We start from the raw sequence: 142,683 nt of genomic DNA, 5'->3' as shown, positions 1-142,683 counted from the left end.
GGGATCCTTACTCTCACTGTTATTTTGTTCATAACAAGCTGCTGCTTGCTACATGACAGACCTCCAGTCTAGACAATGGTTAGCATAAGAAGACCCAAGAATGATATACTGCTGAAGTACACAGAGGCTTCATTTGTGAAAGTTATCAAGCGATCTCCTGCGCCTTCATAAAATGGACATCCATGGAAACACCCCCCAACACACTTTTGGGAGGGCTCTAGCACCCCTGGTTTGATGCTTAAACCCAGGCTGCAGGGAGGTGCCTTGTTCTTCTTGCAATCTATAGCTGGGAACCCCTGGAGTCAGGTGACTTGGGCACCTACGCTGCTTCTTGCGAGAATGAGTTAGGCTCCTGCTGGGGCCAGGGGATGGGCAAAGAAAGAACAGAGGCCCAAGCTCAGGAGTAGTCAATAGGCAGACTATAGGCCAAATCTGAACCGCCAGATGCTTTTGAGTGGACCCTGAAATCTTTGTATTTACTTATTATCATTACTGGAGTTGTCTTTTTTTCCTCTGGGGTCTGCACCAAAAAATCATAGAATCATAGAATATCAGGGTTGGAAGGGACCTCAGGAGGTCATCTAGTCCAACCCCCTGCTCAAAGCAGGACCAATCCCCAATTAAATCATCCCAGCCAGGGCTTTGTCAAGCCTGACCTTAAAAACTTCTAAGTAAGGAGATTCTACCACCTCCCTAGGTAACGCATTCCAGTGTTTCACCACCCTCCTAGTGAAAAAGTTTTTCCTAATATCCAACCTAAACCTCCCCCACGGCAACTTGAGACCATTACTCCTTGTCGTGTCCTCTTCCACCACTGAGAATAGTCTAGAACCATCCTCTCTGGAACCACCTCTCAGGTAAGTTGAAAGCAGCTATCAAATCCCCCCTCATTCTTCTCTTCTGCAGATTAAACAATCCCAGTTCCCTCAACCTCTCCTCAGAAGTCATGTGTTCCAGACCCCTAATCATTTTTGTTGCCCTTCGCTGGACTCTTTCCAATTTATCCACATCCTTCTTGTAGTGTGGGGCCCAAAACTGGTAAATGTGGCCCTTTACGAAAAATAATTGACTAGCTGTTCCCTAGTTTTTAACCATTAGCCTTGTGGTTAGAAGAGCTAGTTAGTCTGTAAAAGACTTTGGTTCAATTCCCCACTACCTGCTGAGTAGACAAGATTTGGACACAGAATCCCCATGTCTTGGGTGAACGCTTTGGGATACTCTGAGGTGGGGCTTTATCAGTCTTTCCTGTTGAAGCCAGGCCACTTCAATTAAATAATTAAATATTAATTGGGCCAGACACAGCATGAGACTCACTCTGCAATTGGTGGTTACAGCACTGTGCTGAGAGGTAGGGGGATCCCTGGTCAAATCTCTTCTCTTTCCCTTTTGAGGAGGACAGGCAGAGGTATGTTCATCTTTCCTGGTTTGTGCTGGTCTTTCTTTAGTGGTGAGACAGGTAGTAGGGTGCATGGGCCGGGGCAGAAACTTAAACTGTGGGGGACCTTTTACAGCAAAGATTTAGCTGCCCAGTGAGTTTAAGCTTCCAGAGGATTAGGCAGCAGCTGAGCATGGGTTTTCTGGATTGCAGGGGTGCCTAAAACTGAGATGTAGGTGCCTTAATCCCTTTGTAGATCTGGCTTTAAGATCCTAATAAATAAAGAGTAAAAAGGGTAGAATTCAACTCCGAGTGTGTTTTTGAATTTGCAAGAGTTCACACCAAGAATGCTAGGACGCTCCTCAAACAACACAACATAGACACTTAAAGAAGGGTTGAACTGATTAAACCACACACTGAATGCTAAACACCTGGTGAACCTTCTAGCCCTCTAACACCTCCACCCAATCCAGGCCTTTTTAAGGAGGTCTTTCTCAATGCTTCTCTCCATTAGGATTGAGTTAAACCTGCTGTTCAAACTCTTCAAGCCAACCATTGGTTTGATGGTTCCAAACTCCACTCTAAAATGGGGGATGAGGGGAGCATCAATAAAGTGGGGGGAGCTGAGGAGGCTGTTTCTCAGGCCAGTTCCTGTTTTCATCTTGCCTGCTTTGCCTCTTCAAAGTGTAAGGACGCAGGCCCAGAGAATGAGACAGAAAGGTTTTAGCAGAAGATAAAGTCCAGGTAAAAAGAATAAGGGGGTGGAAAAAGCCCTGGGAGGGGAATAAAAAGGTCACTGTGCAAATCAGTGATGCACCAGCAAGATAATCTGGGAGGGATCAGGGAAACACACTGATTGATACCCTAGGCATTTGAGTAGGCTAAGTTTGTAGCAGCAAGAGGGTCAGGTAAGGACAGAGACTTCTCTATACTTATTTGAAGCAAAGCTTTATGATTCTCCTGTCCTACTAATCGCTATAATGTTTTCATAGCCTAGCCATGGGTGGTCCTAAAACACAAAGAGGATGATACTCCGTCCTGGGCTAGATGTTAATGCCGATGTCCGAGAGGAGACTCGGATCCCTGAGGTGGTTCTAGGAAGTGATGTAAGGCATACCTGCCCTGCCGTGCCCCACGCCGCCGGGGTCTCTGCAGTGGTCTCAGCCTCTCTTGCCCGGTAGGCAAAGCACCATGGCGTAGGCTGTTACCAGCTTGCCCCTTGTAAGTTGCATACAGCTGGAGTTCACAGCTGATCGCCACTGGGAGGGTGCCAGTGGATGAGGGGGATGGAGAAATGATGCAGACTAATGGGCCATCGATACAAAGCAGTTTTAAATGGGTGCCATGTAATGGAAGCTGACTCACTGTTGCTATAATAAATTTGGTAGTCTCCAAGGTGCCACAAGTACTCCTTGTTCTTTTTGTAGCTATACTAGCTGGTCTCCTGGCTGTAGGAAAGTATCTGTATGATACTGACAATCCTTTAGGATTTGTCTACACCACACGGCTTTTAGTGACACGGCCGTGTTGCTAAAAGCCGGGCAGCGTAGCCGCTGTTAGTCCGCACTTTTGCTGACAAAATACTTCCACCCCCAACGAGCGGCGTTCGTGTTATCGACAGGAGAGGGCTCTTGCTGACAACGTGCTGTTCACACTGACACTTGCAGTGGCAAAACTTTTGTCTTTCGGGGGTTGGGGGGGATTAGCGCCTCTGAAGGACAAAAGTTTTGTGGCTCAATTGCCAATGTAGATACAGCCTAGATCTCTACTTACTTTCTTTCTGGATCCCTGTCTTGTGTTTTGGAAGATGGCCCTTCCATCAAGATGAGGTATCCATCTGTCCCCTGTTGTAATAGTATCGGAGTGATTCACAACCATTAATGTATTTATCCTCACAACATCCCTGGGAGGCTGGGCAGTGCTATTATCCCTATGTATGGAGTACAGAGGCTAAGTGACTTGCCTAAGGCATATAGGGAGTCAACAGAAGTGTAGGGACTCAAACCTAGGTCTCCAAAGCCCCAGGAAGGCTCACTAACCACTAGACCATCCTTCTGCTTTCCATAAGGGCAGAGGCGGCAGGTTTGTATAATTTTTGGTGGTGCCCAGAACGGGTCCAAGTCCCACGTGGGCCTCCCCAACACCTGCCTAAGGCTCTGGGAGGGAGTTTGGGTCTGGGAGGCAGTTTGGGTGTGAGAGGGGTGTGAGCTTTGGGACGGAGTTTGGGTGCTAGGTGCAGGCTCTGGGCTGGGGCAGGGGGTTGGGATGCAGGAGGGGGTTTGGGGTGCAGGCTCAGAGTTTGGGTGCAGTAGGGGTGCAGGCTCTGGGAGAGAGTTTGGGTGTTGGGTGCGGGCTCTGGGCTGGAATGGGGCTGGGATGCTGGAGGGGGTTTGGGGTGCTGGGTGTGGAGTCTGCGGGGGTTGGGTGCAGGCTCTGGACTGGGACAGAGGGTTGGGGTGCAGGAGGGACTGTGGGGCTAGGCCGGGGATGAGGAGTTTGGGGTGCAGCAGGCAGGCTGCCCCGGGGCTTGGGTCCAGAGAGGAGCACTCCTCCCAGCCCTCTCCCCACCGGCAGCAGCAAACTGGGGGGGAGGGGGGCACCTCCCCCCCAACCCCCCGACAATACTCACCCAAGCCCCTCCTGCCCCCGCAGGCTGCTGCTCAGGAGGTCCAGCCAGCATAAGCCAACCCACCCCTGGAGACGACTTGGTGTCACCAGCCGGGGCGGGGTGGGGGGGGTATGCACCTCCTCTCTCGGCAGGCAAAGCAGCTGCCTCCGCCTGCCCCCGCACCACTCCCTGGTAGCCACCGGCCGCAGCAGCGGCCAGGGAGGGAACCCAGTGCGGAGCTGCAGGGGGCAGCCGCCCGCTGCCTAGGCCAGGGCCGCTCGGGGGAGACACGTGGGGGCAGCCGGTGGGGCCGGGGCAGAAACCTGGCCCCAAACATTGGCGGAGCCGATTGCTGGAGCCTGGGTGTAACCCACGCACCTCCTGGGTGTGGCGTTCTCTGCGAGAGTGCTCAGGCCTTAGCTAACAGCCAGCTGCCATTTCGCTTCTGCAGTAGAGGCTCCTGCACTAAGCTCCAGAGGTCCCCGGTTCGATCCCGCCCGCCGACGACCGGGGTCTGTCGGCGTTCCACGGGCCCATACAACTCGCCACCTCTGCATAAGGGGCTCTCTTGAGCTCAGTGCAATGTTTCGCTGCTTAATCCTTTCCATCTTTGCAGTGTTCGTTAGCACAGCTCAGCTTAACATGAATTAAAGGTGCCGGGCCTCTAATTTCTGGACCGCACAGTTAAGGCCCAGCGAGTCATTTGAGGTAACAGCACTTCGCGGGTGAAATGTTTTAGAATAGCCCGTAATTACGCTGCCTTTACAAATGGAGACTGAGACTAAGGCCCGTGGGTGGTGGGTATAATAGGCCGGGGAGGCTTGGCCGCGGGACCCCCGGTTGCGGGGTTGGCGGCAAAGATTTTGCTTTATTATGCCCCATGCAGGTTCCAGGGAGGCCAAGGCACATACCACCTCCTCAGCCGCCCCAGAACCTGCATGGGGCATATCAAAATTGTCTGAGAACAGACGCTTTCCCCTGGGCGGGTTGGGGGAGGGGAGGCACGGCGCCTGTCTGGCCGTTTTTTTGGGGGGCGGGGGGGCGCCTGTCTTGGGGCTCCGGCCGTGTGGAGGGCATGGGCGGAAGGGAAAGAGCTGGGGGCTAGCCTCCTCAAAGGGGGGGCTCCACCCGCTCACGCGAAGGCCAATAGCTGAAAGGTGCTCAATGTGCTTGGGTGCTTTGCCTTCTGGGTGCCCGACTTGCAGGGTTTTAAGAACCCAGCACCCGCAAAGGAGGTCGTGCTTTCAGAAGACGTCTGCTCTTCTCGAGGCACCGTCAGTGGCCAGATTTTGCCGGGGAGCTCGGCCTGTTGCTTGCTGAGGCCTCTGAACATCCGGCCGCCCGTGTTGCCATGAGATGAGCTGGTTGGAGTCTGACAGTTCAGTCCTGGGGCAAATTTCAAGGTTTCAAAATGTGTCTTTGCTCCACACGGACACGAAGACAAAACCTTTAGGAATCGGCGTGGCCAGAAATGCCTGGTTTTTGGATTGGAGATGTCTGGCTTTTAGTTGGGGGGTCTGTATGGGGGAGTGACCTGGAAGCATTAAAACCTTCCCTTTGAAATGGATGCATCTCTGAAACGTTTCCACTTTGAGTGCGGAGCACTCTGGAGAGTCGGACCCTCGTGGCCTGATGTTCAGATGGAGCGGCTGTTCCCATTGGCTTCAATGGAGGCTTCAGGTGCAATAGCCCTAGGCATGTCCAGCTTGACATGTGAAGTTAGTGGACCCATTTGAATACAGCGATCTAAATGATTTGACCAAGGGCACGTTGTGAGTCAGTGGCAAAGCTCAGGTCACCGCCTGGGAGTAGGGTGACCAGATGTCCCGATTTTATAGGGACAATCCTGCTTTTGGGGGGCTTTTTCTTATATAGACACCTATTCCCCCACCCCCTGTCCTGGTTTTTCACACTTGCTATCTGGTCACCCTACCTGGGAGTCCCTATTGTGACCTGAAGCTCAAACTACCCGTCACCTAGTGGCTAACTACTAAAACCTGCAGCCCAGAGGCTGCGACTTTCCCAGCCAAGGTGACGTGGAGGATAGAAACACAGACTGCTAATTACTGGCTACCATGTCATGCAGATACAGCACTCTGGTTTCTCTTCCCTCTTCTGTGCTGGTGTTGCTAATCTCCCCGCAGTGAGATGTGTAACCCACTGGTCAATGTGTCCCTCTGTGACCGCCCCACCGAGGTTAGTGTTACAGCCCCCCTAGCATGGAGCCTGGTTCTTGTGCCTCAAGCCTTATCGCTTTGGAGGTCCCTGGTGTGTTAGTCACTGTGGAGGTGGTAGCAGATCCCCTGCCCCACTGGGGAAACTGGCTTGCTCTGCATGCCAGCATCCCTTGAGAATGGGAAGCAGTAGGCATAGACTGATGCCTCCCAGATCTTAGTCTGGGCAGAGGTGACTGGGAATATCTGGGCTAGATACAGTCATTATGACAGTAGTTTTTTGCTTGTCCTTTAGTGCAGTACTCTAACTTATTAGTTGAGAACTGATAGCCACTGCCTGCCAGTTTGTAGTAATGAGCCATGAAGTTTCTTCAATGTGTTCTCCTCCCCCCTCCAACTGGGTTGACGGGGAGGACAAGGAGTTTTCCACAGGGAGCTCAGGGGGCTGTTTGGCCAGAAGGAGGTGCTGTGAACAGCCTGAGAGCTGAATGCAGTGGGGAGGCCTATCCGGGAGCCATAGGGCCCAACAGAGGGCTGCTGACAGAGCTTGGAAGGTTCTGGGGTGGGGGACTAGCCCCCTGGGTGCGGAGAGGTGAATGAGCTGGCCGGGTGAACTGCTAAGGGCTCAGAGAAGAAGGCCACGTGGAGGAAGGTGTGACAACTCCGAGGAAAACGAATGGCACAAAGGAGACGGGTCAGAGGGTGGCTTGGCTGGGACTAGTGGGATGAGATGCAAGCAGGGTGAAATTGTGCGGGGTGCTGAAGGAAAGGAGAAGGAGCTAGCCTGTGTTGCGGAAGGAGAGGAAGCCAGTGAAGGGAGTGAGAAGGGGGGTGCGGACAGATGCTCTTGGCAGCATCACGTTGGATGCATGAGAGGAAATAAGGAAAGTCCGAGGTAACCAAGGCAGTCTGTCGTAGCCATTAGCCACTGCAAAATGGCTCCTAACAATTGGTTGCCTTTACTTGACTGCTGACCACCTTAAATGTGCAGTAGTTTACAGGTGCATCCCTCGAACACAGGCCCGCTGGAAGCAACAAGCTTCAACTAAGCAAACCTCTAACTCCTCAGAGCTACCTTAAATTCTCCACTCTCCACATTGGTCCTCCCTGGGTAGGGTGACCAGATGTCCTGTTTTTAAAGGGACAGTCCTGTTTTTGGGGACTTTTTCTTATATAGGTGCCTATTCCCGCCACCCCCACCCCACCCCCGTCCCGTTTTTTCACTGTTGCTGTCTGGTCACCCTATCTCTGGGTAACGTGCAAAGAAAACAAGATGCATGCAACCTGCTGTCTGCACCACCAGTATCCCCACCCCCCTTTTCCCAGTCCAAGTGGGGGAAGTCCCTTACCTCTATTAACTGGCTCATGGCGGCTCTGGAGTAAGACAGCAGGAGAGCCGAGCATCTTTGCCAGCAGAGAGGATGTTGATCCCACGCCATCTTATTTCCTCTGTCTCTCTCTCTCTGTCTCTTGCTTGCTCTCTGTACTGGAGCCCAAGCAGGAAGGGTGATTGATAGCCAGCTAGCTTCCAACAGCAGTCTCGGCATCTGCCAGAAGCTACCCCGTACAGTCCTTTCCACTCCTTGCAGCCTTGCTTTCCAGTCCAGCAGTCGCAGAGCCAGCCCTGGGGAGTCATTAATTAATTAGATTGGTGTCGCTTACAGAATGCTCTGGGCCGAGGGGTGGGAGTGCTCTGAGCTCTAACCTTGCCAGCAAGGTGGTGACTGGAGATCAGACCCCACTCCCCAGAGAGGAAAGCTATTTACTTATTACAGCCCTGCTTCCGTACAGCTGATGACTGGTTCCAGCTCTCGTCTCTTGTTTTCTCCTGGTCGGTCGATAGCCATGTCTCTTCCCTGACCAGAAGGGCGGCAAGCCAAGCTATGTGTAATCCGTGTTGTAGCTAGCTAATGCTGACAGGGACAATAGCTGCAGAGAGGAGTCTTTAATGTGCTGCATTTATCTAGCATCTTCCATCCCAAAAGACTTTGCAGCCATATGCCATCAGGCCTCATCTGATCTCAAGTCTATGCCGCTCTGAAAGCAGTTTGAACTAAACTGGGAAAAGACACTTATTCTGGTCTAAGAATATCCCCAGCAGATGTTATATTGGTAAAACTATAGCAGTATAATTCTGCTGGTAAACTTCCTGATGTAGGTGAGCCCTAAGTAGGTTTGATCAAAGAGATGACTTGGGCTGAAGACCTCCCCGGAACTCCTAGATACCGCAAGAAGCTGTGTGGTTGCTGATTTAGTCGGGGAAACTATCTGTTGAGTTGGTACTGAGTCAATGCCCAGGGGGCACTGGATTGTTACCAGCGCCATCATTCAGATGAAACCGACACCAAGGTGTGATAGCAACAAGGTTGTTAAAGTTAGGGCTGGCGGGAAAACAAGAATTCCCTTTCATGACAAATTTGGCTTCGTTCTAATGCAGAACAAATGAGACCTTTCAAAACTTTTAATGCGGGGGAGGGGCAGAGTGCACCCTACAATGGCTAATAGCCCAGTGATCAGGGCTTTCTCCTGGGATGTGAGAGCCCCAGGTTCAAGTCCCTTCTCCTCCTGATTCAGAGTGATGGGACGTGAGAAATTCTGCTGTGAGCAGGGACTGACTGGTGTGGGGGGGGCTCTCGCGTTCCAAAAGTGCCCTCACCACCAGGCTGTTGGCCATTCAGTCTCATTTTTGACCAGCAATTCCATCCTGGACCTGAGACCTTCCCAGTGAAAGTGTTTTCCATCGACACCAATCTGTTCCTGTAACACGTTTGTTTCAACAAATCAGCATTTTCCAGTTTATTTAAAAACACACAAACAAAAAACCACGTCCAAGAGAAATTTCCAACCAGCAGTAGTCAAAAGGCTGATGCTCTAGACACGTTCTCGCAGGGGTAATTCAGGGTTGCCAACTCAAGTGATTTTTATCATGCGTCTTGTGATATTTTGTCGTCTTGAAGCCCCAGCTCCTGGAGGCATGTTGTGTAGGGCAATCTAGGCTTTCACCTTAAAATAAGCTTCCAACACATGAGCTGTGAGGAAAAGCTTAAACTGTGTCCCAACCCCAGCTCAAAAACAGTAAATGAAGTCCCCAAACTTGTGGGTTTTTTTAAGTCGCTCAGGATTGTATAGGGCCTATCACCATTTTTTGAATGCTTGTACTAGTAACTACATCCTGCCCTCCTGTAGCTCTTTTTCTCTGAGGGTATCCGGTCACGTCTGGCCAGGAGTCAGGCAAGGGCATATGCTTGTTCTTGGAGCAATGTGGGATCACCTCCGCAACAATAAAGAACAGGGAGGAAGGGGCAGATTCTCAAATCTGCTGTTCTCACCAGGTGTTCTAGCCACTTGTATCGTGGCTTAGTTGCTTTACACAGGTCCCTGATTATGGATCAAGCACAAAAGGAAATATTTCCTTATATATGGTGAGTTAAAAACAATCTAGACAAAGCTGGTCTGACCGTGTCTGTATTAGTGATCAGCCTGTGGTGCTGGGAGCAGTGGAGGAGGGAAATCTGTAAGTATAACGTTAGAGAAAACCACCCATTAAAGCCTAAATGCTGACCCTTCCCATGCTGCCAGCCAATTCAGTGCCCTGGATGTAAGTAGTGATAAACTAAACAGCTAGCAATTTTGCTAGTACCACACTGGGAACTGTATGCTGGGTAGGGTGATCAGATGTCCCGATTTTATAGGGACAGTCTTGATTTTTGGGCTTCTTTCTTATATAGGTTCCCATTACTCCCCACCCCTGCCCTGTCCCGATTTTTCACACTTGCTGTCTGGTCACCCTAATGCTGGGAGTGTACGAGTGCAAGAATGGGGGTAGGACATCCTCTGCTGGTATATTTTCCTACCTTACCCAGAGAAGACGTAAGGTGGCAATGATGAGGCAGGAAATAATACAGAAGCTGTGGCCAAAGGCTCAGTCTCTTCGCTTGGTCCATTTTCCAGATTCCAAATGGTATTTATGAACCCTTGGGGTAGAAGGAGACTAAACTAGTCTTAATTGTCTCTTTAAAAAAAACTACTCCTCTCAGCTAGACTCCTAATCTGCTAGAATAACAATAAAATGGACCTACTGTATCTTTATCGTAGGATCCTAGAATATCAGGGTTGGAAGGGACCTCGGGAGGTCATCTAGTCCAACCCCCTGCTCAAAGCAGGACCCATCCCCAACTAAATCATCCCAGCCAGGGCTTTGTCAAGCCTGACCTTAAAAACTCCTAAGGAAGGAGATTCCACCACCTCCCTAGGTAACGCATTCCAGTGTTTCACCACCCTCCTAGTGAAAAAGTTTTTCCTAATATCCAACCCAAACCTCCCCCACTGGAACTTGAGACCATTACTCCTTGTTCTGTCATCTGGTACCACTGAGAACAGTCTAGATCCATCCATCAAACTGAACATGTTCTACTACACCCAGGTAAGATGCAATAGACACATACTAGTGTCTTGTTTATGGCACGAAGAGCTGCTATTTTCAGCACAGTTCATATTTTTTTCCAGCAATGGGCTCACAAAATAATTAAAAAACCCAAAAACCCAATTTCCAAATTGAACGGAGTGTGGGATTGATTTGCTGGGGTCTCAGGGAGTCATCCCTTCCTTGGGTACTGTTAAATTAGCCCTGCCACCAGAGAACATATCCTCAGGACTCCTAAAAATACTTCTGGAAAAGCAACTTCAAGTGTGCTAGGTGCTGTACAAACTTTGTAAGAGATGGCTTACTCCTGAAAAGTTTGATGAATGGCAGCTATCTTCAAATTTCCTGGGGCGCATACTCCGTAGCTGAGATCTTACCCACCACAACTACAGCTGTGGTGGGTATCAGTACACTGGTATAGTTTTCAGGGCCCAAACTACAGACCTTTGCAGCAAATGCACTTGGACGCTTGTTTACCAAGGGATGCTTTTGGCTGTGGTTATTGAAAAGAGGTATTGCCATTTCCAAGTATTCCAAAATAACAAGCTAGGGCCCCCCAAATGAGAGTTAAAAAAAAAACGTTTGAGTTCTCTTTTTTGCCTTTTGACTTCCGAGTTTTTAGAGGGTTCATGATTCTCAAGCTTTTCTATACCGCCATGAGGGCTAGAAACTCCTTGCCTCACTGAGAGCTGATTCTCATGGCATCCCCTGACTCCAGGAGCTGAGGCTTTGGGGAATATTGCAGGACTTGTGAGTTCATAGGTGCTGGAACTAGGGGTGCTGGAGGTGCTGCAGCACCTCCTGGCTTTAAGTGGTTTCCATTATATACAGGGTTTAGTTTCGTTAAGTGGCCCTCAGCACCCCCACTATACAAATTGTTCCAGCACCCCTGTGTGAGTTTGGAGAAAGTGACTTTATGTAAATAAGGCAAACAAAGGTATAGATCTCCCACTCATTCAGCCCTCTTTGACTGGGATTTATCACAGGCCAATGGGAACTCTTCTGGGAGCCCTCATTAAAATGGGCAGCATGTTGTTTTTGTGAAACCACAGGGGCTACTCCACTTGCTATTGTATCTTGAATTTTTGGGAACCCCTTGAAAAAATAAAGAACATGTCCTTCATCTTGCCAAACAAATATATTGCCTGGGCACTGTGCAGAGAAAGGGGATGATCAGAATCTTCTGTGAGAGAGATTTCCAAAGTTGGGTTGGGGGAGGGATAGCTCAGTGGTTTGAGCATTGGCCTGCTAAACCCAGGGTTGTGAGTTCAATCCTTGAGGGGGCCATTTAGGGATCTGGAGCAAAAATTGGGGATTGGTCCTGGTTTGAGCAGGGGGTTGGACTAGGTGACCTCCTGAGGTCCCTTCCAATTCTATGAATGTGGTTCTGAATAAAACCCAGATCTTGAAATTTGCCATGCAAGGGACTGGAGCCTCAGTTCTGGGGCAGTTCACCTGGTGGGCTCCCACAGAGCTGTGGATGCTGGGAATCAGAGCTGCCATGGGGTCTGAGCACCCAGGCTCCAGCCTGCTGATCTGATGGGGACGAAGAGGGGCTCTGGGGGGTGAAAGCTTGGCAGTGCACAAGGCGAGTAGAGGAGGAGCCTGGGAGGAGAACCCAGAAGTCCTGTCAGCCTCCCAAGTGGACTGCTGAGGAGCTGGGCATGTGAGCTAGCCAAGTTGGCAGACTGTGTGTGATGTTTTGTTTTTTGACACTTTTATTCTCTGATGGAAAAAAATGTTTGTTTCTTTGGCGATCTTCCAACCAGCTCTACCTGAAAAAATATATCCACTGAAGAGGATAGAAATGTAATGATCAGCAAAGTAAGAAAAATGCTGCGGGGGACTTATTAGTTTGATGTAAGAATATTTACTTGGTATATTTTGACATGCGATGACGACATTGTGTTGTAACGGCTAGAAAGCTTTAACTTTGAATGTCAGCATCTACTGTCATGAGTTATTGTCTGACCCCCTCGTAATTAGGGGTCTATTTAAATCTCCGCGAAATCACACATTTTTCGCGGGTTGGTCAGGGCATCGATAGCAGATTTCGCGGCCGTGTCCGTACGGTTGTATATTCCAGGCCTCCCTCACTTCTGCGCCGCTTCTGGCAGCGACCCTGCCTTCAGAGCTCGGCACCCGGCCAGCGGCCACCGCTCTCTTGCAACCCGGCGCGGAAGGCAGCGCGGAAGTAAGGTTGGCAATCCCACGATGCCTCCCTCACAATAGGCTTGCAACCCCCTTTTGGGTCAAGACTCCCAGTTTGAAAAACGCTGTGTATTTTTACCCTATTGTATAGGGTAAAAGTACACAAAAGACCAGCTGTCGTGGTCCATTACTTGTGTTTCACAGCTGCAAATGTGGTAACCCCCCTACTCTTGCAACTGTGAAATTTTAAATTGATAGATTATTTTAAGCATTTTCTTCAAACATTGATATTTAATTGAAATAATAAACACGTTTTGCCAAGCCTAGCTAAATGTGCGACCTAGGGCAAGTCACTTAGCCTGTTTGTGCCTCAGTTTCCCATCTGAGCAGTGGGGATAATAGCATTGCTTTGTCTCACGGGTGCCGTGAGAATAAAGGCAGAGGAGCTCAGGTACTGGGGTGGCGGCAGAAAAGTATGCTATCTAGACCGACACATTTTAAATTTTGTAATTGCCATTTATTTCTATCAGGAAGAGTAGTGGCAAATGAAGGCAGGACGTGCCTGAGTGACGGATTCAACCTGAAATGTGCCTTCTGGAGGAGCACTATAGCAATTGTACATAGCATTGCTAGTCTTCCTTAGGCAAATTATGAGCCTGCTAAGCTCTATATGCTGTACCACAGCGACCGTTTCCTTCTCTGACTATCCACAGAAGTATGATAACATCTGTGTCAGTACAGAATCACTTCCCTGTCTATTTATACAGAAATCCCAAATACTCTGTGTCCCGTAAATACACTTTCCTTTTAAATTCCCTAAAAGCAACTCGAGTGTCAAATTACTTGTTTAAACATTAATGTGGAGTCCTGCCAAGCTCAGGCTGCCTGCCAGCGGTTTCCATGTTGACAAAGAATGTTTTGCAGTGCACCTTGGGATAAGACCGTTACTACGTGGTTATTTTTTTTTAAAAAAAAAAGCTAGTAAATCAAGTAGCTGAAAAGTCAAAGCAGGCCGCTCCTGTCAATAGCTTCTCTCTCTCTGCGCCATGGAGCTGCGTGGTCAGGTTGATAACACTCACCCTGGTAAGGAATGCGTCTCGCTCCATTTCGGCTAGCCTGACTCTTATTTAGGACAAAATCTAGCTAGCCGGCTAGTCAAGTGATATTTTGGGAAAATGAGTGGATTGTCCCAGGAGGGAGCTACGTTTTTCGAAAGGGTTGGGTCGCTCCTGTGGCCAAATCTCTCCTTACAGCTGTGTGGGAGAGGGGTGCTGAAAGGTATTCTAAGTTCAGCGCTCTGTCTTGCAAGGCAGGTGAAGGAGGGATCCTGCATAAGGCACAAGACAAGGAGTCAGGGATAGAACCTGCTCTGTCAGCCAGGCTGCGGCCTTGAGGAAACTCTCATCTCTCTACCTTTATTTGCCAAATGTAAAATGAGTGCCCTGCTAATTTCATGGGGGTGTGGAGGTGAAATCCACTCATGTTCCAAAAGCCTTCAGAATCCTAGGAGGGCAATAACATAATTTATAATAATCTTGTCAAATAACACAATTTTTCTCTTGCATTGCCTCTCTGTGTACATGTAAAAATTCAGCACCTCCCAGTCACTAATGCCTTCTATCCTCATAGTTCCCTGGGAGATAGGGGAGTGCTATGCCCATTTTACAGATGGTGTGTGTGTGTGTGTGTGTGTGTGTGTGTGTGTGTGTAAGGGGAAACTGAGTCACAGTGACCCAGTTCACCCAGGAAGACCGTGGCCAAGCCAGGAACAGACCACACCTCTCCTAAGCCCCAGTCTACTCTTTTATCCACTAGTCCATCCAGCCCATCCTCCCAATAAATACCAGTAACTAACGCTCTCCTTCTGCACAAGTCGGTGACCTATTGATTTCTGCCTGACGAAAGGTATGGGAACCAGCAGTAGGAGAGAAGCAGGGAGATGCATGTAACATTGACTTGTGCCAGGGGGAGATGTGGACCAGGCTTTGTGCCTTCTGCGAGTCCTGACCCACCTCCCTTCTGCCTCTGCGGCCCACCAGTTACCTAGTCCCTCGTATTCCATGCTTTCTCCCATGCTGCCAGTATGTGTGTGTACGTGAACTCCTTAAATGGACCCCTCTAATCTCCCAGGACTCTCACCTCTGCTGAGATGCCTGCAAACCTGGCTAACTACCCAGGTGAGATTCCTGCTTACTGTCCAAAGCTCGTGCGTATCACTGATCTCATACCTCTCCCGTTTGCCTCAGACATCTAGATTGTAATGTCTATGGGGCAGAGACCGTCTTGGTCCTGCATGTGTGTGCAATGCGGCCCTGGGCTCCCATGGGAGCCACTAGGCAGAAAACAGTGAACAGCATTCCGTGGCCCGAAGGTTCTGTCCTCCCTGCCACAGCACCCCCTAGTGGCAGCAACAGACTCCTGGCAGTATACCCAAGGACCTTGTTGATTTTTTTTCAAAGGATTAATGTTAATTCAGTTTAGAAAACCCTTTCCTCATAGGTCAGGTTAAGGGAGGGGGGGGGAAACTGGGCATGTCTTCTTTTTTCAAGACTAAAAGGTGGGGTGACCTGATACATTTTTCAAATATGTTAAGCGCTTGTATAAAGAGGACGGGGATCAATTGTTCTCCGTGTCCACTGAAGGGTAGGACAAGAAGTAATTAATGTTAGTTAGAATATTTCCTAATATCTATAAGGGCAGGTAAGCTCTGGAACAGGCTTCTAGGGGAGGTTGTGGAATCCCCATCATTAGGGGGTTCTAAGAACAGGTTGTACAAACACCTGTCAGGGATGGTCTAGGTTTACTTGGTCCTGCCTCGGTGTCGGTGTGTGGGATGAGGGTGGACTTGACGATTTCTCAAGGTCCCTTCCAGCCAGACACTTCTAGGATTCTATGATAATTCCCTTAGATCGAGGGGATAAACAGTCTTTATCCAAAAGCCAGAATTTGCAGCTGCCAGGAGAAAACACGGGATGTTTCTGGATTCCTTGCTCTGTCTGTATCTATTACAACCACAACAAACACTAGCAAAGTGCTGTGCATCCCTCACACCTTTAGTGGCTGGTCCACTAGAGGATAAATACTTACTACTGCTGTTGACTAAAGAAGCTGCTCCTTTAACTTCACTAGTATCGTCCTGGCCAGAAGATCTAATAATCTAGTGTAGTAGCACCTAGAGGTCATGATGATTCTGAGTGTCTAGGCTTTGAATGGTGTAGACTATTTATGCAAGAGGTCATTGTTGCTTGATAGTTTGACATACTTGATCTCTGGAGCTGGCTGGGAAACTGTTTCCCTGTCCCATTAAGAATTTTTACAGTCTCTTCTCTTCTTCCCCCTCCCTCCCCCCGCCCCCCCGGCAAAAGAACCACCCTGTCCCAAACTGGGATGGAAAGTCAAAATCTCAAACTTTTCATTAACTGAAAAAACACTTGTTGAGATTTTAACATTTTTAACTTTTTTGTTACTATAAACTACCTTAAATATCCAAGTGGAAGTTGATTTTACACAGAAAATGGAACTGCTAGTTTTGAAACTGTCAATGGGAAGTTTTGACGATATGTCAGAACCAGCTCTTTCTGCGAACAGTTTTGGCTTTGACAAATTGGCATCTCTGGCATGGAAAATGTCTTGTCCAAAAAATCCAAACCAAACCTCTTGATGAGATCCCTGGATCTCTACCCCTATCAGTCAGTCTGGCCAGATACCCTAGGGAAAGTTTCTTGACAGCATTATAGGGATCATCATATGGGGCTGATCTACAGAGGGCTTCAAGTGACTGCCCAGAGCTAGGAAAATCACTGCTTTGTACCCATTGTTCTTTTGTACTCCCCTACCCCCACTTCTGACCGGTCTTGCGTCATACGCCAATTGGATTTTTCAGAGAGAGAGCCTCTATTATACTTGTAAGAGGGTTGGGAAGGGCTGGATTGCGAAGTAGGCCTAAACGTTGCTTTTGTCTGTGCTAGTGGGGTAACAGAATTATACCTAGCTCCCTGTCTCCATGCACAACTGTCTGACTTGCTCACACAAATACTGAGTTCCTGGACTCAACAGGTGCATGGGCAAAACATGTCCAACTCTGACTTGGGCCCCTAAGGGCAGCTGAATGGGTGAGAACAGTCCAGCCTGCTGCCCCATCTTGGTGGCACACTAGAGCCAGATCCTCAGCGATGCTTGTTCACACCAGCTCCATTGAGGTCAACGCAGCTGAGGCTCACACCAACTGAGATCTGTCCCTCTGTACCAAGGAGACTTCTCAGGAAGCCCTGGAGCACCAATTGAGTTGCTGGCCATGCTGTGTCCATCATGCTGACTACCTATAAAGTGGCAGATTGGCTCGATGCGTGGAATACCCTTAAGGGTTGGTCCTGGTGACGTTTCAAGCTGTGTAGTGACTGGTGTTGGTCCCCTAACTACCTGCTGTGTAAGGTTTCCACCATCGCATCTGAAGTCCCGATACAATTACACTGCCACAGCAGCAGGCTGAAGAGTGTTGAAGTCATGTCCCCTGAGCGCAATCTCATTCTGTTCCCATTTGATTTCTGAAAGCTGCTTTCAAGGTTTCAAGGATCAGAAAACCTGCCTTCTTATGCTTATGCTTCTTATGCTTAAGCTCAAATAAATTTGTTAGTCTCTAAGATGCCACAAGTACTGCTTTTCTTTTTGAGCTCCTTGAGTCCATCACTAGAAGGCAATCTACTCAGTTTAACAAAGAGGAGGTTAAGGGGTGACTTGATTAGTCTATAAGTATCTACATGGAGAACAACTATTTAATAACGGGCTCTTCAGTCTAGCAGAGAAAGGTTTAACGTGATCCAGTGGCTGGAAATTGAAGCTAGACAAATTCAGACTAGATATAAGGTGTAATTTTTAACAGTGAGCGTAATTAACCATTGGAACAATTTACCAAAGGTTGTGGTAGTAGATTCCCCATCGCTGACCATTTTTAAATCAAGACTGGATGTTTTTCTAAATGATGGGCTCTAGGAACTGTTTGGGGGAAGTTCTCTGTCCAGCATTATACAGGGGGTCAGACTAGATGATCACAATGGTCCTTCTGGTCTTGGGATCTATAGATCTGTTGTTGATTTAATTTACCTATGCTTTAGATTATATTTCACCAGGCTAGCAATTCCAGCCCTGCAAAACTCTGCTGTTTCAGTTCACTGGAGTCCGTCCTACCTTCTCACCCCAAATCTCATGAAAGCTGCATTTGAATGAATTGAAAATAATCCTCTAAACATAATGAAAACTACCAAATTTTGCCGCCTCATTAGGATCAAACTCATCAAATTCTGTCAAGATCCTAGAATGTGACTTGACTTGTCCAAATGCAACCCCCAGTTGACTGACGTTTTGATGAGCTTTTCAGCATTCTTGGCTCATGACCAATTCCACACTTAAGCTTTGCTTGGCTTCAGGTTGTGTTAGGAAGTTTCACAGCACATCCCTTTATAGAATCATAGAACTGGAAGGGATCTCGAGAGGTTATCTAGTCCAGTCCCCTGCACTCAAGGAAGTATTATCTAGACCATCCCTGACAGGTGTTTGTCCAACCTGCTCTTAAAAACCCCCAAAGATGGAGATTCTACAACCTCCCTAGGCAATTTATTCCAGTGCTTAACCACTCTGACAGTTAGGAAGTTTTTCCTAATGTCCAACCTAAGCCGCCCTTGCTGCAATTTAAGCCCATAACCTCGGAGCGTAGGACAAGAAGTAAAGAAGAGCAATTTTTCTCCCTCTTCCTTGTAACAACCTTTTATGTCCTTGAAAACTGTTATCATGTCCCCCCTCAGTCTTCTCTTCTCCAGACTAAACAAAACCAATGTTTTTCAATCTTCCCTCATAGGTCATGTTTTCTAGACCTTTAATCATTTTGTTGCTCTTCTCTGGGCTTTCTCCAATTTGTCCACATCTTTCCTGAAATGTGGTGCCCAGAACTGGACACTATATGCCTGTTGAGGCCTAATCAGCGTGGAGTAGAGCGGAAGAATTACTTCTTTGTCAAGGGCTGGACAGAGAGGTTTGCATAAAACAGGAATCAAGTAAAGAGCTTTGGGGCTTTGATAATTCCCCTTTCCTTTGCATACATTTCTGAGATCTCATTCTATTTGTGAAGGAGGAGGTCTGGCTTGGGATCTCAAGTCCCGTGAGAACTGGTGTCTTCAAAGCCACATCATTCTGGGGCTGCTTTGAATGAGATATGAACCAGAATGCATTGGCTGATAAAAACCAAAGGGAAGCACTGGGACTTAGCCTAACCTCCTGAGATACATTTCAGCAATTTTAGGAGGTAGCTCATTTGGAAAAAAGATTTGGACCAAGATGTGGGTTAGTTTTCCTTGAATGAGATCACCCTTGTCGTCTTAGGTAGAGCATTTTTGAAATGTGGTGTACACTAGGGCTCTGCTAAGGTAACAGTGCACCTGCCAGGTCCTCTCTGGGAACTGAATGTGGGACACCTGGATCTAAAAGCAAGCTCCATTCGCTTGGAAGCAGTAGCATAAGAATAACCAGATTGGATCAGATCAATGGTCCATCTAGCCCAGTATCCTGTCTTCAACAGTAGCCGGTGCCAGGTGCTTCAGAGGGAATGAACAGAACATGGCAATTATCGAGTGATCTGTCCCCTGTCATCCAGTCCCAGCATCTGGCAGTCAGAGGCTTAGGGACACCCAGGGTATGGGGTTGCATCCCTGACCATCTCGGCTAACAGCTATTCACAGATCTATCCTTCATGAACTTATCTAGGTTTTTTGAACCCACTATACGTTTGGCCTTCACAACATTCCCTGGCAAGGAGTTGCACAGGTTGACTGTGCAGTGTGTAAACTAGTACTGCCTTTTGTTTGTTTTAAACCTGCTGCCTATTCATTTAATTGGGTGACCCCTGGTCCTTGTATTTTGAGAAGGGTAAATAACACTTTTTCCACACCAGTCATGATTTTATGAGATGGGGACCGCTGGGACTGCATGCAATATTTGAAGTGTGGGCATACCGTGGATTTATACAGTGGCGATATGATATTTACTGTCTTTATCTGTCCCTTTCCTAATGGTTCCTAACATTGTTTGCTTTTTTTTGACTGCTGCTGCACATTGAGCTAATATTTTCAGAGAAACTATCCACACTGACTCCAAGATCTTTCTTGAGTAGTAAAGCTAATTTAGACCCCATCATTCTGTATGTATAGTTGGGATTGTTTTTTCCAATGTGCATTACTTTGCATAAGCCTCTGATCTAGCTGTTGCAGGGGACAAAAAGAGCCCCACACACTCTTGGCGTGGGTTATAACACTAACCGTGCAGCGCTCATAATCTGACATGGGAATGACATCTCTCTTCTCTTCCCCACCCCTACCCCCGCATTCTTCAGAAGCCTTCTGGCAGGAAGGGTGGACGATGCAATGCTACTTATAGTGAGATGAGGCAAGGCTTCTCAATTGTGTGTCCTGAGCAGGGCTGAGGCTTTGTGACTGCACTGAATTAATTCCAAGTGTGAGCTGCTGGGGATGGTTCTGTCCAGCTCCAGGCTTCAGTGGTGCCTTCAGCTGAAGCAGTGACTCATTGTCTCAAGGTAAAGTTATTCCTGGAAGCCTATAAATCACCCTGAACTAAAACTTAAATAACCAATAGTTCCTGTAAGCTGAGCTGGTACTGTCCTTGGATTGTCTGCAAACCACGCCCTCCGGGGCTTACTCAGCACAGCATCACCAGCCGCCCTGACACCTCTTTTCCCCCCTCCCCCTGCCTCCGGGGCAGGGAAGAATGTGTTTCTACACTCAAACAGAAGAGAGGAACTTGAGCTATAAACCAACTTCCTTAAAGCCCCAACTGGGGGTGTGGGGGGGGAAAATCTCCGTTATTACCGAAAACCCTCTTCGGGGACGTAGGGCCACATCCTGAGCTGATGCAAATCGTGAACGTGTGGCAGTAGGATGAGATTTTTCCATTACCTGCTGTCAGCACTCAGACCATCCCATGCTTCTAGACCTGTAAATGCTTTTGTGACTCAGGGACCTCCTTGATGCCAGCTGGCGGGGGGCATATGGGTTACAGGGATCCAAAGGGGGCAGGGAGTTGTTTTAGCTCACCAAAGAGTGTCACATAGGTTTTTAGCACACTGGTCAGCATAAACTTTGCAAAATGTATGTATGGAGAATGCCAAAGATGTGGGTGGGAAATGTATATGCTGAAGGCCTTGTAGTTAAAGATACCATGACTTGAGACCGACTTCTCCAGACCGGAGGTGGGAGACCCCCATCTCCCTGGCGGAATGTTGTGTATTGTGTGTCCTACAATAGAAGTCTCTTCGCATAGGAAGTCAAATGCTAATTTATAGCTTGTGTGGATTTCAGAAGGAAAACTAAGGTAAACAGCTGGAGGGCCAAAGGGAGGAGAGCAAAGCTCTCCGCTGATACCTCTGAGGGTGCAGAAAGATACCTGGGCAGTGGGCCTCTGTCAGGGAGAAGCAAGCTGCCGGTGGGCTTGGCCTCAGGAAAGCAGGGTCTTAGCCATCCTGGGTGAAAGACGCTGTGAAGAAGGACTTCGGGGTAAGCAGTGCCTTATTAGACAGCCGTGCGTCTTGTTAGCAGAGTTTGGGCTCTAGCCCGTGTTGTGATTAGGTTCTTACAAACCCGTCCTTTGTTCCGAGTATTTGTTTGCGATCATATGAATCTGTTCTTTGTTGAATAAGCAAGAGGAAGTTTTCTCTATAAACAGCTCGAAGCGCTATGCGCGGAGTTGTGTGCTCAGGGGTGGGCAAACTTTTTGGCCTGAGGGCTGCATTGGGTTTCCGAAATTGCATGAAGGGCCAGTTAGGGGAGGCTGCGCCTCCTGAGACAGCCAGGCATGGCCCGGCCCCTGCCCCCTATCCGACCCCCTCCTTCCCCCCGCTTCTCACCCCCTGACGACCCACCTGAGACCCCTGCCCCATCTACCCCTCCCTGTCCCCTAACTGCCCCTAGACCCCCCAACCCTGACTGCCCACCCCTGCGGCCCCATCCAATGCCTCCTCTCATTCCTGACTGCCCCCCCTGGACCCCTGCTCCATCCAACTACCCCTTCTCCCTGAATGCCCTGGGAACCCCCACCCCTCACTGCCCCCATTCAATCCCCCTGCCCTCTACCCAACCCCCCCTGCTCCCTGCCCCCTTGCATGCTGCCTGGAGCACCGGTGGCTGGCAACGCTACAGCTGTACTGCCCAGAGCACCAGCAGAGCCAGCCACGCCACCGTGCAGCACAGAGCGCTGGATCAGGCCGGACTCTGCAGCTGCACTGCCTGGCAAGACCTCCCCGCCCTGCCGCCCAGAGCCTTGCACCCACGGCGCAGTGAGCGCGGGAGGGGGAACAGCGGGGAGGGGCCAGGGGCGAGCCTCCTGGGCCAGGAGCTCAGGGGCCGGGCAGGAGGGTCCCGCGGGCTGGATGTGGCCTGCGGGCCGTAGTTTGCCCACCTCTGGTGGAGGCTGTGGTGCCCTGTTCCTTGAGGAACCGCAAGCCTGATAATTCTGTGCCCAGTGGCTAAGGGGCTGGACGCTGCAGGGGGATGCTTGGAGGATGCTGGCACGCTCCAACTCCTGTCTGTGGCCTTCCTGGGGGACAGCAGAGTCTGCTAGGCTGAGTGGGGGGGTTCTCGTGCCTCAGGAGGCTGAGAGAGCCAGGGAGCTGAGCCCTGGCAGGTATGGGCAACGCTTCCCCGTGCTAAAGGCAGGTGCAAGCCAGGTGCCTTAAAGGCTGGGTACCCCAGGATGCCCTTTGATAGACCGGGGATGCTCCATGTAAATGTGCTTCTCCAAAGAGCTTGATAGAAAAGGATTCGGAACTAGGCAGCTTTTCAATACGGATGTCGGATCTCCCTGTTCTCCTGCACTCCCATCCGGCTGGGCGAGGCGAGGAGGTTGGTAGTTACTTGTATTACCACCTGAGACTGCAGGGCTCCTTTGTGCTCGGAAATGAATGTACGTAGAGCAGGAGACACTGAAGAGAATCTAGCTAGAAAAGATGGGAGGGGAAACCGAGGCAGAGAGATTAAGGGACTTTGTCAAGGTGACACAGCAGGCTAGTGGCAGAACGAGGGTAGGCCACAGGCCAGGGCCTTATCCACTTATGTACAGGCTCGGAGTGTGTACATAATTAAATCCATCATCCCGGAATCTTTAAATCCAAGAATGGCTGAAGACCTTGGAGGATGGGTGGGTGCAATGGTTGTGTAATCCTGGCATGGTGTTGGGTGGGGAGTGAGTGGTAGAGGAGTGAAGCCAGGCCTGAGGAAGAAGGAGGTGGACAGTGGGAGTAAAGGAACCACTGAGAACTACTGGGAGGGTACTAGGAATTAGTGTTGTGTCATGGTGGTGACTGTCTGCCACGGCCAGTCATACAAGGTGGATGGTTGGTCTCATGGCTGAAGGACAGGACAAGGTCAAATCAGAAGGCCTGGGGTCTATTTTTGGCTGTGCCATCAACTTCCTGCATGAGCTGGTCAGGAATGATGAACATCTATATGTTGCTGAACATGTGTTTTGTTGTCTTCCATTTGGAACATCAAAATGAAGCAGTGTTGTAGCCATGCTGGTCCCGGATCAAGAGTGGCAGAGCCTTTCCAAAAGTGTGTGGGGGCGGGCAAGGGCCCCCTCCTCATCCCTCAGAGGCCCCCATCCCCTGCCCTAGGTGGGAGGGGTGTGTGTGCATGTGTGCAAGAGCAGCCCCCATCTGTGTCTCTGCCCCCCCCAGGCCCACTGACCAAGGCAGGTGGAGGGACCCAGGCTCCTCACAGCTGCCCACATGGCTCTTACCCCGACCCAGCTCCGGCCAGAGGGTGGTGCCTCAGAGCTGTAGCCTGGCCACAGTAAGAGCCAAGCGGGCAGCTATGGAGAGCGACGACGCAGACCCTCCATGCGCCCTGGGTGGCGGGGACATGGGCCAGGAGCTGCTCTCAGGCCCCCCACACTATGGGCAGGTGGAGGGTCCGCATGGCTCCCATAACTGCCCGGGCTCCCTGGCCCGGCTCCACCAGCTGCTGGCCTGGCTGGGGAGGGGGTGGGGGGAAGAAGAGGGGAAGGGAGCGGGGTCCACCATGGTGAAAAATAGATGGGCCTTTCAAAAAGGGGGAGGGCCATGGCTCCCTGACCCTCCCGTTCCGGCACCACTGTCCCAGATGTTAGAGACCAGCTGGGTGAGGGAATATCTTTTATTGGACCAACTTCTGTTGGTGTGAGAGATGCTCACACAGGTCTTCTTCAGGCCTGAGAAATGTACTCTGCAGAGTAGACATATACCCTCAACTAGTCACCCATGGGTGGCCTGTGCCAGCTGGCTTGGGATAGGGGGCTGTTTAATTGTGGTGTTGACGTTCAGGCTCAGGCAGGAGTTTGGGCTCTAGTATCCTGCGAGGTGAGAGAGTCACAGAGCTCAGGCTACAACCCCAGCCCAAATGTCTTTGTCTACACTGCAATTAAACCGCCCCTTAGCCTGAGTCAGCTGGCACTGGGGTGACCAGATAGCAAGTGTGAAAAATCCGGACAGAGTGGGGGTGGGTAAGTAATAGGCACCTATATTAGAAAAAGCCCTGAATATCGGGACTGTCCCTATAAAACCAGGACATCTGGTCACCCTAGCTGGCTCCAGCCAGCGGCAGGTGCCTAATTGCAGTGTAGACCTACTCAGAGCATCACAGCTCAATACAAGGTGGAACAGATTCTTTAGCATAAGTAGTTAACACATTTCAAGGGGAAGTGGCCCATTAATACCCTTTCCAGTGATAAGGGTAGGAGGGGAAGGCAGCTTGGTGGGGAGGGGCTGTTAGTGGGTTTTAGATTGTTTGTAATAAGCCATAAATCAGTAACTCTATTCAGTCCATGATTTTTAGCGTCTAGCAGAGTTATGAATTTAAGCTCCAAGGCTCTTCTTTTGAAGGTGTTGTGCAGGTTCCCTTTGAAAATGAGAACTGGTTGTTTTGGAAGTGTGCACCAGACAAGTGCATAGTGATCGTCTGGTTGCACCCATGTGTTTACTGAGGCACTTAGTGCACTGGATGATTCCTACGCTCCAAACCCCTCGACCCCAGCCCAGAGCCCACACTCCCTCCTGCCCCTCAACCCCCTGCCCCAGCCCAGTGAAAATGAGTGAGGGTGGAGGAGAGTGAGTGAAGGGGTCTGGAGTGAGAAGAGGCGGGGCTTTGGGGAAGGGGGCAGGGCAAGGGTGTTCAGGTTTGTGCCATTAGACACTAGTGGTGCGGCTTTGAGATTCTCTGATTAAAAGTACCAGCTGGCTCTGCTATTAGAAGTTCAGATTGGTTTCTGTTGGGTTCAGATCCCCGCCCAGCCCTGCCTGAGAGAAATGTGTTCATACATGGAGCCTGGAACGCAACAGCCCTGTAAATAAAGCAACCCCTTGCGCTGTGCTCCAGAAAGATGACTTCTGCTTGGAGGTGTACCACCAGGGAAAGTGACTTCTCTTCAAGCCGCGGACCAAGCATGTCAACTGGATGTTTCAAAAGCAGCTCCTAAGAGTTAGTCCAAGGCAAATATAGCTCCCTACACTCCACCCTTGGACTTCCTAAGAGGGCAAAAAGAGGAAGCAAGTTTTCCTTTAAGAAGAGCCATGCTGCTTGTGATACCCTGCCGTCTCATTGCACCGCAGAGCAAAATCTCTTCACACACCTTTTAGTTAGGAGTATTCTCTCCATTTTACAGAGGGGGAAAACTGAGGCACAGATGTAAGCTTGGTCAAGTCACTTAACAGGAAACATATGGCAGAGCCAAGCATAAGACCTAGATTTCTTGGTTTGGAGCCCTGCATTTAACCACAAACCCCTTCATCTTGCCATAAGTTTTTATGGATCGAATCTGAGTCTGACATTAAGGACCTAACAGGCTGGAAAAGAAGAGGGACCGATCTTGCGGTATAGGATTGTTCCCTGCTGTGTGTATATACCTGCATGCCTTATATGGACTGGCTTGCTGCACAGCTGAGCTGGGCAAGTCACCCTTGCTGAAGTGGACAGTGAATTATGGTGCATGTCCCATGCTGAAAAGGGCCGTGGAGTTCCGGGGGAGCAGGGAGGAAGTCCACCGTGATAAAACAATCACTCTCAACAAAGGCTCACCCAGCCTGGACACCTCTCCACTCTCCTTTGTGCAGTGGGCATTCTCTGAGTGATGGACTGATGAGCCCCGGACCTCCTGTGTTAGTAAGTTCCTGCGGCGTGTAAAGCTCCTTGAAATCATCCGGCTGGGGAGGAAAGCCAGTAAATTGTAGCGTCAGAGCATCTGGGGAATCGGAGAATGGGGCTTTGTTCCTGCTCTCCAGCGTTCCCTGAAGCAGGCTGGGACAGTGCGGGGCTTTGTTTAGCGGCTCTCATGTGGTATGCTTGCTGCCTGGTGAAGGATTGCAGGGATTTGTCAATTATGGCTGGATTAGAAAAGCTGAAGGGCTTTTGGGCAGAGGGCTCTGGTAGGTTGAAGGGCAACTGGAGGTGGGTGGGGAGGGGTAAGGAGGTGTGGTTAAAAAAGATCTTCCCTTGCTGGTGACAGTATGAAGGTGTAGTGGTTTGTGTGCTGCCATGGGGAATACACGGTGCACACGTCTCATGCAGTCTGTTGCACACTAAACCTGCTATGTGCCCAGTGCACTTTGAATAGCGATGGCTCTCCTTTTCCCCAGTGCTTTGATCGGACTTTCATGCTGTTCTTAACAGCAGAAGCCAGGCAAGGGTGAAAATTGCCGAGCAAGCTAAATGATGCAAGGAACCCAGCTGGGGAAGGCTCATGGAACCCACCGAAATACAGAAAAGGAGGGGGCAATACATTGCCTGGGGCTGGGGAGATATTGGGCGTGGTGATCCAGGGGATGTAACCTAGTGGAGAGGAATTCATTCCATGACTTTCCCTTTAAATCCTATGTCTATTTTACATGCCTCTAACATACATATAACAGTAATTGACACATCGGATTGAAGCGACAGGGGTTTTTGTTTCTAAGCAACTGGAGAACAAAGGTAACGAGCAGCCAATGCCTAGTTTCCCTTTACCAGGGTTCGGTAATTCTATCTCGGGGCCCTGTGTGTGTCTCTCGCCCAGTACACAGGCCTGGATCTGTGTTTCAGCAAAGTAGGCAACTTGCTGTGGGAGGGAGGAAGGGAGCTGTGGGTGTGGTGATCGGAGACTCTGGTAGTTCAGCGCTCAGAAGCCCAGAGGAACTGAAGCTGCAGGGGCCCAAGGAAAACATGATTGTTCGTCTTATGTAAAGTAAGTTATTTTAGCCACTAGGGTGCACGTTAAAGCTGGCTTTGCTTGATCTTAAATGGCCAAATTGCATGAGGGAGCGTTTAAGGTTACTCTCCCCAGATTAAATAGACAAGGTAAAATGCAGTTGAAATCTTTTTGAACATGGAGAGCCCTTTAATTGGGCCAGTGGTGGTAGAATTCAGTGCATTCCCTGGGAGTGTCTGCCACAGGCAGGGTCTATTGGCATTCTGCTTTCTTACCAAGGGCAGGGAGGGTTCAAGGTGCCTTAATTGTGTGGGGGGGGGAATGGGGTGGATATTGGTGTTACTGGTGAATGTAAGATACAGAAGCACTGGGAGAGAATTGAGTCCTTAGCAGTGTCACCAGGTTAAAATAGGAGTCTTGAGATCTTTTATGAGAAACGCAAGATGACCCTGGCAAAAGGAGGGGGGAGAATCTAGTTGGAGCCACCTTTCCTAAGCAGACCGATTGGAGCCTGTTTGTGTGGGAAATTGTTCCTGTATTGGATGAGACAGACCTGGACGAGGCAGGAAGCACCAATTTTACCTGGGATCAGTAGCTTGGTGAAGCCAGATTCAGAACCCTGTGTTCAGCTCAGGATTGGAGCCTCCCTGGCTGAGCAATAACAAATACCAAGCTTATTAGTCACGGTGGAAGAGCGTGCCCTGGTGCTCTGCAAATGGCACAATTGCTGTCATTCTCCCAACAAGTTTACTGCGAAGTTTTAGACTAGCCTGGTGTGATTTTTTGGAATGCAGGTGAACTTTGGTATCTTAAAAGCCTCTCCAAACGCTGACTGCAGGTAAACGCTGGTATGTCCTGCCAGGTTACATTGACTTTATTTGTAGTCTAGTAGCTCCGAGGTCTCCTCAAAACCCCGAAGTGGCCTGTTGCTCTAGGTGCTGTACAGACACCTAGTGAGCTCTCGTTCCAAATGGAGGGTCCTCTAATCCTTCTCTGGACAAGAAAGGGATCAGTGTTAATAGTCCTGCACTACGTGGCCCATTTCTGGGCTGATGAGTTTAGAGGTCTGACACGTTGCAGAAAGTGGATGGTCCAGTGGTTGAGACACTAGCCTAGGACTTGGATTCAGGTTCATGCCACAGGCTTCCTCCAGGACCTTGGGCAGACTGCTTATTCTTAGGGCCTGTCTGTAAAATGGGCACTGCCCTGTCTTAAAGGGGCGTCGTGAGGATAAATACGTGAACGGTTATGAAGCACCTGGATGCAATGGTGATGGGTGCCATATAAGTGTCTTAGGTAGCACAGTTCTGTTTCATGGACTCTTTCGTGCCAGCTCCCACGATGCTCTGGGCGTATAGCATAGTGATGGCCAAACGTACTGACCCACCGAGACACACGTGACAATCTTCAGAAGTTCGCGAGAGCCAGGGCGCACCTGCCGGGGCTTGGGGCTTCAGCCCCACTCCTGCTGAAGCCCCAAGCCCTGGAACGTGGGCCCTGCTGGGCAGAAGCCCCTACCCCACCACCCCACTGCAAGGCAGAGGTCCTGAGCTACCCCCCCTGCCCCACATTTTGGTAGGCGGAGAATAGGGGAGTGTGTGTGGCGGGGGGGAGCTCTGCGAGTGGCACTTACTGTAAAAGAGCCGCATGTGGGACTAACAGCTGAGAGATGAGACTGAGCTGCAGGAAGAAGGCAGTTTGGGGTAGGGGAGTTTGAGGGTGGATTAGCAGCCCCCCCAGTGGGTTGCTGGTGGGGTTTAATGGGCATCAGAGACCACTGCCTCACAGATTGCTGGCACCTGACTGCCACTTGCTGCTGCTAAGGTTGGTGCTCATATTACCTGCCTTCCTTTTAAGGACAGGAGGGAACTCAAGGTGCAGCGTGAGGAGCAGGAGAGAAGTGGCCCTGTTGTAATATGCCTAACTGCTCTGAATTGTTTTCCCTGACACTGAGGGGAAGTTCTCGCCCATCTGCAATTCACAGGCTTCATTCTTTGGAGAGAAGTCACTTAGGGCCTGATCCAAAGCACGTTGTTTATGGAAAGACTTTCACCCACTTCCGCGGGCTCTGGCTCTGGCCCGGACGCTCTGCCTTTCTCCAGTCTTTGAGAACAGATGTGGCTTTCAAAGGCTACGCCGAGATCCTAGCGCTCTCAGCAAGAGCCGCGCAGGCAAACTTCGTGTGGGGAGCAGGTGGGGAGCGGGCCTGGCTCGAGGGGGGTTGGAATCCTCTCCTTCCATTGTCCAGCACAAAGTCTGGATCCTGGTATTCAGGTAGGTGGGCTGCAGGCTATCGGGTTGTCAACAGTCCTGTATTACCAGCGATGTTGCTTATTTAAATGGAAAATTGCCTGTCCTGTACTAAATCCTTACCGGACGCCTTTTATCCTGTATTTCAACATATTAAAACTATTCTCCTGACGTAAGGTCAGTTTTATTATGACATTAGCTTCCACGGATATAAAGTTTGTACAATTAGACAGTGTAGTAATGCAGAATCGGTCCCATGAACCAATGTACCTATAGGACAGAGGTTCCCAAACTATGGGGCACACCCCCCCGGGGGGGACGTGTAGTAAGGTTATTGCGGGGGGCATGAAGGGCCATGATGGGCCATGCTGAAAGGTTGGAGTCAGGAGCGGGCTCTGTCCGGCAGGGGAAACGGACAGGGCTCTGTGCTGGTGGTCTCGGCTGTCAGGACTAGGCTCCCTGCCCTGCCCACCATGTTCCCTGACTGCTACAGCAGCTACCAGCCAGCAGTTATGCTCCTCTACTGGGGATGTTGGTGGGCACTCTGCCAGTGGGGAACAGAAGGCAACACCCCAGGAGTATTGACCTCTTCCCCCACCCATGCCAGACAGCCCCTTCCTGAGCCTGGCCCTTCAGCGCAGCTCCAGGGCACAAAGCCCCATCCACTGACCCTGCCAGACAGAGCTGGTGCAGGGAAAGCAGACCGGGCCATGCTCAAGGGCTATAGTCAGGAGGGGGCCCTGTCCAGCAGGGGGTCAGTACTCACGGGTGCATCTTTCCACTCCCCTCCCGACCCTGGGCCCTGTTCACCTCCCCTGCACAGGTGGGGAGCCAGATGGGCAGGGAGGTGGGTCCCGGCAGCCAAGACTGCCTGACTGCTGCGGGGAGTGGCCGGTTTCCTCAATTTCCACATGGCTAGTATGCCCCACGCCCTGTGGTACTGGGCACCCCACCCCAGCACTATTAGGTAGGTACAGGGTACTCCTCCCCCATAAGGGTGCTAAACAAAGAAAGACCTGTATTTTTGAAATAAAATGTTGACAACCCCAGCTGTAGTCAATTAGCAATTATGGCAGTTGCTATGATCCCCTCCTGCTCTTCTGACCTGCCCACAACTTCCCAGCTCCTGGGGAGTGTCGGAGTTTTGTGGTCCATGCAGTGAACCCGTAGGAGTTGTGTACTGGGGTTCAGTGCAGCCTGGGAAGATTTCACCCAATAACGCCATAATTAGACACTTCAGGCTTCCGTTGTCGCCTTGCGTCGCTTAGCTCTGTGCAAAGCGAGAGAAGCTGCCAACTCGGACTGGTTGTGCTTCCCCCACACACTCTGTATGTGTCAATGACACATGTGCAGGGCACTGGGGGGTTTAAACCTCTGACTAAGCACCATATAGTCCTGCTGACTTACCGCTCTTGACCCTCTTCCTCCTGCCCCCAGGATCTATAACTTCCTCATTAGACTCCTAGGGCCCAGGATTCTGCCCTTTTAAGACCATAGGAGTTTTGTCAGTGGGCCCAGGATTCCTTTCCTATATTAAAGGGGACAGAAGTAGTTCAGTCATCATAATGTTGCCCCCCCCAAGGTTATTTTTGAAGGAAGCCCGTGCAAATAGTACAAATGCTCCCGCAGAAAACATTTGGGTTTTTCAAAACTTTTTTTTTTTTTTTTGGTCAGATCAAAATAAACACATGGTCTTTGTGGCTTCCCTCTTTCTCCCCCGCTTCTGGTGGCGTTGGGGAGGACAAATCTGAAAATGGAACATCTCTTCGGGATTTGATGCATCGCACTTAAAAAGAAAGTGCTTTTGACACTGCAGAAAATACTGCCTGCTCTTGGGACCAGCTCTAGGAAATGCTAACCTTACATCTCTCTAGATCCTAGATTTACCAAACTTGATAGGTCAATAGGGTGACCAGACGGCAAGTGTGAAAAATCAGGACCGGAGTGGGGGGTAATAGGCACCTATTTAAGACAAAGCCCCGAAAATCGGGACTGTCCCTATAAAATTGGGACATCTGGTCACCCTATAGGTCAAGATCATGAAAACTGTTGGCAACCTGACCTTTAATTCTCCTTAATTAATGCTAGGTCCATAGTAGTACTTACTTGATCCTCCTGAGTTCATATTACTTCAGCACTTTTATCTTCTCACTTTTAGATTAACCTAAAGTCCTAGCAGCCTTAGTCACAGAGCAGGACCCCACTGTGCTAGGCGCTGTGAAAACATACATCAAAAAGACAGTCCCTGCCCCAAAGAGTTTATAATCTAAAATGAGACAACACACAGATACGGACAAATGGGGGAGCACAAGGAAACAGTGGGACAATGTGGGTCAGCAGAACTGTTGTCATGCTTTTTGTAGGCCTTTCTTTCCCTACGACCTCCCCCTCTATTAGAACAAACTCCAAGAGCAGACCCTTCAACTGGCTTTCAGTCTCCTATTGGAGTCTCCTTTTATAATACAGTAAAAACTGATTCAGATAGATGACAGAGCAAAATCTTTTGCAAGTTCCCTTCTTGTAGATCAAGATTGGCTTGGGTTTTCTTTCATTTTCTCTTTCCTCTCTTTATTTTCAATGTTCACCTTTACTGTGTTCCCATCTGCTTCTCTGGCATTGAATCCGTTGTACACGAACACACTATGCTGTGTGAAAGTCTGGTGTGAAGAGCTTGCTTCAGAGTGTCTATTGGCCAAAATATGGCTTGGACCTATTTTTTTTTCCTCATGAAATGAAAGATCTCTGTTGTGACACTGATCTAAATGTAGAAATCGCAGCATAATACAGCGGTGGAATGTGGCTTATCAAAGTTGCATGGACTAGAAACTTGGCTTAATGTTTAAGGAAGAAAGAACAATGGGCTGGTTTAGATCAAATCAGAGCCTTTCCCCGGACTCCTAGAATTGGCTCTCTGGACCTGTCTTAAATACATCTGTGGAAGAACTCAGAAGATGCAGTGACTAGAAGAGACCATCTCAGAACTCATTATTGGAAAGTTCTATTATGGTGCAGATGTGGTCGCCCCATCTCAAAAAAGATACATTGGTATTAGAAAAGGTTCAGAAAAGGGCAACAAAAATTATTAGGAGTAAGAAACAGCTTCCATATGAGGAGAGATGAATAAGACGGGGATTTTTCAGCTTGGAAAAGAGACAACTAAGGGGGGGGTATAATAGAGGTCGATAAAATGATGACTGGTGTGGAGAAAATAAATAAAGTGTTGTTTACTCCTTCTCATAACACAAGAACTAGGGGTCACCAAATGAAATTAATAGGCAGCAGATTTAAAACAAAAAAAGGAAGTGTTTTTTCACACAATGCGCAGTCAGTTTGTGGAACTCTTTGCCAGAGGATGTTGTGAAGGCCAAGGCTATAACAGAGTTCAAAAAAGAACTAGATATGTTCATGGAGGTTAGGTCCATCAATGGCTATTAGCCAGGATGGGCAGGAATGGCGTCCCTAGTCTGTTTGCTAGAAGCTGGGAATGAGCAACAGGGGATGGATCGCTTGATGATGACCTGTTCTGTTCATTCCCTCTGGGGCACCTGGCATTGGCCACTGTTGGAAGACAGGATACTGGGCTAGATGGACCTTTGGTCTGACCCAGTCTGGCTCTTCTTATGGTTCAAACTTGTATCCATCCAATCACTAGTGGTACTTGTAGGGCTGCTTTAAGTCGCTTAATAACCAGACTTTTCTGAAATGCTGATCTTGAGATTTTTATGCCACTCATCGCTGTGTTACCCAAGATACTGCATCGTGGCATTCAGCTTGCTAGAAATGCTGTACTAGCCAGAGCAGCCTGAAGATTGCCCTTCAAATGCCTTGATTCCACAGCACCACAAGTGCAAAAGCAACTTGCTTTTCCAAAGTGCACCACTGTATTTGAGAACGTTTTATAGGGTTGCCAACATTATATTTAAAAAAATAAGGGACTGTTTTCTTAGAGTCCCTGCACCTCCCCTTCTCCCGATAGTATTATGAATAATAAAAAGCGGGACTCACCTACGTTCACCAGGGGTATTTCTTGCTGCTTTTTGCAGCACTCAGCAACTCCCGATTGTGTTGTACAGAGATGCGGGGCCGGGGAAAGGGATGTCACTGTTAATAAGAGACTGTTGGTAACCCTATGTGATACTAAACTGAGCTCCTGTCTCTCCTGCCTGGATGCTAAAGACTTCATGGACCTGAAAATTAAGGTCAGTCCCAATGCTCTTGTCAAAACTCTTCTGTCTCCCTTGACTTTTGATGGCATATTTGCAGCCGCCTCTGGAGAGGAGCGTGCTAGAGATGAAATGATGGAGTCCCATGGTAAATCATTGGGATGAAAGGCACCAAAAGTATTTGGAAGAGGAATCGGTCTGCAGCCCAACCCTTAGCTCTATGAGGCAACTTGTTTGTACAACTTTACATATAGACACACAGTTGCAATAAATAAAAGCAACTGGGGAAAACTAAGGCATGAACAAAACCATGTCAAGTATGTTGTGACCCTGTTTGGGGTAGGGAGCATCTTCTTTGTGTCTGCAAAGTGTCTAGCTCAATGGGAAACTGATCGTTGAGTGAGGCTCCCCTAAGAAAAAGAACCTCTTGGTTTGGTTGCAGTAGTGCCTGACGTGCTGTAGGTACATCCCAAACACAGAAGGGCTCCGTTCCTGCCCTGGAAAGTGCAGAATCTAAAAAGGCAAAGGCAGCGTGGGGGGAAGGCATTCCTAAGTTCAGAGATTTTAGGCATGTGCTTACCAATATCCTTATTAGGGGTGTCTTCACTGCAAAGTTAGCTTGGGTCAGACTAGCCTGGGTCTGAGTGGCCCCACTGGAAAGCCCTCCCTGAACTATCATTTCCTCACTGATGCTGTGCTCCCTTTTGTGTTGCTAGGACTTCTGGGGGCACCTCTTTTGTCCGGCAGTAAGCTGAATGGCTCTCGTATTCTTTCTTTCCCAGTGAATTCTGGGAGAACTTGTTGGTCCTTCTAGGCCCACAGGGGAATTGTGGGAAGGCACTGGGGGACTGTCAGCACTTGAGTGACTTAGCCTGCATCCTCACTGCAGAGTGGGTGGGTTACTGAGCTGAGTGAAAGAAAAAACTAGGCTCTAAGCCAGCATCTCCTGCTGGGAATTAATAGTCATGTTAAAGGTTCCATTACCTTCTCATTTGCAATGGATTTCGAAAACTGTCCATGATCTAACCCACTCTTCTGTAGGAAGTGGTGAGTCATGCCTAACCTCTAAGGACCTCTTCCATCAATGGTCATTCTGATGAAATAAAAGTGAGTGTAAGGCATAGGACTGCAAGTTCAAATTGGGTTCTGCTCCCACTTGGGTTGGACATTTGACCAGTCCAAAAATAAGTGGACAAATTATTTTAAAGCACCAACTTACAAGAAGAGTAACCAAAAATGAATAAGACTGTATGGCCTCCAAAAGGCTTAGCCTTAGATACTTATGTGCAACTACAAAATAAAAACCCCAAGTTCCTTAACTGAGTGAACGGAGGAAAAATATGAAACAGTGACCTTCTAGAAAATGAAAGAATGGCACCATGAGGTCATCAGAAAGATAGGCTTCCACCTATTTCAGACCATTCTTGCTTAAATATTAGACCGTATTTGATTGTGGGCACACTGAATTTTATTTGACCAGACAATTGGCTGGCTTGCCAAGCTGAATTCCCAGTTCTGCCTCTGGACAGGTCAACTAACCCGTGTGTGTGTGTGTGTGTGTTCCTATCCCCCAATGGGTATAATGCTTTCTCATTTCTTAAAGACGTGCCTAGGGCCATGCATTTTGTGGAGTGCTTATTTGGCAGCTCTATTATGCCTTGGAAAGCTTATGCTCAAATAAATTGGTTAGTCTCTAAGGTGCCACAAGTACTCCTTTTCTTTTTGCGAATACAGACTAACACGGCTGTTACTCTGAAACCTGGATAGGCCTTGTTACCACAGATAACCCATCCACTCAGCTGGGATTAAAGATGGCTCTCATCTAATGGATGTTTGGCTCTTGTGAGGTGAGTTTGGAGCGAGGAGATCTTGGATCTGGCTTCCACATCTCACTTATTACCAGGCTTTGGGCTGCTTGGTGGAGGGTCGGATCTTGGTGGGGCCCCGGAGACAATTACTCCGTTACCCTAAAGCAGTGTTTCTCAATCTTTTTGATACCAGGGACTGGCTTGCCACTTTCCTGAACTGTCTCAGGGAGATCTTGGGGACTGCCCAAGAGGACATTCCACTACCTCTGAAACTGCATGTGAAGCATGCTGGAAGGGCAGCATGTGGGAAGCTTGTCCTATTGCTGTCCTCTAGATCAGCAGAGGACTTCATTCCCCAAGGCAGCCTGTTTGACTCCTCTCGCACCCGGTGCTAAATCCACACAGCTTTTAAAGCCAGAGCTTATGGTTACATGCAAATTAACAAGTTAACTTGTACATAATGTCAGATCTCCACAGAACTTGGCAGCTCTGATTTTTAAAGTGTCTTGATCCAGGGGTGCCAAAGATCAGTGTGTGCATAGGGTCAGTATTAAGAGTGGGAGCAGACTTCTCCAGAGTGGGTAGATCGTACCTGTGTTGTTTTTATGGATCCTACAAACTTACATGGAAAAAACAACGAAGTCTTGTGAAACGGCTGTCTGGGGGGCCATGTGACTACTGGTAAAGTTCAGTCCACCCACACTACTGCTGTACTGCAGTTTTCATTCAGTTCCTCACATGAGCGTGCCCAGTGACCTGTGCTTGCCCTTGCCTGTTGGTTATTTAAAGTCTGCAGCCCTGAATCAGCATCAACCTTGTTCAATAGGCGATGGATTTTACCTCTCCTTAGCGCCAACGGACTCTGGGCGTATATATACACACGCTATTCAAATAACTGTCTGGGTAAAGGGCTTGAGTCCAAAGAGCAGGGAAAATTGAGTTGGAAATTCTGCCTTTGCCCCATTATGCCTCCTTAGAGCATGTGGTATAGCAAGCTCATATGTCATGGATGTTGTATCAAATGCTATTTTAAAAGTGTGAGTGCGTGATTACTTAATAAGTGACATCAACCCATGGCTGCAATTTTGAGAACTAGACCTAGTAGGCAGCCTTCCAGTGAAAGCAAAGACAGACTGCAAAAGCTTTTAGCAATGTAGTGTTTCTTTGGATCTCCTTTCTCAATGCAGTGTGCGGTGTAGGGGTTGAGAGAGAGAACTGGATTAGAGAAGTCCTTCATCCTGTCTCTAGTGGCCTATTAGTGATGGTTCAGAAGAAGGCATTCCTAATGCAAACTGCATGGATCAGAAGTGAGTAGGTGATTAGGAATGCGGGAAGGAGCCCGGGGTGGGAATCCGTGAAGAGCAAAGAGTAGTAAAACTGGCTGAAAGCGTGACATTTCAGCAAACTCCCCCCACCCCCAAAATGAAAATTTCCATCAATTTCAAAATGTCAGATTTCAGCCTGATCTAACTCTGTGTTCTCTGTGGATCTAGTAGGTCTGACTGCTTGCTTCAGCCATACCAAATTACAAGGCAAAATAAGCTGTCATGCTCCAGCTAGCTTGCACACTAACCCTGATGAAGCAAAACACTTCTTCCTAAAGCTAGGGAACGTGCTTAAGTGCTAATGATTCAGTGATTAGGTTGCAAGGTTGGGATTTTGGAGCTCTGGGTTCAATTCCATGCTCTGCCAAAGACTTCTTGTGACCTTGGCCAAGTCAGTTTAGATGCCTAATACCTTTGAAAATCCAGTCTTAAGATAATGGTGGATGCCTACTGGGATTTTTCAGTTGCACTTAGCTGGGAATTAAACACAGAACCCATTTAGGTGCTTTTGAAAATGTCCCTAGGTGCCTATATAGCATCGTTAGGTTCCTAATACCTTTGGATCTATGGCTCTCAGTTTCTCTGTGCCTCATTTGCCAATCTGTAAGATAGGGATGATATTTCCATAGTTCATGGAGGTGTTGTATTTATCCTCGCATTAAATTGTAAGGTGTTCATATCCCAGTATTAGGGGCCATGTCAGAGCGTAAGAGATCTATGTGAGGAGAAATTTCATCTTCATGTCTACAGGCAGTAGAAAAAATGCACCTAAAACCAAAACTGTTTAGATGACTACCTTCTTTTTGACTCTTTTTTCACTTCTGCTTTCTGGTTCATTAGTCCCCCGCACTCGTGCAGTCTGGAACTCGGAAGGTGAGTGAGGTTAAGATGCCTGTCTTGTCTTGATTTTATTATCATGTACAGGCATTTCCTGTCCCAGTCGAACCACCAGTGTTCTTGCAAAAAACAGCTTTTCAAGTCCTGTGCACTGTTCCAACGTTACGGAATTTCATAACACTGTAATTTGGGGAAGTTAAGTGCCCAGGGCTATCTCAGAGAGCCTCAAAAAAAAAAAAAAAAAAGTCTTGTTTTGTAATCTTAGTTACAGTGGCACGTTTTCTATTAGCGGTATCTCCAAACCACATTCACCCTGCCCTTGATTTTCTTCACTGTTTGGGTTCTTTCCATTGTGGCTCTCCATGACGTTCGCTAGCACCACTTGGGTTAGTATTTTTCTCTTTTTAAAGAGGAAGCAATAGGAATTTGTTGGTTGGCCCATGGACACAAGCAGTGTTACTCAAGCACTTCCGTTGTATACAGCAGTGAGGACAGATGTAACTGGACAGCCAGGGCAATCAGACTTTCTGCTCCCTTGGGGTGGATGTGGTCAGAGCAGCTGTTGTGGTGGATAGCTTGGTGGCAGCATACAACACATTTTGCTGCCAATGGAGGTGAGTTGAGGCTCAGTGGCACACAGCTAATGACGGGGGAAGTTTGAACTAACCCTGTCCTTGCCGTACGTGCTTTGGGCATAAACGGGCTTCCCTCAGGAGAGCAAGTCCAGCTCTTGGGGGATTAATTCCGTGGTAGAAAAGCTCAAGGCCTTCTTTTGAAATCTCTGATGCTTGTTGAAGTCTTGCAAGGAGGCAGCTTGGCCCATTGACAAGGACAGTGGTCTGAGAATTTGTGTTTGGGGGAGGGAAACTGGGCTTTGTTCCCAGCTCTGCCACTGACCTTGCTGTGTGACCTTGGGCAAGTCACTTCACCTCTCTGTGCCTCTAGTTGCCCTCCCAACTTTCTCTCTTTAGATTGCTCTTTTGGGCTGGGAGCGTCTCTCTCTGTGTGTGCAGTGCCAAGCACCAGGAGGGCCCAATTTGGGGGCCCGGAGCCCTGCTGTGAGACGAGTTGTAGGGTTCTTTACAGTGAACGGCTTTAACTCTGTTTGCAACTAGAACATGTGCACCACTGAAGCGGCGGAGACGCTCCTACGAACAGAAGAAACCTTCTCTGCATGTCTAGCGCGTATCAACACCATCGTTCTCAAGCCCTTGCTCCAGGCAGGTAAGCCCACAGAGGAGAATGTAGCCATCTGCTCATGAAGCTCTGCTTCCCGGCATCTGATCGATGCAGTCCTTAGGCTTCAGTGGTAACCGGTGTCATCTGGCACAGAGCTGACTGAGGCAGGTGTATTGGAAGGTGTTCTAACCTGGGGAAATGGAATCTAAACCCAGTTCAGCTTAATCAGAGCTCTAAGGCTACGTCTACACTACACAGTACCAGAAGTGGTGTGTAGCGATGTGTAGCCACGCGCTGCAGTGAAAAACAAGCTGCGTCCACACTGTGATATGTAGATACATGTGTCAGTGAAAAGCTCCGGTGAGGGAGGCAGCAGGGAAAGGCACCTTTCCTCGCAGAGGGGGAAGGGCACCAGCAGCTGGGAGATGGCAGAACATTACATGGCAAAAATAGCAATGTAAACGGGGAAGGCAAGGCTTGGGTGAGTAGGAAGTTGTGTAGGGTCTGTATTCAGGGGCATAACCACACCCTTCAGGTGTGTCTTTGCTTTACTTGCCTAAGCTTTGCCTTGTGGTCTACATTGCTACTTAAACCCATGCAAAGGGTGCTGCCCTAGTACATACTCCACAAGGTTGCATGTGACCTCTGGTCCAAGACATAGGCTTGGATCATTGAGGGCTGTTTCCTTGCTCTTACTGGAGTAAATCCAGATTCCCACTCGTGTGAGAATAGAGTCACACCCATAGAAGATCTAAACTGGTGATACTTTCCATTCAGGTCCTTGGTGTTGAAAACCACACCCCCAATCTTGCATCCACTTGTAAGTTTGTTTCAGCACAGAGGAGTGAAGTTCTAACTGTTCTCACTTCCTTGCTTAGTCCCCTAAACCGCTGTGCCCCTTCTGCCTTATCATCTTGATAGGGATGACCACCTAGCTCTGCGCAAATAGTACGTATACAGCCAGATTCTCAGCTGGGGTATATTAGTGTCACTTCAAACACCAATACACACAAGCTGAGGATGTGATCCACACAACTTCTTAAGGTAGAGGGTGCCGACACATGCTAGCCATCAGCTCTTCTCTCTGGAGAATCTCAGCTGCCCTGTTCGTGTGTCTCCCAGGAGATGACTTGGGCCTCATCACCAAGTCCTGCCTTGAGTGCAGGAGACTGGACTAGAAGACCTCTCAAGGTCCCTGCCAGTCCAATGCGTCTATCGTTCTATGACTTCGTAGTATCCTCTCTTCTTGGTCTCTTTCAAAGAGCCTTCTGAGCAAAAAGGAAAGGATAATTTGAAATTATTGCTGCTTTTGAACGACCGCTTCCACGCTCTCTGGGACCTGACAGAGGAAAACCACCGGACGCTGAAACAGAAGTTCAGCATCTCCGAGTCGCTCTGCCTCCAAGACCTCCACATCCTGTGGAAGGGAGACCTGTTTCTCAGTATCTACATCCAGTAAGTACAAAGACACTATTATGTCAATTACTGAAGCAAACCTATAGACTAGAGGATCAGGATGAAATCTTTGTCTATCTCAGCAGTTCTCAAGCTGTGGGTCGGGACCCCCAAGTGGGTCATGAGCCCATTTGAATGGGATCGCCAGGGCTGACTTAGACTTGCTCGGGCTTGGGGCTGAAGCCAAAGCCCGAGGGCTTCAGCCCTGGGTAGTGGAGCTCAGGTTACAGGCCCCCTGCCTGGGGCTGAAGCCCTTAGGCTTCAGTTTTGGCCCCCTCGCCTGGAGCATTGGGGCTTGGGCTTTGGCCTCTCCACCTGGGATAGTGGGGCTCGGGTGGGCTCAAGCTTCAGTCCCCCCTTCTGGGGGCATATAGTAATTTGTGTTGTCAAAGGGGGTCATGGTGCAATGAAGTTTGAGAACCCCTGGTATTTAGTTGGTATTCTTTCTCTAGCTGTGGCTGTGATTTTCCTCTAAAGAGGTTTAAGATGAACACTTGCCTTCTGGTGCACACTGATATTTAGAAGCTTTAAAAGGGTGGAGGGTGGGAATATATGCCATGACTGAGTTATATACAAACAGAGTTCGTGTTGTGATCAGGATGAGAGGACTTGTGTCTAGATCGGGGTGGGGTGCAGGGCTGCAAGCAGACCTCACTGGGACACGGAGTGGAAAAAGTAACACGTCACAGTCATTAGAATCTATTAAAGCCCAACCGCCGAGGAGATTGCTCCTATGCATAAGTGTTTTCAGGATTGGGCTCTGGTGTGCTATAAATACCATTAAAATCTGGGCTGACCGGCAGATTATCATTGCACCGCCGTTCGTTAGAAACGCAATCATCCCAAACTCAGGATTCTGGATATCATGCCATGCTCCCTGTATAGGCTGGGCTCCGCGTGGGTGTCGGGGGCCCGTGCTAGCAGATCGGATTGCTTATGCATCCTGGTCCCAATCCTGCAATGTCCCATGCTTAGCATGCAGGGTGATCTGATTCTGCGGGCACACGCTGGTGCCTTAATGGTGGGAGAGAGCTTCGGTAAGAATGTATCTGTCTCCTTCTCATGCTTCTGGGGAGCAGCACCGTGTGGGTGGTGAGGCAGGGGGATAGATTTTACAGATGCTAGAACAACCCGCCTGCAGCAGAACACCTGGTGGTTTTAAGTAATTAGACAAAATGGAGCTGAACACATGCTGACAGTGTGGCTGTCTGCTTCTAGTGGCGAGACCATGTATACTGGGTTTAGTCTAGCAGACCTGGTTCTGTGCCTCAATAGAAGCCCATAGGTTTCGATCACAGGCCTTGGATTCAGTCCCTGCAGACTAACTCTCCAGGGCGGTTGTTGCCTGAGTAAAGTCGATCTTAAGGTACTTTCCTGGTAATCAGTCTAGTGGAGAATGTTCCCCATTAATAATCCCCCAAGGGAAGTTTATAAAGGGCATTGGAGAGCATACTGTAGGGGACATATATGGAGGGAATAGTCTGTGGGCTTAGTCTCCATCTCTGACACCCTGGGCAAAAAGGCAACAGACACGATGGGCTTCCAAACGAGCCACAAGATTCTCCCAGTGCCTCTTCAACCTGGTTGCTACTACTTGACCCAAGCTCGGCCTCTCTTTCTCTTTCCCTACAGGTACTTTGTCACCTTTGCAAACTGTGTTGTAGTCCAGGGCTTTGACCAGGCGGCAAAGAATAAAAGGTTAGTGGCTTCAGACCCTCCAGCCTCCTGTTCAGCCTGAGGGAATAATCCTGCCTGCATGAGGGAAAGCTAAAGGAGTGAGACTTCAAGCAGGTCCTAGAGTCCCCTGGCTTATGGGCGCTGGCCCTGCTACAATGATATACTGGCCAGAAAATGCCTCATTGCTACAGTAATCCAGCCAGTGTGTTAATGGGACGACACTGAGTAATCTCTTCTTCATGGCTGTGGCCTCCACCTACAATGAAGGCTGCTCCCAGCTTCAGTGGAGGCCACGATGCCAGGTTGCACCCTAACCACTAGGCTAAACATTATATGGGGAGGTACCACCACCTCCTCCACTGACTTTGAATTTGGCCCTTTAAAAAGGCCAGGAAACACATGCTTTGGGTCAAACCACTTTTTAAATAAGTGGTTTGACCCAAAGCATGTGTTTCCTGGCCTTTTTAAAGGGCCAGATTCAAACGCTTTGGGTCAAACCACTTATTTAAATCAAGCATGTGTGTTGGGTGGAACTGCTGCTGAAATGTCTCAACTTTTGAATTTGAACCCAAACCCCGCTTGGAAGTGCTGGCGAACCGAAAAATCCGTGATTTGCTCAGCCCTATTAGCGACAGAACGGAGTGTTTAGATCCTCAGCAGGAAGGAGAGCAAAAAGGCTATGCTGCTTAATGTGTCACAGCATGTAAACCGAAGAGGGCAGCTGCTTTTTAAGGTATGTCCACACTGAAGTCATGAGGGGTGATGGCAGCATGTGTACACCTAGCTGACCTAGCTCGAGTCCTAATGGCCATGAAGCTGCAGTTGCATGCACTGTAGTGTGGGCTGTACAAGTCTTCCTGGAACCTTGGAACTGCCCCCAGGGCTAACCTGTGCTGAAACGTACTCCCACAGCTTCACTGCTCCAGTACCCAAGCTATCTGAGCTGCAATTGCACACTGACTTCAGGCTAGGTAGTCTCCTAGAGCCAGAGCTGCTGCTCCTCTCTTCCACTATCTTGATGGATTCTGAGATGGTCCTTAGCTCAAAATCAGGAGGGATCCCCTGTGATTTGCTCTCCCAGCTCCTTCCAGCAGATCTTGCTGGGAAACAATGAGGGGAGAGAGCCTCTGAGGTAAAGAGAGGCAAGCAATGAAAAGGTCAAAGACCTCGGTATCCAGCAGAAGCTCCATTTCGGGTCCACTGAATCACATCTTGTGCAATTTTTCAGGTGCGTCGTGGACACCGACCATGCAAACTGCCATTTGAATAGAAAATTCAAAAGCCTGCTCATAATTAGGCACGAGTAACTGCGGCAGAATTGCAAAATCGCTCAGGTAGAGAGCAGATAAAATCAGAACTGCTGGAGGATTTGTCCTGTTAGAAGTGTTCAGAGACTTATTTAACTTCCAGTCAGAACTGGAAGGCCTGGAAATTTGCACATACTATACACAATGTTTTCTCTGCTATTTGAAAGATTTTTGTAGACTTGCCAAGGACAATAGCAGAGCTGCCGGCTGTGCTGTCAACTTGCTCCTTCCAGATCAGTGGCTTTCAACCTGTGGTCTGCGGACCCTGGGGGTCTGCAGACTGCCTAAGATTTCCAAAGGGGTCAACACCTCCATTTAAAATTTTTAGGGGTTCTCAAATGAAAAGAGTTGAAAACCACTGGCCTAGATGCTGCAAAAGTAACTTCCCCCTTCCCTTAATTCCTGATCAGTTTCACTCGGTGAGTTATGACGTGTAACAGATCTATAGTCAAATGACTGCATTTCAACGCTGTACGGTTTTGGTTGGCAGCCAGCATATAATGGTGCTAATCAAAAATATAAAGATAGAGTTGGGGGTGAGGGCTGTGTGCATTAGCGGTAGGGGAACCTTACATGGTTAAGGTAAATATTCAAACTTTGTGGTTTTCATTCGAATTTGGGTCTGTTAAACGGGGCCAGGAACTTCATTACAGTAGCTTTTCTTGCACTATGTTTATTGCCGGTCCGTACCATAATGAGTCCTGTGGAAAAGGATATTGAAAAGACAAGCGAGCTGCACTTCAGTAGTTTGGGGCTTTTATCTGAATCAGTCCACTAGTGTATTTGTGCCTAGTGTGTAGCACCGTCAGCGTGACTATAACTCCATACTCCTTATATGTACTTTACAAAAAGAGTAAGTGATTTTTGCCCAAGGTCACATAGCAGGCCAGCGGCAGGTGTGGAATAGAGCTCTGGCATACAGTCTCCCAGTCCAGTGACTGCCATACTAGGCTACACTTCTGCATGCTTGCTGTGTGCACTACATTGGCCATAGTTACCGACATCCCTGCTTGGGAGTCACCTGTGCCCTGTCAGCAGAGTTGCTGGGTAGCATGGGTGTGACTGAATGTTTGTTTGGCTGAGCAGGTGGGTGGTAGTGAAAGGCTGCCTCATTAAGAGAAGCAGGTTAGACACGACTAAGTGTGGGGGACGCATGCCTGGCAATGAACTGGTGTCTTGTTGACTGGAAACTTTGCAGTGAATTCTGGAAGACGCACAAGACAGCGCTGAAGCAATTCCTTGCAGACTTCACCTCTGAGACATCCATACCAGTGGCCCTGCATACAGTACTCCATAAACCTCTCCGGGATCATGTGCAGCAATATGCCCTCATCCTTACCAGGCTCAGCGAGGCCATTGGCAAGGTAAGCGACTATCCATACTGGTATTCGACAACCAGTCTCGGTATTTCATACACAGAGCTCTGGAGTATTGGGATACTGTAACCACCATATGCTGTAAGGAAAATGTATTTAACAGGATGGTAGGGAGCTGTGTTGGTGAAGATTCCTTCATCTAAGGTCCTAAAACACTTTACTGTACAATCATTAGGCATTGCCTAAACTTTCTCCCAGCTCTAGTTACAAATAGTTTGCAAAAAATGTGCTTTTGGTCTACCTGAAAGTGTTGAGTTTGCCAAATGGTTTAAACTGAACCAAAAAAATTAAAACGTTTTGGAAATGTCCAGATGAAATACTTGTTTTGACCTGACTCGAAGTTATTTTGACTTTCTGATGCACCAAAAATCTCAATTTGATTTTTGGTTTGACCTGACATGAAATTTATGTTTTTTGTTTTTTGTTGGGTTTTTTTTTTTGGAATTGCCAATGTATAGAAAAATCCACTATTTGCCCAACTTAAATAGCAACATAACGCAGGCCACTCATAATACAGCCAGGCATACAGAAGTAACTGGCCCAAGTTCACCCAGTAAGCAGAGGTGGCAGAACTGGGAATAGATCCCAGAGGCTTGATGCTGTAATTTGCTTTAACCAGTAGACAATACTGCCTGCCAATAGAATGACCGATTCGAAGGTCAAAAGGGATGGTAGTGATCACCTAGTCTGACCTCTTGTATAACACAGGCCAGAGAACTCCCCCAAAATAATTTCTAGAGTAGAGCTTTTAATAATCAGCAGTTCACAAGCTAGTAATAAGGGTCAGCTCAATGAATTCAGAGGTGCCAAGGCTGTCCTACAGCGGTAATGTAGTAAGAGATGGAGATCTAGTACAAAGTTCTAGCTGAAACGTTCCTAACGGCGCATTCTCTTGTTGACAGAGCCGTGACAGAGAACTCGTCACCAGTGCGGCCAAGCAATATGCCAAGCTGCAGTCTTTCATCAGCCAGGTCCTGGATGAAGCCTGCCTGACCAAAGCCCTGTGGAAGTCCTTGGGGCACAAACTCACGGTGAGTCAGAAACAGCATCTCGGTGGCCCTCCAGTCTGTGGTCCTTCATGGTCATGCTGATGGTTCGGGACAAGAGATTCCAGAGCATGCATTGAACTGGGAACTAGACAGGCCCTCATGAAGGGAGTCCTTTATTGCACCCGCTTTACCAAAGGGGTGGCCATTCTAATACCTTCCCCGTGGTTCTGGAGAGCCATACGGTAGGCCCCAGGTCTTGTATTCTCAGGTTAGATTCCATAATGGGTTCATTCACGGAGGCTGTTCAACATCCCCTTCACCAAAGAAGGGTGACCCCCAAAATATTCAGCTGTCAGTTTGGCTTAATTGACTAGCAAAATCTCCAAACCCGCCTCAAATGGTACAAAACCCCCATTCCTGCCTCAGACCTCCACACAACTGCCCCGATCAGATCCCCAAATGCTCCCTTTTCAGTCTGTACAAATCCCCACCGCCCTTCCGTCCCAGGAGGCCTGTGTTCTGCCTATCTGGGGGTGGCACTCCAACCTCTGAGCAGGAGCCCTGCTGCCTGCTATTCCTTCAGCATCCTTTCTCCTTAAAAGGTGCAAGTAATAGCGGCCAAGCTCCTGCTGGTGTCTTGAAGCCTACAAAATATACATGGCCTCCCTAATCCTCTACCTGGGGGTGACCAACCATCCTGCTCCCCTACCCTGGGACTTGCAGGGGTCTGTCTCATGTTCCTTTACCTGGGAGCAGCAGCAGGCTCTGGCTGTAACTCCTCTTCCATGGCACTTCCAGCAAGTGCTTGTCCCCACCAGAAGTGAGAGAACGTTTATCCAAAGACCTCAACTGCAGTGTCTTCAGTTTTTTGTTCCAAAACTAGGCAAGAGTTCAGGAGGCTTCCTATGTTATCTGCTTCCTTCCACCCCTCTCTTCCTGGGGAGGCAAAGTTAGTATTGCTCCCACGTTTTAGTCTTCTCTAGGGCTGTGTGACTGGTTCAGACGTGACTATAAGCTTGCTTGAACCAGGTCCCGTTCAAGCGTATGGAACCCAAATGTTCTTGGGGACAAAGACTGATGTAGACTCAATGAAGACTTATCTAGGTCTCCTGCTTCCAGGGTGCACCCTTGGAGGTTTCCAAGGGTTCTCCATCACTGGAAACCTTGCATGGTTGAAGCTCTAGTTTGAGGAAACTCTTCTGTTTGGCTGTTTCTGCCCCCATAGCTCTCTAACATTGGCAGTCAGCAAGTCTCTCTGAGGTGATCAGAGTGAGATGCCCTGTACCTAGTCCTATAGATGCTTCTCTTTGCGAGTCCATGAGCTCTTTCTCTGTCACATACTTTCTTGGTTCCCTTGGCAGGACTTGCTCTGTGTTCCTGAGCGCAGGCTGCTGGAAGACAGCAAAAACCTTCCTGTCTTTGCCAGCGTGGGCCGAACCGACCGGGTTCTGCTCTTTGATGACATCCTAGTGCTGATTCAGGTGAGTCGGCCCTGGGAGAAGGATAAAGAGCTAACATAGTCATCGTGAAAGGCTCAATGCTGCTAAAAGTGACACCACTTCAGTTCAGATACCATAGCGGAGTCTGGCTGTAGTTTGAAATGCTCCAGCTCAGATCCATGTATGTTTTGATTCTCAATGGAGATCAAGAAAGCTGGGTGGGGTGGGAGAAGAACACCACTAGCATAATTTTCTTGTGCCATCATAACAAACTCATGCTACTTAATGTCCATGGTTGGAAGTGTACTTGGCTCTTTTTTTCCATGAGAAAGACTTGAACTGAAGAGATTAGTCTATAAAGCCTCAATCTGCCAATACTTACGCACGTTGTTACATGCTTGCAGGGCTGAATAGACTCGGGATGGGAAGAAGGGGTTCAAAATAAAAGCAAAGTCTTTGGAAAATTTTAAGTAATAAAGCATGGAACAACTTTTGAGCCAGAATTATTGCACCTTTCAAATGTGTTTCATTTCTCTGCTTCCCCTGCTGCTACCCTCTACCCCACATCAGTGCAGGGAGCTTGGAATTGTATTGGGATGGGCCGCATGCACTGCTGACAGATGCTACTAGAGTTGTGTGAATACCTGTGTTTTTGGAGTTGCTGGCAATTCTTGGGTGGGGAAAATATTGGGCTGAGTGAAACATTTTGTTTGACTTTTGAGCAATTTAAGGGATTTTGAATTTTTAAAATTGGAAGGAAACGTTAAAACGGTCCATTTAAAACTGGAAAATCAAAACGCTTGGTTTAGAAAGTGCCAAACCCCTCCCCCCCCCATTTTTAGACCTCTTTTTTTGAATCTTTTGTTATGACACAAATAACTTGGTGACACTGACGCACGTTCTCAAAGTTATGGCGTTACCGAATCTGCCTTGCTTTCTTCTCTCTTCTCTCCCTCTCCCCGCACCCCACCCCCAAATTCAGCCAAAATATTCATCCGGCTCTGCACACGAAAGTCTGTCCCCTGGATCACCAGACCAGTGCTAATATCTGGGTATGCAGTATCCGCTCTTTTCAAATGGCTCATCTTTCTCTCTGCTTCTTTAGGGGAACAACTGCCAGAGTTTTGATCTGAAGCTGGTGTGGGTCGATGGATCCGGCAGTGAAAAGCCAGGCTCAGAGAAGTAAGTGAAATACTTTTGCTTTGAAAACTGGTTCAACGCCACATATTTCAAACCATTCGCTTTGGGACCAGTCTCCTTCCCCTTGCTGGTGGCTGCATGAGCAGGAATTGGCTATGGGCTATGCATGGTCCTATCTTAGACCCGCTCTCAGGAAGTTTAAATGTGCACTGCTGATTTTACTGATAGTTTGAGAATCATCAATAATAAAATGTCTTCATGACAGATTTAAGGAGTTCAATCTCGTTAGCTTCTCAAAAGACAAAACTCAGATATAGGGTGTAAATACCATCCTGGGGAGAAAATACCAGACATTAAAGGGCTCTCCAGTGTAATGGAGAGAGATATAGTAGGAACTTATGGATGGAAACTGAAGCCAGACAAATTCACATTTAAAAACAAGGAACAGACTTCTAATGTGAGGGTGATTTAACCACTGGAACACGCTACCCAGGGAAGTGATGGATTCTCCATCTCTTGATGTCTTTGGACCAAGACTGGTGGCTTTTTTTGGAAAAGATGTTTGAGCCAAATCCAGTGGTGAGATGGAGCCAGTTCGCACCGGTTCGCATGAACTGGTTGTTAAATTTTGAAGTCGGTTTAGAACCAGTTGTTAAAGGGGTGAGGAAGCTCAGGCGGGACGGGCAGGATGTGGCCCATGGGACCGTCCTGTCCGTCATGCCTGAGCTCTCGGCTGGGGAGGTTCCCATGTGAATTTTTACTGACCTGGTGGCATTCCAAGCCTTCGGTGGCACTTCGGCAGTGGGTCCTTCACTCTCTCCGGGTCTTCGGCGGCATTTCAGCGGCGAGTCCTTCAGTGCCGCCGAAGACCCAGAGGGACTGAAGGACGTGCCGCCGAAGTGCTGCCGAAGACCCGGAGTGAGCGAAGGAACCGGTTCTTGAGCTTCTGGCAGCTCATCACTGGCCAAATCTAAGTTATTGGGCTCAATCCAGGGGTAAGTGGCTGGAGTTCTCTGGCCTATGTTTTTCAGGAGGTCAGGCTAGATGGTCATAACGGTCCCTTCTGGTCTTAAAAATCTTTGAATCCAAGTGGCAATTACTTGGCTGCTGGGTCAGTCTCTGGAATATGTTCATAGAGTTGAAGGCCAGAAGGGCCTATCAGATCTTCATCTGACCTCCTGTCTGTCACAGACCACCACACCAATGCCTTCCAGCATCCCCACACCAAACCCAACAACCCAAGTATTGTAGGCTACAGGAGACTGGACATGTACCACCAGCAGAGAATAGGAAGGACTGAGGTGCACCAGTGCCCGAGGCCCCCTGCAACAGCAGGGAATTGAGTGAGACGCCCAGATAATCCTGGCAAGTGACTTGCACCCACACGCTCCGAGAGAGGCAACACTCCCCCCCTCCCCCCCCAAGGTCACTGCCAATCTGACCTGGGGGACCATTCATTCATTCCCACCCCACGTATGGTGTTCAGTTGCTCCCTGAGGATGTGAGCAAGAACCAACCAGCCAAGCACCAGAGAAAGAAAGCTCCGAGAACGCCAAAGCCCTGGCCCACCTGCCCAGTGTCCCATCTCCGATTGTGGCCATCCCTGATCCTTCTGGGCGGTTTATCTCCTTCCTCTGAATATATCGAGGGGAGGAAGAGAGGGAAATCCCTTTCTGACCCTTGCAGGTGGTTGGCAGATGCCCTGAAGTATGAGGTTTTTAGGCACATAAACCAGAAGTTGAGTACAAAGTAGTCAGAAAAGGGCAGTAAAGTCTTGCTGTGGACTGCCTGTAGAGAGAGCTCTTGCCTTTCCCCACCTCCCTAATATTGCCTTTCTGCTTAGCAGGCATACGGTTCATATTGTCACACCAGAAGAAGGGTTCTTCCTCTCTACCAAAGAGCCACGGATAAAGGTGAGTTGAAGGGACAGAAGTGTGCTGTAGATTCACTGTGTGCAATACCAGGGCCGTCCTGGCTGTTTGAATAAGGAGAAGACATCAAAGCTTGAAATGCTTACCATGGGTATAAGTTTCAGAGTAGCAGCCGTGTTAGTCTGTATTCGCAAAAAGAAAAGGAGGACTTGTGGCACCTTAGAGACTAACAAATTTATTTGAGCATAAGCTTTTGTGAGCTACAGCTCACTTCATCGGATGCATTCAGTGGAAAATACAATGGGAGATTTATATACACAGAGAACATGAAACAATGGGTGTTACCATACACACTGTAAGGAGAGTGATCACTTATTATGAGCTATTACCAGAAGGAGAGCGGGGAGGGGTGAGGGTGGGGGTGGGGGGAGGTATTCAACAGAACAGTACACACGCCTTCTCCAACTTGGCTGTTTTCTGACAACATATATTGTTTGGGGAAGTTGCAGCAGCTGCCTGTTCTCTTGAACAACATCCAATTGATCTGAATCTTTAGGCGGTGACATGGTCATCCTGGTTAACCAGGCCTGTAGGCGTACAGGCTCAACACAGGCCGACTGGGCCAAGGAATCACATAGTTGCAACAGACTGGGGTTAAGGCTCTTCTCAGTCAACTGGAAGAGTTTGGTGAAGAATTTCAGAACACTGTTACAGAATTTAGCGGAGAGATTTTCATTGGCTGTTGCCATTGTGATCGAGAGCAGTTCTCCACTCTCTGAGAAGAATTCCTCCATGGCTTTCTGGGCCTGGCTGCTCTCCAGCTCCTTCTCCAGATCCTGCAAACACTCCTCCAAAATAGACTCATCTAGGCCACTATCGGGGTCTGAGTGATTAGCCAGTATGTTTATAACATCCTTTGATTAACTTCTCATAGACATCAGCCAGGAATTCATCAGACTCCGCAGGGCCCAGGATCCTTTCTAGGGAGTTGCTGCTGATCTCTGCCACACTCTCCATACTGGTCTCCAACAGAAGGGGCAACAGGGTACGAATAAGTGCAGTTTTTAGCTTTTGTTCGTAGGCTGATTCTTGGGATGTCCAGTCCTTGCTCATGTCCTGATTAGAAGTATAAGGTGGCCGTGTATCTGCCTAAATCCAAAGTGGGATGCTCCAGTGTGGTTATTGGATGTTCTGCCTTCAACTTGAAAACTGAGCTCCCAGATGAGTAACTGGCAGGAATTTCCTAGTGTGGGAGCAGTGATCCAACATGATTACGTGGCGGTGGGTAGATAAATGAGTAATATCGGACCTGGCTGGGGGCCGCGTGCCTGGTTCCCTGGAATGTAGCTTGTCAGGAGCCATTTGTTCTTTAATTCTCCCGTTCCCACCTCCAACCTGAATCCTCTGGTCTCTTTGTTCCCCCAGGCAGTTTGGCAGTGGAAGCTGAATCAAGCCGTGCGCCAGGCGCTGAATGGGAAGAGGGATTTCCCCTTGTGGGGCGAGGCCGGGGAGGGAAACGAGCCTCCCATCCATCGCTTCTTCACGTACGCGTTCCGAGCAGAGGGCAGATTCAAGAACGCCGTGTATGAAGGTGAATGGTCCTGGGGGAAACCACATGGCAAGTAAGGACCTCCGCTTGTGTTTCCAATTCTGTGTAAACTTTGAGGCCACCTATCGCTCTCATGGAGTGAGACTGGCTGGGACCAGGCCGGCAATATGTCTGCTTCCCTCCATCTGGCTTTGGCAGTCTGTCCTGCCGTGTGACCCTTCCTTGGCCTCTTCACTAGGTATTACTTAGTAGTACTGGCTTGTGCTGTAAACTGCCGGGTACTGAGCTAGGGATGTGGCTCAGGGCTGTTGAAAGCGTCATATGGAGTCACACTTAAACATGGTCATGGTTCTAAAGACACATGTCTGACTGAGCCTTGAGAGCTCACCAGACCCGAACTCTACCAGCAAATAAGTCAGCTGGGTAACAAGAAAATATTCTACATGCTGGCCAGACCTGGCCCACCCTGGCCAAGTGGGTGAGTAGAATCGCCCACGGCTAGTAATGTCCTCTCCACTTTCAGGCCCTTTTTGTTACAAGCCCCAAACACTGCCACGGTTTTGTGTCTGCACATAGGAGGGACATAGGCGCCGACTCCGTGGGTGCTCCGGGGCTGGAGCACCCATGGGGAAAAATTGATGGGTGCTCTGCACCCACCGGCAGCTTCCCCCCCACCCCCAGCCCCGCCCCAGCTCGCCTCTGCCTCTGCTCCGCCTCCTTCCCTGAGCACGCCGCTGGGTCCTGTCTCTCCCCCCCCGCCCCCAAAGTGTAAAACGGGTGTTTCACGCGGCAAGCCTGGGAGGGAAGGGGGAGGAGGGGGAAAGCAGCGAGCTTGGGGGAGGAGGCGGGGCTGGGGCGGGGATTTGGGGAGGGATCCAATGGGGCAGGGAGGGGCGGAATTGGGGCAGGGGGCCACGAGCACCCACCAGTGCCGACAAAAGTTGGCACCTGTGAGGAGGGATGACCCTTCTAGCAATTCATAGAGTCCCAGGCTAGAAGGGACTGCATGATGACACAAGCCGTGAAACTTGCACTGGAAAACGGGGACTGTACTGCCAATGATCATAGAATGGGGTGGACTAAGTGAGGTGCTGGGAGATTCTTTGTTAAAACGGCCACCTGGATATTACTGAATCATCCCTGCTGGAGAACTTATCTCTGGGTCCGTGAGTCACCTTTGGAAGAGCAAATGGTTTTCTCTTGGATTGCACCAAATGGGAGATTTGTGTTAGTTGCACCCTCAGCTCCTAAATGAGATCAGACTCCAGTGTACTACTTACACATGGTAAAACTCTGGTCCCTTTCTCCCACCCTGTGTCTCATCTGGCTAGACGGAAAGCCCTCTGGGGAAGGAAGTATTATCCTGGTGTTACCCAGCAGTCACTTTGGCATGGACACTGAGGGTGTGTTTACATTGCAATTTGAAAGCCCATGCCAGCTGACTCGGGCAAAGGGGCTATTTAATTGCAGTGTAGGCATCTGGGCTTGGGATGGAGTCCGGGCTCTAGGACCCTCCCACCTAGCAAGGGGCTGGAACCCAGAATCCCTGTCTGTCTCCATCTGTTATCACTTGTCTTTATACTTGGATTGCCAGCTTTTTGGGGCAGGGGCTGTCTTTGTTCTGTGTTTGTACGGCACCCAATGCACTGGGGTCCTGGTTCATGACTGGGACCCTAAGAGCTGTACAGCCTCAAAGCACTTTACAAAGGAGATCAGTACCATTACCCCCATTTTACAGATGGGGAAACTGAGGCATGTGGCAGTGAAGTGACTTGCCCAAGGTCAATCTACAGACCAGTAGCAGAGCCAGGAATAGAACCCAGCTCTCCTGAGTACTACTGAGCCCAGGACTGGGAATCTACTGTGGGCAGTTAATTTATAGGGAAGAAAAATCTTAAAGGGCTTTGGGTATGCTTTGTGAGTCTGTTAGGTGTCTGGCCAGCATACCCAACCCCAAGTCTTGTGAACCACTTGTAAGGGGAATGTGCCCTCCTGGGAGTCATGGAGTGAATCTGGTTTCATGGCCAGTACTTGGAGCTGGTTGAAACACTTTTTACTTGTCCAAATTTTGATGCAAAAGATTTTTCAAAATAACTTTTTTTTCAATATTTTGCAATGTTGGGTGGTTTTTTCATCAAATTCGAGTGGACAAGTTTTTCTGAAAAAAAATCTATCTTTATAAATACGTGGCCAAAACCATTCTTTTCTACCCAATGCTAGTTATACCTTGGGAACAAAAAGTTGAAATAACAGAATACCTGCTTTGTCATAACTGCCTCATTCTGAGGGTCAGATTTGCACCAGTCAGAAGACACAATTGCTTAATTTTATTTGACCATCTCCATGATCTGTGTGTCTCTGCTTGGAATAGAACTATAAGAATTGCCAAAGGAGAATGAACCAATGCCTCAATTCATGTAAATCCCTCGTTAATTCCCTAACTCTGCTCCAGAGTGCACAAACTTGGCGTATGTATTCACGGCGCAAAAAAAGCATGGTCTTAACTTGTGTTAAAATAGTGAAGACACGGCAACTCTGCTTTTAACTTGGGTTAGCAGCTCAAGTTAGTCTATAGGGCAGCCAGGGTTGACCTTCACTGCTAACCAGAGTTAAAAACACGCTTTTTTGTGTGTGTGTGCACTGAAGACATACCTGGTATTGTTATCCAAGCTCATGAGCACGATCACTCACCTCTGGGATCTAGGACAATCCCTCCATGCAATTATACTATGGAGCAGGAGTGAGGGACTTCCTGACCTTAGTTGAGCAGTGGACTTTGCCTAGAAGAATGGGTATTAAAAGGTCTTAATGCTCTAGCATACTTAAAGAAACTGCAACTGTTCTTGATCCGCTTCTTATAATGATACTTGCTTTGAATTGCAGGGGGACGCTGAAGTGGCCTGATGGCCGGAACCATGTTGGGGATTTCAAAGAGGGCCTGGAACATGGGTAAGCCTTTATAAATCTGGCTTCCCTTGCTTATAAACACAAGTATGGGGGGGGGGGGGCTGGCTGGCTGTTAAAGGATAGTGGAACCCTAAAGCATGAGTTTTCTCGCCCAGTCTCTAGAGCAACATGGAGTTAGGACCACAGTCCACAGGGCAAAGTGGAACAATTTTCATGCCTTGAATCCAAATCTCTGTGCAGCTGTTTTACTCCCTAGTCCCAGAAGTGGCCAACATGTCTGGCAGTGTCTCCTGGGGGTGGGGTGGGGTGGGGCAGGTGGCTCCGCTGTGCACTGCCCTCACCTGCGGGTACCACCCCCGAAGCTCCTCTTGGCCATGGTTCCCCATTCCCGGCCAATGGGAGCTGTAGGGGGCAGTGCCTGCAGGTGAGGGCAGAACATGGAGCCCTCTGTCCCCTCTCCCCCTCCCCCAGGGGCCGCGGGGATGTGGTGCCGGCTGCTTCTGGGAGCGCCGTAGGGCCAGGGCAGGCAGGGAGCCTGCCTTAGCCCTGCTGCGCCACGGGGCTGGCAGTCCCGTGGGCCGGCTTGATAGCGGATCCAGCCCATGGGCTGTAGTTTGCCCTCCCCTGGTGTAAATGGTTTCGGAGTGACACCTCTTTAAAACTCTTCTGCTGTATCTGCTCTGCCCCCTCTCGCCCTACCCTGATGCTGAAGTCTCCTATCTGCGCTCTAGGTTTGGAATCTGCCTCATCCCGCTCGTCTCTGAAGACCGGTACAACTGCTACAAATGCCACTGGTGTGAAGGCAAAATGCGAGGCTATGGAATCTGTGAGTAAGTAACGCTCCGAGCACGGCCTCTGGGGAGCACAAATTCCTAGCCGCTTGGCGGGTGGCTGCTCACCTCTTGGGCACAGAAGAGCGAACCGGAGGGCAGGGCAGGCCACAGAAGAAATCTACTGTTCCTGCTGCACTAAAGCCTGGCTCCATGCTGCCTTGTTTTGCAGCAGCATGGGGCTGGAGGGGCAGGCTGGAGGGGCTGATTGATTCCCGGTCCTAAAATCTCCTGTGTCTAAGAGTGTCGCAGGGCCCTGATCTGGTTTCCCGGCCTGTGGGCCTTAATATAGGTAGCAGCAGCCACGGGATATTGCAGCCTCTCTGCACCATGGTAGGACTAGCATTTTGGGGTCTGTCAGATACTTTCTAGAACAATCTTGGTGTCTTGTCCTCTGTTTAGCCTGCGCCATGCTGCCTAACCTAGGCTGTGTGTGCATCACTGAGATCTTAATGATGCACACAGTTTTCTCCTGTCTTTTTTTTGTCTGGTGTGCTGTGTGGGCTAAATATGCATCTGCACCTTTGGAGGGCAGGGCTGTAATTGTTCTCCTAGACCGCGAAAGCAAACAGGGCGGTTGGCTCAGCAGCGTGCTCTTGGATCTGGTTTCTGGGAGGACTCCTGGACCTGGAGTCAAGTCACATTAAACACTGGAATAGAGGGTAACATAAGTTCTGACTGGGTTTCTAATAACTATTTCCCACTGAGAGGCATTAGGTTCATGCCGCCCTTTTCCTGTTCCACTACGTGGTTTGCTGTCCCTAAATTATTGGGGAGCTGGGTGAAACCCAGACCGAAAAGAGCAATGTAAGGGAAACACCCATATTCTGCATCGTAATGCCCAGTCATCCTTGTTCAGCAAACACAGGACTCCAAAACAGAGGCCTTCTCAGAGGATTATGTACAAACACACCCAGTTCACTTCCAGCCCCGGTTGACTGAAGGGGATGGGGGCCTTCCTCTTGTTTGTACAGCACCTCACACAGTGGAACCCTGATCCTTGCTGTGGACCTGTTGGTGCTTCTGTAATACAAACTTCACTATTCCAGTCCTGATATAGTGAACTTTATAAATACCCACCAGTGGCTCTGCCTTCTCAGTTCTAGCCAACCTTGCTCTGACCCTCTCAAATTGGTGGCAGTCAAGAATACAACTTAGGTCTCTGGAGTGGGAGTCAGACCTATCGTGTGACTCTGCTGTGTTTCCTGTGATGACTTCTAGTTACGCAGGCTGAATTGGGCTATCAAACCTTGCTTTAGAATGCAAGATGTTTCCAGGAGTCAGCAAGGAGCTTCTCCATGTGGAACGCTGCTCAGTTGGCCAAATGCATTCTGGGTTTGCCAGCATCTAAAGCAGCACGTACTTGCCCCTTCTGGGGAAAGGGTAGTTGATGGAGTGAGTGAATGTGGCCAATACTAAGGTAGGATCTTTTAATGCTGGCTTGTAATGTTTAGGTTCATAATATTCTGCAGAATATACCTGCATTATGGACTGGACTGAGGCAAATAGCAATAGTTCTCTAGCTACGTTCAAAGGTTAATAGTTTTAGATTACAAATAGTTCCATATAAGGGGAACTCAGCTATACCACTTGGTCGTGTGTCTCATGTTCAGAGCATAACGTCATCTAACCTTCACAATAGCCCTGTAACTCTCCGCATTGCTTCCTTTCTAGAGGCAGAGGGAGATGCATTGGTATGTATAAGAATTAGGACTGGGGCTGGCTTATTCCCAGGCCTATGCTCCCTGAAGCCTGGGTGGCTAGTGGGTTTAGAAAGGAAACTTAAGAGGCTCTATACTAGTTCCAATCCAGCTGTGGACAGGAGTGACCCAGTTGTTACTATCTGCCTAGTTGGCTGAGAGCTTGAGTGAAACAAGGTGGGTTTCCATCCCAGTTCCTAGCGAACAGGTGTTGGTAGTACACACTCTCGGGTACTTTTGTTGGCAGCCTCCATTGAGAGGTTAAGGACTGAACTACCCCCGTGCTTAGAGGAGCAGCCAAGTTCAGTGCTTAGATTTGGAGTTCCTGTTCTGTAGGCCCACCTACTCTTGTCCCTGTAAGTGGTGTCTCGTAGGGCAGGCTTGACGCATGCTGTTAGGGAAGCTTGCGCCATGGTTACTCTGCTGCCAGGAAACTGAAGTCCTCTAGCACTAAGCAAGGGCAACAGCAAGAGAAATAGGTAGTGTCTGCTGGCCTTAAAGATGATGCTGTCCATTCTCTCTCTCCAGGTATGGAAATGAGATGGTTTACAAAGGATACTTTAATGATGATTTGCGTCAAGGATTTGGCATCCTGGAAAACCCTTCAGCAGAGCAGCCGTTTAAGTACACAGGGCAGTGGGATAATGACAAGAAGAATGGATATGGAGTCTTGGATGACAAGGACAGGTAATGCTGTGGAAGGGAGCTCAGCAAATGTTCACAACACCTGTTTTCAGCATTCCTTGGTCTGAAGCATATTCGACTTGAACTTGAGACGGGAAAAGTTTGAGCTGTACTGAGGGTTGGAAATTCTGTTTCACAGAGGATTTTAAAATTGGGTTTCATTCCAATTGGGAACAAACCCCCAACACTCTGAAATTCTCCATGCAAGAAACATTTTAGAAAACCCTAATTTTGGATCGATTGAGACACTTTCTTTTGATTTCAACCTTATTTCTGTTTTGAAAACTAAAGTTTTCCAAACCAATTTTTTTTTAAAGCAAAAAATTGAAACCCTTCATTTGAAAATCCTGAAGCAGGATATGGAGATGGTTGGAACTCTTTCTAGTTGTGTCAATTTTCATTTTGGAGAACAAGTTTGCAAGGTGACCAGATTTTGATGGAACTGCACTTCCAACAGATAAAGGGTTCCATCAAAGTTCAGCCTCTAGTGGGAACACCTGAGATGACCTGATATTGATGTGGGTATGCTGACCTATATGATTGCCTTGGAACAATGTAATGATGCCAGAATATCAAGTTTAGAACCATGAGTGCCCCTTGCAGCAAAATCTCTGTTGCAGTGCATTGTAATAGCAGTGTCTGAGTTGCAATGACTTCAGGACCAGCTAATGTTCTGCAAGTTGTGTGCAGGATGGCTGTAGAAAGAGTGGGATGAGCGGGGGCCCCTTGCGTGCATCACTCTTCCGGCAAATGGAAATGTATATCTGCGTTTGTGGCTGGGTGGCTGTTAAGTACGTTACTGATATAGGGTCAAAGAACACTGAAAAGCAACATTGTTAAATCAACAGTACGTGGACTGAATTTCAAACTTCGATCAACAAAATATCTCCCTGGCTTTCCAAAGGCTTCTTGCACAATCAACTGACCTGCTCACAAGAGTTTGTGTAGGAAATCTTTAGCATGTCGCCAAGATGGGAGGACTTGCGATGTGTGTGGACAGCTCTAGCTTGCTGGACTATGTCCTGTCCCTCAGTCAACCATGGGCTTGTAAGCAGGTGTCCCCTGGTTCCAGCTGCAAAGGAGACACTCGGATCTAGTCTCTGGGGGAGGTGTTCAGAGGGGTTTGACTATGCTACGATCATGGTCCAATCAACACTTCCTCCAGGTTAAGGTTGGTCCCTGCTGCCTTCCTACCAACGCATAAGACTTAGAGCTGCCTCATTCAGAGCAGATCATCCTCTCTGGGTACCAGAGCTCTCTGGAGGATTCTACCTTGTCTCTGGGCTGGGTGCAGTTAACCGGGAGGAGATCTCAAAATAATCACCAATGCCTTTGATCCATAGATAACCCTTCCTTTTGCCACAGTCTGCACTGAACCATGTGACAGCTAGGGAGAAGCCTGGAAGACAAACAACTACATTGGCTGCATCGCAGGAAATGTATACCCTAGTGGATGCTCGGGCCTTATCTATGCTAGAATTTTAGCCTTGCTCTTCTGCTGTCAAGTAAAGGCTTGAAACGGGGGAAAGCACTAGCAGAGTAAATAATGGCTTCCATTGTATATACTGTAGGGAGGAGGCTTTCACCCATGCAGCTACACTGATGGGTGACATCTGGGCTAACATCAAAAGAGGGGGGGGGGGAGTCTGACATCCATGGCTATATGAGATGCAGAGACCTGACTGGTGGCACCACTCCAGATAGCAGAACCACCCAGCCTGCCTTTTTCAACTTACTAAATCTGTCTCTAATTCACATACTTAAAGACCTGTCCAAAGTGGATGTTCAAACAATCCCTGATGTCTTTCAGAAGCTGTCCACAGTATAAGGATCAAACTCACACCAGGTGTAAGCAAGCATCTTCTTTCACCTGGTGTGAAGCTGGCTCATTGTGTTAGTTCTCAGTGGTCTTGTGCAAAGCTCTCCAATGGTGGTGTATGAAGGCCTCCTATCTTGTGTTCCAGAGGGGAGAGGTACATTGGGATATGGCAAGATGACCACAGGCATGGACACGGCATTGTGGTGACCCAGTCAGGCCTGTGCTACCAAAGAACATTTCATGCGGATAAAATGGTGGTGAGTAAATAACTTTCCTGTGGGTACTTTAGTCAATAGACCATGGAATCCCTTATCTAGGGGAGGAGAAAAAGATGAGAATACTCTCCTTATTAAAGTAAGAATCTTTCAGGTGTGTAGGAGGCAGTATGACTTAAGCACTGGTTTCTTACCACAAGATCATCCCTTAACTTGAGGGGAAGCCGAGAACATTTTATGTGATGGGACTACCCCATAACTACCGGCAGCCCCAGGCTCTGCGTTTTTCACCACCTCCCTAAGGTGCACCCACATCTGAACTGGTACATATGGGGTGTCACTATCTGCTGGTGATACTAGAACCAGAGGACACTACATGAAATTGAAAGGAAACATACATATCTGTATTAGGGCAGTTCCTAGGAGACCCAACCATGAAAGGGGCCCCGTTATTCTAAGTGCCGTACAGGCTTGTAACAACTAACCTGTAAACTCTTCAGGGTGCAGGCAAAGTAACAATTAACACGTGGAAGTTGTTGCCACAAAGTTGTCCATGGGGACCAAGCATTTAGTAATATTAATAAAAGGATTATCCACTTGTATGGATAATGAGAACCCAATTTCACTAGCAAATGACTAGAGATGGACAGAAAACGGAAATCTCTTAACACATAGCAATTTAATCCTGAATCAGGACAAAGTCAAAAACACGACCCTTTTTTCCTGAGAACTGAAAGGGAATCTGTTCCTGGCTGCTGACCTGGAAGACGCTAGAAAGTGAAATTGACAAGAGTCTATTAGGTGGGCAGCCAGGGAGCTGTCACCTCACTTTTCCCTCAGAAATATTTAATTTTGCAAACGGAGCATTTTCCATGGGAAAATCATTCTGCTGGCAGGTTCCCAACCAGCTCTAAAAATGACATGTTGTGTGCACGTCCATCCGTCCGTCCGTCCTTTCGGTTTTAGGGCCTAAACAAACAGTGACCGAAGTCCAGAAGCAACTTCCCCATGGGCACAGTATTCTATGTTTGGCCACTGCAGAGTTTCTTGTTGTTTCCTCTGGAGCATGCACTACTGTAACCTTTGGATTTCGTAGATGCTGACACCAGTCGTTACTGGGATATGTAGTGGAGTCATACTTGTTACTTTACTGGCCACAGTCAGAGAAGGGATACTGAACTAGGACCGACCACTGGCTTGATCTGTGTGGTAATTCCTTGGTTCTTATTGTACCACTGGCCACTTAAGTCAGATGCTTGGGACAGGAAATCCATCTCTAACCAATATTCCTGTATGAAACACTCTTATTACACCCCTTCCTACAAGAAAACTCCTTTCCCACCTGGTACCTGATAGCTTAGAGTAATACACCATCTCCCTCCCCACTATAACTTGCCATACACACTGCACCCCACAAATGGCATGTGTCAGTGTGCCCATGTTTGTTGGACAAAATGCAATGACTTAATAGAAACCAACGTGTCTCATTCACCACTCTGCACTCAATGGCTGTTTTATCACTAGGGTTCTGGGATTCTCCTCTTAGAAGATGACTCCGTTTATGAAGGCAACTTCACAAGAGATCTGACATTTGTTGGAAAGGTGAGCTGCTTGCCTATGCTCAACCCTGCTGTGTTACTGCTAACTTTCAAGAAAGCTGGCAATCCTGTCCCTCAACGTTCATACTGTTTTTTTCCTATTAGTTACAGCTCCTTTTATCACACTAGAAATTTTACAACAAAGGGTTAGCATGGCCCCATGTCTTCTGTGATTCTACAGCTGCAGAATCCGATGCAACCTTTGTTTTTTGAGTTTCTAGCCCTCATGGTGGCTTACAGAACCCCACAAATTGGAACAGTGCAAACACAATGCTTTGGTACCAGAGTCTGAACTAGCCTGAAACAATAGCTCAGAGGTGTGAGCAGCCCCATTTGTTCCAGTGGCTTCACTTTGAAACGTGAAGATGACAATTTAAATCAACACGTTAAAGCGTTTCACGGTTGATCGTGAACAAATATACAGCTAACGCGCTTCGCTTGCAAAACCTCCAGCTTGTTACAAAAGTCCAAGCCAGGTCAAACAAGGAACGTGAGGGTAGTATCACAATGATTTTAATATAGTGACTTACAATTCATACAGTGGTGCTCAATAACACATGCTAAGCATGGATCTTTGTCTCCTTCTAGTGGCTAATCCACAAGAGGTTGATGGGTCTGCCACATCTTACAGCTAGGGTACTAGGGGTGAGTTTTCCTAAGTCCAACTAAAGCACTTAGACACAACTACCACTGAAATCAATGTTGGGTTTGAAAAGGTCTGTACTTGGGATCAAGCCTCGATCCCTGGTTCACATCCTAAGAAGGGCTGGCTCTACTGAATTACTTCATTTCTGAGCTAATTAAACCTCCTAGCCTGAATCAAGCTACCACAGAACTTCCCATCTGCCACCCAGAGTGCTGCAAAATCCAGAGACCTTGTCTCACAGAACAGGGCTTGCCTTGGTAGTAAAAGGCACTCAAAAGGGATCCATTCTTGCAAGCTTTCCAGGTGCACATGTAGTATGCATTTCCCTCTGCTCATCTCACTGCCAATGATGCCAAACCCGCTGGTGCCTTAAGGAACAGAGGAGAAACTAAACAAGAATTAGACTTCCAGATTGTACATTCACTGTAGCTTGGAGATTTATCCATCTCTCTAGATTTAGGCCAGGAACTTCAGAGCATAGAAGCAATGATTAACACCTAGTCCTACTTGCCACATTGGACCCTTGCTTTGCATTTCTAGCTGGATTTCCACATCCGGAGTCCTATCAGTATGAGCAGTCTCATTCGACTCAAATAGACTTCTGTCTCTTGGCTCCTGGGATCTCCTGTCTTTGTGTCCTGTCTATTCTCTGGCATTGGGAGTGCTTTCAATGTATAGCCCTTCTAGTGGAAATAACCTTCTTAGGCTTCCTTTTAAGGCTCGTTCCTGCTTGTGGGCTTCACAAGAGGGGGATTGGAACCTTATCCAACCTCCTGCCAAGTGAGAGCTTGATAGAATAACCCCTTTATTTTTTTGTTTCAGGGAAAGCTGACCTTTTCCAATAGCTTCACGCTGGAGGGCACCTTTAGTAACAAATCAGGCCAAGGGCTTCAGACGCAAGGAATCCTGAACACTTCCAGCGACCAGCAAGCTGCCTCAATAACCAAAGTGTGAGTGGCCGTAAATAACTCCGCGGGCCGTGATTTGTATTCCATTCGCACCAACTGAGTCACCACTGCGCAAGACGCTGTACATCTAAGTCAGACAGCTCCTACCCTAGAGAGCGGAGTCTAAATAAGCAAGGATGGCCAAAGGAGAAAGAGAACCCTCCCCCACTTTACAGATGAGGTTCTGATGCGCAGATGAATTGACTTTCCCAAAGCCACCTACAGAACCTGAGGAAAAGCCAGGATTTGAGTCCAATCCAGTGCCTTAAGCACAAGAGCATCCTTCTCTCAAAGTCTTGAGGGTTTTTTGGAGGCGCAGTTTCTAGCCAGAAATCCCATTCGGAAAAGCTTGCTACCTAGAAGGGTTGTTAAGCACTGGAGCAGGTTGCCTAGGGAGACTGGAATCTCTGTCACTGAATGTTTTTAAGAACATGTTAAACACCTGACAGGGATGGCCTAGGTATACTTGGTCTTGGAGTAGATGAGGTCTTGACGGTCCCTTCCCCCCCCCCCCTACATTTCTATGATTCACAAGAAAGGGGGAGGGGGTCCAGTATTTGATCCACTCCCTGCCCCCTTCTTGATGCTCATGCTTGCAGTGTACTGACCGATGTGGTAGGGAGTTAGAAGTGACAGTGATCCAAGGACATGTGAATTGTTTAGCAGAGCATGGCTAGCTCGAATTAGGAAGCACAGTGGGTAAGTTGAAATATCTTTCTGGGTGGTCAGAGCTCTAGTTTCTTATGCAGCAGTCACTCCCTGACAGGTGACAACATGAAAGCAGGCGACAGTAATTCTGACTTGACCCCAATGGCCGGATTCCTACAGCACAGAACCTGTTGCAAGGCCCCCAGCAGCAGAGTCCTCTGGAGTGGGGTGTAAGATGCCCACAACCTCCCTCTCCACTGGGGAGACCCATATTTAGCCATTGCAACCCAACTGGGAGTGGCCGAGGCAGCCGGGTGATGCACATTGCAGCAGGGAAGTTCTGGATCAGTCTCCACCACACGGTTCCCAAGTTGACCTGTCTTGATACAACCCATGAATTAAGGCAGCAATTGGGATGCCACCAGCCTTCCCCTGGGATGAATTCCTGGACATGCACCCCAGCTACATCATTTCCTTCTCCCCAGGATGCTTCCTCTCTGCTGGTGGCTGGTGCCTCCACTCTGCGAGAGCCAGTCCTGTTTCCTCTGCTTGTGTAGCAGCAGCTACCAGCAGAGGTAGCTGGCCTGGCTCTGTTACCAGCTGCTTCCTGAGGCTCTTAAGCGAAGAGCCTCTATAGCTGCAGAAGCAGGTGTAAGCAGGGAGAGCAGCACATAACACATATCTAGTCTACCTTAGGCCACCAATAGTCCATGTGCCATGCTTTGGGGCCCCCTGGCCAAATGCATCTCATTGGCAGCAGAATAAATCTAAGCTGACCTCTGCTGAACTTTGCTCCTTGTTATATCCTCTAGGATGCTCCTAAATCTCTCTGCCGCAGTGGTGGTTGGGGCGGTTGGGGAGAAAATGCGTTCATGAGATGATTAGAAGGGGTGGTCGGTGGCAATGTAGGAGTGGGGATGGAAGCAAGGCGTAACTTCATCTTTGTTGTGCAGTCAGCTGGGTCTTGATGAGTTCCCGGTGGAGAAGAGATGGCAGGGAATCTACGACCAGTTTCTGAAATTCCTCCACTCTGGCTGCAAAGAAGAAATGGAGGAGTCCTTCACGGGGTTCCATATACAGACAAGCAAGGAGCTGCGCAAGTCTCAGGAGTACCTCTTCTGCCAAAGGTGACAACTGGCTTGTGCAGAGGGGCGCAGCGGTGCATTGGGCTATTGCGTTCAATTTTGGGGTTCAAGTCTTGACCTCAGGCTCGCAGGAGTGATTGGACAACCCCTGGGTGGCATGGCCTCGCTGGGGCAGGTGTGTTCCAGGAGGCTAGAACCAGACACTTCCTCATGATTACTGTGCAGCTAATACTGTTCAATGCCGGTGTTCACCGAACACAACGGTGCTTCTGGGGGGAGAGAATTAGGGAGATTCAGCTGCTCAAGCTTGACTTATACCCTGCTTGATATGCAATTGGGAGGGATCCTGGTGCCTCATTGGCTGGTTTAAGCCCCCTAAGAATGGCTTAGCCATTAAACTATGCTTCACAGGGAGTGGGAAAAGTGGAAAAATAACTCCATATAAATGAAGTAATCTGGGGAGAGAGTCATTGAGATAGACCATGAACATAAGGGGTGGGGAGCTGACTCTCCTCTGCCTTGCGAATCTGTTCATACTGTGCCAAGGGCTACCGACTCAGAAGGGTAACACATGATTACACAGAATGCAAGGTAGGCAGCAGTTAGGCCCAAGGGGTGAACCACAACTCCTCCATCACCGTTGTACTCGTTTTCCTCCCTCGCAGGGGGCCCGAGGATGTCTCTGGGAAGATAGAAGATGTCCTTGAAGAACTAGTGCAGCATCAAGAGCTGGAGTCGCTCCAGTGTTACTTACAAAAGGTACCGCTCAAAATGCACTGTGCACCGAGGCTCTGGAGCACCCAGAAATGTGAGGAGCCCACCACAAAAAAGGAACACGGTCCCTGTCCTGTAGAACACCTGCATTAGGGCTCCAGTCCTGCAAACTGTCCGTGCAGGCGGAGCACCGCTGGATCGACACCGAGCTGGGCCTGAGCTAGCGTAACATAAGCGAGGGCCCTCAACAGGAAAAGTGGGGTGGGAATGGGACATGAAGGACGAGGGGACAATTCCATCCTGTGGCTGCTCTGTCAGGTACAGACACGTTCCAGAGGCTTATGGTCACTTGGTTGCTTTTCCTCCCCTTCAAGTGAAATTCAGCTTGCTGGCTGCCGAGTCCCTGCAATGTGAGAGCAGAGTGTGAGGACATAAACACAGCCATGCCTTACATAGTAACTAGAGACCCCCTGACCGGGAAGTCCCCATCTTATGTAGCCCCCCCTGAAACAACCACTCTTTTTCTCCGGTGACTTGGGAGAACCAGGAACTCTATCCAATCCGCAGCCAGTAACACCCGGAGTTTTCTCTTCTGAGCGCTATGCGAGCTTTAGTGCTGGTGAAGAAAAGGGTTAGCTGGACTGCCTTGGAGAAGAAAGCTTCATGTCTAGTCTCTCAGCACAGGTTCTGGCAGTACAAGTCTACTGTAGTGTTGGAAGGACCAGCCCCAATGGGCAGTTCAGTCTCCGCCATCCCTTGACCTCTGCTGAGAGAGCCTGACTTTGCTTCCCACGGAAGGTCAATGGCAAAATGCTATTTGTAGCGCCATGGTGCCTAGAGGCACCCATTGCTGTCCTTCAGTGCGAGCAGGATTGGGTCAAGAGAATAGCAGCGTTTTCCAATAGGATATGGACCTAAACAGTATCCTGCCAGGCAATGTTCCCTCTAATTTTTGACAGGCCGTGTGTGCAAAAAATTTCTTCTGTGCAAATCTTTGTGCTTCTGTGCAAATTTTTGTGCGTGAGGTGTTTCGCTGTGTGCACGAGGTTTGGGATCTGTGTGCACGCACACAGCTTAGAGGAAACAGTGCTGCCAGGCCACCTTAAGGCCCTAGCTAGAGATTGAGCTGGGTGGCTCTCCATCCTTAAGGAGGCTACATCCCTTTGGGATTTGCCCGGATATGGACCAAGGCCATCAGCTCATCTTTCCTAGACTGAACTGTCTCACTGGCTAATCAACGCCTTGGTTTTGATGGCCCTCTCCTGCCAGTCTGAAGGGAGGACTCACCCTTGCAATCCATCCCTTAACAAATGCAGAACTTTCCTCCACTGTCTTGCAGGCTTTTAAGTCTTCCCTGCACCCACTAGGAAAACTGCTGAAGGCCCTGACGTTCGCTTTTCAGGCTACATACTCTGGGATCGGGGCAAACAAGCACCTACTGAACATGGCCCAAGAGGAGGTCAAGTACTATGCCAAGAAAATATGGGAGTTTTACCGGTAAGTCCAGTGTGTAATTGGCTTCCATGCAATCGTATGCTAGTGAGGAACACTTGTTAGGTAGGCAATTTAATTCATTCCTTGGGGGGCTAGGCCCTGGATTAGTGCATCTAGTACTTCCGTGCAATCCGGTTGCTTTCCATCAGAAAACTTCCTTCAGATGTGTGTCTCTTTAGGTGTTCATGCATATGACCCTCATCACTGTAGTACCTAGGTAAACTTACTCCCTTTTACTCCATATACAGTCTTAGCAACATAGGACTTGCCAGCCTGGATCAGATGCATGGTCCTTCTAGATAATTTCTTATCTCTGGCAGTGACCAGCAACAGATACTTCAGAGGAAGGGGTGAGAAATGCCATAATGGGCAGATGTGAGGTAATCTGCCCCCACGAAGTCTCATGAACTATAGTTGAAGGAAGTACTATTGTGAAAAATGGCTATGGGGAAAAAATAGCTCTGTCTTAATCAACTGATCTGTTTTGTGTATTCAAGGGTGTATCTTTTCACCCTAATGCCTTCAGAAAAGCAGTTTTGTCTTTTACTCCTCTACAATTGGCAGAGCCAACCCAACTTGCAGAATGGGTTGGATTCTGTTCCTCCTTGGGCATCAGCAGGCTGGCTTACTAACAGCCAGTCTGTTAGGGCTGTGTGGACCCACTGAACAGAAAATGGCTGCATGGCCTAACTTCATCTTCAGAACCTTTCTTACTGGTGATAGGTGAGGAGGAAGAACCCAGCTTGGCTGGCTGTGTCCAGGGCTGGCCTCTCAAAAACCCTCCAATTGTAAATGGAACAGATTTGGCTTAGAAATTATTGACAGGAGTCCCATGATGCCATTTTTAGTTGCCTTTCAGAGTAGAGCTGCACTTTAAATCTGTCTATTTTGCAGTTGACCCATTAGGCTCACAGGTGAACTGAGGAATTGTCCAGAACAAGAAGCTTTTGGGCATTTTATTCCTTGAGCCCATATGCTGTCTAGGGACAGCATTAAAGTGCCTTGGAAAAACATTAAAGTGGAATTGGAAAAGGTATGGGGAAGGGCAACTAACATGGTTAGGGGGTATGGAACAGCTTCCATACGAGGAGAGATTAATAAGACTGGGACTTTTGAGCTCGGAAATGGGCTACTAAGGGGATTATGACAGAGGTCTATAAAATCTTGATGGGTGTGGAGAAAGTGAATAAGGGAAATGTTGTTTACTCCTTCTCCTAACAAGAGGTAGAGGTCACCCAATGAAATTAATAGGCAGCAGGCTGAAAACAAATGTAAGGCACTACTTCACACAAGGCACAGTCAACTTGTGCAACTTTTTGCCAGGGGACAATGTGAAGGCCAAAAGTATTGTGGGCTCAAAAAACTAGATAAGTTCAGGGAGGATAGGTCCATCACTGGCTATTAGTCAAGATGGGCAGGGATACACCATGCTCTGAGTGTCCTAGCTTCTGTTTGCCAGAAGCTGGGAGTGGATGACAGGGGATGGATCACTCAATGGTTGCTCTGTTCTGTCTGTCCCCTCGGAAGCACCTGGCACTGGCCGCCGTCAGAGGACAGGATACTGGGCTAGATGGACCTTTGGTCTGACCCAGTATGGCTGTTCTTACATTATGTTCTCTTCTAGAGATTTAATCCTTTCCCAGCTGGATTCCTTATGGATGCTGGTGATATGCAAACTCATTCTAGCAATGTATTACATTCATCTGTTAGCTGACACTTAAGCCTACAGAGTATCTTCAAATATTAAACCCCTTCCCAGCAGGGGAAGTATGGCTGCCCCCAGTCCAGAGAGCTAAAATAATTCTGCAGAACAAGTCATTCCATCTTCAACAAAGTATCCACTCCTTTTGAATGCACTAAGTAAGCTGTTTGCCTCCCCTGTACCGTTACTGTTACAGCTGCCAAATTTGTGGGGGCAGGGGAGAGGATCTGACTATGCTAATTAGTAAATGACTGAGTTGCCCTTGAAAGGGAGACACTAAATCATCTTCTTGCCTTTCAGGGGTTTACTGCATCTGGCACTGGAGCAGAAAGGCCAAGCGCTCGCAGAGACGGAAGACAGAGGGAAAAGGTGGCTGGGGTTAAGGGTCACTTGGTTTTAAATCCGTGTCCGTTTTACCTCGTCCAAAGAAACATCGGGCACGGAGGCCATCCTATATCCCAGCCTTTGGTTGTGGGAATAATTCCAAATAGCTGGGGCAACCACACTTCGGTGGGAAACTGTTCTAACAAATTTTCACTCGTTCCCACCTTAGGGACTGGACACCGTGTTGGCTCTCATGTTGGATGTGAGCTCAGAAACCACTGAAAGAGAAGCCTCTCTGAAACGTCAGAGGAAATAAAACCTCAACTAAATGAGTCACCTGGCTGAGCGTTGCTTTATGTGGGGCAAAAGGGATGAACGATTCCTTCCTGACCTCTGTAGACAGTGTCCTGCAGTCTGAGATCTGATTACTCTGATCTTAACGACTACAAATGTTCTAACCTATGTTGGTCACAAAATTCTCCAGTCGCAGCACTGGACTCTAGGAAGATGGGAGCGGGGAGAAAGATGGACACATCTTTAAGGTGTTATATATTGAGCCTTAACTTGTGCCTTGTGTGGACGCAACCTTTAACAGACTGATACCAACAATCAGTCGGGCTCATCTTTGGTTTCCTCTCTAACTCAGTGACCTGAATGCATACAGAGTGATTCTGCCTCTGATCCTGCCCTGTTTCTATCCGGAGCTCTTCATGCTGTACATGCTCTATCATGAGAAGGAAGATGACCTCTACTGCCAAGGGATTGTAGACCTGAGTTTATTTCCTGACATTAAGCTGCTAGAGTTCCTGGACGTACAGAAGTGAGTAACACCGCACTGAACGAATCTCCCAAACAGCTGGGAGAACAGTCTCTGCAGGGAAGAGTTCTGATGGGGATGGGAAGCAAGAACTCGCCAATGGACCCTACGGTTCCAGGACCCATTATTAGTCCTAGTGCTTAAACTCTTCCTGAGCAGCAATGTCAGTTCCTTGATGGGGTTCCTGTAACATATAGTGCTTTCCTACAGGTCAGCGGTACTCTTAACGGGCCAGGGCTTTAATTTCTCATGCTCATCTTGTTCCCTTCCTTTCTGGATGTCTCTTTTGAGCAAGTGTCTTCCCAGTTGCTTTACCACGTGAATGGTTTACTTGAAGTTAGAAGGGTCCCACAGCATTATTGAGAATGGCAATTCAGAATTGAAAGGAGCAACATGCTGTGGCATAAGCCTGATTCTCCACTCTGTTACGACTGGTTCTTAAAGTGGGGTCATTCCTTTCGGTTCAGTTAATCTAACCGTTACTGGTTCCAGGCCAGTGCTAGAGTGGAGAATCAGAACGCATAAGTCTCTGTCCATGGTGGTGATTCCACAAACCCTTGCTCTTGGTCAGGGCGAATGGGTGAGTGAGAATTTAGACTCTAACATGGGGATGGGGTAGAGAATAGATCTGCACGTCATAACTGCCCTGTCTCCCATCTCATTTCAGACACCTGTGGCCCCTCAAAGATCTCACCCTAACAACCAATCAGGTAAGTAGCAGTGCTGGGATAGATCCTCAGAGTAAACTGGGGTAGCTCCAGCAACTACGGTGAAAGTGGTTAAACTAATGGGGCCGTGCCGAATTATACCAGGTGAAGACCTGGGCCTTTGTATTTAGATATGCTTCAAATAACACATCAGTAGCAGATCATGGACACCAGAGCATTGGACACAATAGATGCAGGATACAGAAAAGATATGGACAATAGACTTCCAGTATTATCAATAAAACGTCTATCTTATAAGTAGAAGGCATTTCCACACTTGCAGGAGTTTATCTGTATTATGACAGTTCATAGAGACCCCGGTGCTAAGTACTAATTTCCTTCCTGTCCTAAATGGTTGCACAGGGTTGCTGCAAGATGCTAAATATCTGCATTCCACTCTAAAGGTTTGCTCGGTCCAAATTTTAAAATCCAGCCTGGCTCCAAACCTGAGCCAAGCACAGCTGACCTGAGAGTTGTCTTCAGAACCAACATGACCTAAACCTGTTAGTGCGACCGCTTCATCCTTGGGGCTTCGCTTGGTGGGGGCTCCCTGTGCCCACAGTCATTCTCCTGCTGCCTTCTGCCTGTGGGGTCAGGCTGGTGGCCCTAACCCTAACCCACTCCTGCCATTCGTTGCCATCTGGTCCTGTGCGCATGCTGACAAGTCACTGTGCCTCTCACCCCGCAGCACCCTGGTCAGCGCGCACAGGGTCAGGTCCTGCTAGGTTCAGGTCATGTTGCAATGTCTGCTCCATGGATGGCTGCATTTCATTAGTGAATAGATTGCCTTTCCTCCCAGAGGACTGCATCAGCAGCAATCTATAGAAATTATTCTGTAATATGTGCTTTACTGAATCATGGGATTTCAAAGACCTCCTAAGCTTCCCAAATGACTGTACCAGCACAGACAAAACGCACAGATAGCTCTATGTGGCTCGAAAGCTTGTCTCTCTCACCAACAGACGCTGATCCAACAAAAAATATTACCTCCCTCCACCTTGTGTTGCTAGTATCCTGGGACCGACATGGCTACAACTACGTGCGTACTAATGCAAACCCTTCTCTATCTTTCAGAGACGTTCTCTTGTCAAAGACAAGTGCTTCCTTTCTGCTACGGAATGTCTGCAAAAGTTGATGTAAGTGGCCTTCTGTGATTTCTTACTCATGACTAAGCAGGGTTGGATGACATGTTGGTTAAGATACCTGAGTTCTCAGTCTACGCTAGCCCTAGGGGAGAGCCTGCCTGAAAAGTATTAGCATAGACTCGGGGCGAGTGACTAATGCTGAGAGCTTGAAAAGACATAAGCTCTATTCGTGTAATGCCACAGTGGGGAGATACCTTCCTGACTTCATCCTGGTGATCCCTTTATATCATGAAGCTTGAGGATTGACAGCCCTTGTAAGTCATGTCTTAATTAAGGCAACTGGCCTTATCCATTCAAAAGACTCAGATGCTCTTATGCTGCTCTGAGGTGTCTCAATAATGCCACTTCTCGCCTCTTAGCTGGGTAGCACTGGGCTTCTTTCTCAGTGTGTCTGTTTTTTGGCAGCACTACTGTGGACCCCCGGGAAAAGCTGGAGATCCTTCAGAAGACCTATGAGGAGATAGAGAGCACTGTGTCACGAGTAGTGGAGAGGGATTATAAACTCCCAATGGATGACCTCTTGCCTCTGTTGATGTATGTTGTATCACGGGCCAGGTAAGAGAGAGAGCTTCATGTTTATCACTGCTAATATAAAGCAGAATATCTCTTGCCAATGTGTAACCCACACACCTTCTGGGTGTGGTGTTCTGTCCCATGTAGCAGCACCAAGACCACTTAAAGAGAGAGATAAAATGAGTCTGTTCTACAGCCTTAGCTAACAGCCAGTTGGCTTTTAGCTCAGGCCGTAGAGGCTCATGCACTAAGCTACAGAAGTCACGGTTCGATCTCGCCTGCTGATGACCAGGGTCTGTCGGCGTGACATATGCTCCATGAGGACTAGGGCTGGCTGAAACTGTTTTAATGGGAAATTTGGGGTTTTGATTAAATGGAGTATTTTGTGAAGTCTGTTTTTACACTGGGAAAAAAAACTCAAAATTTTCCCATGGAAAATGAAGTATTTTGGCCAAAACCTTGAAACTTAGATTTGAAGATGCAGTGCCTCATGGGAGTTGTAGTTCAGTTACCTCATGTCCCTATTCTCAATGGGCTGGGCTTCCTGGCTGAACAACCTGCCTCTTCAAGAGGGAACACCATGGTGCATCATGGCAGATGTAGTCTGATCAAGGAGCCCGACCTATAGAGGAGAATGGGAGCATGAAACATGTGAACTACAACTCCCATGAGGCACTGGCAGTATTTCCAAACAGAAAAATTCAATTGTGGGTGGAAAACTTTGACAAATGAAAGACTTTGACCAACTGTAATTATGAAGTGTCTCTGTATGCTGTTAGGATATAGATATTCAGGCCTGTCTGTAAAGGCCTATACTCTAAGAATTTAGGTGTATTCTTATCACTTAGCTAGTTCTAGAGGTATAAAAGAAAGAATCAAAATCACTGTCTGCTGGTGTAAGGGCCTTTTCTCACTGTGACAGTCTGAGGCCCTGTGCTTAGGCTAAGGCCTTTGGCTAAGCAGCAGAGGCAGCCATAAGCTGGGAAGCAAACGGTCACCTCCTCACATTCCAAACTAGTCGCATTGAAATCAGGTGCTATTGGGCTGTTTGGCATTATCAGGACAGGATTGTATTCCTATCACCTCCAGAGAAAGGGAAGTGCCTAGAAAATGTAAAAGGAAACTTAGTTGGATAGCATCCTGTCTGGCAAGAACTCACTTATCCATAGCTGGGATGTGAAATCCTCATTTCTGTGTTGTTCTATCGTTGTAGTCCCCATTTCCCTATTGTTTGTCTGTATAATCTCTGTCTGGTTCTGGGATTGTTTCTGTCTGCTGTATAATTAATTTTGCTGGGTGTAAACTAATTAAGGTGATGGGATATAATTGGTTACATAATCATGTTACAATATGTTAGGATTGGTTAGTTAAATTTCAATAAAATGATTGGTTATGGTAAGCAGAACTCAAGTTTTACTATACAGTCTGCAGTCAATCAGGAAGTGTGTGGGGGGGAATGGGAACAGGGAATGGGGGTGGGGGATTGGAATCATGTTTTGCTAAGGGGGGGAATGGGAACAGGGAACGGGTAAGGCTCTGTGGTGTCAGAGCTGGGAAGGGGGATACATTAAGGAAGGAAACTGGAATCATGCTTGTTGGAAGTTCACCCCAGTAAACATTGAATTGTTTGCACCTTTGGACTTTGGGTATTGTTGCTCTTTCTTCATGCGAGAAGGACCAGGGAAGTAAGCAGGTGAAGGAATAAGCCCCCTAACATATGCCACTGAAAACCTGTACTGCACCAGAGATGGAAACAGAGGCCTCTGCTCACCCTCACAGCCTATGCCTTCAGTAGCCGCAGTCACTGATACGAAAGAGCCCAAAGAAGACTGCTGTAGTTAATGGCACCAGACTAGGGATGAGGAGAACTGAGTTGAGTTCCTGTGTGACTTCGGGCAGTCCAACTCTTTGTGGGACTCCGTTCCAATCTGTAAAATGGATCTACTTCCCACGTTACTAGGGTATTGTGGTCTAATTCATGGCTGTGAGGGATTCTGAGTCTCTGGAAGGTGTCACTGAAATGCCTAGAAATTAAGCTTTACCGGTATAGAAATAGGTCTTAAATTACTAGTCTTCTGTAAAGAGACACTTATTGCCTACATTGTCTTCATTCGTGCTGAATGAACCAGTTCCAATTCAGTAAGAATGGAGCTGCACTTTTCTGTAAGGTTTGCAAGTGAACTCTCTCTCCACTCCTTGCACACCTCTGTGCTTCCTGGTTACACTCCAGGTCCCTATTTTGCTGTGTATCACACAAGCAAAAGCAAGAAGCTTTGGGAATCTCAGATTCTGGTCCTGAGACCTAGAGATGGAAAAAACAGAATCATACATTTTATAAGGCTGCCCCCACCTGAAATGAATACGATGAGCATTGTCCCCCAAGTGCAGATGGGGAAACTTAGGCACAGAAGTTAAGGGCTTTAATTTTCCTAGGTTCTGAACATTCAAAAGATCAGGTGCTTTGCGCCTCAAAAAATCAGACTCCACTAGCTCCAGGTCAGAGGAAATTGGTTCTGTGAATTAGAACTGGGTTCTTATCCCAGTTCTCGCACCAGATCCTGATTATTGGATCATCACCGCCCTGCAGGGAAGGTGCATGCTAAATCCCAGGTATTCATGTCTGAGGATCCATTTGAAGGATGGCCACTATTTTTGTTCTCTAGAATACAGCATCTAGGAGCTGAGATACATCTGATCAGAGATTTGATGGACCCTACCAATGAAGGAGGGATGTATGACTTCCTGTTAACAGCACTGGAGGTAAGAAAGAGGTTTGTAACAATGAAGTTAGATTGCAGCAGGCAAGGTTTGCTTAAATAGTAAGAAACTATTAAGTAAATGGCCCTGTCGACCAAAATTGTGGGAGTAGCTTTACTGTGGATAGCGGACTGGCAGCTATCTTATCAGATTAAGGTGGTTCCTGCCCACATGCCTGGGGCTTAATTGGGTCCCCGTCCCCCCTCAAAACTGGGGTCTGAAAGAACTTCCTCATGCACTGGCAGGAATCCTGTGGGGGAGGTCTGCTCCTGGAGCATTGACAGATCAGCCTTCAGGGTTCGTTGGATAGATCATAGGAGTAGTTGGCTATTATTGCAGCAGGAGGAGCGTTGGTGGACCATCATCTGTATGTTAATTTGGTATGTAGATGTTGGTAGTTAAACAATTTTCCCTCTTTGCTCTGTTGACCAGCTCCAGAGTGAACATGTTTAATGGGCTTCTTTGTAGCTTCCAGTTCTAGTCTTTTTGCTTTACAGAGATGTTCTGGCCTCAATGTACACTCATAAGACCATAATTTTGTCCAAAAGATCTCTATCAAATGAACACACACACACTTCCCCTTACTGATTCTGCTCTTTCTTCTCCAGTCGTGTTATGAGCACATTCAAAAGGGTATGAGGCTGCATCAAAGGGAGAACTGGCATGTGTCTCGTGATCCTTGACCTTCACAATCCAGAGGACATCTTGTTCATGCGCTCGGATGACCGCACACTGTTAGGAGGTGAAAAGGGAATTGAGTCACTGCTGTTCTAGTTCACTTTCCAGTGGGACGAATGTTTGTTCTAGACCCAGGCTCTTTTCAAGTACAAACCTGCTAGCGTCTAGACTTGCGGTGATGCTTGCAATCTACAAGGAGCAAGATCCTTCAACCTCTAACATCTTTTGCCCTTGATGAAACTTGGCCCTGCACTGCTCTGCCTGACGTGAATAACACAAAATCTAGTTTATATTATACCATCCATAAAATTACAGTCCAACTATAATCCACACCATTGGATATTGACCTTAAATCTTCAGTTTCAGCTAGTGTTCTGTGCAAACCCCTGGCCTTCCATTTTTCAGAAGAAACCATTTTGTGGCCTTTGCCAAAAACTTCTCACCCTACAGATTAATCCTGGTTTTCTGCATTTTACATGTCTGCCTCTGCTCCATGACCTCATTTTACTTCCTCCTGTTTTGTGGTTTGCATTTGTTTTGCCAGGCCAAAATATCCAGGGTTATTAAAAAAAAAAAAAAAAAAAAAAACCCTTAAAACCAAAATGTAACTGATCTGCTTTGCCTGCGTGGTCCTGTCTGATGGAATCAGCTGCACAGAGATAGGCGATCCTTTTCTCTTCACCCCCAGTATCCTCTTCCCAGAGAAGTGAAGATATGTGTTGTATAGTGGAGTGAAGGATCTTGCCCCATTGTCCTTGCTAGACAAGCCAAATCCCCTCTGCGCCATCACTGTCGCATTTTAAAGCTGCTATTGTCTAACTTGATTTTTATAGTCCAACTGTAAATGATCAATATTTTTATACCCTGCTGAGTCCTTTAATCTCAGGGACGTTACTCTGTAAGCTTCCATACCTTGTTGCAGATAGGGGCCACTCAGTTCACCTGGCGTACGTGGCACAAGGGGAACGAGAACTGCCCTGCAGTGAAAGACCTCTGAAATGCTGCAAGGCAATTTAAAAAACAAGTGTGGTCCTGCAGAAAAGCCGTGATCTACTTAAAATGATGTCTTTGGGTGCTGACATGTTACCCTACTGACTCAATGGGGTGTAAATAGGACAGAATCTGATCCCATTATTTCAGTGGTGATTTTTTTTATTAAAAAGGCAAACTGAATCTAAATGTTGCACTCAAATTGAAATACACTAAATATGAATTTAGGATGCATAGGAGAACAAAAGCTATATATTTTAGAATAATTAAACGGTGGGTTTTAACTTGATTTTTTTTTTAAGATGTGGGATGGTCTGATTGTAACTACATAAAACTATAGACTGCACCTAATTATCACAAGTATGTTTTAAAGAGTACACTGGATTTAATTGTTAATATATTGATTTGGGGCTGTGTTTTTTACAGTAACTTTGTATTTAAATAAACCTGTTACCTTTTTGAAAGGAAAGCCTCCCAAAATTATTTAAAGGATTTCTCGGCCCTTCTGTGTTCTGTTTCAATACGGCTGCTGTTTTTGTTTGTTTTTTTTCTGATCAGAATCAAATTATCTATTTTGGAAAACCAATCAATCCTCTGCCTTCATTCTCATGTTGGAGCAAAAGTATGGAGGGACTCTGTTTGCAGATTAAAGGTTTCTAGAGGGCAGCTTTAAAAGAGTCTTCCTTGCAGCCATCATCACCACCTCTCCATAATTAATAGATAAGGAGAAAATTGATCCAACTCAGTACCAGTGTAATCAATATAAGGCAGTAGAAAGGCTAATTTGATCCCTCCCAAGATGTCAATACTTTATGCAACATGGTAAGTATTAGCCACATGTTTAAAGCTGGAGAAACATGGGTACAAAAGAGATTGTCACCGGTCACAGTGAGCCAGTGACAATTGGAGCCAGTTCCCCTGGGTCCTGTGCTCTAACCACCAGACTGCCTTGCCTTCATTTTCCTCTGTATCCCTCCAGGAAGATACAAATAGAGGTGAATTTGAGTGGTCGCCGTTTAGCTCACACTAGAGAAATGGGGCATATTCATAAGAAAAATCCCCCTACTCATTATATTGCGTGGGCACCACATTCACAACAAATGGGGACAGAGTTTCCCTGTCATCTAATAATAGACCCTGAGCGCCGCTGGCTATGTCAGTCTGCTGTGAACAGGACTAGCGCAGGTTGGAAACCACAACTTCCAACCTGCAGGAAATTCTGACATTTAAAATCTTCACACTGAATTGGAACAAGGTCAGGTTCCAGCAGAAGAAAAATGCTGAAAATATTTAGATAGGGGACCATTAAATCATTGACAATGCTGAAATATCACTTATTGGCTGTCAAAACATTCTGACCTTACCGAAATGATTCACTTTGATTCTTTCACGTCAAATTTTGTTGAAAGTGACAAGTTCCAGTAGCCATTTGAATGAAATTGGATTTTCTGATGAAGGGTTCAGTTGAGATTTTCAGCCCTCTCTAACTGACCATTTGAAGTACTGGGTTCTCCTTTTACATGCTAGAAGGAGTGCACAAGTTTGCAAGGAGTGTGAACAGCAACACTGTGCATCTCTACCCTAAAGATACGGTACCATTGACAACATGGGAGGAAACAGTGTAGTATTTAATAACTCAAATAACATAAGTACACTTCAGATTGACTTTGTAAATATTGTAGAGGAGGTATTTACACTCCGCATCAAGAGTATCAGGTGCAACATAGGTCAGCGCCAATGGAAGGAAGCTTCTTGAGGTATATGTACGTTGGCCATTGTGTGCACAGAATATTCTCACAAAAGATGAGCTTGCATCTTAAGTGCTCCAGCATGCATCAACTTAAAAACCTGGCAGTTGGTGTGTAACTGACACTGTCAAACTAAAGTTATCAACCTGTAGCTACTGGCTTAACAAATCTTACTCCTGCAAAGCTACTGTGACTTCAGACATGGAGTTGCTTCAGCTGTGTTTCACCCATCATGCTGTCAATTGCAGAATCTCTCTGCTGGATGGGAGACTGTGATCCTAAGAACACCTCAATACCACCAGGTTCGCTATGCTGTAATAGCAACTCCCTAACAGGCCTGACAAACTCACCACACCTAGACACTGCTTTCATGGTAGTTAGCCATAAAGAATGTCATGAGAAGTTTCCAATAAAAGCCAGCATCACACTTGTCATTAATGCGATTGTGAAATATATGTACAAATACCATGCATGAGATACTGCAACTATGTTCCTAAAAGTTTGAATCAAGGCAGGATTGACAGGTTTCTGGCAGCAAAGGACATATATTGCCATGTGAACTGTGGCAAACAGGTGAACTAAGCATTGTGAGCCCAAACAATAGAAGCCTTGTTTGCATATAAAAGTCAACAGGAAGCGGTGAAGTCAGCACATCAGGAAATAAACCATAGGGTGCCATCTTGACTATGGGAACAAACTGGCATTGGGGAACATAAGGGGAAAGACACACACACCTCTTTATCCTGCACATCAGAAAGTGCAATTATATTTCTGGGTTAAAGACATTGCAAGAAGGCAAGAAGCAACTGCGTTTCAGCAGATGGTTAGTGTGTTTAGTCTCTAGAAAGCATGTGTTGATTTAGTTTAGTAACCTTTCTGTTTCCATTATCCTTACCGTCAACTCAGCACCTTTGATAAATGTGTTTGCACTGTAAACAGCTCAGTACTGGTGTGTTTATACAGCTGATCCTCAGTTCAATCAAACAAGTTAGTGTACAGGCTGGCTCCTTGGGTGCAGCAAATCTGGTATTTCTGTGAGCAGCTGGTGACAGGGCATGCTTCAGGGGGACTGGGCTGAACCTATTAAGCTGCAAAGCAAACTGAGGGCTGGCATAAGCCTTGACATTGTTTGCATGCCTCACGAACTGGTGGTGTCACACCACTAACACCCAATAAAGCACCAACAGAGCTTCCTTTGAGGCTAACAAGATGACTCACGAGCCTGGCCATGCCGAGAAAACATCACAGTAGCCGAGCAGAAATCTCAGTGAATTTGTGGTTTTGGTGGTTAGAACAACCCTGTGTGCTTAGCTGACAAGTCCTATTGTGAACAGTCTTCCCTGGAATGCTTAATCCCCACAAGCATGGTAAAGAAACTCCACATTGTAAACACACACCTAAGCCATAGCAAATGAATCTAGCTGGGTTTCGTCATGTTGCTTATTGCATACTACTGTGAGTGCGGTATAAGAACTTCTACAGAACAGAACAACGTAGCCAAAGGTAAAGACGGTAGGAGCAAGGATCAGTACTCATGATGAAGCATTACTTTCCAAGGTACTTGACAACTGTATGCCTTGGAGCATGGAGGTAGTGGATGCTCAGCTCCCACTGCACTCACTGGGAGCTGGAAATGCTGGGTAGCTATGGTAGTAATTGGTATGTTGCAGGATTGGGTGCCTAATGGACCAAAATTGGCTCTCAGGCTAGTGTAAATCAGGCATGACTTCTCTGAAGCCAATGGAATTCCACCACTGTAACAGAGATCCCATTCAGGCCCACTGAACCCTCAGCCCACAGAAGGAGGGATGGAAGGCAGAAACAGTTGCCCTTGGCTGTCTGACAAAGGAAACCTTGTTCAGTGCCAGCCGTGAATTGTTCTAGTTTCACAGTTGCTCAAAAGTGGCAACTTTCCAGTCCAAAGAGAGGCTCCCAGAGCCCCTTCTTGAGCCTGTGCAATTTCCAGTCATTGTTCATAGCCAAGAAAGAAAAGTCAGATCCTTCCCCAGGTTTCAGAGCTCTGCATGGAAGATAGTATAGTTTCCCGGTGCCAGTCCAGAACATCTATTACTAAATAGCACAGGCAAGACATGTTTAACATACTAATTCAGAAGAGTAGTAGTTTAACCTTTGTAAGAATGAGATCTGCCCTGACATTTTTAAATATTTTAATGTGCAATATTAAAAACAGCAACTTTAAGTAGTCACCCATACTGGTCACCTCATAGGTCAACGACTGATTAAGTTCCAGCTCCGTGCTTGAAAACCTTCAACTAGAATCTTAATGGAAGCACTACTGGCTAGAATTAAACTTTTCACACCCCTGTTGAGAATGAGACTTACTGCAACCCCCTAACAGCAATGGGAGTGTTTTTTATAGTTTAACTAAAAATGCTTGTGAGGCCACTTCCCTTACAATCATTTTCAAGGTGTATTAATTACCCTTAAGTTCATAGGTTGTGCTACGTAACCACACAGCACTGCTCTTAGCCCTGGTCTACAGTGAGGGGGGTGGGGGGGGTTCAACCTAAGATACGCAACTTCAGCTACGCGAATAGCGTACCTGAAGTTGGAGTATCTTAGGTCGACTTACCTGGCCGTGAGGCTGGCGGCAAGTCGACCGCTGCCGCTCCCCCGTCAACTCTGCTTCCGCCTCTCGCAAGCTGGAGTTCCGGAGTCGAGGGGCAGTGCATTCGGGGAATCGATTTATCGTGTCTAGATGAGACGTGATAAATTGACCCCCGATAGATCGATCGCTACCCGCTGATCCGGCGAGTAGTGAAGACCTGCCCTTAGAGTGTTAATACACTTCCTTTCATTAACACATAGTCAGTCTACATACGGACTTCTATGTTTTTGCCTTTCTAAAACTCTTCTTGTTCAGTCTCTAGGTGATCTCAGTACAGAGAGGTGAACTTGTTGAAATATAGATGCTTTGGTGTGCAGAATTGAGAGGATACATCTCAAAAGTTCATCCTTTTGGTTTTAGACAACTCCAATGGCTGAATTTCCTACATGGCTGATTTTCAGGACCATAACTTCTTCCTGCTATGGTCAGTTTAGCTGCTTGCATTCTACTACATGGCATGAATCTAATCTCTGACTCTGCTGGAGACTTCTTCCCTTTTTACCGTGGTTTCAATATAAATGGGAAATTTAATGTCGTGTAGTCAGTTTCCTAACATGCTTTTTCTCTTGATTCTGTATCCACGTCCTCCCTATCTACATTAAGGCTCATTGTGCTTAAACTCTAACGGGGGGAAAATATGAAGACTTCTCATGAGTTGTCTACATGCAGCTAGGTTGCAAGAGGTGCAAATACTTGAATAAATATAGAACTATAACAGTGCTGTGTCTATTGCTGCTTTCAAGTGGTGCAGGAATGCCTCTGGAGGTGGGGTCAGTGATTTAGGGTTCAGTTTCTTGAAATCCTCATTAGCATTTAAGGATGTTAACACTTGCACAGTCCTTTTTAAATCAAACACCGCATGGAGCATGCCCAGAGCAGAGGTGGCAACTCTGTGAGGGTTCTTTGCTGAAGCTTCTTCATCTAGAACATGGTTTAAGACAGAAATCCTGTTCTCTGCAATTACCTTAAGGAAGTTGTAGAACTCCTTATAGTTTATGCCTGTGCAAGATTTCATGATTACCTAAGGGAGAAAAACAAACACATTAAACCTTGACTCCATATTAACTACACTAGTAAGATAGCTAAAGGCAGCTGCCTTATCAAGACACTAAATAGTTAAACTCTTTTCAGTGTGTGACTCCTGTTTGTGATTTTCTGATGCCTAATTACAGTAAAATACATTAATTGACAGGAAATCTCACTGGTCCCAACAAAACACTTCCCAGTATCCCCAGAGTTTCCAGTAAACTTTTATCTGACCAGTTCTACTGGCTGGAGTTTCCCCAGCTCAATAAGACAGGAGTTTACTATTTCCACTAGAGAGAGATCTCATGCAGGGAAATACTATACGCAGCATCTCCTATGAAACAAAGCAAACCTAGCAGTAATTGAAAGGTGTAAAAATTGAATTAATGAGTGCAGATTAACAAACCAAACTTTCTTCAGTCACATTCTACACCTGCCTGAAGCAGCAAATAAGTACAAGCAGTAGCATATACACTGAGTGTTGCATCAATGAGATAGTGAGAGACTTAAGGGATAATCTATCATCTAACAAACTGGACAGTTTGTTTCCCAGCTTGGAACAAAGCATGACCTCTCAATACAGATCAGTTTGGTGTTCAGTATCGTTGAAATGCACTATGTATAGGGGCTACAATAGTCTAAGAAAAGTAGGGCTCACATCACTGAACTGACTGGGTGTCATACCTGGCACTGTAGGTGCCAGTCCTCCATAGTGTCTCTCCATTCGCTGATTTCCCGTTGGACGGCTGCTAATTCATCCTGCAGGAAGCTCCACATGATAGCCACGTTGCAGCCATTCACCCAGTTGTGGTTGATGGAAATGGTATCCTCCTGGAAGAAACCACAGAGTCTAATTGGTTATTAATGTGAGGGCCTGTGGGGTGAGGTCTCTGACCTCATTACTGATTTCCACAAAGTTGGTGCCAACAAGAGTTAATCTCTCATCCTCAATGAATGGAAAGGCCTCTCTGGGCCTCAACTATCTTCAATGTCTACCTCTTTTTAACTCCCTTGCTAATCAAACCCTGCTTCCTAAGCTTCCCCCATCCTCAGTCCTTCTCACTGCCATTTGGCAATTGTGCCCACATCTACAGCCAGTACTGTGCCGTACTGTGACCCACACTTTTAATGTAGAGGCTTTAATTAGCTGTAGTGTTGATATTGAAGGACACACTGTATGTGACAGTGTGAGTCGGATGTCTGAGATCCCCCATGTCATCCACTCCTTTCCCATCCAATGCAGGAAATAGATGAGAATTATCTATTTTGCTTAGTGTTCTAAATGATCAAGTGGTAAGAAGCATCTTTTGCTATGTATAAAAATGGGACAGGGTTACTCCCTGCTGTTACTTCAATATAGTTACCGCAGAGACTGATCATTTGGGACATTTTATGTTTGCACTGAGCAAGATAAAACAAACAAACAGTGCCTATAGCACAGAGGTGATTGAACTAACTCTAACCCCAAAGGCATCTGCCTATAGATTTTGATGTGCACCCAAGCCTCCAGCTATGAAATGCATTTAAAACCAAACATCGCACAGATACACTGTTACTTTCCCCCACTATCAAAAAAAAAACCCAAAACCCCTCCCAATTTATGTCAGGATCCCATTCAAAACTATCCTCCAGGGCCTCTCTCCTGCAAGTGGATCCTCAAGGGCACAAGGGATCTGAGTGAATGACTGGGGTCTTGGTTTCTTAAAGCCCTATCTAAGCTTGTTCTTATGAACTTTGATCCCGATCCTCAAAGATATTTAAGCTCCTAACTTCCATTGAAATCAATACCTGTGAGGATCCAGGCCTTTGTCTCTCTCTGCTGCCACCAAACATTTAGCCTGGCTTTCCCTCATCACGCCTTATATTTTGCAGGTTTTGCCTCAGCAAAAGCTATAATTTCTAAAGATGGGCCAAAACCAGAATCACATTTTCAGGAGAACTGCTGAAGTTTTGGTGATGTGGATTAAACAGAAGAGGGATCTAAAATACCCCATATGCCTTGAGTTTGCAAAATCCAAAGGCCAAGATTTTGCAAAACCCAAACTAGGCCTCCTGGGTCCAACTTCGGAGTTTCTTCCCAGCAGCAACCAGGCTGAGAAATCCAACCCGTGACAGGACAGTATGGGAACTCAGTGATAAAGCGTAAACTGGTTTCTTTCTTCCTTTAGAATTAGCTAAAGACTCAGAAGAATTTTACTGCTTACTCAAAACCTTTTGATTTGCTAATGAATCACAGAAATGTGTTAGTCATCTGACCACTGCTAATTCTTTTGGTGAAAACTGAAACAAAAATGGCATTTAAACACTTTGGCCATTGCTGCATTTTCTGTGGTCTTTCCCTCCTCATTCAGTAATGGGCCCACCCCGTCCTTGGTCTTCCTCTTGCTTCTAGTGTGTAAGTATATTGATGATCTTGTGGCTACATCTAGAAATTGGTCTGTTTAAGTTAGAATCCCTTGCTGTTAGTGTTACACAAGTCACTTTTCCGCAGACTGGCTGTTTCGGGTATAAGGCTAACCCTGTAACACTTGGGGTCATACACTGCTGTTCTGAGCGTGTATTTCCCATGGAATGCAATTGTCACTTCCAAAGAGGTGGCTTTGGCTAGTTAGGGCAACTCTTCAGATGGTTTTCAGGAAGTTAACGGATATAAACCTAAGTTGTCAATTGTCTTACCAGGTTGTACACCTGATGGTACCAGCCACTAGGGATGAAGACTACCTCCCCTGCTTCCTGGATGATTTCAACAGGGGGGCAGCTTTGGGCATAGCGTGGGTAAATGCTGCTGTCCTGAAGACCAGGCGCGGTGACATCGAAGGGCAAGTTACCATGGCGATCTCTAAGGTACTCCTCCTGCCTGGGGGGATAGAGCAGCCATTTTTTTTTCCCGCAGATATTGGCAGACCAGCTGTAGGAGCGGAAGACGTCAGCGTGAAAAGGAGTCCTGTGGGTCAAGTCAAAAGTTTAAGCACGTGTGATGCAAAAGGCAAATACAATGCAAACAAGCACAAATCAAGTAAAGTTAAGACTATGGGCATATTCTGGCTTTGGATATTTCCACATAAATCAATCTGAGCTGTGCAGGCATAGCTGAAGCGGGAATGTGGCCCTGTCAGACTATTTTCAATTGTCATGTGTTAAGGAGCAAGAAGGCACCCTATTAATAAACTGGGGGCAGGGGGGTCAGCAACACCCTCTCGCTCCACTTTTTGGTGTTGAAATATTAGGTTTCAATTTGAACCTCACACTTCAAAGGCAGCAGATTCTGCAGTTTGGGCTGAAGCTAAGACTGAAAGGGCTGGTTTATCGCCAACGAATGGCAACACTTTAGACTCAAGCCCAGACCCACAAATGTATTTAGACTTCCACTGATTTCCATGGAAGTTAGGAGCCTAAAAAACTTTGTGGTTCTGGGTCATAGTGATTTCCAGCTGAGAAGTGCTCACTTAACTAGTCAGCACCCTCGTGAGGCTGCAGCTGGCACTGCAGGTTTGAAGAATTCCTTCAGTTAACCTATCCAATTATACTCTTAGCCCAGCAGAAGCAGCTGTCCTATCTCGGGGCCTCTCCTTCTGCCCCTCCACCCCCACGAACATGATACAGTTCTGTGATGACCTAGAATCTTATTTTCGACGTCTCCGACTAAAGGAATATTTCCAACACACCTCTGAACAACATACTAATCCACAGAGACCTCCCTACCAACACTACAAAAAGAAGGATTCTAGGTGGACTCCTCCTGAAGGTTGAGACAGCAGACTGGACTTCTACATAAAGTGATTCCGCCGACGTGCACGGGCTGAAATTGTGGAAAAGCAGCATCACTTGCCCCACAACCTCAGCTGTGCAGAACACAATGCCATCCACAGCCTCAGAAACAACTCTGACATCATAATCAAAAAGGCTGACACAGGAGGTGCTGTCGTCATCATGAATAGGTCAGAATATGAACAAGAGGCTGCTCGGCAGCTCTCCAACACCACTTTCTACAAGCCATTACCCTCAGATCTCACTGAGAGTTACCAAAAGAAACTACAGCATTTGCTCAAGAAACTCCCTGAAAAAGCACAAGATCAAATCCGCACAGACACACCCCTGGAACCTCGACCTGAGATATTCTATCTACCACCCAAGATCCATAAACCTGGAAATTCTGGGCGCCCCATCATCTCAGGCATTGGCACCCTGACAGCAGGATTGTCTGGCTATGTAGACTCCCTTCTCAGGCCCTACACTACCAGCTACCTTCGAGACACCACTGACTTACTGAGGAAACTACAATCCACCGGTGATCTTCCTGATAACACCATCCTGGCCACTATGGATGTAGAAGCCCTCTACGCCAACATTCCACACAAAGATGGACTACGAGCCATCAAGAACACTATCCCCGATAATGTCACAGCCAACCTGGTGGCTGAACTTTGTGACTTTGTCCTTACCCATAACTATTTTACATTTGGGGACAATGTATACCTTCAAATCAGCGGCACTGCTGTGGGTACCCGCATGGCCCCACAGTATGCCAACATTTTTACGACTGACTTAGAACAACGCTTCCTCAGCTCTCGTCCCCTAACGCCCCTACTCTACTAGCGCTACATTGATGACATCTTCATCATCTGGACCCATGGAAAAGAAGCCCTTGAGGAATTCCACCATGATTTCAACAATTTCCATCCCACCATCAACCTCAGCCTGGTCCAGTCCACACAAGAGATCCACTTCCTGGACACTACAGTGCTAATAAACAATGGTCACATAAACATCACCCTACACCAGAAACCTACTGACCGCTATTCCTACCTACATGCCTCCAGCTTTCACCCTGACCACACCACACGATCCATTGTCTACAGCCAAGCTCTGCAATACAACCGCATTTGCTCCAACCCCTCAGACAGAGACAAACACCTACAAGATCTCTATCAAGCATTCTTACAACTACAATACCCACCTGCGGAAGTGAAGAAACAGATTGATAGAGCCAGAAGAGTTCCCAGAAGTCACCTACTACAGGACAGGCCTAACAAAGAAAATAACAGAACGCCACTAGCCGTCACCTTCAGCCCCCAACTAAAACCCCTCCAACACATTATTAAGGATCTACAACCTATCCTGAAGGATGACCCAACACTCTCACAAATCTTGGGAGACAGGCCAGTCCTTGCCTACAGACAGCCCCCCAACCTGAAGCAAATACTCACCAGCAACCACACACCACACAACAGAACCACTAACCCAGGAACCTATCGTTGCAACAAAGCCCGTTGCCAACTGTGCCCACATATCTATTCAGCGGACATCACCACAGGGCCTTATAACATCAGCCACACTATCAGAGGCTCGTTCACCTGCACATCCACCAATGTGATATGTGCCAGCAATGCCCCTCTGCCATGGACATTGGTCAAACTGGACAGTCTCTACGTAAAAGAATAAATGGACACAAATCAGATGTCAAGAATTACAACATTCATAAACCAGTCGGAGAACACTTCAATCTCTCTGATCACACGATTACAGACATGAAAGTTGTGATATTACAACAGAAAAACTTCAAAAGCAGACTCCAGCGAGAAACTGTTGAATTGGAATTCATTTGCAAATTGGATACAATTAACTTAGGCTTGAATAGAGACTGGGAGTGGCTAAGTCATTATGCAAGGTAACCTATTTCCCCTTGTTTTTTCCTACAACCCCCCCGCCCTTCCCCCCAAGACGTTCTTGTTAAACCCTGGATTTGTGCTGGAAATGGCCCACCTTGATTATCATACACATTGTAAGGAGAGTGATCACTTTAGATAAGCTATTACCAACAGGAGAGTGGGGTGGGGGGAGAGAAAACCTTTTGTAGTGGTAAACACCCATTTTTTTCATGGTTTGTGTGTATAAAAAGATCTTCTGTACTTTCCACAGTACGCATCCGATGAAGTGAGCTGTAGCTCACGAAAGCTTATGCTCAAATAAATTGGTTAGTCTCTAAGGTGCCACAAGTCCTCCTTTTCCTTCAGTACCGTACTCTAAATCGGGGGTTCTCAAACTGTCAGCCTCCACCCCAAACCCCGCTTCACCTTCAGCATTTATAATAGTGTTAAATATGAAAAAATGTGTTTTTAATTTATAAGGGCAGGGTCACGCTCAGAGACTTGCTACGCGAAAGGGGTCACTAATACAAAAGTTTGAGAACCACTGCTCTAAATAAAGGAGCTCCAGGGATGCTTATATACTATGCTGTCATTGAACAACTGAGTTCAATGATTATTAATTATTTGTATTACTGTAGTGCCTAGAACCCCCAGTCATGGAACAGCACCCCCTTGTGCTAGGTGCTATACAAAGAGTTAGAATCTAAGTGATACCCCCAAGTTCTCTCTCCTGTTTTCATCTCCCTGGATACACTGAGCCAGAGAACCTAATGCGAGTGACTAGTTCTAACCTCCGTGTATCCCTTACTAGCCTTGGTTGCAACCTTTAGGTCAGATTCTGCAGCCCACACGCAGGCAAATTTCCCCAGATTCTTCCTATTAAGGTTGCAGGATGGGGACCTGTATTGGACAGGCTGCTCCCCTTTCCCAGCTCACTCCGTGGGTTTTATGGCTAGAGTCATTGCAAGAGATGTTGGGCAGAACAGTGCCATCAAGCAATGTTATCTCACCACATTTACTGTACACTTAGCCAATACATGCAGCCTTAGTGTTCCTTCTCTCTCTCACAAACCCTGTTGAGATCTATACCTGTCGGTCACATGTTGTCCCTATTTAGACTGCATGTTCCTTGGGGGAAAAGAGCTGCCTTATGTTATACTTGTGTGGCACCCGGCACAATAGGGACCTGGTCCTGATTGACAGCTCGGAGTACTACTGCAATGCTAATAATTGTTTAAAACGGTGCATCGACATTTAAAAAAAATCAAAGTTACTTTACCACGAACCCTTAGGTCCCATGTAGACAAATCGATAATCATCCAGGCCTATGGCATCCCAGTATTCATTCAGCCAGTCAGAAGTGAAATAGATGGGGGTTGTATAAACATCTTGCTCTGGGAAAGCCCTTAAAAAGACAAAGTATTGCAAAAAAGGGTTTCAGGGAAAAGAAACATTCATTCATCATCTCAGTTTCCCAAAGCTCAGAAGCAGATACTGGTCAGGTGACGAGCAGTGTCTCATTGAGACCATTACTGCCTTGCTATGTCATCTGCTACAAGCAACATAACCCTCCTAGAGCTAGATTCACAAGGCTTTGCAACACACCTGACTTTTAGGCAGCCTGCTGCCAGGTGGAATTCACAACCCTGCATCAGGTTCCCAGGAGCCCTATACAACGCCTGGGAAGAGTCAGGCATACAAACAAGGGGATTCTCAAAGTCAGCATGCTGAGCAGGGAGCCACATTAGCTAGTCTGTCAAGGTTCCTTCCCCACTCTGAACTCTAGGGTATAGATGTGGGGACCTGCATGAAAACCCCCTAAGCTTATTTTTACCAGCTTAGGTTAAAACTTCCCCAAGGTACAAACTATTTTTCCTTTTGACCCCGGACTTTATTGCTGCCGCCACCAAGCGTCTAACAAATATATAACAGGGAGAGAGCCCACTTGGAAAAGTCTTTCCCCCCAAAATCCCCCCAAGCCCTACACCCCCTTTCCTGGGGAAGGCTTGATAAAAATCCTCACCAATTTGTACAGGTGAACACAGACCCAAACCCTTGGATCTTAAGAACAATGAAAAAGCAATCAGGTTCTTAAAAGAAGAATTTTAATAGAAGTAAAAGGATCACCTCTGTAAAATCAGGATGGTAAATACCTTACAGGGTAATCAGATTCAAAACATAGAGAATCCCTCTCGGCAAAACCTTAAGTTACAAAAAGACAAAAAACCAGGAATATACATTCCATTCAGCACAGCTTATTTTATCAGCCATTTAAACAAAACAGAATCTAACGCATATCTAACTAGATTGCTTATTGACCCTTTACAGGAGTTCTGACCTGCATTCCTGCTCTGGTCCCGGCAAAAGCAACACACGGAGAGAGAGAACCCTTTGTCCCCGCCCCCCAGAGCTTTGAAAGTATCTTGTCTCCTCATTGGTCATTGTGGTCAGGTGCCAGCGAGGTTATCTTTAGCTTCTTAACCCTTTACAAGCGAAAGGGTTTTTCCTCTGGCCAGGAGGGATTTAAAGGTGGTTACCCTTCCCTTTATATTTATGACATAGCCAGTAGGAAATGCTGAGTAGGGTGGGACCTCGGGAACCCTAGGTGCCTATGGACTACAGGGTTAGGTGACAGCTCAGCAGTGATTTTGTGAATGCCAACAGCATCTACATTTTGGACATAGGAATCTATATGGGCAGTTATGCTTAAGTCCCCCTTGTGAATCTAGCCCTGGGCGCTGCAAATGGGGGCAACTGTGTTTTCCTACCTCACAGGAGAGTTGTGAGATTTAATTAAATTCCTCTTAGTATTAACACGTCTGTTCCAGTAAGACATCTGCACGACTAGTCAGTTGTCCCACTTGGTTAACAGATTCAAAAAAGCCAAAGCTGGATCGTAAGCTTTCAATGGTGTTTGGCAGTGGTTCTCCCAGTGTGGTCTGTGGCCGATGTTATGATGCCGCCCCATTTCCAGCTGCTTCTACAGGCATCCAGGCACTCCATGGCAAAGTAATATCCAGATGTCTGTATAAACAGACATATGCAAAGAGGGCCCTGCCTAGATGCCTCTGTGAGAAGTCACAGCCACGCAAATGAAGAATCAGAACTCACTCGTAGCAAACTCAAATCAGCAGCAGAGCTGCCAGCCACGAGCAGCAGCCATTCAAGGAAGACGGGACACAAGAGCAGAGGGAGAGGAGTACTAGACGACTAGGCAGGACAAGAAGGGGAGGATGCATCCAGGCAGCATGAACAGGGACAGAGAAGGAGCAGGGAAACTTGTGCATGGGGAGACAGGAACAGAGCAGATGGAAGGGGAAGATTAAATGAAGAGCAAAAAGTCCTCATGATTTACTTTGATTTAAAAAAAGGAAAGAGTGCTTATTGCATTAAACACAATTAAAAATGATAAGGTTTTTACCTTACTAGCCAAAGGCCAAAGCAAGAGCCAACACTATGCAAATGTTTAAGAACTCTTTGGTGTGTGGCATGTTTAAATCAGTACAGTGTAAGAAAAGTATTTCAGTGGATAGCTGCCTTCAGTCAAACCATCAGCTAACAAAAGATCAGTGTCATGGTTTAGCAGCAGTTCACCGCTGTATCACGGCATGCTGAGGATTCCAAAGTGCTCTCTTACCTGTACAAGTGCCAGTCTTTGAGGTAGAGGCACCCCCGGGGTGAATGGTAGTTTTTTTTAATGTATTCTTTCCAATAACTTATGTACTCCTTGAGAGGGATCTGTTCCTTTGGATTAGAATTGTATTCCTTGACATCGCAGTTGGCAACAGGTACTACAGCCTTCCCTGAAATATAAACGTTTTGAGCCAGTTGGGGAGCAGAATAACTGGCACCAAAACTGTAATCCTTCCATATTTATATTACGTTAGCATCTAGTATATGGGCCCCAGTGTGCTAGGTGCTGTACAAACATTTATGAAGACATGGTCTTCTCACTTTCCGGATACCTCCACGAAACCTTAGATCAGCGTTATTCATAGCATGATTTATGGACGTGTCAACGGAATGAGGCATGCAGCAATGGTACCACTGCAAACGGAATCACAGCAAAGTGCGTTGGGAACGGGACACGGGCTGCAGCCAAAACTCCGAATCTCTCACAGCATAAAGAGAGACTTAGATTTCCAGAATAGCCAAAGCCTGTTCCTCCCCCATCCACCCAATATAGATCCTACAAACACTTGAGCATGCGCCTGGGATTATTCACATGTATGAAGTTAAGGAGCGTAAATTTGCATGATAAGGCCCTAAATGAGTTCAAATTTATTTTTAGACTAAATTAAAGCTTGGAGTAGGGCAAAGGGGAAAAAATACAAACGAGGGTAGAAAATTGTGAATAAGGAAGTGTTATTTACCCCTTCACATGACACAAGAACTAGGGGTCATCCAATGAAATTAATAGGCAGCAAGTTTAAAACAAACATAAGGGAGTACTTCTTTACATAACACAGCCAACCTGTGGAACTCATTCCCAGGTGATGCTGTGAAAGCCAACAGTATAACTGGACTCAAAAACAAATTAGATAAATTCATGGAGTATAGGTCCATCACTGGCTGTTAGCCAAGATAGTCAGTGATGCAGCCCCATACTCTGGATGTCCCTAAACCTCTGACTTCCAGAAGCAAGGACTGGATGACAGGGGATGGACCACTCGATAACGGTCTTGTTCTGTTCATTCTCTCTGAAGCATCTGGCACTGGCCATTCTCAGAAGATGGGATACTGGGCTAAATGGACCATTTTTATATATTCTTATAAATTAATGTATTAACTGAGAGACTGATCCTTTTAGGCTCAGAGGATATTTGTCATTGGCCAGAGGCCGTTATTAAAAACTCTTTGACTTTTATCATTCATATTAAATTACATATTAAAAGCTTAATCACTTACCAAAATGCTGCAGTAGATAATCAAAGTTAGGCTTCCCATCCCGAGTCACCCAATTCCTCCTGCTGCCCCAGCCCTCAGTGAATTTAGCTGAGAAAACACATGGGTGGTTGGGAATCAGATAGTCCCTGAAAAAATCGGAGTAACTGAACGATTCTACTTTTTCAATATAGTCAACATGTCCCTGGGGCAAGCAGACTGCACCATGAGATGCGCTGCTGTAATCATGAAAGAACACAGTGGAACAGGCAAACGCTGCTCTGTCCATTCAGACTATATAACTTTCCTGGTACTTAGTTGAGAAGGTGCTGATCAGAAAATATTTAGTTAGGCTAAAATAAACAGCTGCACAGTACATTAATCTGAGTGGATCTTTCAAATCTATGAAAATTAACTCACAAGTAAAAAAATGTCCAGTTCCAAAATATAGATAAAATCTTGCAGGAAAAGCCTTGTTCTTCCCATTTGTGTTTCACCATAAAGGGCTAGAAATATCCTTCAATGCTCTTCAATGTTTATGGCCACCTTGATCGAATGGCTACATTACAAACAAACCACAGTAACCAAAGCCTATATTCCCTGTAGATCTTTCATGTCAATGGTAGATAGTCTAGTTACACGTTCATATTAAATTATTCCCATGCTTTTGCTTGGCATTCTCAATGGGTCGCAGAAGAGAACGGCCACTTGCCCGTTTCTAGAAATAAACAGCAGACATGTTCATTTCAGTGGGGTTCTCGCCCCAAATCTGTGAATACAAAGAGAAGCTTCTTGTGCAAGCAAAAAAATAAAATGCGTCCAATTCTAAGATTATCAGACTGTAAAGAAGACACTATGCAGAGCAGTTTTATAAGGTTAGATAGACCCTGCAGGAATCCAGCTGGGCTCCTGCATTTATTCGATACTCCCTGCACCGTTCTGCCTGCTGCGGACACACAGATAGCTCCCAATCATTAAAAAATAATGAGGGAGTTGAGAGGTAACAGGGCACGATAGCAGCGATGCCTGGGGGAAATGAGGCAGATGATGGGGCAGAGAAGGGACCTCCCCATATCCCTAAACTCCCATTAATCCCAGCATCTAAAGGGAAACCCAAGAGCCTGAAACTCACCCCTAGAGAGAGACCCCAGCAGACAGGAAGTGAGGGTCCCCAGGAGAGAATCGGGGTCCAGGCCTCTGCTATCAGGGGCAAGGAGTGAGGGGCCTCTGGAGAGGAGAGGTCGCACTTTTGGGAGAGTTGGAGGGGCTCCGGGTTCCCCACTATGGAGTATGAGGGGCCCCCGGGGGGGGGGGTGTGGCATCCCAGCTATGTCGGGGGTGAGAGGCCTGGGATGGGGGAGGGTTGAGGTTCCCCACTATGGGGTATGAGGGGCCCGGGGGGGGGTCCGGGTTCCCAGCTATGTAGGGGGGTGAGAGGCCCAGGATGGGGGGGTCCAGGTTCCCCGTTATGGGGGATGAGGGGCCCCGGGAGGGGGGGCGGGTTTCCAGCTATGTGGTGGGGTGAGAGGCCTGGGATGGGGGAGGGTCCGGGTTCCCCACTATGGGGTATGAGGGGCCCCAGGGGAGAGGGGGGTCCGGGTTCCCAGCTATGTGGGGGGAGGTGAGAGGCCCGGGATGGGGGAGGGGTCCGGGTTCCCCACTATGGGGGATGAGGGGTCCAGGAGGGGGGTGGGCTGGGTTCCCTGCTATGGGGGGGGGTGAGGCACCCCAGGAGGGGGGTGTCCCAGCTCGGGGGGGGGAGGGGGTCCGGGTTCCCAGCTATATGGGGGGGGAGAGGCCCGGGATGGGGGAGGGGTCCGGATTCCCCACTATGGGGGATGAGAGGTCCAAGGGGGGGAAGGGTTGGGTTCCTTGCTATGGGGGGGATGAGGCACCCCAGGAGGAGGGTGTCCCAGGTCGGGGGGGGGGGTCCGGGTTCCCAGCTATGTGGTGGGGTGAGAGGCCCGGGATGAGGGAGGGTCCGGATTCCCCACTATGGGGGATGAGGGGCCCTGGGGGGAGGGGTCCGGGTTCCCTGCTATGGGGGGGTGGGTGGGTAAGGGGACCGACCCGACACGCACCCTGGGCTCACCGCTACCCGGACGCATTATGGCGACGCACGCACCCCGTGACCCGGCTCGCTAGGTGCGGACGCGCTGAAGGCGACGAGGGGGGGGAGGCTCGAGCGGGGGGGCCGGGCTGCGCCTGCGCCTGCGCCTGGCGAGCGGGCCTCGCGAAGGCCGGAACCTGGAGCGCAGGGCCGCACGTTCGCAGAGGGAGAGAAGTCGGAGAGGACCGGGGCGGAGGCGGCTCGGCCAATGGAAGTTCGCGGCGGGCGCAGGCGCGGAGGGCAGAAGCGGCGGTAGCTAACGGCTGAGCGGCTCCTTTGGGGGGCGGTGAGTCGGTCCTGCCCGGAGGGGGGGGAAGGGGTGTGCGCCCGTGCCCGTGCCCGTGCCCGTGCCCGTGCCCGTGCCCGTCTCCCCACGGCCGCTTCGTCAGAGAGGGAGGGGGGAGCGCACAGATCCCTGCTGGGGCCACTGGTGGTGGTGGGGGCCCTCGTGAGGGGGGGCAGTGGGGTGTGTGGGGGGCCCCCGAGGGGTGGGGGTCGCTGCGGGGGGGCAGTGGAGAGTGGAGGGCCCCCTGGGGTGGGGGCAGTAGGGGGTGGGGCCCCCTAAGGGTGGGGGGTCTCTGCGGGTGGGGGGCCCCCTAAGAGTGGGGGGCGGGGGCGCTGCTGCACGTGGGGGGTGACGGTGTAAAGCGTTTCACAAAAGCCCGTCCATAATATTAACCTGGGCAGAAGCTTCAAACATCAGTGAAGTGAGAAGCACAATAGCGTTACGAAGAGGTCTGACATATGAGCCGGCAACTGCAGATTAGTCATCTTGGAAAATGCAGCTAATTCTTTGTGGGGGGAAAACTCCTGAGAAAGACATTCAGTGGGAGAAGGAAGTGTGGGATGCTCTAATGCTGGGGATGGCGGGGGAAGGCACGTTGAAAGTGGATGCTAAACTGTCCAGGAATTAACAGTGTGATGTAACAGCATATGTAGAAGCATGATGTCACAGACTGGAAAAAAACTAGTAATACTTGTCACTTACATAATGCTTTTCAGGTGGTGATCTCATTGCATTTTACAAAAGAGGGAGAATCACCTCATTCTCATCATCTCAACAGAAACTGAGTCAGAGAGTGGTTAAGGGACCTGCCTAAGGCTACACAGTAATATTGGTGGCAGAGCCAGAAATAGAATCCAGGTCTCTTGGCTCCCAGTCCGGTATCCTACCCCCTGGATATCACACAGGTCTTGTGCAACTGCATCTGGAATATCGCATTCAGTTCTGGGTGCTACAATACTAGAACAATATTGACACATTGGTAGGAGTTCAGAGAAGAACAACAAAACTAATTGCGGGGTCAGGAAAGATTGAAAAGGTGAAAGATGTGACTTGGTTAAGTGGTGATTAAAGGATTGGGGAGAGACATGATGATATACAGATATTTAAAGGGTTGAAACATGAGGGTGGAGTCAAATTTCACATGATACCAGGGATATAACTAGGGGTAATGAAATTAAAAGAGGCGGGGGGAAGAGGGGAACATATTTTGAATCCAAGCACAGGTTCCTAACAGTGGGATGTGTCAGGCTGTGGAATATTCTCCCTGAGTAAAAGCAGAAGTACTATTGCTTGGGATATTTAAAACTAGAGTGAAAAGACACTAGCAAATACAGTGTGAGAAACAATCACAGTTGGACTCTGGAAGACAGAATGCATGAAATAATAGGTCTCTTTCATCTCTGATTTATATGATGAATTAATTTGTACCAGTTGTTGTTGTTTGCATTTAAATTGCATTTGTGCCTAGAGGCCAAACAGGCTAGGGCCCTGTTGCATCGGCTGATGTACTAATGCATAGTAATTGACAGTCCCTGCCTCAGATTGCTTACAATCTAAAAGACAAGACATAACTGGTGAATGAGACAAAAGTGGGCAGTGGTAGAGGTAAGGGAGATGGTAACAAAATAATTGTGCACAATTTTTATTATCGTTTATTTGTATTACAGCACCTAGGAGCCCCATACGTGCACTAGGACCCCACTGTGCTGGGTGCTGTACAGACACAGAGCAAAAAGGCAGTCCTTGACCCAAAGAACTTACAATTCAAGTATAAGACAACAGATTGATATAGATGGATGGAGTAGTACAAAGAAACAATGAGATAATATTGTCTAAATAGACCACAGAGACTGGATGAGGAAAGGGAGTCTAACACACAGGCAGCAAACATCATGTATGTTCCATGGTTTTGGGAGGTGGAGTGGGTTTAATTAGGAGGGGATAAGCTATAAGGAAAGAAAAGGGAAGGGAACAGGGGAGAAGAGGGTAGGAACGGCAGGAATGGAATGAAGCTGAGTGAAGAGACCGGGTTTGTCTACACTAGAAATGCCACAGCTGCAGTGCTGCAATGTGAACACATACCACAGCCATGGAAGGACTGTAGTAAATTCAACTCTCGGAGAGAGGGTAGTTAGGTCAACAGAAGAATTCTTCCGTTGACCTAACACAGGGGTGCGGGGGGAACCCTTTTTTCTGTCACGGGCCATTGACCCACAATAAATATCAATCACGGGCCACCTGTCTACCCAGGGTGGTGCAGAGGCTTGGGTCTTTCCCCCGCAGCGGGCCGAACCACCGCTCGTGGCCCCTGCCCCGCGGGGGGTGCCATGGGCCAGATGAAATTAACCAACTGGCAGATCCGGCCCGCGGGCCGTAGGTTACCCACCCCTGACCTAACAGTATCTACACAGGGGCTTAGGTTGGCTTAACTACTTCTCACAGGCTATGACATTTTTCACAGCCCTGAACAATGTAGCTAAGCTGACCCAACTTTAATGTAGACCAGGCCTGTGAGGGAAGAAAAGGGTGACACAAACAGCCCTCTGCACTGGGCAGAGTAAGTCAGAATAGTCAATGGTTTTGACATTTGACATGTCCAAATGTCCCTGCTTTGGCTGCTTCTCCTTGTACCATGCAGAGTCTCCGACTGGCTCCCGAGTCCGCTCTGCAACTCACATGGTTGGGGGAGGGCAGGCACTGCTTGGGTCTTAGGACCCCCCAGAGAGAGAGAGGGAGAGAGAGAGAGAGAGAGTGAGTGTGTGTGTGTGTGTGTTGGAGGGGAGCGGGGAGGGGCTTGTCTCTGCTGCACAGTTCTGGGTGTAGGGGAGTGCCAGGATAGGGGTGGCCCTGGCTGGGCTCCATTTTCCTCAGTCTCTATTTTGGGTGCTTCTGGTCCTATCAGGTGGAGTATCTGGCTGGCTCTTAGCAGTTCAGGAGAAGTAATCGCAGCTCACCACTGGCATAGCCACTGTAAACGGTTTATGGCTGGAACAGTATGTTTAAATATATTTAATTCCTTCCCCTCCAGCTTTCCATCCCCTGCTCTCTTTTTTGGAGGGATAGGGGGGCAGGGTTGGGAGGGGACGCAGGTCTGTCCCCCTTTGCTAATCAGGCTTCTTGAAGTCTTGGCTTCAACTGTTATATAATATTGTGTGCTATTAAACAGTTGCCACATTCTGTGTGGTTGGTGGCTTCATTGTTGAATGAAATGATTCCTGACTGATTAGTTTATATACCATTTAAATTTCTAAAGCACGTTGGGATCCTCTGAGACAAAAAAGCCTGCCATATAACTAAGATGATTATTAAGCATATCATGGGGAAAATGCATATGCAATAGCTATGGAAAATAACAGTTTCCAACGTCACAATTAGTAATAGATCCTTGCCTGTGCATTCTGTCCTCAGACACAGAGAGAAACTGACTAGCAAGATAAAGAATGTATAGCCCTCAGTGAGTCAAAAGTCATGTGACCCAAGAGTACATAGCATATGTAAATCCCCAGCAGCTGATTGTTTTCTTCTACTGGAGAGAGAGGAGTTTCATCAGGTGTCTGCCTTATGTCAAGAGTTAAAGAGTACAGATACTAGTAAAAATTTATCATTAGACTTTTTTTCTTTTTGGTATCAGGTGTACTAGGATTTTGCCCTTTCCACAGTTCGTTTGTTTTTTGCTTGGGCTTTAAGAAATAGAAAGAGCAAACAAAAACTAACCTACTGTCTTGAATACAAAGGACAAACTTACAAAGATGGCAACCCCGAGGCTGCCTGAGAATCCTGAATCTGCAGACAGAGGTAAATAACTTGATATATAATATTTATTATTCCAGTTATGGTGGCACGGTTGAAAGACCATAGTTAAGCTTGCATCAGAGATTTTAGTTTAATTATGTATTGGATCTGGGAGAAAATGTTGTTTGAATGGGAAGCTATTTGATCTTTAAAGAGACAGGAAGGATGGTCTTATGGACGTCTTCCCAACCCCTACAAGTGGTTCATATCCAATCTGAGATCTGGCAAAAGTTTAGAGTCAGTTGTTTTATTCAAAACTGTCCTTACATTCCTATAGTCAAAATGCGAAGGATGGCCATACTAAACAGTAGGAGAATGCATTATTACCAACCGGGCCCGACAACTAAGAAACAGCTTGTTCCAGTGGGTAGAGCACAGGGCTGGGAGTTGGAAAACCTTGGTTATTTTTCAGGCTCTGCCACGAACTTCCTATGTGATCTTGGGCAAGTCTCTTAATGGCTCTGTGCCTCAGTTTCCTCATCTGTAAAATGGGACTGATATCCCCTTACTTAACGGAGGAGTTGTGAGAAGTGTATTAATATTTGTGGTAGACAAGGTGGCTGAGGTGGTAATATATTTTATTAATATTGTTATATCTTCAAGACTTTGGTCCACTAAAAGGTATTACTTCATTTGCCTTGTGTCTCTGATATGATCGTTAATATTTCTTGAGGCAGAAGCTAAGTAATGTGTAACTATTTTCTTTGTTTTAATTTTTTAAAATAAGTACTTACAGGTGAATACCAGAATGGTAAATAGTCTGTCATTTAAATAAATAGTAACAGAGAGGGTGAAAACACTTATTGGTCTCTAAATTGTTGTTCAAACTGTAATTAAGGGTATACAGTCAATTTGAAATCTAGTCAGTTTCAAAAAGTTAGGCCTGGTTTACACTTAAACCTTATACCAGTCAGTTAGGGGTGGGTTACTGTTTTTGTTTTGTTTAACTAACTTAAGGGAACCAACATAGGTCATACTGGTATAAGCCCTAGTGTGGACATAATTATAATGTTATAACTGTGCTTATACTAGCATACCTTATGTCTGTTCCCCAAACCAATTTAATCTATATCAGTATAAATACTTCTACACTGGTATAACTGCTTCCACGTTAGGAGGGTTTTGCTGGTTTAACTGTACTGGCAAAAACCCTTAGCTGCACCTGCTCTGGAGTATCCCTGCTAATTTTTGTGGTTTTACAGTCACACTTCACTGTTCTTTAAAAATATTTTTCTCATCCATCTTTCTGTGTGAAAGACTCACACAAACAAACGAAAATGACTGCCTATATGTAGGAAACAATAAAATTGACTAAGCACAAAGTGTTGTCATGCGCAGAGTAAACAAACTAGAAAAACAGATAAATATATTGGTGTTTTTTTCTCTTCAAACCTTTCAGGTATAAATCTAATGTATTAGATATAACAATAGTAAGTAAAACATTTCTTGAGATAATTCTTTCTAAGCCTCACAGAACTCTTGTGAAGTAGAGAAATATCACCAATTTATAGGTGGAGAAACGGAGGCTAAATGTTTTAGCAACTTGTTCAAGTCACACAGCAAATCGATGGCATAGAACTCATTGCTCTTAGTTCTCAGCCGTGTGATTGGTCTGTTGGCTAACACTGCCTATATTTACTGGATTTCCTTGTTTATTTTGTCCTCAGCCCCAAAAGTAGGTGACTTGAAGTTGTTGTAAAGGAGATACTGTGATGTGTGTGTCAGATTATAATCCTGCTAGGACAAACAGTTACAATTCCAAACATACATCTTGCAAACATCTGCTATGGGCTGGATTCTGGTGCCCTTACTCACATTGTTTTCAGTGCGGCTACCTGTGGAGTAAGGTACTAAACTTGAGTGTGTCAGAATCTGGCCCCGTGTGAGTAGTCCTTATGCAAATAGGCCCGTTGATATAAATGTGGTTAATAGTGTGAGTAACCAAGGTTAGATCGACAGGTAGGAATGTCCGTGCCAGGGGGTGTGTATGAAGGTATGTGCTTAGATATACAAGATCTGGCGACTAGTTGTATCATGCGGGCCATAAGAGAATCAGACTGATGACATTCAAAGCAAGAAGATTGTTAACTTTTTGTCTTGTATTAGAATTCCTGAAAATTCTCACAAGGGGAAGCAGATCACAGTTGAAATCAAACTAGTCATTAGTGTCACAGCATAAATTGCTGTCTAGATTAATCTGATTTTGGAGGCTATACAGTGTAAATAATCTAACTTTTCATTGCTTACAGGAAATAAAGTACCATAGTACCTTATGCCTGTGTTTCAACACTGAGGATCTGTAATTTTTGTTATAGTACATCAAAACTTCAATAAGATAATTAATACATGAGCATTTAAATCACTATTATTCAGTGTCTGCTCACAAGATGTAATATAAGTAAGGAACACAATGTGGCTGTTATATAACTTGTGGAATGTACAAATTTTTACAATTTGAGTATTAAAATTCTGGGGGAATGAAAGAAATTTAAAGAGGAACAAGGTGGGTCACAGGACAAAAGAAAGAAGCAGAGGACTACCAGAGCGGGAGATGGTCCAAATGTATTTTTGGAAGCTGTGTGCTTGTCTCCCTCTCTCCTTTTGCACCAAAGTCATGTGCACTAAAGTTATGATTCCATCTTTGAGTTTTTGACATGAACAAACCATTCTTCAGGGATACGATTTAATCAGAGTCCCTTGCTGGACTTACAGATAGCTCCATAAAATTGTTGATTATTCTTGCTATCGTGACATCATAAGTTGCCAGTGAAGTTTGGGTAGGCACTGGACCCACAGGTCAAGTGATATTACCGTAACCCAAAATTCAGCAGTTAAAACATTCTGTGCTACTCCTCACATATTGGAACATTGTTGGGTCTCCCAGTGTCTCCTCCTCCTCCTCCCAGTGTCTCCCTCACCTCTGCCCTTTAGCGTTGCCTGCCTTTAGTCAGATGTGTGTTCAGAAGGCAAAGCTGCTACAGCAACTACGTTCTGTCACAATTTGTTTGACAGCTTTGCCCATCGGTCCTGAGCTCTTTGAGGACCAGAGTGGCATCCTTTCAACTCTGTTGTGTGCTTGGCTGTTGTATTCCAGCAGGATAAATTTAAGCGTGGAGGATGATGATGATGATTATTGCATAGAATAAATTGTAGGCATCATAATGACGGTTGTATTCATCTCTTGGTCATCTCTGGTTTCATGGAAAACATAAAAGCGCTGAAAAAAATCACTTTCTGCCTGTTATTTACCGACCAGATTCAGAGAAAGGCCTGACAGGTGTAGATGTGATCAAGGACAAGTAATTCCCTTTATGCCCATGACAAGCATGCGTGTTGTGTAGTGGGTGTCAGGTTCTAGAACCTTGCTCAAAGATGTGGAGCTATTTAGATGACTCATCCTAGCAGTCAGACCAGGTGGATCCTGTTCACTCTAACTCAGTTTATAAAAGGTTTAGGTTAAATATCCCTCTGAGGCTAAGGCGGGGTGGGCAAACTTTTTGGCGCGAGGGCCACATCTGGGTATGGAAATTGTATGGCGGGCGATGAATGCTCATGAAATTGGGGTTGGAGTGCAGGAGGGGGTGAGGGCTCTGGAGTGGGGCCAGTAATGAGGAGTTCAGGGTGTGGGAGGGGGTTGAGGTGTGTGGGGGGGTGTGAGGGCTCCAGCTGGAGGTGCAGGCTCTGGGTTGGGGCTGGGGATAAGGGATTTGGGGTGTAAGAGGGTGCTCCAAGCTAGGACCGAGGGGTTCAGAGGGCAGGAGGGGGATCAGGGCTGGAGCAGGGGGTTGAGGGTGGGTGGGTGAGGGCTCTGGGGTGGGGCCAGAAATGAGGAGCTCAGGGTGCGGGAGAGGGCTGCAGGCTGGGGCAGGGGGTTGGGGTGTTGGGGGAGGTGACAGCTCAGTCTGAGGGTGCAGGCTCTGGGGTGGGGCTGGGGATGAGGGGTTTGGGGTGCAGGAGGGTGCTCTGGGCTGGGATCCAGGGTTTTGGAGGGTGGGAGGAGAATCAGAGATGGGGCAGGGGGTTGGGGCACTGGAGAGGTTCAGGGGTGCAGGCTCTGGGCTCCGCTTACCTCAAGCAGCTCCCAGAAGCAGCGGTTCCCAGCCAATGGGAGCTGCGGGGGCGGCACGCGGAGCTCCCTGGCTGCCCCTAAACGTAGGAGGCAGGGGTAGGGGAGGGGGTCATGCCGCTGCTGCTTCCGGGAGCTGTGCGGAGCTGCGGCACGTGTGCGCGGAGCAGCCCCGAACCCGCTTCCAAGTAGGAGCTCAAAGGCCAGATTAAATTAGCTGGCGGGCCGGATGTGACCCACTAGCCATAGTTTGCTCACTCCTGGGCTAAGGGAACTAGGGACATAGGGTTCGCCATAGGAACAGTTGAGCTTGGGATGTTTAAGTCAACAATAAAGGAAACTCCAGGGCTGGCATGAGTTTGGATCCTATGCAGCACATGTGTATTGTGGTAGGAGCAGGCTGTTAGGGCCACTTGCTTATGTTTGCCCGAAGAAGTTTTTTAAAGAGCTATACAATGTTTATGCTAAACAGTGAAGAATTCTACAATGCTTACGGGACTGCATTGGTATCTTTTGGTAAATCAGACGAGTTGTCTTTTGTACTTAGAATAATAGGAATCATTTCTGCTTCTCTTAACCTTTGAATGCCCCTGGGCAGCACTTTGAGACATGGCGAATAGGCAGCTAATGCCTTATGTGTTGTTTACAATAATATATTCATTGATGTGTATGGAAAGGGACATACAAATGAAAGCCTGGGCCGTTTTTACAAAGATGGAATTTTTCACTAACTATACTTTATTTTGGTGTATTTTTTTTAAAAAAATATGCCGAATAAAGCATGCATATAAAAGTATCTTATTTATAAAGCACCACCCCAGCCATGGCACCCACAACACTACAGATTATTAAAATACAACCATATACTAATGATTCAAATATCATAAATACACAATATAAAAGTATTTCAGTGATACCTGATCATTTGGGAATGGGGAAGAGAGGCTGGGGAAGGCTGGAGTTGCTTTCAGAGGAAACAGTAGTAAAATACCTTTTTTTTTAAAAGAGGAGTCTTTTCAAGGTGAAATTGGAGATGGATCAGAAGAGGTGGCAAATTCCACCCCCTAAAGCTCACAGCAGCCAAACCTTGGTTACCTGCATACCTCAGATGACCTAGTGGCAACATTGAAAGATGGCTGGCGCCTGGGGTGGGTTACCCACCAGTATGGTGCCTATGGGGTCATCCTTGATCTGTGTACCCTAACTTACAAGAATCACCTCAGATGTATTTTTCTGCCTTGTTTACGTGTTTTCTTCTTTCCACTTAGAAGGTGACAGCTCTGTCGTCACTGTAGAAGAGGATCCTAACAGCGAGCTAATGAATGCGGACATATGTATCCATGCGTGGCCCTGTTCCTATTATGTAGACACTGAGAAACGATGGGTCTCTGGCAGACTCTCACTGACTCCTGTTGTGGTCAGATTTACAGCTGACAAGACCAGAGAGCTTCTGGTCAGCTTCCATCTTTCCAGCATCAGTGAGATCAAGAAGGAGTCCTCCAGTTTAATATTCAGCTCCCTCACAATTCTGGAGAAGGAGAACACCAAGCACTGGTTCAGTTCCCTCCAGCCCAATAGAAATGTGGTCTTCAACATCCTTGAGCACTTCTGGAGGGAGCAGCTGCTGTCATGTCCAGGGGCTGGAGCTCAGGCAGATTCTCTGCAGATGACGAAAGGGAAAGAACTGACTGGTTTACTGTCTGCATCCCAGAAACGTATGGAGGATACAACAAAGGTGCTCCACTATCAGGGTGAACAGTTTGATAACATCATGAAAGGACTGAACAAGATTGACTCTGAAATGGATGTAGCAGACAGGTACAGTAGCATAACTGGAGCTGAACAGTAATTGATAGTTTATATTGAATTTGTCTGAAACCTTATTGTAAGATTTTCACATTCAGTACTCACGTGACTCCCTTCCATGCACCTTTTTTCAAGTTGCAATGCTTTATTCTTCCAGTTTTGTGTTAATTAGGGAGTGCTGAGTATGTCAGATGGCCTGGTGATTTTGTGATGTCAATAATCCTCTCCTAGGGCTAGGATGAGAACACACCAAACTAATTTTCACGTGGGGTAAATTTTACCTCCTCCTCCGTGCATGTGAAGAGCCCCTGCTATGGTTTTACTCTGTAAGGGAGGGGTCTGTTCAGCAGCTGCGTAACCACGGCACTGAGCTCAGCTCTCCTCCTTGTGCTTTAGTGTGTACGGCAGGGATGGGCAAACTTTTTGGCCCAAGGGCCACATCGGGGTTGAGAAACTGTATGGAGGGCCTGGTAGGGAAGGCTGTGCCTCCCCAAACAGCCTGGTCCCTGTCCCCTATCTGCCCCCTCCCACTTCCCGCCCCCCCTCAGAACCCCTGACCCATCCAACCCCCCCCCCCCCGCCCTCCTTGTCCCCTGACCGCCCCGATCCATACCCCTGCCCTGACAGGCCCCCTGGCACTCCCACGCCTATCCAACCATTCCTGTTCCCCAGAACCTCTGCCCCATCCAGCTCCCCCGTCCCCTGACTGCCCCCCGGGACCTTCTGCCCCTTACCATGCAGCTCAGAGCAACAGGAGCTCGCAGCCCCGCCGCCTGGCCGGAGCCAGCCACACCACCACGATTCTGCAGGAGCGGCGGGCCAGAGCGCTGGCAGCAGGGCAAGCTGAGGCTGTGGGGGAGAGAGGGGGGCAGCAGGGGAGGGGCTGGGAGCTAGCCTCCCTAGCCAGGAGCTCAGGGGCCAGGCAGGACGGGTCTCGCGCGGGCCGTAGTTTGCCCGCCTCTGGTATATGGGGCAGAGCTGGAAAATCCACTGCTAGATGGATCTTTTCACTGCAGAGGGGACATGTGAGAGCTCTGCATGTCCTTCCCCCTCCATGTACACGTATTGAGCACGCAGCCTTCAATTTTGGATGGGGGAATTTTGGCCTTAGTGCAGCTGTAGTTGGGAAAATGACTGTAGAAATGGCACCTCCGTGTTCTACATGTGTTTTCAAATTGTGCAACCACTTGCTTTTCACTACATATGCTCACTACTGTTAGATGCCAGAAGAATCAATACAGCTGTGGAAGAAGGAGCTGCTGGGTTCTGTTTTGTCTTGCGCCACGTTGATCAAAATGTCAGCTAAATTGTATCTGCAGAAAGTACTTTTCTTATAAGGAACAGAAAACCTATGTTGGTTCTTTTTTCTTTTGTTTTCAGATCCAAAACTGCATGTGCTTCCTCTTAGAACATTTAAGACAAACCTTTCATATGAGTTACACACTTAAAGCCATATTTAGGACCCTAAAATAAGTGGCCTGTTTTTCAGAGATGCTGAATTTCCACATCTCACATTGAAGTCAGTGAGAGTAGCGGTTGCTCAGCACCTAAATTTGAACATTTTGTCTTTTATAAGGCTTCTAACAATTACTGAGACGGAAGGCAAATGTAATCTGTTTGTAAGAGGTTGGATGCTGCAAGTAGAATCCAGCAGTGGCATGAAGTAGACTTGTAGAGCTAAGTATATTGTAATGTGTTAGAGATCTACAGCTGAAAGCTTCCTTCTGGAATCTGGGACAGTTGCATAAAGACACAGATATAATGAAGTTCAGACTAATTTCTTTTGGAAGAAGTTTCTATTTTCCAGTGGGTATAACATCTATGAGCAAGTGTTTGTTGATTTCACAGTGATTCTGATTATATTTTCTACATCCTTTAATGAAAAGCCAAGGAAATTGAAAACTTCAGTAGCAGCTTTTAAAGTTCTCTGTCAATAAATAATGATTCAGAAAGTCAATATTCATTGTTTTTTAGGAAGAGACATTTGTTTTAGATTAAGATACATGGGGACATATTGTTTGTCTTCATGAAACTGAAGAAAGTTAGATGCTTTGATTTACAGATGGGTAGAATAAAGGAAGACATTGAACAAATGCTAATTGAATTTCTGTTTATCTACTGCATCTAGGGATTAGCTGACATGCAAACAGCCTAAAACTGTACCTAGAAATCATTAGCTTTCTGAGGTGTTTTGACTTTGCACTTTTCTTGTTTGGGTTTTCAATTTATTTTTCAAACAGCTGATGGTGACAGCTTTCTCCTCCTAAGCTGAAGTCACATATGTTGTACAGGGGGGAAAAAAACCAAATTCATAGCACTTGAACACCGATCAATTTACTTTATTGTAACTATTGTGCCAAAGTCGTACGTTAATTAGCATAGATCAGGGAAATAGTCACATTAAACTCTTCACCCAGTGTCTTCTTTTGCAACTTTCTATAGTGTGTGTGTGTGTGTGTAAAAAGTATCTATGTCTGTAATCTTCTTTCCCATGATATTTTTCAGTGTTGTGCAGGAGTCCTTAATGTGTGTGTTTCATTAACCCCTTAATTATTTTTTAGCCAACTTGATTAATAGGCTGCATGAGCAGCATCAGCTTTGTGGTGGTGCCCTTGTGCAAGAGCAGTAATTGATGTCTAATGCCATAATTAATGTCCAACACAGACCACTTTGGAGACTGGTCAACATGGCAAGTGGCTCACCTGAGTTTCCTACAGGTGGAGTTGACCATCTGCACCAGTGTCTCCTTCTGGGAAGAAGAGCCAGCCAATAGCTCAACTTCTCATGCACTGAAATTATTATGTGCATAGGGTGAAATTCACCTCTGTGCAGAGGGCCAGCACACAAGTCCTTTGCACCACTAATATCCTACATGAGCCTTTAAGTTAGTTCCCAATTTTGTGGGACTTAAGTGGTACCTAGATCTTGTGCTGGCCTCCTATGCAGAGGGCAGAATTTAATCTTAGTGACTTCATTGCATTAAAAAAAAGGAAAGAAAGACAGCAAATGACGCTCCATTAAATACCACAATAATAGATGCCTTATTAAAACCTGAAATCAGTAGAATGGCAATAGAATAAATTACCCCTGAATAGAAAATAATTCCTTTTAACTGCGCATGAAGCATTTGGCTTCCAGCAGTATAATACAGTCTTGGGTCTATTTTTATACTTGAGAGTTATTTTACATTTCTAGCTGGTTGATATTTGTGTAGTATGATTTCTTTTCAATAAAGGCTTGGGAAGCATGGCTTTATAGAACCTTGTTAATTACCTGCCAAATGCTATTTTGTATATTTTTGTCATGATCTTACAATTAGATATCCCAGAGGACCACAAAGTATTATACCAGCATTTACTCACTGCACTAGTTTGCAGTACCAAATGTTTTATAGTTAAGGCTGAGGCAAAATTTCTCTTCTAAGCCTGGGTAGAATTCCCAAATTAACATTCTGAAGTTTGGCAGAGTTTTGCTGCTGAATCAGACCCAGAATTATTAGAATAATTAGAATGAGAACCTCGGTGTGCACAGGAGAGACACTCACACTTAGGAAAGGCCCCTTAACCTTGTAATGTTTTTATTAGCACAATTAGCAAAATCACAGATTCTCCAACCTAGCAAAGTAGGTAGAGGTAATACAGGACAGTCAAGATATCCAGTATCTAAGTAGCCGTATACTCTCACCATCCATTGTGGAGACCTAGAACAGGTGAGACAGGTGATCCATGAGTGGTCCTATATCTGGCTTGCCAAGAAGATTGCGATGGCATAGGCCATGTGGTTAGCCCTGTTATAGGGTTTTATGGCCTCCATGAATATTCATAAGGATGTCCAGCCTTCTCTGTCCAAAACCGAACTTCCTCGTGCTAATAGTGTTGGGGTGCTTTCTTCCCATAGGTTATTATTTCATTTACCTCAAGCTGATTACAATATGTGCCAGTTGGTTATCATGCCATTCTTGCAGTGGAACATCTGCTGACGCTCTCATCCTAAAATATCCAAAGCTAGCAATAACAGGCAACAGCAGCAATTTCACCATACTTGTCTGTTACAGCTTTCTATCTTGTGATACCTTGTGATCTAAAGTTACGTGCAGGGATGGTCGTACCCAGTTCCTGTAGCGCCGGGGCTCAAGGCTGCATAGAGCCAGCTCCTGTGCTGTGATCATCTCCCTGGGGGAGGGGGATGTTCCACCTTGTAACAGGAAGGCCTTCCCAGCTGCTGACTGCCAGAAAGTTGCAGGTCAGCAGGGGACAGGTCCTGCCCTAGGGTGCACGGAGACCTGTATCTCGGAGATGGAAGTTGGGGTCCTGACGACCGCTGTGGTGGTAGCTGGAAACAAGCCCAACCTGAGTGAAGGGGGGGAATTGATTTTGCTGGCCAGTGAAGGGTCTGTTATAGTTGGTAGTTGTGAGCCCACAACTGGATCAGGGTCACCTTTCCATTTGCGGGACACAGGAGAGTGTCTGCCCCAGAGAGGAGCCCAGAGAAGGAAGGCCAGATGGAAGGTGAGGGGGAACAGGAGGGTTTGCCCACCTTTTTAGGGAGGCTTTTCCGCCAGAGGAGGGTGAAGGATCTGCATCTGAAATGCAAGACCCCTCACCTGTGGATCAGATTTTAAGGGAAAACTGGGGGACAGATCTCCTGGAGGGGAGAGTCCTCCCAGCTGATCTTTTGGGAACAGAAAGTGGGTTGTCCGAGGGGATTTTACCAATCCAAAGCACTCCATTGAAAGATGCTGTTCCTGCTATGCTTGTAAAAGATAAAATTCTCTCTTCCAGGCAGGAGAAAGAAAAACTTTGCATTTGGGAAGCTTCACAAGCGGGTGGGGCCCAACACAAAGAAATCCCAGAGGGAGGGGCCGAGGGCAGGCATGGTTACAGTGCACCCTTGCCTTGCCAAAACCTCAAACACTTGCCTAAATTGAGAGCCTTCTCCTGAGAGGCAGGAGAATCTGTGTCTGAGCCCCTACTATGGTACACAAAGAGATTGGAAAATACAATGGAGACTGGGCAAGCCAGGCTATGTGAACGGAGTCTGTCCGTCATAAATTGGCTGTTAATCTTGTGTCTTGCTACTTCATCTATGGGTCAAGACAAAGGAGTTGAGACTAATAACAAACCCTTTAAAGGTGTGTAACATACCTGATTTGCGGAAAAAACTTTTGTACATGCTAGGGATGGTAGAAGTACACTGTGAAATCAGTCAAGAGATCAGTGTGTTAATCAGTTTTCCCCTTTTTTAAGAAACAAATGTAAATATTACATACAAAAAGTGTAACCTTTATATTACACTAACAACTTTAAATGCTCAAAACTCAGCATAACCTTATTTTGTGGAGTGCTTTGGATTATTACCGTATATACTCAATCATAAGCTGGTTTGTTTATAAGCTGACCCCCACCCCGAAGATGGATAAGTAAAAATGGAAAATTTTTATGACCCATTCATAAGCCGACCTGTAATTCAGGGGTCAGCAAACTTTGGCTCTTGGGCCATCAGGATAAGCCACTGGCGGCCGAGATGGTTTGTTTACCTCGAGCGTGTGCAAGCACGGAGGTAAACAAAGTGTCCCGGCACGCCAGCTGCTTACCCTGACAGGCCGGAGCAGCAACTGGTGGGGAAATTTTTTTGCTGGGGAGAAGCTGGAGGTCAGGAGAGTAACCCCTGTGAGCACTCCCCACATGACCCCATCCCTAGCCCGGGACCCTCACACTCCCCCCATCCCATCCCTTCCCACCTTATCTGGGGAGGGCCAGGGGAGGATGTCTCTGGCCTGGCTGGAGCTGCTTTGGCAGGCTGGGCAGCGCGGCCACAGCCTGCTCCGGCGGGCCACGCCAGGCTGCACGGCCGCAGCATGTTCCAGCGGGCCGGGCGGCGCTGCCATAGCCTGCTCTGGGGGGGCGGGGCCGAATGGCGCAGCTGCAGCCTGCCAGCCCCGGAGCTGCAACCCTCAATATGTGCCAATTGGTTATCATGCCAGCCCCGGAGCTGCGGCTGCTTTGGTGGCTGCGGGGAGAGCAGCATGGCCAGAAGCAGAGAGACTCTGGCCCCGCCTCTTTCCCTTCTGGCTCTGCTGGATGTGCTGACTCTCCTTGCCCCCACTGTTGGGGGAGGGAAGGGGGGGGCTGTGTCTCACCTCTCCCCCTCTCTATACCCGTTCATAAGCCTACCCCCTTCTCTGGTGCTTCCCTTTTTTACTAAAAAAATTTGGCTTATGAACGAGTATATACGGTATGTTAAATGTACTGTGTATTTTAATATACAAAAAGAAAAGGAATACTTGTGGCACCTTAGACTAACACGGCTGTTACTCTGAAACCTTTTAATATACAGTGTGCCAAATCCTACCCTCATGTACATGCGCACCTCCAGTTGCCTTCAAAATTGCATGGATATGTCAATGAGCAAAATTGAGTCTGGTGTGACTGAATCTTCAAAGACAAAAACAGACTTATCCAGTTTTATAAATCTGTTGATATAATGTCATTGGTGTGCAAGACGCTTTAGAGACACATGACACAAGTTCCCTGCCCTTGTGGGTTTACAACCAAAGACCCTGAACCTGCAATTTGATGCACATCCTGTGAGCTCAATGGAAGTCAAGGACAGTTGGCAAGATCATTCAGAGGGTCTGTGCAATTGCAAAATCTTGTCATCAGTCAGACTGATAACACAACCAAAATGTCACGGCCTCATGGTGGGTAAGGAAGTGGAGAGAAGGATAAACCTCAGTTAAAAACAAAATGGAGAATACTATCATAGTGTGTTTCGTATAGAAACCGGACCCTGTGGCTTCGGAGCCGCATGGGGCTCTTCAGAAGTTAATATGCGGCACCGACTCTGGGGCTGGAGCTACAGGTGTCAACTTGCCAGTGTGCCGGGGAGTGCTCACTGCTCAACCCATGGCTCTGCCACAGGCCCTGCCCCCACTGCACCGCTTCCCGCCCCCTCCCCCTGAGCCTGCCATGCCCTCACTCCTCCCCCTCCCCCCCAGAGCGTGCTGCATGCCAGCGAACAGCTGATCAAGAGGAGCGGGGAGGGAGGGGGAGGGCTGATCGGGTGAGTGGGAGGTGCTGGGGGCAGGGGAGCTGATGGGGGGCTGCTGACGTGTTACTGTGGCTCTTTGGCAATGTACGTTGGTAAATTCTGGCTCCTTCTCAGGCTCAGGTTGGCCACTCCTGCTTTTAATGCTTTAAAAGATTGTTTTAAACTGACTCCAGGGCCGTGGTTCTCAACCTATTTACTATTGTGGACCGCATACAATACAACCTCTATGGCCCTGAAGATGTCACATGGGCGGCAGCTTTGTGCTGACTGGGCCGCACGTTGAGAGCCACTGCTTCAGGGTATTGATGCCCTATGGTGCTGCTTTGGCCTGGGAAGATGGTGCACGCTTCCAGGGTGTGGTTTTCAGAGCTTCTCTGTGCATGAAACTGCAGTTGAACTTCATGGCTGCAGAATGGGACCCTAAAGCAGCACTAGTGTGACACTTTAGAATTCTGCTTTAAAAGTTTCCGCTCCATCACTCTCAACCTCTCGCTTTTCGGAGTAATACAGGATCTCCGTAGTCTGCTCCAGAGCCATTACTCCTCTTGCCTGCTGTTGACATAAATATTTTATATTCATATTGTAGTTGGGAGTAGGCTCTTGAAGCAGTTTATTCGGCCTTCCTCTTTTATTATAAATGCACTGGCTTGTTCCCAGTTTGATTTCTTTTTGGCCTGTCTTAATTTTATTTTTCAAAGCAGATGGATTTCTTTTAGCAGGCTTGTTTGAACCTTGTACAGAACTTTGATGGCTTGTGAACAAAGTGTATTTGGTTATAGCTTCCTTTTGAGATTAAATTCTGTGTTTGCAGCCAAACTAAACAGGATCTTGACGTCTCAAAATCTCCTGTAGAACAGCTTTAATATTCATATAATTACTTATTTGCAAGATAGTGCCAACATGATGCATCATTGCATTGGATAGTACCTTTCTAGGACATGGAAAATACAAACATGATTAAGCCAAACACACTTCCAACAAATGCCAATAAACCAGCAAAACTCGTATTAGGGGCCTTATTGTGCCAAGATGTCTCAATGAGCTTTTACAGAAGTAAAATCCTGGCATTTATTGTGCGAGGCTGTTTGTTTTAAGTTGTCTTATCTTTATCTTCTAAAGCCATTTCTAACGAAGCTAGAAAGTGAAAATCGCATTACTAACTAAGCGTCTATTACTAGGTAACAGCCAAAGTAAAACAGTTCTAATGTAAAGATGCCGATTCTGCTTTTGGTTGACCTGCAGACGTTTCAGTTTGGTCTGGGGGGTGGGGGCGGGGAGATGGATGCACCGGGCCCCTCATTAGAGAGGGCACCAGACCAAGTGGCATCACAGTCTGGTTCACAGGGTCGCAGCACCACTCAGGTTTGACCTGGCGACCCTGAGTCATGCTGTGACCCCATGAACCAGATTGCAACACCCAGAGCAGGAAGCTGGGCTAGCCCCAGCAGAGTGAATGCGGGATCAGCTTGCTCTCCAACCTTCCCCCACCCACTTTGGGCCTCCCCTTAGTGGCCATTTTTTGGGAAGGGTGTGGGGGGGCCTCAGTTCATATTTTGCTCCTAGCCCCCCAAATCCTCTGTGTCGCATTGCTTCTAACACTGACAGAAAACACCCAAGGGACATCATCCCTCATATTCCCTCCACCAGTAAGTCCCAGATTTGTGCACACAGCACAGTGTGTCCTCAGTGCCTAGGTAACAAATAATTAACTTGAACATCTGGCACATATTCATGGTGAAAATAGGGGACTTGATTCCCAGTTTTGGTTCCCCGCTCTGACCTAGACTTGCTTGAATGAGCCACTTATTTCCCTTGTTTTAACAGTGGGGTGCCGTGGTTTCTCCCTCCTATTTCTAAAGTGCTTTGAGATCTCTGGATGCAATATGCTTTAGAAATGCAAAGTGGGTTTTTTTAAAATGATTATAGGAATGAAGAGTTCATTTTCAAGTGTTTGTTCTTATTCAAGAAAGATAATTTGTTCAGAGGTAGGAGGATGGTGGGGATTTCCTGCTGGATTTCACTCTTTTTATATCCTCTCTTCCCCATTAGGTTGTTGACAGAACTTGAATCACCTTCTTGGTGGCCATTCCGTGGCAAATTCTGGAAGGGGCCATTGGAAGCAAAGCCAAAGGAAGAAGCCACGATTTCAGGGTCGAAGAACCAGGAAGGAGTCATAATCAGAATTCCAGTTATCATCACCAACAGAACAAATTCTAATGTCATGCCAGGAAAATTCACAATTCTGGTTTCTGGCCTGGAAATCAGTGACTCCAATTCTCAGGTCATTCACCGGTTTGAATTGAAAGATGTAGATGATGTCAAAGTTCATACACCATATGAGATCAGCATCCGTCAGAGGTTTATTGGGAAGCCAGACACCTCTTATCGGCTGTTATCAGCAAAGATGCCAGAAGTAATCCCAGTCTTGGAGATGCAGTTTAGCAAGAAAATACAGTTTTTGGAAGATGCATTGGGATTTGTCGGTGCAAGGAAATCTCCTCAGGCAGATCTGGGCAATTCCATTTGGCAAGCAGGTAAATGACAGAAATGAAGCGATCAGTCACGAAGCTGGTTCATTAGTAGCAACTGTTCTTCAACAGTTCACAAAATTTGGAAGAAAACTGCAGATTTTACAGTGCAAATCCTCTTCCTTGCCTTAATAATCTAATGGTGATGAGACCACGCAAATGATTAAAGGAAACCTTTGACAGTAAGAGAGCAATATTAGCTATCATCACTAGTGACAGGTACCTATATATGAGAGCCAGGGTGGGGATGGAGAGATGGGATGAGCATTTACCTACCAGCTTGAATATAATTTTGCCAGGGTTTGGCTGTACATCACAAGGCCTACTTTTTCAAGAGCAATCAGTAACTATGGGTACTTTGATTCTCTCCCTCTTCCCCCTCCCACAAGAGCCCAACTTGAGACATCTTAAAGGGGCCTGATTTTCAGATAGTGCTGAGCACTCTTTCAAGTTGGGCACTCAGAAGCTGAGTTACCCAAACATACTAATTGCTTTTGAAAACGATTAGTTTAGATTTGAGTTTCCTTCGGATTCCTGTCTCCATTTTAAATTCCTTTTTGCTCTCTTGCCCCCTGTTGGATTTTTGTGCCTGTCTTTTGACAGGTTTCAGAGTAGCAGCCGTGTTAGTCTGTATTCACAAAAATAAAAGGAGGACTTGTGGCACCTTAGAGACTAACCAATTTATTTGAGCATAAGCTTTTGTGAGTTACAGCTCACTTCATCGGATGAAGTGCATCCGATGAAGTGAGCTGTAGCTCACGAAAGCTTATGCTCAAATAAATTGGTTAGTCTCTAAGGTACCACAAGTCCTCCTTTTATTTTTGTCTTTTGACAGTGGTCTTTTAAGATCCACACCCTTTCTCTCCCCATCCCCCCACAGGCTTGAGTCCTGTGTCACAGCTCTTTTCCTTTTGGCTGATGACAGCTGGAGGTAGCTCTGCACTGAACCTGGCATTGGGTTAATCACAGCCTGTTCAAAACTGCTAAACTTTCATCCCAGCATGATTTAAAATGACCAAGCTGTTAAACACCAACTTCAGTAGATATGCTATGAATAATAATTAAAATTATAGCAGACCAAAAAGCAGCAGAGACCTATTACTCCTAGCTCCCATACAGGTAATTTTGTTTTTAAAACCATATTATTTGTGCACAAGAACCCACTTGTTCTAGAGGAGAGTAGATGAATCCATAGTATGGCCATTTTAAGGATAAACTGCAAGATTAAAAACCTTTCCATCACAACCAGAATGAAATTCACTATCACTGTTCTCCTCCCCTCACCCCCTCCCAACAGAAGTATTCTGCAAGCGCCATTTTCTTTGACCCCTAATGCAGTGGGGGCCAACCTGTGCTCCGGAGCCACACGCGGCTCTTCAGAAATTAATATGCGGCTCCTTGTACAGGCACCAACTCCGGGGCTGGAGCTACAGACGCCAACTTTCCCATGTGCCGGGGGGCGCTCACTGCTCAACCCCGGGCTCTGCCACAGGCCCTGCCCCTACTGCACCCCTTCCCGCCCCCTCCCCTGAGCCTGCCTTGTTTCTCACCCCAGAGCCTCCTGCACACCACAAAACAGCTGATTAGAAGGTGCAGGGAGAAAGGGGGAGGTGCTGATCAGTTGGGCTGCCAGTGGGTGGGAAGCACTGGGAGTGGGGAGCTGATGGGGGAGCTGCTGACATATTACTGTGGCTCTTTGGCAATGTACATTGATAAATTCTGGCTCCTTCTCAGAGTCAGGTTGGCCACCCCTGCCCTAACGGGAGAAGAGCTAGTGTTTCCTTGAAGTAAGGGCATGTCTACACTTATCTCTGGAGCCATCGATCCAGCTGGGGTCGATTTATCGCATCTAGTGAAGAAGCGATAAATCAACCGCCAAGCGCTCTCCTGTCGACTCCAGTACTCCACTGGAGCGAGAAGCATACGCGGAGTCGATGGGGGAGCATCAGCAGTTAACCTACCGCAGTGAAGACACAGTGGTAAGTAGCTCTAAGTACATCAACTTCAGCTACGCTATTTTCGTAGCTGAAGTTCCGTAACTTAGACCGGCTTAGCTCATGCCCCCTCCCCACCCAGTGTACACCAGGCCTAGGGATTTCACTACTTTTCCATTCTAACCTTGAAGGCACTCAGATATCATGGCGAGAGGTGGCCGGACAACACTGGTACTGAGATATGGATGGATTTGGGGAGAGGGGGTGGGCAGTTGACAGAGGAGCAAACCCGTTAAAAAGATACATTCCCAGTGCATTTAAAAATTTGAATAGCAATAGAAAGATGACATGGCAAAAGAATAGGTGAAACCAACATACTTTCTATGCACTGAACTAAAATTGGATTTCAGGAGGGACAAAATGTTCTCTTGTTGACCAGTCTTCAAGGACTGGGGCTTGGAAAAGCTTGTTAATTTTTAAGGAAATAACTCTTAGGCACTTGGCACTAAAATGTAAACACAACAACACAGAGGAAAAACAACCTGCTGATTTCCAAGCACTGAGTTATCCAGGCAAATTGGTGTTCAGTTCCTGATAGACTTAATGCTTGTTACATAAAATAATTGGTTATAAAGCCTTATTTTGCTTCATTTCTCACTACTCTTCTCTGTTTGCATCTGAGTCAGTGAGTCGAGGATGTTGCTATCCTATCCCCACCTGCATTTTTACTGTTTAAGTTGGAAACACAAGTAGAAGAAACTGGAGGTTGTGGAAATCATGACGTCTGTGACTCCACCAAAACTTCTTTCCCTTATTTGTTCCGTCTGTAGATCCAGTATCCGTGACATATTGTTGCCACAAGATGGCAGTCGCTGACTGCATTTTAACCTGTGGGTTTTTTCCATAACCTCTGGTGGAAACATGGGATTTTTCTAAAGGAAAAAAATAATTTTTTTCAGATGCTGAATTTTGATTCATGAACTAAAAGACACAGATAATCTTTTGTACAGTTGTCTTCACAATTGAGATTTTCTGTAACAGCAAATGCTAACCCAATGCATTCCCATGATTTTGACAGAACACTGCCATTTTAATATATCACCTGAATATAATTCCCTAATGAAAGAGTCATAAACTATGCATGCTTCACATTCATTCATACATATTTATGTATATTTTCATCATTGTTTTGACTTGGGTTCAAGTAAAATCCTCATTGAAGCATTCTGTTTCTTCTAGTTTGCTTGAAACCAGTTGTCTGATTGCCTTGGATTTGCTTACTAGCTTTAGCCTACTGGACAAACCCATCCAGGGTGTCCAACAACCTACAATTATCTAGTTCTTATGCCTTAGTGTAGGATAGGTTTTGCCAGACTGGATCAGAGCCGTAGACCACCTGGCCAGTAATAGCTACTTCAGAGAAATGTACAAAAAAATCCAACAGTGCACAGTTATGGGGTAGCCTGCCCCCAGGGAAACTGTCCTCCTGACCCCCAATAGTTAGAGGTTGGCTTATGTCCTGCAGCATGAGAGTTTTACATCCCTTCCAAAACTCCTGAATTTTTAATCCTTACTATTATAACTAGGGTTTCTTGTTATACATATAAACGTCCAGCACTTTTTTGAGGCAGCTAAGCTCTTGACCTCAATGATACCTAGTGGCAATGAGTTCCCTGGGCCAATTGTGGTTTGGGTGAAGAGAACATATTTCCATTTATCACCTTTAAACGTTTCTGCCTTTCAGTTTAATTTAATCTCCCTTTTATTACGTAAATAAAATATACCCAATCTCCTCCTGTATGCCCTTCATTATTTCCTGTACCTTTTATCATGTCCTTTCCTATGTCTCTTTTCATCAAGATAAACAGGGCAGAGTATATTTCCCAGTGAATTAACTAGTGAAGGAAGACTGAATATGAATATTCTAATGAATTAACTAGTTTTAAATGGCACTCAATTGGTAAGAGAGACAAAGAATCTTGTCTAACCATAGGCGAAGTTTTTTCCATGTTCCTTTAAACAAGATTGCAGTAGTTGTTTACTACAAACAGTATTTTTTAAAAAAGCAGTGTTTGATACTTAGTGGCTCAGAGGATACAAGAGGAAGTTGGACATAGTTGTATTAGCACAGTGAATTACTTGCTTGTTTTAAAGCTTGACTGTCTGAGTTCAATAACGGGCAGACTGATAACCAAATAATTCCAGGGGATTATGAGTTTGCAGTAATGACATGTGAGGGATTTAGGTTTTTGTATTTGCAGTTTAGCTTTGTCTCCTTTTTCATTAAGAAGTAACGCTATCCAAAGTAGTGGCGTATGTGCTGTCAGGCGCCCAGCCAGCTTGGCACCAGTTCTTTGGATCCAGAGCGAACTCCAGCTTCCGACTTATTTACTTTCTGTCCTGATGTCTCCAGCAGCTGTTGTCGCTGTGCCGTGTTAAGTCAGGCTGTGCGATAGCAGGCAGTGGCAGCTTCCTTCCACGTTCAGTGCCCCTTTAAGTGGGACCACTTCTGGGATGGTTGGAGTGTCTTGACACGTAAATATGGTTGGTGCTAAACACCCGAGACAATCTGCATTACAAATAATGGCCTTTAATCGTAGCACTTCTCTGGGACAAGAGGTATCAGATACTGCAATAGGAGCCGGTGCTTTAAATAAAGGACAGGTGGCACGCTGCTTCAGAAGTCAAATCCGTGCTGCTGCACTGATTAGCTCTGTGTGCTCAGTTATCGTCAGTATTGCCCTTTTGTTCCGAGGCTAGCTGACATGATTCACAGGTGTTCTCCAGGGCAAGCTGTGTTTTGAAAATTGAATTGACTAACGTGTGAAGGGGAAGCAGAAAGAGCCTAGGTTTTTCCTGTAGGGAACAAACATCTTGCCTCCAAAGTGTCATCTGCTTCAAACGTCTGCTTGAAGTCCAAAATTAACCTTTTAGCAATTGGCCCCCTGGTACTAAGTAGCTTGTCTGGGGCACGGCAGACCTTCCAGTTGCTACATTCTGCAGACTAGCCTGAGAAGTTGTTTGTGTAGTTACGACTAACTCATGATCTCTGATGTGTTACGTAGATAATGGATTTTATTTCGCAGGAAGAGTGTATCATTAAATGTGATGATTCTCATTTGAGTTCCTGTTGCACCCCAACAGAAGCCTCCACTGTGCAAAGCATAAAGCACTTAAGTTGATCTTACCTCCTGCATTCCCCACCTGTTCCAGCAGATGTCACTGAATGACTGTCTGAATTTCTCTTTACAGCCACCGGGCACATAGTAAGCGTGGCGCAACCTGGATCCTCATCAGGAGGAGGCGGAGGCGGACAGGCTCAGCTGCAAAAGCAAAAACAAATCGTGTCTGAGTCAGAAACTCAAGAACTTAAACAGGTACTATCAAGATGAGCCCAGGTTAAAGCAGCATATACCAAAGCCCTTTCGTTGTGCCCTCCCCCAAAACATAAACACTGTGAAGAGGAGCAGGGTCTTATACACAGAACTCTTCATTTACTATAGCCGAGGTTGTCTTATCTCCCCTTTCTCTGGAACACTGGATGGACATAAAAAATAATCCAACCAATGAGAACCCCTCAGTGTGCTTATCCACCCACCTTTTGTTGGTTTTGGGGGGTGTTTTTGCCTTGTTTTATTTTGCTGAGAAATCGGGGATTTGTCATCACGGTGAAAATAACTCTGGGATTTTGATACATTGAAATCTGATGAAGTGAGCTGTAGCTCACGAAAGCTCATGCTCAAATAAATTGGTTAGTCTCTAAGGTGCCACAAGTACTCCTTTTCTTTTTGCGAATACAGACTAACACGGCTGTTACTCTGAAACCTGTCATTGAAAAGTTGCACACTCGTGCCACCTCCATTCTACACTGAAAATTAAATGTTTCAATACTGATTTTCCAGGTCACATTATGCCCATTTGTACTTTCTCGTTCCCTGATTTAGAGCTCTTTAAATAGACACCATCAACTTGAATTTTTTTGAACGATCATTTATTTGTATTGCAGTAACATCTGGGGGAGCCATTGTGCTGTGTGTGGTAAAGACATATAGTAGAAAGAGTCCCTACCCCCGAGAGCTTGCAGTCTAGTTTAGATACAAGATCCAACAGGTGGATTGGACAGATGAATGTGTGGGCAGGGACAAGGTTGCAGTAAAAAGGCTAACTTATAAAAAATTCTGGTCATCTACAGCTTCCTTAAAATATTAGGTCCTGAATTTCTTTTAAATTCCTTAAAAAACAAACATAAAACATTTTTCTCCTGTCATGATTGTTGAAGCCTTTTCAGCAGCAGAGACTGACCATACACAGAGTGCTGTCAAGTAAAGTAAACAAGCTGGAAAAGCAAAGGAACATATTTTCACTAACTTAAGTGTTACTTGTTTCTGTAATGAACACAACATTTTTAGACAGGTGTGACTTTCAAACCGATTGTGCCCCTTCAAAGTATTTCTTAAAGAATATCTTGGGGGTGTTCCTGGCATTGTCCTTTTCCTGTCTCTCACTTGAATGATGCTTTTGTGGTTTCTTGATCGCATTGTGTAAAATAGCCACTTATTCTGCTTCAGCCTGTCGTTGTTTGTTCTCCCTCTCTCACGTAATTCCAGACACAAACCCCCTTTTTAATTAAATTGGATCTGAGTTTGCAAGTACACAGCAGTAATTTTAAGGATGACTAAAAATGAAAACCTTGCAAAAAAACATTATAGTTAACAAAAATCACTACTAGCAACCCACGGATGTCAGAAGTAAGGTTAGACTTAACAGAAACCCAGACATTTGAAAGGTGGTCTTTGCAGGGAAACAGACTAGAGATTTTAAATAAAACAAAACAAAACAAAAACCTAAGGAAGTCCCACTAATCATTTCAAAGTTCACCAGAGCCCCTTTGGCCCCAAGGGGCCATTCTGATATTCCTAATACACCCAGCCAAGATTTTCCAAAGTGTCTGATTTTGGAGACCTCATTTTCAAGTACCCAAATTGAGAGACCTGGAAGTGGCCTGATTTTTCAGAAAATACTGAGCACCTACTTTCCGAAAATCTGGTCCCTGTAAGTTGCCTCAGGTTGTGCCCCCAATAATTGAGGTACCCAGAATAACACTTGAAAAATCATTGCATCCCACTTCCTTCCCTCACCCAAGGATAAATTCCATAATATGCCTCTTTGGAGAAAAAAATGGGTCTTGTAAACTAGATTTCACAACGACCTTGTGCATTAAACTCAATTGAAGTTTCTAGGATGGTCTGCTTTTGAGAGAAGGTGAGGGAAAAGGGGGAAATGTAAATTATGACCATGCAGTATTGTCCCCCTGGGATAGGGTGTGCTCCTCATACTAGCCCAGCAAGAGCTGGATTGGGCCAGGTGGGCCCAATCAGATAATTAGGCTGCAAGCAGGGGAGCTTTAGGCTGGAGGCAGCTAATTAGAAACAGGCTCACCTGTGCTGGAATAGGCAGGCCTTGTATAAAGCCAGGTAGCTGGCTGCAGTCTGGGGCTGGTTCTGCTGGGAAAGGCTGCAGTCACTCCTTGAGTGGAGGGAGTTGGAGTCTGGCAAACCCAGAGAGGAGGAAAGCCAGATATGTAGGAAGAAGCCCAGGAAAACAGTAGCAAGAGGTAGGACTGTAAGGGACTGTGGCTGCTTGTTATAGGGTTCCTGGGCTGGAACCCAGTGTACAGGGTGGGCCTGGGTTCCCCTACTAGCCCCTGAGGAGTGGCCAGGGCGTTGGAGGCACTAGCCAGACAGCAGGTCTTGAAAAACTATGAATTCCCCAGAAGGGGAGGACTTCAGTGACTTGGCCAGAGGGATAAGCCACAGCAAGGAAGCTGCAGACCCAAGTCAGCGAGGCAGTAGAATGAGACAAGATGGGAGAAGACAACACTGGAGGGAGAGCGCAAGCTGGCCTTGCTAATCTCCAGGACGGATAGCAAGAGGCACCGTTCACAATGAGTGGATGCCGTGACACCCCCCAAAATCAGTATGCAAATCATTTAACTTTCTGACAAAACGTGCAGTAACTGAAGTGGAGTTGACCTTTTTTGAGGACTTTAAGGGCTTACGAAAAGCAAAGTCTGAAATTTATAAGTGCAGCTACTGCCTCTCTACAATTCAACCTAGCATGCAGTTGTGCAACTCTTATGTATTCAGCTGGGTTCCTTGTTTATCTCTTAACCTGTCAGCGATACAACTTTCGAACTAGACTTTGCAGTTGTAACCAAAAGAGCATAAAAGCCAAAATGTTAAAGGAACGGCTGTTGACCATGAGTTGTGAGGGCTGTTGAAGATGCCTACATATTTTGCAGTACCCCTTAGAAGGGGCTGTTGAGGAATTCCTTATTCCAGGGCCAGTTCATGACAAATACACAGCCTACTTCAGTGCCTGGAAACTATTATGGCACTCTGCAGTTATGAGTGGTGAGTTTAGGCTGCTCCTTACTAAGTCGTGATCCTGACTGCTCCTGCCCCCAGCAGCTCATGCTGAAGAGGAGCCACATGCATTTGTCTTGTCTGCATTGAGGACCTCACCTTCAGTGCTGCTGCTCCCAGAAGTTCTCCATGCACCATATCTGCTGTCTACTCCAGAGCTTTGGAACAGAGTCAGACAGCTCGACTGAGAATCTATGCAAACCTCATCCTTCTTCCCTGTTGAGAAGGAACGTGGTGGGATAGATTAGAAGGGAAGGAGGCTTGAGGATGTGGAAAAAGAGAACCTTGGAGTACTTGAAGGGGCAGACGCCTACTACTAAAGGCAGGTATACAAGGTATATCTATTTCTGTGAGGTGAACTTTATACTAGGGTCCAAGAGCAGCACCTTCATGGAGATCCAGTACAAACCCTTCCAACTATTGTTGAGAGTGGTTGGTGTTTCAGAGTGCTGCTCCTGGACCTTGCAGTCATGGAGCAGGCAATCAGAGCATCGTATATCTGCTTCTGGCATGTAGGTATCTGGCAAACTTCTCAATGCCCTGAATGTTTCCATTAGATTTGCCCTATACTCCAGTTTATTATTGGGAGACAGCAATGACTAGTCAATAGGATGTAGGACTGGGAGTCGGGAGACTTTGAGCAAGTGACTTCACTCGTTGTGGCTCTGCTTCCCCCTCTGTAAAATGAGAAGAATGACAGTTGATCCTCTTTGTCAAGCATGTCGAGAATTAAGGGTGAAACAAGCACGACGTGCAAAACGTTACTGTGTATAGGGTAGTATTGTAACTGTGGTGGCCACCATTTTGAAAATTACTTTATGGTATTCTGACCCTCGTGTGCTGAGTAACCATATTTTCTGAACAGTTTCCCTCTTGAAAATTGATTATGCTCATTATTTTTGGAATATTCTTAGTTCTGGACTGGAACTGGTAGGGACTGTGGAGGGCTTTGTAGAGCTCTTTGTGGAATGGGTAAGACCAACAGACCATCTTAGGGTCGGAGAGATGTGAGGGGAATAGATAATTAACAGACAGGGAAATATCTGAGCTAAAGGGTAGGCCTGGGGAGAAACATTCGTAGCTGAAGTTTTTTCACAAAGCTACTCGCATTTGTAGCAGCAGCTCAACAAACTGAATATTAAGTACCTTTCATTAGAGCCGGAAGCCCTCAATAGTCTGGAATTGTGATTGGGTACTTGCGTGAAAGAACTTGCCAGGACTTCACCATTGAGGTGTTTGTGTTTAAAACACAGCATTTTGTGGTTGTGTGGGCAGCGTTCCATTAGCTGGGCTATAGATTTGCAGAAAGAAGTCTACTGAGTTCCTGTGGTCTGTGGCTGAGTCGCTGTCTACCGGCTGACCATGGCTGACATCATGTCATTGGGTGTGGGAAGGGATATGATAACATTAACTTAAGGGTTTTGGTTGAGGAGGGGGAGTAGGATTTTGTTCACTAGATTTGGCTTGGCAAAATAAATTCAGTGCTTTCTAATTTCCGCTCTGTTAAACCTTTCCTGACAACGAGCTATTACCCTTATGTTTACTACATCTGCAGTTTGCATATCCGATATAGGAGATGATACTATCTAAAGAAATTAATTTCCATAGCAATTGTGAAAAATCCATGGATTTCATTGTGTATCTTTCCAGTGGCTTCTCAGTGCCTCTTTGGTCATATGATTGTTCTAGTTTAGTTTAGTCATTTCACTCTGATACTTTTCTCTGCATTTATTTACCTTTGTTTTGCATTCACACTTCATCTTGGGAAAACCTAACCGTTATGAGGTCAAAGAAGTAGTGCTTAGTTGTGGGACCATTCATCAACAGCATCAGAGTGCTGGAATAGCTCTATTTGTAACTTATCCATGCCTTAAAGCTTGATGAAACAATTAACCAGTACAGCGAATCCTGTAAAACTGATCTCTTGATTGCTGTCACAGTTCCAGACAGAATGCACCTGTTCTAGCAATCATTTGTTTAATTTCTGTCCTGTGCTCAGAAGTTTTGTGCCATAGGATGCACCCCACTGACACCCTGGAGGCCGCAGAAGAGGATTTGTGAGGTCTGAACCACTGGCTGTATGTGTACACTGCTTGAGTGCACGTGTGACTTGTGCCCGATGATGTACGTACTGTGTGCAGCTACACGCACGTGTCAGGGGCCCCATTCCACTTCTGCCCCAAATGGGTGCACATGATCCCCATAACAGCAGCCTTATGAACTTCTGTATTATGGCAAGCCACATACCATAGCCTTTCTCTTCCCAGAGATGTAGTTTAGACATGCCAGGATTCAGATTTATCTGAGCAGGAACTGAGTGTAGGGGCCATTGCTGGATCAGGGGCACATGCATTTACACAAACAGATCCTTCCCTTGATGTCAGGCCTCACCCCTCTGTGGCACAGAGCCTGTGGAGTGGACTCCTTGAGGAATTCAGGGAAGCCAAAATCAGAGCAGCCAGCTTTTGTCTTACACACTTGCCGCTTTCTGCGTTTTGCTCATTTTTACTGGTGGATACCTGTATGCAGTGTTTGACCAAATTTGTCTCGTGCCTTTCTTCACATCAGGTTACCAAAACTGTGGTGATATTTGAATTACAAATACAGGGCCTGAACCAAGATCAGGGTCCTGTTGTAAGCAATTTGGGACAGGAACACTCTTTATGTTTGTATAGTGCCTGCCACAGTAGGGCTCGGGCTGCATGTGCTGCCATAATACAAATGAATAATATAGTTATGCTAGGTGCTATACAGACCCACAGAATGGGACAGTTCTGTCATGAAAACTTTACAGTATAAATAAATAAAAGTTGGGGAAAGTGAAGTCCTTATTATCCTCACTTTACAATTGGGGAACTAAGGTGCAGACAGATTAAGTGACTTTCCCAAAGTCCCCAACAGGAAATCTGTAACTGGGCTGGGAGTTGAACCCGTTTTTCTGCGTTGTAGCCATTGGCTTCCTCTTACTGCTGGAGCTGGAAAGGCAGGAGACTGCTTGTGAGGACACTGATCTTATTGATCAGTTCTGAGTGCAAGTGGCCAGGAAAGACGTCTTATAACTTCAGTCCTTAGTGTTGCCTCTGATGTGTAGTGGCATGTTGTAAATAGAAAGGAGGGATTTCATCTCTTGATTCACAGCCCAAATTAGGGTTTGGCCCAGAAGGCATCGGATCTTTTCGTGGTTGGCAGAATTTGTGCATTGATGACTAGGCATCTTGTCATTGTTTTGCTCTACAAAAATAGCAACCATTTTTAAGGTTTGGCCGGACGACTGACTCTAGTAATCTTTCCAACCGTCTTTATGTGGGCAGTATTAGCTACAGCATTTTAACTATGTCAGACCACCTTTCGAAGAAAACGACACCCACACACAACTTGAATGTGCAGTGCGGCTACCAGGCAAAGGGTTAAGCAAATTGTTACCAGACTCGCAGTACGCCGACAAAGAAAATTAGTGGATGAAAATGAGCCACTTGCAAGTTTGTTTGTTTGTTTTGTTTGTTTGTACCAGGAACCACATCAGCACCTTATCTTCAAATCAGACCCTGATGGGCAAGTAAAATGAACAGAGTACTGTAGCTGTCTGAATGTCCATTTTAGTTGCATTCATATTTTAAAAGCCTTCTGTTTGAAACTATTATTCTTTCTTGGGTATTTTAAATGTTAAGCACATTTGAATTAATCTAGAGCACATCAAAATTAATCAGGTTCAAAACTAATAATAGGTCAGATGTTATAATAGACCTGTTTGCTTTTGCACAATTTTATTTTGTAAATTTTACTGGTGTCTCCGTTTGGGGAGTGGAAAGTGCCTCTTTCCTTTCTGGCGTCTCTTGTGCCACCTCCTGTTAATCTGTAAATGTGTTTGAGCCTCTACTTGGCATACCGGCAGCCCTATTGCCTTGTGCTGTGATCTCAATGGATTTCACAAGCTAAACTGGGTCAGGCCAGGCCAATACTTGAGCTCACTGATGCGTAACAAATTAATAAGAATCTTTGTTTGAATGCCTGGTTGCTGCAGAAAGTGGTGGTGAGTCAATAGAGGAATTCCCCCACCTGATTTTGCAGTAAACCAGTGCCCCAACATGGAGTTGGGAGGCACTGTGCTGCTGGAGAGGCCATCTTTCCAATCAGATATAAAACTAAGTTTCTGCCTACTTGTGATTTACGAAGAGTGATCTATAAAACCCCAGTGCCCTAGCTGATCTCCAATTTGAGTCATTAAATTATGTCTATAAATTTCTTCTCCAGTTCCAACTGGATATGGTAATCCTCATTTCCTGTTCCAAACTGATGTGTAGTGTAGCTGCACACTGCTAGACAGCTGCTGCATTTGATCCAAGATGTGGGTGAAGTGACCTCCATGTCCTTTACCTACAATATCTCCCTGGAGATGTTGAGAGGGTTAAATGAATTAATATTTGTAAAGAGCTATGAGATCCCTAGATAAAAATGATGCAAGGTATTAGAAGAGAAAATAGAACAACTGTCATCCTCTTCACTATTCTTGTTCCTACAGAACCACGTGGGCATGTTTTATACTTTAGTAATTAACACTGTGTCAAACAAGGATCAACAGCAGAATCATAAACAGGAATGTCTTGTCTAGGTGCTCACCATGTCATGGCGATAAGCAGAGTAAAAGGACCTAAATAGAAGAGAATGGTCTTTCCACAGATTCCGTTATGATGGAGTGAATAAACCACCTGTTATAGCCAAGGAGGGTAGTGATGTTCTGTTGTTACACACAGTATCAGGATGTGTATGGCCATCATGGCAGCAGAAGGAACCACTGTCTAGTAGAGGGGAACTGAGAAGCGCAGTTCTCCATCCCCGTGATATGAGGCAGGTTTTCCAAATCCCGCCCTTTATACATCTGTCAGGAAAGGTAGCTGAGTCTTGTCAGAAAATCAGCCGGGCTGGACAGGTGGCTTTGGTTCATACTAATGAGTTGATGAAGGAGGCTTGTAAAGGGCGCATCCAGGGGAGTGAACAAGAGGCACAGATTTAATTCTCATCTGAGCATACTGCAACAGAAGATCCAGGATAGTACACCAAGGGATTGCAAGGAAGTTTAGTTTTTCTTTTTCACCATTTGGATTTCAGCCATACGTGATCACAGAAATTAGAGCTGGTAAAGGCCTACTAGGTCATTGTAGATGATCTTAATGGACCTTCCTGGCCTTAAATTTGTGTTCATTTGTTTTTTTCACGCTCACCTCAGTGGCTTTTCCAAACACTACATAGAACAGGATCACTGGGAGTTACCTTGCAGTCTCTCTGGGTGTTTGCTTATGGTTACATGTGGGAGTGGTAATTTGCTAAGTTTAGTGTTAACTTAACTGGTTTATTTGTAATATAACGCTTGTGTGGGCCTCTTGCTTGTGGTCTGAAATAGTGTAGCAGTCAGTGTATCTGTTGTTTCCCATCTTGATGACCCCAAAGTAGTCTCTTTTACATCCCTGACACCCCCATTCTTCCCTTCCCATCTGTCTAATATGATCCTGCTCCACTGCTTCTGACCATGTTACCCTCCTTCCCCTTCAGATCCCTGCATGTCCCCCTTCTTCACCACATCATGCATAAATAACTGGTCCCTTTACCTTCTAAGACCTATTCAACTCTACTCTTGCCCAAGTATTCAATACAGTCTTTCATTGTGTGACCCCTCTCTCACTCCTCTGACTACTTCCATTTCAGTGCCCTCTTTGTCCGCTTCTCATGCAGCCGCCTTAGGACCTTCTGCACAAGTGGAATGTCTTCTCACTGCTGATCTGTCAAGCCACTACCAATCTTCATTCAAATTGTTCCTGCAGACTCTCTACTTCCGTAGTGCTCACAAGCAGTGAGTCAGTTATAACTGAGGCAGCTAGAAGCACAAATTCCTAAACTGAGAAACCGGGTAACCTTATTGCTCTAACCCTCACTCTTACTCGCTCCGTCCTTTCTTTTGTTCTAGCCACACTTGCACCATGTCTAAAATTAGATTATCAGGACCGATTATCTCTGCTTGCCCCATAAGTCACTTAGCCTGCTTTGGGGCACTGTAATATTAAATGATGGAAATCTTAGCCCTGTCATTTTGCTGGACATATGGAGGTAGGACCTGATTATTTAAAACTTACATATTACAATTGCTCTTCACATCTGAAGATAACTGAAAAGTCTGTCCAGATCATTCACCAAAAGTTCTTGATATCTTCTTCTGACAGATACTGAAGAAGCTTAAGAGCCTCGCCTTAGAAACAGACGCAGAACTGGAGAGACAGGACGAAGTTCTTGACGTCATCACCACCTCTGTAGACCGGACGACTTTGAATATTGACAAGCAGAACCGCAGAATGAAGAAGCTAACGTAGCACCCATACGAGCCAGCGAGGATGGTAACGGGAGAGATTGTGCAATTGTTTCTCTAACAGACTATTTATAGACTTTCTGATTGTACAGGAGCCATCTCTAATATTGTCTTGAATGTCGCTGTGGAACTTTGGCAGGGAGTAGGAGAGAAGGAATGTGAAAACATTTTCAGACTGGGATAACTTTTAAAGGCATTTTAAATGCCTAAACTGTTAATTGTAGAGAAACAATGACTGTGAAATCCCTGCTACAGAAGATCCTTAAACATAAAATACTGTGACTTCATCTGAGTTGATGTCCATGCCACATGCTAAGTTACTGCTTTTGAAAAGTAACGTTTTTGTAATAAATAAGTGAAGATGAGGGCGCAGTGAATTATGTGTCTTTATACCCGATAATTACACTCCAAAGTTCTTGCAAGTTCTTTCCAAAAATAGAGATAGAGTAGAAGTTGACCAATTCACACTAAGCACCAGGCTGAATTTTACGAATTAGTGATTGAGTGAACAAGCCTAATTGTCAACAATAGAAGAACTTTGTTCACTTTATTGTACAAATGTAGTTTTAAGATTCCTAGCACAGTGTACTAGTAAAGGTTTTATGTAATGAAGGCTTAGTAATACAAGAGCTTGCCACAGCTTTTAGTTATGAAATCTTTGGCAAGCAAGTGGAGACAGAGGACGTGTCTGTGAATTAGTGATTTGCACTTGGTGAGGAGTGCAGTTGAGTGTTGCCACAGGCTATGTGTCCTGCTACTTAAGTAGCTTACTGAAAATAAGTGTCGAAGCAAAGCGGAGACTTTCATTTTCCAAAAGGGAATTCTTGGTCCTTTGATGTTCAATTGCAGCTGCTTTGTCTTTTATACGGAATGACCAGTGGTAGAAATAAAAGTACAGACTTAATTGATTGTTCACTATACTATTATTGAGATGATTTGGTAGGATTGCCTGAAGCACACAAGTCTGTTCTGAAAGCACATGGAGTACCTTGTGTACATAAAGACCCTCGCTTATGTATAAAGGCATTTTTGGAATAAGATGCTTTCTGGTTGGCTGAAGTCCTTATAAGGTTTTAGCTCTTCAGAAATCTGATGATGGCTTGGCACAGATTCTCCATGGTATGACAGATATCATTTCTATAACCCTTCTTGGATGCTGGGAGGCTCAGGTCCATAAATTGCTTAGCATTCCTTCATTTTCCAAGGAATACACTTATGATTGGTGTTCCCTTCGCACTGATCAGATACGGACTTCATCAGAGCTGCATGGGGACCACATAAAGCCTGGTAGCTCTTCTGCAGACCTATGGATCGAATGTCTCCTGATCAGTGCTTTAAATATTTTGTGTGCCTCTTGGTATGAATGGAAACTAACATGGTGGACGGCCTTCCCCCTTTCATGATTTTTCTTTTAAATAACTGGGATGTGTGCAGACAAGACTTCTTGTCAAAGCCAGTGTTACATGGATACTTCATTGCCTTTCAAAAATAAAAAGGGAGTGGCTGTAAAAAACGTATCTAAACTATATTATTATTGTTTTGTTATCATTGATTTTAGGCATAGTTCACAATCTAGATGTAATTTATCTCAGTTAAACATGATTTAGTGTATACTTTTCTCTCCTACCATAAAGGTCATTGCCTAGAATAGTTCCAGATAGCCTGTATGTAGCTGTAGCAGAGAACTTGAAGGGGATTCATTTCTGCTTACCACTATCCTTTTCATTTTCTCCACTACAGCCCTCTAGTTAGTTTGCTTTAAGGAAAACTGTTGTAACCTTGTCATTTCAAAGTGTTTTATAATAAGCTGATAGTGAATTGTCAGCATGTAACTTTACAGATAAAATCTTTTTCAGTGCTGAAGTTTTGAACCGGGGACCGCACTGATAATTGCCATGGGATTGTCCCATTTCAGAGTAATACGGCCTACAATTGAAGGAGTATATGGGAAATGACCTAGAGATAATAGTCTTGAAAACAATATAGTGCACATCTCTCCAATGTAATAGCTGGTTAATTTTTGAGTGACTTGTATTTTTGCACGGCAAGTCCCTTATTCACTATCTGAGTTGTTACTGGCATGCATTGGTGTCTTGTTCAGTGTTTTTGAATGTAGTAATGTTTAGGCTGTAAGAAATATATACATAAAGTATGTACCTCACTGTAAATAAGCACATCTGATTTAGTTTTAAATATTCCCAGTAACAGTTGTCTTAATGTGATGAGAAAACATGTTTACAAGATGATTTATTTTATGAAACTTGTTTAGAAATACACTTTGCACAAAATGCACATTTTGGTGTGATGAAATTTGGACCTGGTCCTGATTTAGAATTGATTCCTAATGTTAATTAATCAAACTACGATTGCCAAAAACAAATAACATTTGCACTTAACTGGATTGAGTTTACCATTCTTTTTATCATAACTTATTGCTATGCTTTAGCTTTAGCTATGGCATTTAATTCACTACGGTTTTGTATGCGTTGGTTTACCTTGGTCTAACATGTTAATGCCTAAAAAAACCCTGGTATTATAAGAGTAAAAAGTTTGAGATCTGTACATTTTCTGTCTAGCTGAATTCCATCTGCCCAGAACTCACTTTTGATTCTGTAACTTGTTCTTTACTTTTATTAAAATAATATCTTGAAATAGTGATTTTTTTCTTCTGTTGGTACCAGGATTTCTTGAGTGCTTTTTGGTAGTGCAGGCCATTATTTAAGTGTGTGTCTCAAGGAGGCCTACCCACCCAGTTTATAATCCGTAACATCTCTGTGGCAACTACAGTGATTGCTTACATGGGAAAGTAACTGAGGTACATTTAGGTCTCGTTAGTGCAATAAACATGTCTCATTTGGAAAAAAAGTCAGTCACACTCTTCTCATGTTCTACATTTCAATTCCATCCTTCCATCTGTGCTGTATCTCTCTGCTGACCACCTGCAAGTGCTCTGTGTATCACAGCTATCTTTAGACCACAGTTTGGAAATCTCTAGTTCCTACCTTTTTTTAATAATACCTAAAGCAACACTCAAGCTTGTTCAGATGCCCTCAGGATTTTACTTTACTGCAGGTCTCTTCCTTCCTACCCAAAGAACAGCAAAAATACCTGAGAATGAACCACAATCCATACGGAGTTCAGCCATCGTCACTTTCTGACCATTCAAAGGATTTGTGAGGGGAAATCTGCACTATATATATTCTAACAAATATTCTGTACCAGAAGCAGGCTCTGCCAGGATGTAATGCCCAGAACCTTCTTGAATTCTTAGACAATGGGCTAGAGAACTGCCTTGGTACTCAAATTTTCAATTATTTAAACAGTTATTTGACATGTTTTCGGGGTTTTTTTTAATTGATCAGTTTCTGCTACCCTAACAACAAAAAAGCCACTTGAGCTTCTATCATTGCCAGCACTCATTATGTTGGACATAAATACTGTTTTTTCAAAAATTAGTGTAAATCGAGAAGAATAAAGTCACAGAAGATACAGGGGCCAGTGCATATAAGAAATGTATTGGTTTTTTTATTCTTCAGTGAAATTTCCTTTGTACGTAGTCTAAAATGTTATTTCTAAAAAGTTGTGCCTTATATGTATAAATTGTAAGCTATTTGGGCCAGACACTCTTTTTTTTTTTTTTTTATTAAGTGTACAATGCCAAACACGATGGGGCCGAAATCCCTAATCTAAATAGAGAACAACAATCTAGCAATAAGGGTTCTAGTCTAAAAAAGAGTCTATTATTTCGGCCGGGTTTTTAAACCACTCATCGAACACTACACCCTTGCATGGTGCATAAATAGTCAGCTTTCAAGTTCCTGGGCATACTGAGTGATTTCTGGATATAGCCACAGCCTGTGGCTTTCATGTAGAAACTAATTTTACTTCTGTGGAATCAATGAAATGTTACAGTAATAAGCACAGCACTTTACACTTATAATCTGAGGATCACAAGGAGTTAATTAAAGCTTCACAACAGCTCACTGTGTCTCCAAGGCTACACGCTCTGAGAACACCAAGTTGTTCTCTGTAGAAGGAAATGGAGTAAGTCTGCCCACAGCTGTTAAGGCTGCATCTGGTAACGTTGGCTATGAGATACGCTGGCTGAAATCACTGTCCTGATTCATTTTTAATATAGAAAAACATGGCAGCAGCATCACTTGCTTTCCACTGTGTGGGGATTATGTCAAACCTCGGCCTGGTGGAGAAAAATAATTTTGTAATTTGGCCTAATCAGAAGTTCAACCACTCGTGTTTGTAAAGTACAAGCGCTTGGCTAGCCCAGCTCGCAAGGCCTGCAGAGTAGTGGGTCTGGACCTGGTGCATGGTTTCTCTGCTCTAGCAAGGCTGTTTCAGTGTTCCCTTAACAATGTGGACAGAAACTGTCAATTCCACACAGATGATCTGCTGGGTTTCATCCATCAGACTGCTCTCTTGACCGCAGTAACGTTGCTCAGGAGCCCAGCACAAACAAGGCTGGTAGGTGCTTTCTCAAAGCCCAGTTTGCCTTGTCAAGGTAACAGGAGTGTGAGAGCAACTGTGAGAGGCCAGGGTGCCGGAGACGGAAGGAGCGCCTGGGTTCAAACTGCAGCTAACTTGCCTCCTGTTTTAAGTGGAGCAGCATTTGCTTAATGGTGTAACAGTCCAACCTGGTTTCTGTTGGGTGGCTTAATCTGAAGCCAGCTGCTTAGCCTCTACGCGGGCTGGTTTCCAAATGGCTGTGACACCTAAATACTAGACATGTATCCTTTCCTGATGGGGTGATGCTCCATGTTGTGGTATCTGAGCGCCTACAAGAGGACATAGCTCTGCTGCTGGAACTGTCTCTTCCCCCTCCCCCCTGCAGCCTTTCAGGTAACCGCTTATCTGCTGGCCATTGAACCACCAAGATGTTACCTTGGAGGTTTGAGTAATGAATGGAAAGGATGTAGGGGTATCCCCTGCAATGAGGGAGCATTTTCCATATTGGGGAAGCAGGAGCTCAAGGAGGGAGTTGAGGCAGAAAGCAGTCTTGAGACATTGAGGGAAGGGGAAGAAGCACTGGAGTCTGATGGGAAAGTGGGGAAGGGCTTGGATTGCTTCAGAGAAGGTCAGCAGCTAGGAGTGGGATGGAGTGAGGAAGCTTGACCTTGTGGTTAAGGTATTGGACTGGGGTCATGGGTGATCTGGATTTAATTCCTGAGTGTGTCACCTACTGCACGTGCGATCTTGGGTGAGTTGCTTATGACCAGTCACCGGTGCAGAAAATGGCCCTGTCTGCCCCTCTCTCTCTCTCTTTCTGTGCCTCAGCTGCCCATCTGCAAAATGGAGCAATACTTTCTTTGTGTGTCTCATCTGTTCAGGCAGTCTCTGCTCAGAAGAACTCATGATCTCTTACTTTAGGACTGTGGAGTGCCCAGTACAATGGAGCCTCCAAAAAACTTGACAATGGTTGGGTTGGTGGTGTGCAGAGAACGCTGCTTATCATGCTGTTCAATATTGTCTCATTGTTTCCTTATTCTCCCCCGTCTGTCTATATCCATCTTTTGTCCCTTGTCTTATCCTTAGTCTGTAAGCTCCTTGGGGCTTTTTATTCTGTGTGTGTACAGCTCCTAGCACAATGGTCTTTGACCAAGGGTTCCTAGGAGCAGTGGTAATACAAATTAATAATCTCATTTGAGTAAACGCTACCATAACACAATTAAGGCAGGACCTTTCTTTGTACTTACATGAGCATTGTATCTGTGGGCCTTGAAACCATGAATGGGTATAATCCTCACCAACCACTCCGTGTGAGATAGGGAGCCAGTATCCCCACTTTACAGAAAGTCAAAGTGCGGCACGTAATAGTTCAAGTGACTTGGCAAAGATCAGGCTCAGTGAGGAATTGAACAGCAGTCCTTTGCAGCCTACTCTAATGCCCTGCCCACTAGACCATCTTTTCTACCTTTAATGCTGAAGTGTTAGAGAATATCCTTCAGTTCCTCAGTTGAGCATTCTGTCCTAAGCATGTCCAAAGGTGGCACCGGGGGTGGGGGGTGTTAGAAAATGAATGTTTATTGGAGAGGGACTGATCTAGAGCAGCGAAGAGTCTATCAGCTTCGTGTGTGAGCGTCTGTGAAGAATTAATTCTTTAGTCCTGTTGACTTACGGTTTTGAGGGGAGCAGGGGGGGAAGCCTACTCGGAAATGTTCTGATTTGTTCCATGTTGCATGTGTTTTTAATTTAATGCTTTATATGGTGGTGAACGTTGTTTACGGCCATGAAGTCACAGATAGAGACAGGGAAGGTAATTGCGGGTAGGTAGCGATGCCAAGGTCTCCCTTCCATTACGGCACCTCCGTTCAGCGCTTACAGCCTTGCCAACTCCCCATGTGCCAGAGGCAGAAAAAGGAACAGTGTTAAATAAAATAACTTTCAGGCCCTAATATTCCTTATGAAATGAATCCATTAGGCTGCTTTAGGAATGACCATCCCCTTCCCTGTAAGGTCTAGTTAAAAACCAAACCAAACCACAAACTTGTAATTTTTTTTTAATGTACAAATATACATTGTATTTCGTGTGTGTATGGTGCATAGCACAATGGGGCCCTGCTCCTTGACTGAGGCTTTTAGGTGCACTGCCATATGAATAATAGTTAATATAGCAACTTTCAGCTGCACATCTCAAAGCCCTTTTCAAAGGCGTGGTCTCCTTTCTACAGATGTTGTAACCCAGGCACAGAGAGATTGAGGGGAGTCAGGGTCTGTGGGAGGCCGGATGGAGGTGCTTTGTCTAGCCTGGTGGTCAGCATGGTGTTCAGGACCCAGAGGCCAATGGGCAGGTCAGGAGCCAGGGTGAGCAGGAAACGAGCTGAAGTCGAAGGTCAGTGCTGAGTCGGATGCCAAAGATCTGTAGGCTAGGGTTGGGGCAGTCAGAAACCAGGGTGGCCGGGTTGAGGGACTGGAGCTGGGCAGGGCTGAAGTCAATGACCAGGGATGAGACTGGGGATCAGATAACGGATGCCAGGGTCTGTAGCAGCAGTAAGGCAGTATCCACCTTGCTGCACAGACAACTTCCTGTGTCTCCTGGCTTAAATTACATACCCGGCCCAGTCAGAGACCCTGGAACTCCTCCAGTTAGGTCCCTGGGGGTGGGGAGAGTAAGGCCTTAGGGCTCCCAACTCTCTGGTCACTAGTAGAGCCATTGGGTGGTGTTGGGGACGCAGCAGTGGCCTGCGGGCCCAGGTTCAAGTCCTGTGGATCCTCACAGGCGGTGCCTAAAGCTAGGGATCTAAATTCATAGTCAGGTGTCTGAATAAATGTTCTGGTTTGTCACAGACTCGTCAGTTTTAAGGTTAGAAGGGACCACTGTGATCCTCAAGCCTGACTTCCAGTATAACTCAGAATTTCCCAAGTAATTCTTGGAAGTAGCACATAACTTTTTGTTGAGCTAGAGTCTCTCTCAGACAGACATCTAGAATCAGAATCAAGAGGTACGGCTGAAAGACTCGAAGTGACACAGAATCGACCATCTGTTCCAACAGATAATGTTTTCAGAGGACCTGCAGCTCTGAAAATCAGCCCCCTTGGATGGGTCTCTAAATGTGCACACCCAAGTTTGAAAATGTCGATCTGCGCAATTTGCCCCTCATCCAAAAGCGTGTCTGGGCCTCCCCAGGCTTAGAATCTAGGTCTCCAGACTGGAGAGGACCACAACTAACTCAGCAGACCTCGGCGCCAGCCAGTTTTGATCTTCTTCTTGGGTTATTCCTGACTGACTTCAAAAGCTGAAGTTTGACAGATTCAGACTAAAAATAAGGTGTAAATTTTTAACAGGTGGGGGGTAATTAACCATTGGAACAACTTACCAAGGACGGCAGCACATTCTCCATCACTGGCAATTTTAAAACCAAGAGTGGGTGTTTTTTCCTAAAAGATCTGCTCCAGCTCAACCAGGAATTAATTCAGGGAAGTCCTCTGGCCTGTATTATACCCAAGGTATTATACCCAAGGTCAGACTAGATGATCACAGTGGTCTCTAAGAATCTATGTTTTAGTTCGTTCATTTCTTGGTAATCAGCACGTTGTCTGACTTGACACCTTCCAGACGCTCTCCCGCCAACGTAACTTCTGCCTCTTGTGGAGGTGGAGTCATTATGCCGATGGGAGAGTGCGCGCCGATCAGCACAGAGGATCTTCACCAGATGAGCTACAGCAGCATCTATGCAGCTGTGCCAGTGTAGTGCTTCTAGGGTAGACCTGCCCTGAAATATGTTCAGTTGTTTGTGTATCATGGGATTAACAGTTCATGGCAAATGGTGTTAGTGTGAATGAGAATCAGACCCTGGGTGTTGTCCTTTTGTCCATCATTCCGTCCTCCCTGTCCTGTAATGAAGAACTACATCTCTCAGGCTGTACTGTGGCTCTGTGACAGGAAACAAGGAACTCTCTGAGTCACAGAAGATCTAAGAACTGTCTCTTACCCTTAGCCTTCATAGGCTCCTCTTGGAAGTATGGAGTCCAACCCCATGGCCTTGGCACATCAGGTATCTCATGTGTTAGATGCCACTTCTCATCTGGTTTCTCCTTCCCCAGACACAAAGACTAAATGAAAGGAAGAAGAACAGAGAGGAGGAAAGAAAATAAATTATTGGGATGCCTGGGAGTCCCCTAGCTCTGTATCCTCACCACTTGCTGGAGGATGTTCATTGGTGGTAAGTTCTGCCATAGCCATGTGCTACCCAGGGCATCAACTCAATTCTCCATTTTCCTGCATAGATATATATAGCAATAACCAGCACCTGAAATCTGGTGGTGTTTGTGTCACAAGCGATTGATCATGTGAAGTCATCACCTGGTACCATTTTAAATTCCTGTATTCACTAGGTTTGGGGGGATTTTTTTGTACGTTTTTTTTTTGTTTGTTTTAAAACTTCAAAAACTATTTCCCCAAGTTGGAACTTGTGTTGTTAGCCAGCTAGTTTTTGTTGAAGACTAATTAGTGTGTACTGCCTACTCTGACGGTTTGGTATGGATATTGCAACTCATACAATGAACGGAAAGATAGCTTAAAATCCTAAACAATTTAGTCATCTGTTTCTTATTGCTTATAATTTCAGGATCTGACTTTACTATCCTTGGCATTTATATAATACCTCCCACCCAATGATCTCACTGTATCAACTCGAAGCTTCACAAACACCCCAATGAGGTAGGAAAGTATTAGCTTCTGGGAGAAGAAGGATGGGCTTATACTTAAAGTAACTATGGCTCTAGAGATCTGATTTCAATTCCTAGCTTTGCCACAAACGCCTTGTGTGATCTTCCACAAGAACTTTCTGTGCCCCAGTTCTCCATCAGTAAAGTGGGGGTAATAGTACATCCCTTGTCTATTTAGATTCTATATGGGACAGAAATTCTCTTACTATGTGTTTGTACAGCGCCTAGCATAATGGAGCTTCGATATCAGTTGAGGCCTCTAGGTGCTAGCACAATATAAACAATAATAATCTCTATTTTACAGATGATGAGCTGAGAGACAAAGTTGAATTGACTTGTCCAAACTCTCTCAACAAGCTAATGCCAGAGCTAGGAACTGAACCCAGATTTCCTGACTCCCAAGTTAATGCCTTAACCGCAGGGTCATCCTTCCATGTAATAACCATTCTTCTGAGTTTATTTTTCTTTCCTCAAACTTCATGCAACTTTTTGGCACCTGTCTACGTAAGGCGGAGAAATCAAAATATATGGCCCCTGAAAGACATTCCAGTCACTTTGCAAAGACTCCTGTATTCCTGGTATTTTAAAGAGATTTGCACTGAGTCGAAAAAGACATGAGAAACTAGTTCCCAGGAGAAGGGTTTGTGTTGAAAGGCGGCCGTATTAACACAGTGTTACTTCGCAAAAATATTAGGAATTGTTCATGGGCTCACCTGATTTATTTAAAATAAATGGAAGAAATTTGAAAGGGTGGAGAGCAGTGATAGAATTTCTTTGTGTTGTGGCAGGTGTCAGTGGGTGGCGCTGTTACACGATCTTCCAGTTTCTTTTTCGTAGTGTGGAAAGGAGTTTTGACTCTTGCGAATCCATGAGGTGGAGGTGTTGGATTTTGGGTTATACATAGATTTGCCTAGACTTGGCAGCTTTGGGAGAGGTGGAGTGGTATAAGCAGTGGGAAACTTTGTTCTCTGCCTTGGGCCCTGATCTGAATATTTCTTGAGGCAGAGTTGCTCACTGGACATTGATGTTGGACTGAGATTCCTAGCAGGGGTTGCCCTGTGTGATGTTTCACCGTCTTATTTCAGAACTGGTGTGTGTGTGTGTAAAGCAAGTTACACTTAGAATATACCCCACCCTCTATGTCACTGATTTCTCCTCCACTGGGAAGCCAAATTGGAAAGCCCCAGCATTCTGCTATCGCTCAGCTCGATTGGGTTAAGTGTGCAGGTGCTAGGTGGTGGTTGTGGCCTGTGAGGTACAGGAGGTCAGACTAGATGATGGAAATGGTCCCTTCTGACCTCACACTCTGTCACTGGCATCAGAATGGAATGCTGGGAATTCCTACGTGTCACTTCCCACCTCACTTCCTTTAAACCCTGGTGTGAAAAATACAGCAATGTCCTTGAAAAATATTATTGCCTTTATTAAATTAAGTATCTTCAGTGTCCATAGTATTAATAAAAAGTGTATGTATTATTGTGGGATTGTCTGGAACTTGGTCTATAAAATCTTGACTGGTGCGGAGAAAACGAATAAGGAAGTGTTATTTACTCCTTCACATAACACACGAACCAGGGGTCACCCAATGAAATTAATAGGTAGCAGGTTAAAAACAAACAGGAAGTATTTCTTCATGTAACACACAGTCAACCTGTGGAACTCTTTGCCAGGGGATAATATGAAGGTCAAAACTATAACAGGGTTCAAAAAAGAACTAGATAAGTTCATGGAGGATAAGTCTTTCAATAGCTATTAGCCAGGATGGGCAGGGATGGTGTCCCTACCTTCTGTTTGCCAGAAGCTGGGAGTGGACAACAGGGGATGGATCACTTGATGGTTACCCATTCTGTTCATTCCCTCTGGGGCACCTGGCATTGGCCACTGTTGGAAGACAGGATACTGGGCTAGATGGACCTTTGGTCTGACTCAGTATGGCCGCTCTATGTTCTTAACTTTTCTTGGGGGAATACATAACCAAAGTAAGCCTTGGGAAGTGTTATGAGCATCAAAGGACTAATTTAAACAATGAGCCTCCCAAAGTTATGTGGGGATCCTAGCAAATACCTGAGGAGAGGGGAATGCAAATGACCACCTCTGGTTGTGCAAAGACCCAACCTTTTGAAGCTTCGCCCTGAGGTAAGGACCCTTTTCTGGCATTGTCTTTTGCAGATCAAAGACCCAAAGTGGATAAAGGAATGACTCTCAGATTCATGGGGTTCTTGTTCTGAGCAAAAGCTGTTATGAACTTGTAACCATAGAAAAACTCCTGTGTGAGGTTTGAAGTACGGACTCCTACTAGAGCTCTTTCTGGAGTTTGAGTGATCTCTGATTAGCTTATCAGCATGTGTGTAGGTTCTGTTATTGTTTTAATATGTTTTCTCTGTAATGCTTTTACCTTAAGAATCAATGTGCTTTCTTAGAAGGAGTTGTGTGGTATCACGTACCTATGGGCAATTACCCTGTTTGTAGCTTCTGAGGAGAAAGCAAAGCAGGCCTGCTTTTGCAGTCTGACTTGCTGTTGAATTCATGGAGTAGGCAGGGAACTGTGCAGCCTGGAGAAACGCTGCTGTTATGGATGACGACGTAGATGGTCAGGCCTAGAGCAGGAGTCAGGTCTAGTGGGCAGAGCAGGTATCCAGGTTGGTGAACAAAGCCAAGCATCAGCACTAGTTCAACTGCCAATTACCAGAGCCAGGGGTCGAGCCAGAGTCAGAACCAGGAATCGAAGCTGAAGGTCAGAGCTGAGGTCACTTTCAAAATGCCAGAGCCAAGCCTAAAGCCAGAGTCAAGGTCAGAATTGGAGACCGGGGTTGGACCCCAGGACTGGTGACTGGAGGTGAGGTGTAAGGGCAGGAACTGGAAGAGAGGCGAGGATCAAGCATAATGGATACAGAAGCGAAGGCAGGGGTGAGGCAGGACTCGGGAGCGGAGCAGGAATCAGGAACAGGGTTGAGTACAGGAGTAGGGCACAAGCAGGGTCCAATGCAGCCACAGTGAGAAATCACCTTGTTGCTAGGACAAATTTTCCTGTGCCGCCTTCTGGCTTAAATAGCATGGTTCGACCAATCAGTGGAGCTGGGCAATGCTCCAATCAGGGCTCCCATGGGTGGTGTCTTGGCTGAGGTATAGTTGTACTAGCTCCTTGGCCTACTAGCTTTCAGAAGACCTTGGGTGGAGGCCAGGATGCAACTGCTGTCTGGGGATTCCCAGACATGGGACATCACATCTGGTCTGGAGGGAGAGAGATGCAGGTTTCCACCCTAGAGAGGTGAGAGCTGAGAAACTGGGTGCCTAGAGTAGGTGCCCTTGCTGTACTACAGAGGGGGAGTATAGGTGCAGTTACCCTGAACTGTGACCTCGGTACAGCTGATTTCTCATACAGCATCTTCCAAAGAGACTTCTGTAGGAACATGATAGCTGGAACTTGGCTTTGGTAAGTTATTGCCAGGTTACAAAACAATTTCATAAACCTTCCCCACCCATCAAGAAGGAACACCGAATACCTGGAATAGTCTGGATACCTGTCAATACTGACGCTTAAAATCTGGGAAATAGAGCTGGATTCAATAGAGGTGGGACTGAGTCCATGGTGCACAAATCAATATATTTTCCATATGAAAAAATGATATTTAAAACATTAAGATTGCATTCAAAAGGCAAAGACATGGCAAATATTAAAGGTCACTTGTGCATATAATTTATGATAGTCTTTATATACAGGATTAGTTACCTATTCCACAGAACCCCTGCCTCATTTAGTGCAAAGGGCAGATGATGCTTAGAAAATAAGGCAGGTATTCAATATTTGTCTATCCTCATTGTTTAGTTATGCATCATAGAATATCAAAGTTGGAAGGGATCTCAGGAGGTCATCTAGTCCAACCCACTGCTCAAAGCAGGACCAGTCCCCAATGTTTGCCCCAGCTCCCTAAATGGCCCCCTCAAGGATTGAACTCACAACCCTTGGTTTAGGAGGCCAATGCTCAAACCACTGAGCTATCCCTCCCCCCATCCTTTTCTGCATACGGAACTGTTTCCTTTCTGAGCAGCCTTTTCTATGGCATCCCTCACTAGACAACCTCACAAACTGGGATAACTTATTGGACCAGCCTGCAGGAGTGGGAACCTCTGTTCTCCCCATTTTGCAGACAGGGCGGGGAGGCACAGAGACATAAAGTGACTTGCCCCAGGGCACATGGGAAAGATGTGACAGAGGTGGGAATCAAACCCAAAGTAGGAAGTGTCCTATACAAACAGCAATAGAACCAATTTCTCCTTCTTCCCAATTTATTACCCTAACCATATGACCATTCTTCCTCTTGTAGCAAACCCACCCCTTGCTTCAAGGACTAGAGACCATGCAGTAACTGCAGGGAACGAGGCCCAGACCAATTGACTACACAATCACCTTTGATGGACAATGAACATGGGGGGCCCTTTTCCAGATTTGAACCTCCCTTCAGCCTGCATGATCACACACAGATTTCCTAGTCTATGGCATAGTTCTTTCCAGTGAATGTCTTGTGGGCATTATAATGATAACTGAGTTTGAACTCCATAATGGCAGGTGGTAAATTCCCCATGGGTCACTGGAGGCTTCCCAAGGCCTTCTTACGTCCGCACATGTCTGAGCCAATCCAGTGCATCTCCAGTTTTGCTCGCCTTTGGTTTTTGCAAGACTGAATGTGCAATTTTGACCGCAGTGTCTAGTTCATCATCCAGAGCCACCGCCTAGGAAGGAAAGGCGTGGGGGAGGGAAACAAATTGATACTTGCAAAAAAACCAGGAATGACCTTCACAGCCACAAGTCAGGTGGAAAACCACAAATAAGAGAGGGGAAATAATTGGCCCGTTCTTCTGCTGGTCACATTCTATAGAAAACCTTGCTGATGGATGTGAAAGGTTTTCCTATCAAGGATGGAATCATTTCCCACCACATGCTGCTGGCTGTTAGTTTCCGAAGGCGCGGGACAGTACAATGGCCAGTGT

The 142,683-nt window shown here is 46.5% G+C and overlaps 3 protein-coding genes across 10 annotated transcripts; 2 read left to right on the top strand and 1 right to left on the bottom strand.

Moving 5' to 3' along the window:
- Positions 1-38,440: 38,440 nt before the first annotated feature.
- ALS2CL (ALS2 C-terminal like) lies at positions 38,441-75,330 on the top strand. The gene is made up of 25 exons (XM_077808470.1): positions 38,441-38,549; positions 39,767-39,959; positions 41,592-41,657; positions 44,142-44,307; positions 45,222-45,350; positions 46,670-46,789; positions 47,853-47,929; positions 49,731-49,800; positions 51,184-51,380; positions 54,191-54,256; positions 54,946-55,044; positions 57,273-57,431; positions 59,393-59,504; positions 60,987-61,064; positions 62,529-62,656; positions 64,255-64,428; positions 65,052-65,145; positions 66,440-66,597; positions 68,597-68,665; positions 69,267-69,440; positions 70,105-70,147; positions 71,219-71,280; positions 71,695-71,844; positions 74,466-74,562; positions 75,168-75,330. The coding sequence occupies exons 1-25, from the start codon at positions 38,444-38,446 to the stop codon at positions 75,240-75,242; spliced, it is 2,862 nt and encodes a 953-aa protein (XP_077664596.1). The 5' UTR covers positions 38,441-38,443; the 3' UTR covers positions 75,243-75,330.
- Positions 65,489-94,305, bottom strand: JMJD4 (jumonji domain containing 4). Of its 7 annotated transcripts, none has more exons than XR_013344979.1 (8): positions 94,244-94,305; positions 92,187-92,931; positions 90,916-91,081; positions 88,558-88,683; positions 84,307-84,574; positions 82,315-82,461; positions 80,569-81,625; positions 65,489-65,503 (listed from the first exon to the last, which is right to left on the bottom strand). XR_013344979.1 is itself a non-coding variant. In XM_077808475.1 (8 exons), the coding sequence occupies exons 2-8, from the start codon at positions 92,660-92,662 to the stop codon at positions 81,314-81,316; spliced, it is 1,224 nt and encodes a 407-aa protein (XP_077664601.1). In that variant the 5' UTR covers positions 92,663-92,931; positions 94,244-94,305; the 3' UTR covers positions 80,129-81,313. The 7 variants fall into 7 exon arrangements, 5 of the variants coding, with proteins under 5 accessions (XP_077664601.1, XP_077664597.1, XP_077664598.1 ...); XR_013344981.1 differs by lacking the exon at positions 65,489-65,503 and adding an exon at positions 71,623-71,739; XM_077808475.1 differs by lacking the exon at positions 65,489-65,503 and having other exon boundaries at positions 80,129-81,625; positions 92,187-92,311; positions 92,583-92,931.
- Positions 94,306-94,424: 119 nt separating this feature from the next.
- Positions 94,425-128,879, top strand: SNAP47 (synaptosome associated protein 47). Of its 2 annotated transcripts, XM_077808468.1 has the most exons (6): positions 94,449-94,558; positions 98,190-98,353; positions 103,685-104,234; positions 113,322-113,806; positions 118,987-119,111; positions 128,372-128,879. In XM_077808468.1, the coding sequence occupies exons 2-6, from the start codon at positions 98,308-98,310 to the stop codon at positions 128,516-128,518; spliced, it is 1,353 nt and encodes a 450-aa protein (XP_077664594.1). In that variant the 5' UTR covers positions 94,449-94,558; positions 98,190-98,307; the 3' UTR covers positions 128,519-128,879. The 2 variants fall into 2 exon arrangements, with proteins under 2 accessions (XP_077664595.1, XP_077664594.1); XM_077808469.1 differs by lacking the exon at positions 98,190-98,353 and having other exon boundaries at positions 94,425-94,558.
- The last annotated feature ends 13,804 nt before the right edge of the window (positions 128,880-142,683 follow it).

This window comes from Eretmochelys imbricata, chromosome 2 (assembly GCF_965152235.1).
Source record: "Eretmochelys imbricata isolate rEreImb1 chromosome 2, rEreImb1.hap1, whole genome shotgun sequence".
Lineage (NCBI taxonomy): Eukaryota > Metazoa > Chordata > Testudines > Cheloniidae > Eretmochelys > Eretmochelys imbricata.
This window is presented reverse-complemented; position numbering and strand designations above follow the sequence as displayed.

Coding starts and splice junctions, on each gene's coding strand:
- SNAP47 (XM_077808468.1), top strand. CDS start 98,308: ATGGCAACCCCGAGGCTGCCTGAGAATCCTGAATCTGCAGACAGAG. Junction 98,354..103,684: donor TCCTGAATCTGCAGACAGAG/GTAAATAACTTG, acceptor CTTTCCACTTAG/AAGGTGACAGCTCTGTCGTC. Junction 113,807..118,986: donor CAATTCCATTTGGCAAGCAG/GTAAATGACAGA, acceptor TTCTCTTTACAG/CCACCGGGCACATAGTAAGC.
- JMJD4 (XM_077808471.1), bottom strand. CDS start 92,451: ATGGACAGAGCAGCGTTTGCCTGTTCCACTGTGTTCTTTCATGATTAC. Junction 91,082..92,186: donor TTATCTACTGCAGCATTTTG/GTAAGTGATTAA, acceptor TTTATATTTCAG/GGAAGGCTGTAGTACCTGTT. Junction 81,626..82,314: donor ACTGGCACCTACAGTGCCAG/GTATGACACCCA, acceptor TTTCTCCCTTAG/GTAATCATGAAATCTTGCAC.
- ALS2CL (XM_077808470.1), top strand. CDS start 38,444: ATGTGCACCACTGAAGCGGCGGAGACGCTCCTACGAACAGAAGAAACC. Junction 65,146..66,439: donor TCCAGTGTTACTTACAAAAG/GTACCGCTCAAA, acceptor ACTGTCTTGCAG/GCTTTTAAGTCTTCCCTGCA. Junction 66,598..68,596: donor AAAATATGGGAGTTTTACCG/GTAAGTCCAGTG, acceptor CTTGCCTTTCAG/GGGTTTACTGCATCTGGCAC.